Below are 140,680 nucleotides of genomic sequence, written 5' to 3' on the forward strand. Positions count from 1 at the left end.
AGTTGTCAGTTTGGCTCAAATAAACTCATAAAAATCCTTCCAGGTTTGGATGTTTCTTATGTTGACAGTTCCCTCCTGGCCTGACCTGTGGTGGCACAGTGGATAAAGCGTCGACCTGGAAATGCTGAGGTCGCCGGTTCGAAACCCTGGGCTTGCCTGGTCAAGGCACATATGGGAGTTGATGCTTCCTGCTCCTCCCCCCTTCTCTCTCTCTCTGTCTCTCTCTCCTCTCCCTCTATCTCCTTTCTAAAATAAATAAATTAAAAATAAATAAAATAAAAAAAAAGACAGTTCCCTCCTGCCCTTCGTACTTCAAGGATCTGGTAGAGCTGGGCAGAGATGCGGGAGGGAGGTCACTGTGAAGAGCCCACAGGTATAAACTGAAGAGGTGCTGCCTTCTCCCCACATCATCCCTCTAAGGGACCCCCCCTTTTCAGGCCTGCGTGGCCACCTTGGATCTAAGGATTTTCACATCTATCTATCTGTATGGGTCAAATACAGCTTTCTTTTCAACTGAATGCATCTCACACATCTCCACTTTACATTCCTGAACACAAAGGTCACCAGAAGAATGCCCTCCCCCCACCCCAACCCCACCCCCACCCCAACCCCAACCCGTAGACAAAGGCAGAGTAGGGGGAGGGCGGCTAAGAATGCAATTGAGCCTTTACAAGTGGTCATTTTGAAGCTTCAGTCAGGTCTTTGTGTGTGAAGCCCAAAGTAGCCTTTAAGGGTCAGGGCTCACCGGGACCCTTTCTTGTCCCTTGGCAGGTGCTTGGGGCTAGGGGAGGGGTGGTGTGAAGTACTAGCTCAGTATCTGGGAGGCAACCTTATAGGTTGTAGAGCTCTGTCCTTAGAGGTAGGTGAAACTGTCTCTGAGAGCATCTCCTTTGGAAATGGGGTATCTGATTCAACAATGCTGAGCTGTGTTATTGGAGAAAGAAAGGCTTTTTTGCAAGTCACCCTGTTGGTGAGACTTTGAAGGGGTCTGGACTTGGTGTGCCAAAGCCCCCTGGGCCAAAGACCACTTATGTCAGACAGAAGCCCCCAGGGCATTGATCAGCGTTCTAAATTCTAGAAAGACAAACAGACTCTAGAATCTAAATTCTAAAATGACAAATCTCTTTGACCTGTGGATGTGCTGGGGAAGGAGTGGATTCTGGCTGCAGGCCCATGTCCTGGAGAGGGTAAAGCAAGATTTACTACATTGTTGGGAGGAAAAAAGACCATTTCCTGCCATACCTGTGGTGGCACGGTGAATAAAGAGTTGACCTGCAACACTGAGGTTGCCAGTTCGAAACCCTGAGCTTTCCTGGTCAAGGCACATAAGTACAACAAACAACAGCAAGCAATGAACAACTTAAATGAAGCAACTATGAGTTGGTAGTTATTGCTACTCCACCCCCTCCTTAAAATCAATAAACAAAATCTTTAAAAAAAAATGACTCTTTCCTATACCCTCTTAGGTTCTGTGTTGAGGACTTGTGAATTAAAGTTACAAAAGATGGATTATCAAGAGAAAAGACTATTTACACACAGGATTGCTCAATGATGAGTAACTTAAAGTAGGGGGTTAAAATTAGGGGCTTATAATCTAATTTAGTAGGAGAAAGAGAAGGGGAATAATAAGCTCCTATGAGAAGAACAAATATATATATTTTAGAGGAACCAAAGGGGACTTGAAAATGTTCGTGACAATATTTGTACCTCTAAAAGTACAGGTGGTCTTTCTGTCCTCTTCAGGGCCATAAAACTCCTCCAGAGACCCTTCTCCAGAGGTTTATATTTATAGGGGGTTTACTCTTGGTCACATCCAAACTTGTAAGAATTTTTTATGAATTTATCTGAGTCAAACTGACGACAATTGCTGGGAGGCAAAATCTCAAGGGATTGAGGAAATGCTCTGGAAATGGCATTTTCACCGCTTATTTTATCAGAGGGAAGGGGGTTACATGAAATTCACTGGCAATAGATTAGGGAGGTGGGAGAAAGCAAAGTGGGGAAATCTCTGGGATAAAAAGTAGACACATCTTTTATCAGGGGTCCCCAAACTACGGCCCTCCCGCGGGCCACATGCGGCCCCCTGAGGCCATTTATCCCGCCCCCACCGCACTTCCGGAAGGGGCACCTCTTTCATTGGTGGTCAGTGAGAAGAGCATAGTTCCCATTGAAATACTGGTCAGATTGTTGATTTAAATTTACTTGTTCTTTATTTTAAATGTTATATTTGTTCCCGTTTTTTTTTTACTTTAAAATAAGATATGTGCAGTGTGCATAGGGATTTATTCATAGTTTTTTTTTATAGTCCGGCCCTCCAATGGTCTGAGGGACAGTGAACTGACCCCCTGTGTAAAAAGTTTGGGGACCTCTGTCTTTTACATTTGTGGATATAGGGTAGTTAGCAGTTAACAGCTGACACTATAACAATAACAATGGGGGGGTTTGTGGTCTCTGCTGTTTAGCGGTGGTTGTTTTTTGAAGATCTGAAAAAAAGGAAATCGTTTTGATATTTCAAAGGTATATTATCAAGTATGTTATTCTAGATACAAAGAAATACAACAGACAGGCTCAGTTAAGGTGAAGACTGACCTTTGTTAGGGAAAAATACCAACCTAGGACATGACTACTCACCATGGACCACTTTTAGTTTGAAACTTTTAATCTCAGACCATCCTATGTGGTTAGTGTAGATCTCTGAGTTTGTAAGGCTGTCATGTAGGCCTCCCCTGAGCTTGTCAGTTTTAAGATGTAACCCCTTTTCCATCCACACACCCCGAAGAGGGAATTGATGGTGGTCCTCACTTCTCAGAAGTTTGGTTTTTAGTCAGATAAGAAAACTCCAGAAGGCTTCTTTCTGTATCTGGTGAATCTCAAATGTCTTCAGCTTAAAATATTCTTTATATCAACTCTGGTATTCTGAGTGGGCCCTCATACTACACAGCTTAGCAGTTGCTCAGTGAGTATTTTTGTATTTTATTTATTTATTTATTTATTTATTATTATTTTTTTGTATTTTTCTGAAGTTGGAAACAGGGAGGCAGTCAGACAGACTCCCACATGCGCCTGACCAGGATCCACCCAGCATGCCCACCAGGGGGCAATGCTCTACCCATCTGGGGCATTGTTCTGTTGCATCCAGAGCCATTCTAGCGCCTGAGGCAGAGGCCATAGAGCCATCCTCAGCACCCGGGCAACTTTGCTCCAATGGAGCCTTGGCTGCGGGAGGGGAAGAGAGACGCAGAGAGGAAGGAAAGGGCGAGGGGTGGAGAAGCAGATGGGCGCTTCTCCTGTGTGCCCTGGCCGGGAATCAAACCCGGGACTCCTGCACGCCAGGCCGACGCTCTACCACTGAGCCAACCGGCCAGGGCTTAGTGAGTATTTTTGAATGAATGAACACAGTAGTGAGGCTGTTGCTGGATGGCATAGCATGTGGCACAGGGATTGGGGGCAAGAGGTAAAGGCCAAATTCCTCTCTCTGCTGAGGAAGTTGCCCCATATAGCCAAGCTGGGCTCCCTCTGGGCTCAGTGGCATATTTGAAATCCGGCAACCAACCTGTTCACCAGCAACTTTGTGAAAGTTCACCTGACATCTGCTAGGACTTGGGAGCCGACTTCTAAGAGGCTTTGAGGGTAGAACTACAAAGAAGTAGGTTTGGAGCAAGAAGTCAGGAATTTTAAGTCTGCAACCCAGTTCATTGAGAGGGTGACTTTTTCTAGAAAGAAATGGGAAAATGAATGTCTGACAAGTTTTCCTGGGGCTGCTGGCTTGAAAAGGGAGGTGGTAAGTAAGAGAAAGATGACAACCAGCTCTCAAACTGGGCTGGGAAAGGCTCCTAGATTCTAGAGGAGAGTTCCTTCTGTCACCAGAGAGGGACTGGGCCTGGAGTGGGTGTGCCTCAGGCAGGCCAGTAGTGTCTGGGTTCTTGGCTTCATATAAGAAAGATTTCACAGCCCTGGCCGGTTGGCTCAGTGGTAGAGCATCGGCCTGGCGTGCAGAAGTCCCGGGTTCGATTCCCGGCCAGGGCACACAGGAGAAGCGTCCATCTGCTTCTCCACCCCTCCCCCTCTCCTTCCTCTCTGTCTCTCTCTCTTCCCCTCCCGCAGCCAAGGCTCCATTGGAGCAAAGATGGTCCGGGCGCTGGGGATGGCTCTGTGGCCTCTGCCTCAGGCGCTAGAGTGGCTCTGGTCTCGGCAGAGTGACGCCCCAGAGGGGCAGAGCATTGCCCCCTGGTGGGCAGAGCATCTCTCCTGGTGGGCGTGCCGGGTGGATCCCGGTCGGGCGCATGCGGGAGTCTGTCTGACTGTCTCTCCCCGTTTCCAGCTTCAGAAAAATGCAAAAAAAAAAAAAAAAAAAAGAAAGAAAGATTTCACAACATGGGTTCAGGCAATTTTGAGAGCACATTTATTAAAGTTGGGGACAGCAAAACAAAAGAAAAGCTTAGGCTAGAAGAAGCAGCAGAGAGAGCCTAGGTGGGGCTGCTTTGGCCCTCTAGTAATGTTATAGGAAAGAATTGAGCCACCCAGGGCGGAGTGGACTCACTGAGAAGTAAAAATCACAGTGACAGAAGTGGGCCAAGGAAGGGCTGCTTTTAGCCCCCTGAAAGGCTGAGAAGAGGGGGCCTTGGAGACATGTCCAGGGGGATAAGCCCAAGACGGGCTGCTGCTGCCCACTGCTCCCCTGCTCCCCGGGTTGCAAGTTTCATGGGGACTCTTTTTTTTTTTTAATTTAATTTTATTTTTTAATTTGTTTTTTAAAGACTTTATTCATTATAGAGAGGGGAAAGAGAGAGAGAGAGAGGAAGGGGGAGGAGCAGGAGGCATCAACTCCCATATGTGCCTTGACCAGGCAAGCCCAGGGTTTTGAACCGGCAACCTCAGCGTTTCCAGGTTGACGCTTTATCCACTGTGCCACCACAGGTCAGGCTTATTTTTTAATTTTTTTACAGAGACAGAGAGTCAGAGAGAGGGATAGACAGGGACAGACAGGAATGGAGAGATAAGAAGCATCAATCATTAGCTTTTCGTTGCGCATTGCGACACCCTAGTTGTTCATTGATTGCTTTCTCATATGTGCCTTGACCGTGGGGCTACAGCAGACCAAGTAACACTTTGCTTGAGCCAGTGACCTTGGGTCCAAGCCTGTGAGCTTTGCTCAAACCAGATGAGCCCGCGCTCAAGCTGGCGACCTCGGGGTCTCGAACCTGGGTCTTCTGCATCCCAGTCTGACGCTCTATCCACTGCGCCACTGCCTGGTCAGGCTCATGGGGACTCTTAATGTTTAGGACAAAAGAGGCAAAAGTACATGCCCGAGAAAAGGAGAGGCACAGGCATGCACCAGCTTCCTTATCTTGAGTATTTTTATATATTTTCCAAAGGTGGGAATTTTAGGGATGTCTTGGAAGGATCTCAGTGGAATGCATATTTAACAGCTTTCTAGGTATGTCCTTCAATATGCTGATTCATCAAAAGTAGCTTTTACAGGGGTCAGGGTCATTTATTTTCAAAGAATGTCACCAAAGAGGAACTGGGACCAAGATGGGTCCCCCCCAGCAGGGTCTGGAATGTAATCACTTGCTCCTAAGAGCCCTTGGTTAAGGAAGGTAAGATCTTCCGGTTTATTATCTGGCTATAAATGACTCCACCAGTTTGTATAACTGTTTGTCTCAGTTTCCCCATTCCACTTGCCAAGAAATCTTCTTAGCTTCCTACTACCCTGCCTCACTTCCAGCTGGAGGGTGAGGAGTGGGGAGCAATTGGAGAGGTTGCTGCTGGTGGTGGGGTTAACTAGTGACAAACTCTCCTGGCCTGTATTTTACTGACACCTCTCTATCTTGCCCAGGCTGGGGCTCTTGCTTCAGATTTTCCTGTAGTCAATTTCCAAGAAGAAAGGACTTGATGTTCTTCCGGATATGGCCTTGTTCTGGATTCAGACATGAGATGGGTTGTCCAGATGTCCAGCTGGCCCAGTTAGAAATGCTTTGAGCAGAGCCCTACAAAAATAGATCTTTTTTTTTTTTTTTTTTTTTAATTTTTTTTTTTTACAGAGAGAGAGAGAGTCAGAGAGAGGGATAGATAGGGACAGACAGACAGGAACAGAGAGATGAGAACCATCAATCATTAGTTTTTTGTTGTGGGTTGCAACACCTTAGTTGTTCATTGATTGCTTTCTCATATGTGCCTTGACTGTGGGCCTTCAGCAGACCGAGTAACCCCTTGCTTGAGCCACCGACCTTGGACTCATGCTGGTAGGCTTTTTGCTCAAACCAGATGAGCCTGCGCTCAATCTGGTGACCTCGGAGTCTCAAACCTGGGTCTTCCACATCCCAGTTCAACGCTCTGTCCACTGCGCCGCTGCCTGGTCAGGCCAAAAAAAGATCTTTTTAAGGCATTTCTCCCATTTCCTTTCCACTCTGCAGACCAAAACCCAGTGCAGGTGTTGGCGTGTTTCTTTTCCACAGCAGAGGCAGGCTTCTAGAACCATCCTGGGCCAGTGAAGCAACTCCTCTCACTGCCATTAACATCTTGGGCAGGAAGAAAGGAGGTAAACTGTAAAACAGGGGTCCCCAAACTACGGCCCGCGGGCCACATGCGGCCCCCTGAGGCCATTTATCTGGCCCCCGCCGCACTTCCAGAAGGGGCACCTCTTTCATTGGTGGTCAGTGAGAGAGCACAGGATGCATCCTGTGTGCTGTATGTGGTGGCGCCACAAAGCGCAGCGATGCGGGACGCACGCGTCAGGGCTCCGGAAGCACGTCATATCACTTGTTACGGCTAGCATTGACAAATATGGAACCAGACACTGACCATCTCATTAGCCAAAAGCAGGCCCATAGTTCCCATTGAAATACTGGTCAGTTTGTTGATTTAAATTTACCTGTTCTTTATTTTAAATATTGTATTTGTTCCTGTTTTGTTATTTTACTTTAAAATAAGATATGTGCAGTATGCTTAGGGATTTGTTCATAGTTTTTTTATAGTCCGGCCCTCCAACGGTCTGAGGGACAGTGAACTGGCCCCCTGTGTAAAAAGTTTGGGGACCCTTGCTCTAAAAGAAGAAAAATAAAGCCTGACCTGTGGTGGCGCAATGGATAAAGTGGCGACCTGGAACACTGAGGTTGTCAGTTCGAAACCCTGGGCTTGCCTGGTCAAGGCACATGCGGGGTTTGATACTTCCTCCTCCTGCCCCTTTCTCTCTCTCTCTCTCTCTCTCTTTCTCCTCTCTAAAATGAATAAATAAAATCTTAAACAATTTTTAAAAAAGAAAAAAAGAAAAGAAAGGTGCCTGACTAGTAGTTTGGCAGAGGTTGGCAGGCAGGTAAGATGTGGAGCTGGGGGCCCTGGCCGGTTGGCTCAGTGGTAGAGCGTCGGCCTGGCGTGCAGAAGTCCCGGGTTCGATTCCCGGCCAGGGCACATAGGAGAAGCGCCCATTTGCTTCTCTACCCCTCCCCCTCTCCTTCCTCTCTGTCTCTCTCTTCCCCTCCTGCAGCCGAGGCTCCATTGGCACAAAGATGGCCCGGGCGCTGGGGATGGCTCCTTGGCCTCTGCCCCAGGCACTAGAGTGGCTCTGGTGGCAACAGAGCAACGCCCCGGAGGGGCAGAGCATCACCCCCTGGTGGGCAGAGCATCACCCCCTGGTGGGCGTGCCGGGTGGATCCCGGTCGGGCGCATGCGGGAGTCTGTCTGACTGTCTCTCCCCGTTTCCAGCTTCAGAAAAATACAACAAAAAAAAAAAGATGTGGAGCTGGGGCTTGAATTCAGGTCCCAGCTCTAAATTTTCCTGTGTAGCACCCAGCTTGTCTCAGAGGCAAACTGGGTGAGATAGATCAGGATTCTACTCAGTTGTGAATTGAAGACCGTTGGCTGATTGAGTGTCCAGCTTCAGGCTTCAGAGAAGGGGAAATTAGTCAGGGTGGGGGAAGTTGCCGGAGAACTCAGAGAGGACAGTGGTTAATTGAAGCCCCAACTGAAATAAGACACATTACATAAAGGAACCTCAGAGTCTGACCCACCTTCTTGGTTTAAGTGAGAAAACATTTCTGCGTTTTTCAACTGAAAGCATATTTATTCCCCGGCACTGGCCCCTGGCCCTTGGCCTTTGGCTCATAAACAAAAGCGGGTTGTTTGGTCCTTGGACAGGGATGTTTGTTCACAGATCATCATGTGTGCTCAGAGCAGTTGCTTTGGGAAAGAGGGCATGTGTTTGAAATGTGCTGCTCTGCTGTTCTGCTCAAGCTCATTGAAGTCTGTGTTCACACGTGCTGTGGAGTGGAGGAGGAGAGGCTGACCTGGACCACCTCTTCTCTCCTCTTACGTTGAAGGAGTTGGACAGTGGTGACCGATAATTATAAACCAGCGTCTTAGAGGTGCTGTTGACCTCAGAGATGACCTGTCCTCACTGCTACGCTCATACAGGGTCCTCCTGACACATTTGCTGAAATCCCTTCCATCACAGGAAGCACCCCACCCCCCATTGCATACATAGGTGCAGTCATAGGACAGCACTTCCTTTTTTGTGTGTTTAGTTGCTTTACTATCATCTCCACACCTTGTCCAACGGAGGGACAGTCATTTCATTCATTCCACAGATATTTTAGGGGTCCTTCCTTTACGCTGGGTACTATGCCTAACCCTAGAGATCAGGAGCTCACTTGGTAGGGATGATTTAGATAACTAAGAGGCAATTTATTTTAATAACTTATCACCATCCACTTAGTTACCCATGCCGGAAACTAGGTGTTCTCTTTGATCCCTCTCCTGCCTAACCCCTCACACCCAGTCTACTTGCTAATTTTATTGGCTCAACCTCTAAAATATGTCTGGTACTTATCCTTTGCTTTTCAACTCCATTTTGAAGGATGCTGCTATGATATACTATGGTATCTTTGTGTGCATGTCATTTTACACACGTGGGTTTCTGTAAAATGAATTCTTATAAATGGAGCTGCTAGGTCTCATGGTCTCAGCACTTGTCACATTGTTGTTGTTTTTTTAGCATTTGTCACTTAATTTTTTTTTAAGTGAGAGGAAGGGAGATAGTGAGACAGACTCTCGCATGTGCCCTAACTGGGATCCATTCTGAAACCGCCATCTGGGGCTGGTGCTCAAATCAACTAGTTTTTTTTAGCGCTTGAAGCTGACTTGCTCGGACCAACTGAACTATCCTGAGCACCCAGGACCGATGCTCAGACCTATTGTGCCACTGGCTGCGGGAAGAGAAGGGGGAAAGAGGGAGAGAGAGGGGGAGAGAAGCAGATGGTCACTTCTTTTGTGTGCCCTGACTGGAAATTGAACCTGGGATGTCTATACATTGGGATGATGCTCTATCCACCGAGCCAACTGGCCAGCCAATTTTTTTTTTATTAATTTGAGAGAGAGAGAGAGAAAGACATCAATTTGTTGCTCCACTTATTCATGCATTCACTGGTTAGTTTTTTTGCATATGTGTGTGTGTGTGTGTGAGAGAGAGAGAGAGAGAGAGAGAGAGAGAGAGAGATGAGAATCATCAACTTGTAGTTGTGTCACTTTAGTTGATCATTCATTGCTTCTCATATGTGCCGTGAAGGGGGATGGGAGCTCAAGTGGAGCCAGTGACCCCTTGCTTAAGCCAGTGATCTTGGCCTCAAACCAGTGACTTTGGGTTTCATGCCAGCAACCTTTGGGCTCAAGCCAGTGCCTTTGGGCTTAAGCCAGCAACCTTGGGCTTCATGCCAGTGACCTTTGGGCTCAAAGATCATGTTGATGATCCCACGCTCAAGCTGGTGACCTTGGGTTTTGTATCTGGGACTTCAGTGTCCCAGGTTGAGGCTCTATCCATTGCACCACCACGGGTCAGGCTCATTGGTTGATTCTTGTATGTGCCCTGATCAGGGATCAAACCAGCAACCTTGGCCTATGAGAAGGTTCTGACCAACTGAGGTACCTGGCCAGGCCTCAGCACTCGTCACTTTGACCAAGTGGCTCCCTGGAGAAGCTGAACCAATTTGCACTCCTTCCAACAATGCATGCCTGGGCCTGTCCCCCACAGCGTTGCACTAACAATGTGCTCCTAATTTGCTGCTTGCCAATTTGATGAGTGAAACATGGTACTCATTTACTTGCAATTTTCATTATTATTATGAATTAGATTTAGCTTTGTGAGCCTTACAAAAAAAACCCCAAACAACTCAACACCAAACAACTCCATCTGATCTCGTCCCTGTCCAGTCTATTTAGAAGTGGGGCTTGGTCACCGGCAATCAGGATGCCGGGTGTGGCCGTGCAGGAGGTGGAAGGTGCGGACCCCTGGGTGCCCGACTTCACTCCCAGCCGCGGAGCCCCGCCCCGAGTCCGCCTCCGGCCGGCCTGGGCGGAGCACGCGGGCCAGTGGGAGGCGCAGCGCTGCCTGATTTATTCCCTTCCAGGAGCAAGAGTGAGAACCCCGAGGTCTGCACCGCTGGATCACCCAGCATGTCCACCAGCATGCCCGGCCCCCGCCTGCTGGCCGTGCTCTGCGGCGCGCTGCTGTGTGCCTCTGGCCTCTTTGCTGCCTCCGGTGAGTGATCGCGCCGCCATCCCGCCCTCGCCCCTCTTCTCCGCTCCGAAGTTAGGCGCGGCGCCCTCCCTCCACCTACGTTGTTGACAAACTTGGGCAGAGAGCCACGGCAGGGCCGAGCGGCGACTTCCCCGGCTGCGCTCCCACCGGAGGCCGGGATGCGCTCCGCCTCTCCCGCTGTCTCTCCGCCCAGGAGTTTTGGCCCATGGAAGAGGCTAGAGTATTGGGTGGTGGCTCGGGACGCTGGGTGACAGCCCCGCTGTCCCCGGAGAGGTGGCTTACACATAACAAAGGAATCCGCTGTGCAAGGCCTCTCTTTTCCCATCTGTAAAATGAGGCCATTAAACTGTGACCAACTCGCGGGCGCCTTCCCACTGTAAGTTTCTAGGTCTCTTATATGGATCAGTAAGTCTTCTCCAGTCAACTTTCCCTGCGAACTCCCAAACCCTGGCCGCTGGTTGGATCATTGGAGATTTCCGCCCGCGCTCTTCAGTGCCCTGTACAGAAGAGGAAGGAGGGCTGGGATGTGGGTGGGATGGAAAGGATCTAGGTGGAGCCCAGGAGGGGGTTACGAGCCCGGAGAAGGGCTTGGAAAAGGGCCGCTTCCTGCTGCGGGACGCTTCGGCTTCGGACTCCTCTTTCGCGGCCTTGGCCTGCTACTGTATCTGCCTTGGTCTTCCTCCCCCGCCTCCAGCAGGCGGGTCCTTGGGGATGCCGCATCCCTTCCCTGTGGAGTCACGCAGACCCCCTCCAGGCTGGGAAAAGGGGGAGGGTGGTGGCAAGGTCTCTTCAGGCACGCTCTCCCCATCATTTTCCCATAGAAATGGGATTGACTGGAGCAAGAGAGAGAGGGGTGGATCGCGGTTGAAGCCTGGCTCTGGCATCCAGGACATCTGACCCCCCCACCCCCAGCGGAAACCTTTAAGGGCACTCCAAGCTCCCACGCACTTGGGAGCTGTGGCTTTCCCCTGCAATCCTGAGAATACAGTTGAGTCTTGTCCCTTTCCAATTCCTCTCGGTCTCCACAGCCTAAGCCCTAGCAAAATGTGTCTGGGGAAATCTACCAAAAGGTGATTTAGTGTGTGTGGGGGGGTGGTATCCGGCTTTTCCTGGAGACTGCTCTGCCCAGGTGAGTCTGTCTCAGACCCTCCAGGTAGGGGACACCTTTCACTCCCCCCCCTCCCGCTGGACCACTTTGCCCTGGAGCAGTTTAGGAGAGGGCACTTTTGTGAGGGGGAGGAAGAGCAGTTGCACCTTGTTGAGACAGGAGCCCAGGACTCAGGCCATTTCCAAGCCTCTGCCTGTGGCCACGCCACCGCCACCAGGTCAGGGGAGGGGATTAACCTGCTATTTAAAGCCAGTGACTAATAGCTCTTTGGGAGCTGCCTAAGCTCCCAGGGCCTGTGCTGAGGTGGAGTTATGAGGGCTCCACTGCTCATTAACGGTATTCCCTTCCCTGGAGCCCAGGTACGGCTGGCTCTCTGGACCAGGTGTCCCCAAACTACGACCCGCATGCGGCCCCCTGAGGCCATTTATCCGGCCCCCGCCGCACTTCTTTCCGGAAGGGGCACCTCTTTCATTGGTGGTCAGTGAGAGGAGCACTGTATGTGGCGGCCCTACAACTGTCTGAGGGACAGTGAACTGGCCCTCTGTGTAAAAAGTTTAGGGACCCCTGCGGGGTTTCAGGAGGGCCCTCCAACCTGGCATGGCAAGACTGGGGGGAGGAAAAAAGATTTCTCATGTCTTACCCCAAACAGGTGTGAGGTCTAGGGCAGTCCTCTGGAGTGCCAAGGTCAAAAGCAGGCCTGGCTCACCCATTTTACCAGAACCAAGAGACTGTGCAATAGTGCACATCGATCACCCATCTGGGCCCCCAACCAGAGCTATGATGTCCTCCAGCCCTCCTCCCACCTCTGAAGTCCTCGTTCAGTCTTTCTTTCTTTCTTTCTTTCTTTCTTTCTTTCTTTCTTTCTTTCTTTCTTTCTTTCTTTCTTTCTTTCTTTCTTGCTTTCTTTCTTTCTTTCTTTCTTTCTTTCTCTCTCTCTCTCTCTCTCTCTCTCTTTCTCTTTCTTTCTCTTTCTTTTTCTTCGTTCTTTCCTTCCTTCCTTCTTTTGTGAGAGGAGGGGAGATAGTGAGGCAGACTCCCACATGCACCCCAACTGGGATTCACCAGGCAACCCCATCTAGGGCTGATGCTCAAATACTGAGCTATTTTTAGTGCCTGAGGCTGACTTGCTTGGACCAACAGCGCTCTCCTCAGTGCCCAGGGTCACACTCAATTGAGCCACTGGCTGCAGGAGGGGAAGAGGGAGAGAAGGGGAAGAGGGAAGAGGAGAGAAGCAGATGGTCGCTTCTCCCATGTGTCCTGACCAGTAATTGAACCCGGATGTCCGTACACCTGACCAACACTATTCACTGAGCCATTGGCCAAGGCCATCCAGTGTTTTTCAAATATGCCTGTCCTTTCACTCCTCTGTCCTTCACTCCTTCTCCTGACTTCTTCTCTTACCAGGAGGCCTGGGACAGCCTCCCTGATGCTCTCTTGGTCCCCTACCTCTCCCTATCCTGGCACTTTCCCACCCAGCAGCCAGAGGGCTCGTTGTGTCACTACAAAAATGCTTTCCCACCCCGGGCGAGTCCATCCCCTCTCCGCAGATGATATATATATATTTTTCAGAAATGGAACCAGGTCCTAATTCCCACCTGATGCATGGGAATCTCTGATTTGTTTTTTTCCCTGGTGTGGACCATGTGGGGAGGCTGAAGGAAAGTCAATGTTAGGCCGGCCGAAGGAGGGACGCACAGACCTGATGAGTTATGGGAAGTTTTATTTATGCATCTGTAAAACAGATAGGCTGAGACACTAATGGCATCAGCTGAGAGCTGTAGGAAGGGGGTGTCTGATATAGGGATTGCTCCAGGCATTGGCTGGCATGGGGTTTTGTGTACCTGGGCATGCCCAGATTAACATGTCCTGGTTTGTGGCCTTGGTTACAGACTGTCTCCCTATCCCAACCCTCAGGTCCTTCATAATGGCCTTGTCCCATGAACATTTCGGAGAACCTTCCCAGGATGGGGGAGGATGGTTGCTTAAGGGGAGGGGGAGGTTAGGTGAGAGGAGTTTATGTTTTAAAGGGGCTCTGGATTTATTTGTTTGTTTGTTTGTTTATTTTAAAGGGGCTCTGGATTTAAAGGAGCCCTGAATCCAAACCTAACATCCACCAGCTCCTGGTCTGCAGGTTGAAGAGTCCTTGCTGTCCCTCCCAGTTCAGCCCCAGCCGACCTGTTCAGCTGTGTCTTACTGTGCTCCCCACATGCCACGCTCTCTGTCTTCTGCTCTTCTTTAGAATGCTCTTTCTTCATTCCCTAGCTCGGCACACTCCCACTCCGTCTTTTAGACCAGCTCACCTGTCTCCTGCAAAACTGCAGTCTGCTTGGCAGAAACCACACCTCCAGTGGCCCCTTGTGCAGGCTTCTGTCAGAATTCATGGTGCCTGTCACCCCCTTTGTCTCCTCTGCCTCTTTCCCGTGACTTCTTGAGGCCTCAGCTACACCTGATTTCTTTGTTGTGGGGGCCCAGCCTGTACGTATGGGGTCGTTGGCCTCCCAAATATTTACTGCACAAACGAGTTGTTTCTGATTCCGAGCTGCCACTGCAGGTGACTTCTGTGACCCCAGCGAATGTCTGAACGGGGGGACCTGCTTGTTGAGCCAGGATGACACCACCTACTGTCTCTGCCCCGAAGGCTTTGGAGGTCGTTTTTGCAATATGACAGAGAAAGGTACCTTCCCTGGGCTGCACTTGCCGTTCTCCGCCTAGCTCCCAGTATAGCCCAGTCTGCTGCGTTGAACTGGTCTGTCCTGAAGTGGGCAGTGTCCCTAGCACCTGTCCATTGTCAGCCAGCGTTTCTTTGGAAACTCCCGAGCCACTCGAGAAGCTGGGTGCTTCCTTTATTTGGGCTGATTCACCTACACACGACCCTGACCCTCCTGGCCCTCCGTGGTGCAAGGCTAGGTCAGGCTCCATCAGGCAGAGTGGGGGAGGGAGGGAGGGAGGGCTGGGGGAGGGAAGTGAGCGGTGGGCGGAGTTTGGGCGGAGAGTCCTTTTGGGCCAGGTCCAACTGCTGCTGTCTGTCTGTGTCTGTAGCTCCTGTCTGATCTCCTGCCCATCCTACCTGCCTCCTCCTACCCAGGTCCCTGTTTCCCAAATCCCTGTGACAATGATGCCGAGTGCGAGGTGTTTGATGACTCACACCGTGGGGATGTCTTCACACAGTACATCTGCAAGTGTCGTCAAGGCTACACGGGCATCCACTGTGAGACCAGTGAGTATCTGGGGGTGTCTGCTCCTGCGGGGCAGAGGGCGGACCCTGAGCCACAGTCCTGCCCGGCCATTTCTGGCCTTACTGTTCCCTGTGTCAGGGCCTCCTCTGCATGTCCTGAGGGTGGGACAGCCTCGGGTAGGCCAGGGGGCAGGCTGGGCTTTTGTTGTTCCTCCCCTGGCTTCTTTCCCCTTGGCCTTCAGTCCTGGGACTGCAGGCCAGGCCTGATGTCCCTGTAGGAGAGTGAGGGGTGAAGATGGCCCCTGAAGTCATAGAGTGCTATTTCCTGGATCTCCATGTACGAGACAAGTAGCATTAGGATTAAGTCTTGGAATTTTTGTACTAAGAGTGAAAATAAACACATTTTTAATCTTTTGGGACCCCAGAGGTCAATAAATAAGGCTGGGCCTCAGAGTTTGACAGATCGTGGCCCATATGTGACCTGTGGCCTCCTTACAGAGGTCAGCGAGGAGGGAGAGGGTGGGGTGGTCAGAGGCCCGGCACGTACAGAGGGGCTGATTATCCACCTGCTACAGAATGGCCCTGGGTGGGTGCCCAGCTGACATGGACGGCCAGTGGCTCCACCTGTCCTCCCTCCGGCCCAGCTGGAGTCCCTCCCACCAAACCGGGACTCTTCTGAAAAGTCCACACCTAGGCCCAGGGATGGGGAAAGGGGTAGGACAGATTTCTGCAATCCTTTGGGTCTGTCACTGAGCATCTTGGGCAGGGGGCAGGCGGGTTTCCTCAGGCAGATGGGAAGATACTGGGAGGTTTGCTGACCCACAGAAGGCGGGAGAAAGCTGGGCCAGCTTTGTGGGAGGTGGGGCCCTGGGAGGGCGGTGAAGTGATGCCTGCGCCTCCCAGGCCGCACCAAGGGCGTGGGCCTCGGCCCCGGCCCAAGGCCCATGTGTTTGACATCCTGGGTGAGGAATGTAGGGGTGTGTGTGACTGGGGGACTCTCCAAGGCAGACAGCCCTGGGTGAGGCCAGGTGGGCCTGCTAATTACCATGCTGGAGCCGAGGTAACCATGGGTCTGCCCGAGTGGGAATTACCCACCTCCCCTCCTGAGCTTCTGGTCTGCTCCAGGCTGGTGGCACTTGGGACAGAAGCCAGAGGTGATCACAGAGGCAGAGCAACCCCCCAGAGGGACCTTTGCGGTGCCTCTCTGTTATGTGCCGTGTTTCCTGGGCTCTACAGGCCCAAGGAGTGCATGTCTGAGCCCCCAAGGGTGTGGGCACATGGGGTGTGAGGACAGTCCAGACCGGGGTTCAGGTCTCTGTTCAGCCACTCTGGCGGCTCTGAGCTTGGCCGTGTGGCCTCACTTTGCAACTCACTCACCCTGCGTGACCTGGGGAGCTGCCGTGGGGTGACCTGACCCTCGGTTCTCTGATTGGCCGCCAGGAGAAGGGCTCACCTTGCTTGGCCACATTTGCTGGAGGTGATAGGGCCTTGGCCAGGGGCAGCCTGGCAGATGGCAAGGTCAGGATCAGCAGCTGGAAAGGTCAGGGGTCCAAGAGAAAACAGGATGGCCTTCACGCCCCACCCAAAAAACTCCTGCCATGTAGGATTCTAGAAAACTCCACACAGATTTGCATATTGCTTTATGATCAGCTTCTGCCATCTGAGGTGCCCCTTCCCCCAAAGCTAATCTGGGGATGTCAGGGACTTGGCTGGGGTTAGTGATCCTCCTGGCAGGCGACTCCAGCTGCCGTTCACGACCGCATCGCGGGTACAGGCCTGGGTCCTGCCCCCACACTCTGCTGCTACTTTCTTCCTCACCCTGCACCTTTTCCTGGTACCTCTGTTTGGGCCTCATTGTGCCTTTGTGGTCTCTGCTCTGGGTCCTCGGCAGATGTCACACTGTCTTATTTTCTTGTCCTCTGGGTCCCACCTGCTTGGGTGGCCACCTGACTGCTATCTCCCTTCCAGCAGTCTGCGCTTCGCCACTGGGCATGGAGACCAGTGCCATTGCCGACTGGCAGGTCACTGCCTCGTCCATGCACTTGGGCTTCATGGGTTTGCAGCGCTGGGCCCCTGAGCTGGCCCGTCTGCACCGCACGGGCTTGGTCAATGCCTGGACAGCCAGCAACTATGATAAGACTCCCTGGATTCAGGTGTGGAAGGGACAGCCCTGGGGTGGGTAGTGTAATGGGAGGGGGGAAGTGAGATGCACACGACTGCATTTGGAAGTCACCATGGGAGGGTTCACAATGGGGGTCCAGGTAGCAAGGTTCCTGTGAAGTGTCTATAAGTGGAGGGCAGCCTTGGGGGGCAACCTAGGGGGCCTGGAGAGGGTGGCGGGATGAGGGAGAGCAGACCCCAGGCTGTGGATGGGCCGCTTGCATGAGGCTGTCTTCATGTGTTTCCCAGAGCACTGGGCCCACAGCCCCGAGAGGGCGGCATGAGAGCCTCCTTCACTTGTCCTGCTTGCATTATCCCTTCTCTGGGTGGGGGCAGTGCAGGGTGTAGAAGGAACCTGATCTGTCCTCCCCACCCGGGTCCAGGTGAACCTGATGAGGAAGATGCGGGTGACGGGTGTGGTAACCCAGGGCGCCAGCCGCGCAGGCAATGCCGAGTACGTGAAGATGTTCAAAGTGGCTTACAGCCTCGATGGAAAAAAGTTCCAGTTTCTCCAGACAGAAAGGGACCCAGGAGACAAGGTGAGGCCGTGTTGACCCTAAGGAAGGGCTGTGGTCGGCATCCCGGGGCTCCAGCATTGTTTGAGGACTCCCAATGAGGAAGAGGGTATCGGCGTGATTGGCCATGAGATGGGTCTTCATTTCAGGTGTATCTCGGTCCCCAGAAATTGGGAAGCCCAGAATGTTCCCATGTTTTCCAGTTACAAGTAATATCCCCACTTCATAGATGAGAGTAGTGAGACTTCAAAAGGTTCAGTGACCTGTGGAGGGCAGCTGTAGTGGTGGAGCTAGGAGGCAGTCCGAGGCTTCGGGGCCACCGTGGACACCGTGCAAAGATGTCATTATTAGGCGAGCACCATTCACAGTATGGACATCACATGTCTGTGAACTTCTGTCTGTGGGCAAGTTATTATAATAAAGTGTCTTGAGAAAGGTGTGCCCTTTCCTAATTTGCACAGAGGCCCCCCTATAAATCGTGAAAGACGGGCTTATGCCCAGGCACCGTGATGACCAAGGAAGGTGTAACAAGGGGAATCTGGGTTGTTGAGGCCTGTGAGGCGGCCAGGGAAGTGACTGAGTCCCTGGTGGCTCTGCTCAGCGCCGCCCTCCACCCCATAGGCCCGAAGAGGAAAGTGTGGCCACCCTAGGAAGGGGGACTGCCCACACTGACCAGTCTTCCTCCCATCTACCTCTTCTTCCTAGATATTTATGGGTAACTTTAACAACAATGGCCTGAAGATCAACATGTTTGACTTCCCTCTGGAAGTGCAGTATGTGAGGCTGGTGCCCATTCTCTGCCACCGGGGCTGCACCCTGCGCTTTGAGCTCCTTGGCTGTGAGTTGAACGGTGAGTGCGGGACGCCCCTAGGGGGCGGCCTCTCTCCTCACCCAGGCTGAACCGGGCTGGGTGGCGGGAAGGCCCAGGGACCTGGGCTCACACAGCAGACACACACTCGAGGAGTCTCCTGGCCATCAGCAGTCCCGCCCAGGTATTCTCTTTTTGCCGACCCATGGCATTCTAGTGGGTGGGGCACAAAAGAGACACCACTTCCGTTTTAAAAGTATTTTCATTTATTCTGATTGGTTTCTTGAGCTTCTAGACCATGCACCTTAGTCTGTTTTGCAGATGTCAGCTCCACGAGAGCAGGGAGTTCATCTGATTTGTTCCCTGCTGCATTCCCTCAGTGCCTGGGTCGGCGCCTGGACAAATATTTGATGAATGAGTGAGTGAATGAGGAAAGCGAGGCCCAGATAATTTTTTTTTTTTTTTTTGTATTTTTCTGAAGCTGGAAACAGGGAGAGACAGTCAGACAGACTCCTGCATGCGCCCGACTGGGATCCACCCGGCAATGCCCACCAGGGGCGACGCTCTGCCCACCAGGGGGCGATGCTCTGCCCCTCCGGGGCATCACTCTGCCGCCTTGGGCAGCAGCCAAGGAGCCATCCCCAGCGCCCGGGCCATCTTTGCTCCAATGGAGCCTCCGCTGCGGGAGGGGAAGAGAGGGACAGAGAGGAAGGAGGGGGGGGGGTGGAGAAGCAAATGGGCGCTTCTCCTATGTGCCCTGGCCGGGAATCGAACCCGAGTCCCCCGCACGCCAGGCCGACGCACTACCGCTGAGCCAACCGGCCAGGGCCCAAGATAAATGATTTATTAAGGGCACACAGCTGGTAGGTATTAAAACTGGATCTAGATCCCTGGGCATCTGATACCCACTTGTCCGGTACTTTACCCCAGCCCACCCCCTTCAGACTTCCTGGTGTCTGCATGTAAGAGAAACACGAGCTTCTATGGTCATCGGGCTGGAGCTGGTGCTTCTTGCTGCCATTTCTAGAGAGTCTCAGATAGGGAAATGGAAGACCAGAAAAGGACAGGTTTCCTTTGAGCCAGGAAAAATCCACCATTGGGGGAGGTCAGGGTGCAGGGGTTGGGCTGACTAGCTTTATCTCAGCCCTGCTCAACTTTTAAGTAGCAGTTCCCTCTTTTTGCTACCACAGTGCCACCTGCTGGCCATTGGTGGAACAGTAGGGTTCATAAGGCAGATTGCAGAGCAGAGGTAGGTAGATCTCTGCCTTTCTCATTTTACCTGAGACCCACCTTTTGTATCCCCTTTCCCCTCGGCGGCACTTCTTCCTGTTATCGCATTCCAGATACCACCCCATATCACTCAGAGCGGAGTTCCGAGTGCCTGGCTGGGTTTCAGTCTTTTTTTTTTTTTACATTTTATTTATTCACTTTTTTTAGAGAGAGGAGACACAGAGAGAAAGAGACAGAGAGATGAAAGACATAGAAAGAACAAAGTGAGGAGCAGGAAGCATCAACTCCCATATGTGCCTTGAACAGGCAAGCCTGGGGTTTCGAACCAGCGACCTCAGTGTTCCAGGTCGACGCTTTTACCCACTACGCAACCACAGGTCAGGCAATCTTTTTTTTTTTTTTTAATTATAAAATTAAGCCTGACCTGTGGTGGTGCAGTGGATAAAGCGTCGACCTGGAATGCTGAGGTCGCCGGTTCGAAACCCTGGGCTTGCCCCGCCAAGGCACATATAGGAAGCAACTACTACGAGTTTCTGCTTCCTGCTTCTCCCCCTCTCTCTCCTTTCTCTAAAAGTCAGTAATAAATAAATAAGTAAATAAATAAAGTATAAACTTAAGTCAGTGTTCCCAGGCCTATTTCCCCTTTAAAAAAAAATTTTTTTTTTTTAATTTAGACCAGCGGTTCTCAAAATGTGTATTTCCGATGGCTTTAGGCGACCCCTGTGTTTTGGTCGTTTGACCCCTGCCGGGGTTGCTACCCACAGGTTGAGAACCGCTGATTTAGACAATTAATTTTAATGGGGTGACATTGATTAATTAGGGTACATAGATTCAGAGACAACATCTCCAGGTCATTTTGACATTTGATTATGTTGTACACCCATCACCCAAAGTCATGAAGTCTTCCGTCACCTTCTATCTGATTTTCTTTGTGCCCCTTGCCTCCCACTCCCTTTTGAGCCTAATTGTTAAGCAGTTAAGCAGTTACGTTGGGAAGTTAAAGAACTGCCTTCTGGGTGAAAAAGGTGAAGGGACTAAGTTAGAGAAAACTCTCATAGAGGAGGACACAGACAACAGTGTGGTGATTACCAGAGGGAAAGGGGGTGGGGGGGTAGGAGGGGATAAAGGGGGAGGTCAATGGTGATAGAAGGAGACTTGACCTTGGGTATTAAGCAGACAATACAATATACAGATGATACATTATAGAATTGTACATTTGAAACCTATATAATTTTATTAACCAGTGTCACATCTATGCATTCAGTAAGAATTAAAACAACAACAAAAAAAGACTTTGTCTTCTGCTATAAGGAAATTTTGGCACTTGGTAAAGGAGAGAGACGGGTCTGGAGGTCCCTACTCTAGCTCCTGGCCGTGGAGTCCCTCCCTCCCTGCTGTCCTAGCCTGCAGCCCTTGGCTGTCAGAGTTGCCTGCACGGTCCTGTCTGTCCCAGCCAGCTCCCTGAGGCCAAGAGAGGGTGAGCCTGGCACGTTGGGGAGGGAGACTGCCCCGCCCGCTTCCCTCAAGGTCTGGACCATCTCCTCCCCCAGCAGACATTCCAGTCCTCTGACTTTCCAGGCCCAATGCCCCCACCCGCCTAGTTCCCCAAAGGGACAGACCGTTGTGGACGGGGGGTTCAGCTGGATGGGAGACACACCCATTACTCTTGTGGGAGTTTACTTCCTGCCTGTCCTCAACGATTCTGGCCACGTGAAGGTGCACATGACTAGGACAAAACAGCTGGCACATTCCTGAGAGTTTGAGGCAGGCCTGAGTGAAACCAAGGCCTGCTGACGAGGCCGGCCCTCACAGGCCTGACAGCATGCCAACGGGTGAGTGTGGAGTCTGCTAGAGACTGGTGGAGGGGCTGCTGGGTAAGGATACAGGATCGTCCCTGAGCCCCGGAAGTCCTGCTCACCGATGGGTCGCCCCTAGACAGGCCTTCACGGCATGGGGTGTGTGTGTGCGGATGGATGGTGGAGATGCCACAGTGTGGCGTAGTGATCAGGAATTTGTGTGTTTGATTTGGTATGGTGTTTGGCTCTCGGCCTCAGTTTTCTCATCTGTAAAATGGGATTGCTGCTAACTTCATTCAGGTTTTTGTGTGGTAGATAAATGACTGGAATAAGCACTGAATCAATGAGATGATTGTTGTTCATGTTCTGAAAGGTAATCCCAGGATTTTGCAGTACTATAGGAGTGATATAGGAAGTGCTGTGAGTCCAGAGGAGGGACAAGTCTTGCCCAAGTGTGAGGTGGTCATGGCAGGCTTCTTGGAAGAAGTGTCTCACAAGTCAGGCTTTGAAGGAGGGTGGAAAGTGGTGGATCAGGGCCTGCCCTGGCACAGAGGAGGAATGGTGGGTGATCTGTGAAGGGCAAGCTGGGTGCGGGTAGGAGCTGGCGGCAGAGGGCTGAGTGGGGGAGTGGGTGGGAGAGAATAGAATGTTTGGCTCTAAAAGGCAGAAGGAGCCTCTGTCTGTTGTCCAAGAGGATGCCAGGGGCAGGTCGGATCCTCAGTTCTTTCCCCATCATTGCCTTGTGCTCACAGCCCTGGGAGGTTGTGGATCCCAAATTTGAGTGACAGCCCCTCTTGTTGGCAGGATGCGACAAACCCTTGGGCCTGAAGGACAACACCATCCCCAACAAGCAGCTCACAGCCTCCAGTGTGCACAGGACCTGGGGCCTGCCTTCCTTCAACTGGTACCCTTTCTATGCACGGCTGGACAAGCAGGGCAAGTTCAATGCCTGGACTGCTGCAGAAAACTCCGCCTCTGAGTGGCTGCAGGTGGGCCAGGCTCCTCGCGTGGGACTGGGTGGGGCTGCCAGGTCCTTAACCTCCTTGCAGCCCAGGCTTCTGCTTCCCAAGAGGGAATTTCTGAGAAGCCTTGTTTTTTTCCGCTCTCTCTTCCTGCATGTGCCCCACCTTCCTCCTGATCCTATAACTCCAGCGGGGCGGGCTAGAGAGCTCAGTGCTGCTTCCACTGAGGCGCTGGCCCTGGTGGAGAAAGGGTGTGTGTGTGTGTGTGTGTGTGTGTGTGCATGCATGCGTGCGTGCGTCGGGGGAGGGCAGCCTTCACCGGCTGCCACAGGGTAACAAGGCTGAGCCCATGGACAGCAGGGCAGGGTGGAGAAAGGACACCTTGAGAGGCACTTCCTGGCCTGAGCACAGGGCACGTGCTCTCTGACCTGGTGTCTGAGAACACCATGGCACAGCCCGTGGGTTTCACCGAAATTGGGAAACACAAGAGAATCACACAACACTAGAGTGTCCTCCCATTTTACAGATCAGGAAACTGAGTCCCGACAGGGCGACGATTGGCCTGGGGTTCACTAGTTGGCAGTGAGTTGAGTTTACATTCTGGGCCTTAGGATGGCGTGTGGAGGGGCAGATAGCCGGCTCCCCAGGATGGACATGTGGTCAGGGACCAGGGCAGAAGGTCTATTTCTGGGCCTTAAGGAACACATTAGCTTGTGGAGCTGGGTTCTGTGAGAGGCCCTGCAGGGGACCGCAGGGGCAGTTCATGCTGAGGGGTCTCAGGGTAGGGCCCAGGCTCTGGAACCTGACTCCGTTGCAGTGAATTGCCTCACTGTGGCTGAGAAAGTAGGTGGTATTTATGCCCATTTTATAGATGAGGAAACAGAGGCTCTGCCAAGTGAAGTCGCTTTCCCCAAACTACAATTCATGTCTCAGTGTGTCTGCCTTTTCCCAGGTTACTGGAAAGGGTCCAAGCAAAGAAAATGTGGTTGATTTTTTTCCCCCCCATAGATCGACTTGGGCTCCCAGAAACAAGTGACTGGCATCATCACACAGGGGGCCCGAGACTTTGGCCACATCCAGTATGTGGCAGCCTACAAGGTGGCTCACAGTAATGACAGCACGAACTGGACCGAGTACAGGGAGCAGGGAGCCGCAGACAGCAAGGTGGGTGTCTGCCAGCAGCCCGCCCTCAGCACGCCAGGGGTGCCCGCGAGTCCGGCCCGGGCTCTGAGGGGGGAGGGCTGGCCCGGGCTCTGAGGGGGGAGGGCTGGCCCGGGCTCTGAGGGGGGAGGGCTGGCCCGGGCTCTGAGGGGGGAGGGCTGGCCCGGGGCCTCCTGACACCCTTTCTGCCCCCAGGTCTTCCCAGGTAACCTGGACAACAATTCCCACAAGAAGAATGTGTTTGAGACACCCTTCGTGGCTCGCTTTGTGCGTATCCTGCCCGTAGCCTGGCACAACCGGATCACCCTGCGAGTGGAGCTGCTGGGCTGTTAGCAGCCCCAGCTAAAGTGACCGGGATGGTCGGAGGCACCTGCCCCCTCCCGGGTCCTCCTGACCTTCTGTGGGCCTGCTGCCTTCTCCACGCACCCACCTCCTGATTATCGTGCAGGCGGGGGTGGGGTGTTTCAGTCACCTCTCCCTCCTGCCATCCCAACCACTCCTGGCCCACCTGCCCCTGGCGCCTGGACCTCACACCGTCCTGTTTTCTCCTCACACCTGGCGCTGTGGGAGTTGATCGAATAGGTCTGAGATGGACGGGGAAGAGCGAAGTTGGGGGCGTGGGTTAGCTGCACCTCTCCAGATGTCCGGTTCTGGTCCAGTGTCCTCTGTAGCCCACCTCCCACACGCCACGTTCTCATGGCCCTGGAGGAAGGCCAGGAGGTGTCAGGCTGGAGATAAGTCTCTCAGCCCTCAGCTCCAAGTGTGATACTGCCACTCCAGATGCTGCCACCAAGCCCTCTGACATTTCCCCCTTATCTCCCTGGAGACTGTTGACCCTTGCGCTGAGCCTAGAAAGACAGAAGAGAATGGGGTGGGTCTGTAGAGAGATGGGAGGTGGTGGGTGGGCGTGGGGGACCCTGAGTGCACAGGCAGCTTCCAAAATATATTTATAATCACTCCCTGGAGCTCTTGCTGTGTGGTTCGTGGTCATTGTGTTGAAATGGATTTTGTTCTGTGCTGGTTCCCCACCTTCCAGTCTGTCTTCCCAGAGCCCAGCGTTCTTACCACCTACCTGCCTGACTACAGAGAGCTTGCCAGCTCGAGGAAGGAGGAGGCTATGGGAGGTCCCATGAGGGCCCAGGACTCTGCCAAGTGGGCACAGGGCCTTCTGGCTGAGCCCACTGGCTCCTGGGAGGCCATTGGCATATTCTCTCCATGACGGAGAAATACTCGAGGGGTCCCCGTCAGCCCTTCTCTAGGCAGAGGCTTCTGGGGGCCGTGCGGGCCAGTGCCCTGGGGATCTGAGGTACCAGGGGGGCTGGCTATAGAGGGACCAGCTAGCTGGAAAAGGGGTGAATGGAATCACTCTAGTGTTCGAAGCCTTGGGACACTGGAAGAATTTTCCGGAACAAACTTGGGGAGCCATGCTGGGATACACATAGGTACCTCTGGATGGCAGATCTGGCCGCATCTGGCCACGCAGCTGCCAAATGGAGGGTGTGGCTTTGTTGGAGCCTCACAAGGGAAATTCATCTGGAAGTCCTTGCCAGGGCTTCTTGGCTGGGCAGAGACTGATTAAAAGGCCCAGGCCAAGGTCTCCAAATGAAGTGGGTTTGTGGGGCGCTCCACCCCTCACCTATGTGGTCTACTCCTTCCCGGTTCAGAGCTCTCCGCGGGGCTGCACGGGTTGGGTTTGGAGTCGGTCTTTCTGGATGGTTGCTGGCCACAGGACTCCCTCCAGGGAACGTTTCCTACCCCAGCCCTGCTCTGGCCTCTCCTGGAGACCGGCCGAGGGTGGGAGAAGCCCCTTTCCCCACGTCTCTGCTCTGGGATGGCTCTGCCTCCCCTGTAACGAGCCACCTCCATGCTTGCTGGAACCCAGGAGTTTCACTCCCATCTGTCAACTTGCCCCTATTTGCCGCATTGGGTATTTTCTATGGGCCGGTCTCACTGGGTGACTGGCCATGTGGGCTGGTGGGCAGTAGTCACAGGGAGGCCCCCAGTCACGCTGGAATTCCCTAAGCCACCTTTCAGGCCCTTCTACCACTCCTCTTTGCAGCCCTGGGTGGGGACCCTGGACTGGGGTCCCCTTATTCCTGACCCCTTCTGTCCTCTGCTTCTCTCCTCGACTAACAAATCACCTCCATGGGTCTACTTTTCCATTCCTGTCTGCGATGCCAGAGCCAGCTCTGAGGCTGTGCCTGCTGGCCAGCCCTGCCTCGAGCTGGCACATTCAAACTCCCTTTGCTGTCACAAAACTAGCCTTCCCCCCCCCTGGCCGGTTGGCTCAGTGGTAGAGTGTCGGCCTGGCGTGCGGATGTCCCGGGTTCGATTCCCGGCCAGGGCACACAGGAGAAGCGCCCATCTGCTTCTTCACCCCTCCCCCTCTCCTTCCTCTCTGTCTCTCTCTTCCCCTCCCGCAGCCGAGGCTCCATTGGAGCAAAGATGGCCCCGGGCGCTGGGGATGGCTCCTTGGCCTTTGCCCCAGGCGCTAGAGTGGCTCTGGTCGCAACAGAGCGACACCCCGGATGGGCAGAGCACCGCCCCCTGGTGGGCGTGCCGGGTGGATCCCAGTCGGGCGCATGCGGGAGTCTGTCTGTCTGACTGCCTCCCCATTTCCAGCTTCGGAAATTACAAAAAACAAACAAACAAAACAAAAACAAAAACAAAAAAAACTGGCCTTCCCCTCTGTCCATCCCTCTCCCTACGCCTGTGGCTGTCAGCACTGGGGCCTGTTGACCTGCCTGTCCCAGGAGTCCAGTGTCCTGGTCCTAGGTTAAATATAGTGGAGCGATTAGGAGCCTCAGGTCTCAAGTTGGAGGACAGCCCGGCTGTGAACCATGGCCTCCCGGGGAATAACGGAGGGGAGGTACACCGCGCCTATGCAAAGCCTGGTCCATCGGAGGAGGCCTCAGGCACGTTGGTCATGGTCACAGAAGCTTGCAAGAGTGTCCTAATTGATACTGTGTTCTGTTTCTTTTCCCCACACACTGAGGTCAGACATCTCTTTACTGCACAGGAACTTTCACTGGCTTCCTTTTGCCCTGCAAGCCTCTAGTCACCGCAGCTCTGCTCTGATTCGCTCCTGTGACTTGTGTCACACACACTGGCATGCACGTGTGCCCTCAAGCTGTCTTGGTATGTTTAGGAAGAGGCTCTGGGCTCGGTGACCCCATGGCCCTCTTTTCCGAGGCTTTTCTGCTGAGGACATTGTCTAGCCCAGGACCCCTGTTTGTCTGACAGGAAAAGAAAACACTGCACAGGCCTCCTGGGAGGTGGCTGTCCGGATGGCTATGCTGACTGATGTCAGGATTTTTTTTTTTTTTTTTTTTTTTCTGAAGCTGGAAACGGGGAGAGACAGTCAGACAGACTCCCGCATGCGCCTGACCGGGATCCACCCGGCACGCCCACCAGGGGCGACGCTCTGCCCACCAGGGGGCGACGCTCTGCCCCTCTGGGGGGTCGCTCTGCCGAGACCAGAGCCACTCTAGCGCCTGGGTCAGAGGCCAAGGAGCCATCCCCAGCGCCCGGGCCATCTTTGCTCCAATGGAGCCTTGGCTGTGGGAGGGGAAGAGAGAGACAGAGAGAAGGGGGGGGGGTGGAGAAGCAAATGGGCGCTTCTCCTATGTGCCCTGGCCGGGAATCGAACCTGGGTCCCCGCATGCCAGGCCGACGCTCTACGGCTAAGCCAACCGGCCAGGGATGATGTCAGGATTTAAGGGAGGGTCCTACCTTGCCCCTGGGGGCTCCTGGGCGTACCTCATGCCATGCCTCCCCTAAACCCAGTGCCACTCGGTCAAGCTCCACCTATTAAGGGGAGCATCTATGCGCTGGACATTGAAACTGGCAATTTCATGATGGCCAAACTCAAGGGGAGAAAAGCAGGCATACAGAACCTTCACTCCTCTCCAGATGGTCAGGGGGTAGCTATAGCCTACTGTAGAGGGCTGGACAGGGGCTCCTCCTGCTTAGTCCCACTGTTTAGGGTAAACCAGAGCGTCCTAAGGGGGACCACCCTCCACAAACGCTTCTCAAACCCTTCTCGAACCCCTACTCACCTCCCCCAAGATGTGACAGCCTCAGCTCCTGAACACTCCCTTCACAGCCCGGCCAGCAGCCCCGCAGAGTGGGGGGTGGTCCCAGGCAAGTCTAGGGTGTGCCCAAGTTCTCAGTACCTCCTCCCTGTGGGCCCGGCCCTTGGAGGGAAAGAGGCGTGTGTTCCTTTAAGGGGCAGGCCCGGCGGGAGCGCGGGGGTTTGCCCGCAGCCGCTTCCTTTCTGGACATTCGAGGTTTCTCAATCAGCCTTGTTTCCGCAGACCCGGGTAGCTCGCGCCCCCGAGCGCTCGGGCCGTCGGGGAGCCGCGGGGGGACGGTGCGTCCCTCCCTGGGGCTTCCGGTCTCCCGCGGTCCTCACGCCTCCCGGGGCAGGGGCCGGGCCGGAGTGGGCTGTGAACACCGACGGGGGGGCGCGCCAGGCGCCAGCGAGGTGAGAGCCGCGCGGGACGCCGGCCGGCTGCGCGGAATCCGCGTGGACGCCCCGCGGAGGCACCGCCAGGACGCATCCCGGGGCCTCCGAGACCGCGGCCCAGGGCCAGCCCCATGGTCCCCTGGGGGCCGCCCGACTCCTTCCCACCGGTCCTGTCCAGGTCGTGCAGCTCCGCTCCGCGCGCCGGGTTTGCCCCTGGCCATCTGTGGGCCGCTCAGTCTGGGGCCACGGGAACCCGGTGTGAGGGCGGGGCTGGGGACACCCCGCAGGCGGGCGGACCTGCAGCCCCTGGGCAAACGCAACGGATACCCGGATACCCGTCGGTTTTAGGCCTCAGTTCACTGGGGTTTCTGCCCTGGGAACAGAGAGACCCGAAGGGGCATGGAGGGCATTTGTTACAGCCCTGGGCGGAAGATGAGTCGCTCAGGGAGGAATTCGGGGCTTGTGAGAGGCCAGGAAGAAAACAGCAGGAGCCTTGGACTCAGCTCTGTCACCAGCCTATGACCCAGTCTGGACAGCGGTGTCCAGCGCTGACCCTCAGGAATGCCTCTGCTCTCTGCCGCAGGGGGATGTGATGGAAAGGCGCCCCGGCTCTTCTCCTAGGCCCTGCACGGCCAGCGGGTTGGGAAGGCTGGTAGGAAGCACCTCCGCTTCCACTTTCCGGGGCCGCAGGTTTCAAAGGCTTTATAAGCCTTGTCTAAACAGGGGGCACCGAAGTCAAATTCCTCCCTGCGGCGGGCTGCTGGAGACGCATAGGGCAATGCTGCCCTCTGCTGGTGTATGGGGAATTGGTCTCTGGTGGGGCTCCCATCTTTTTTCCAAGTTGGGGTTCACCAAATTCTGGTGGGGGGGTCCCTAGTCAAGTACTACTGGGAAAAACAAACGTTGGGCTTCTTAAAATCTTTCCCTGTTTACCAAAGATAAAGCCTTGGCCTCATTTTCCCCAACTGTAATGAGAAGACAGACAATAGCGGCCGCTTTTTCTCTCAGGCAATGAGAGAGAAGAAAGAGCCACCAAGTTAATACAAGACTTCACTTTGGAAACCATTCACAATAGTAGTAACAACCAATCTTTTTGAGTGCTACCTCCCTACCAGGCTGTATTCTCAGTGCTCTGCAGACCTTCCCTCCCTTGATCTTCACAAAACTATTTCCTGGTTGGTGTGGTCATGACTCCCGTTTTACCAATGAGGAAAGTGAGGCTCAGTGACTTCTCTAATGACAATAAGTGGGTGGAGTCAGAATTAAATCCAGGCGGCCATGCAACCTCGTATTTCTGAACCTCAGTTTTCTTGTCTGTACAATGGGAATAATAGTTCTCACACTATGAGGTTCACAGGCAATGAAAGTGCATTGATAAGCAGAAAGCAGCTCTTAAATATGAGAGGTTGTTGTGGGGTTGACTACAAAATGCTCAACAGAGTCTTGCCTCTTGGCTGTGTGGCTTTTGCACAGTTGCTTCATGTCTCTGTGCCTCTGTTCACAGATTAAATGAAGAAAATAAAATTCTCCTTGCTGAACAGGGTGGGTTCTCTTGGGAAGACTGAGGGAGCTGCCTAGGATGCCAAAAGGTTCTATCATCTGTTGTGCCTCGGTGCGTGTTTCTGAACCGTGAATTACCTCATTCACGACTGGTCAGAATGATGGGGAAACAGTGTCGGTATAACATGGAATCACACTGGTACAGTGACCATTTTCCCCAACACCCTGTATAATGGAGTGACTATAGCAGACTTCTCCCGAGTAAAGATTGAGCCTGAGGATAAATGCTGACATGAAGTCCTGGAGAAAGCCCTTTCTTTAGTGTAACAACAGATGTCCCTCACTATCCAAACGCTTCCACCATCCAAAACTTAGGAACCAAATAGATTGGACAATGCAGCGTCTCTTCCTCCCAAATCCTCCAAACTATCAACATCCAGACTCTTGTATCCCGACCCAAGGACGCAATGCATTTGGTGAGGGCAAGATGCCTGCATGGCTGGTTTAGCTGCTTCATAGAACTTAACAACATCAAGTTCTCTGATAAAACTGGCAGTCAGATGCAGAAGTTGTAAAGACATTTTCCCTGTGTTAAAAAAAGAAATTTGCCTGACCTGTGGTGGCGCAGTGGATAAAGCGTCAACCTACAATGCTGAGGTTGACAGTTCGAAACCCTGGGTTTGCCTGGTCAAGGCACATGTGGGAGCTTTTTCCTCCTCCGGTCTTCTCTCTTTCTTTCTCCTCTCTAAAATGAATAAATAAAGTCTTAAAAAAATTTTTTAAATGATTTAAGAAGAAAATGGCTTCACCCTAAGGTTGAATTTTTTTATTTTTATTTATTTATTTATTTTTTTTTACAGAGACAGAGTCAGAGAGAGGGATAGATAGGGACAGACAGACAGGAAGGGAGAGAGATGAGAAGTATTAATTCTTCATTGTGGCACATTAGTTGTTCATTGATTGCTTTCTCATATGTGCCCTGGCTGGGGGCTACAGCAGAGCGAGTGACCCCTTGCTCAAGCCAGCGACCTTGGGCTCAAGCTGATGAACCTTGCTCAAACCAGATGAGCCTGCGCTCAAGCTGGTGACCTCGGAGTCTTGAACCTGGGTCCTCCGCATCCCAGTCCAATGATCTATCCCTGCGCCACTGCCTGATCAGGCCTAAGGTTGGATTTTTAATTTGGGTAAATCTGGTTTCTGTTGGACTCCGATGTCCCCAAGGACCTACACTTGGGAAGAGGAAGCACTTGCCCAGTGGTGAAGGCTGCAAAGGGCTGATTGATGGGCATCAGGTGCCAATGTAAAAAATGGTGCTGTTTTTTAAAATCAGGATTATTCATGATGTTTTTTAGTGTTCTGGTTAAAGTTGCATGAGTTTTTATTTTTTGTTTGTTTTGCTTTTTTTGCAAGAGAGAGACAGGAAGGAAGAGAGATGAGAAGTATCAACTTGTAGTTACAGCACTTTAGTTTATTGAATGCTTCTCATACCTGCCTTGACTGGGGCGCTCCAGCCAAGCCAGTGACCCCTTGCTCAAGCCGTTGACCTCGGGCTCAAGCCAGTGACCTTGGGATTCAAGCTGGAGAGCCTGCACTCAAGCCAGTGACCTTGGGGTTTCAAACCTGGGTCCTCCACGTCCTAGTCCGACGCTCTATCCACTGTGCCACCACCTGGTAAGGCTTCCCGGGTAAGTTTTACGATCTCCATTTCACAAATGAGGAAACCTGCCCAGAATTATACAACTAAGACGCTGGCTCCAAGAACAGTGACTGGCATGCAGAAAATGCTTCACACTTTCGTGTTGAGCGAGTAAAAGAGTGGGTGTTGGAATCCAGGGGTCTCGGCTCCCTGAAGAGGGGCTCCTTTAATTGGCTTGTTTTTCTCTTCTGTCCCATTTGCTGGGACTCAGCCTTTCCCAGGACACACTGGTGCCGCCGTCACGCACAATACCATGGGCCTGCTGCTTCTGGTCCTGCTGCTCCCGGTGCCCTGCGTCTCTGGCCTGCCCTTCTACAATGGCTTCTACTACTCCAGCAGTCCGCACGGCTGGAACCTGGGCCATGGCGAAGGTGGGTGGCCTCCTGGGTCCGGCTCTTTGCTCCGAAGAGTGAACAAGACCTCTGTTGGCTCCTGCTGTGAGGTGCAGCTTCCAGGCTGGGACGAGGACGAAGCAGGGAGCCGGCTGCCCTTTGCCATCTGGGCCCTTGCAGCAGACCAGCCTCGTTTCTTCTCTTTTCTTTTTTCTACTTTTCCAAATGAGAGGAGGGGAAATAGAGAGACTCCCACATGCGCCCTGACTGGGCCCCCCGTGGTGTCCGTTGTCTGGGGCTGATGCTCTGCCCTTCTGAGGCCATGCTCGCAACTGAGCTATTTTTAGCACCTGAGGCAGAGGCTCCACAGAGCCATCCTCAGCACCCAGGGCTGATGTGATTGAACCAGTTGAGACATGGATGCAGGAGAGGAAGAGAGATAAAGAGAGAAGGAGGAGGGGTAGAGGAGCAGATGGTTGCTTCTACTGTGTGCCCTGACTGGGAATCGAACCCGGGACATCCACATGCCGGGCTGACACTCTACCACTGAGCCACTGGCCAGGGCCCCAGCCTCATATCTAAGGCAAGCAAAAGGGATGTTTCATTGACTTTGTCCTTGCTAGCCCCTCATACATGGTGCCTAATGCACTTACACCACTCTTTCTCAAGGTCCTTAATTTAATCATATCAGCAAAGTTCATTTTGCCATATAAGGCAACATTCAGGGATTAGGATGTGCATTTAACCTACATATTCCTTTTCTCTAGAATTTATTTGGTTGTCCAAGCTCTACTTTAGTGAGATTCAAGGAAATTTCTGAATCATCACAAACTTAGTGTCTTAAGACCACAGGCATTTACTTCGCTCATGATTCCATGTGTCAGCAGTTTGGGCTGCAGTTCTTATGTGCCTGCAATGTTACAGCACAGAGTGTATGGGTACGGGGGAGGGGTGCAGCACTGTGGCCATTCTTGCCATCCGTCACGCCCAAGTATGGCGGGAGCTGGGACAAGGGTGCGGTTGCTCCTGCAGGGGTACGGATGAGCTGTAGCGGGTCCCTGATCTGCACCCGCTTCTCTCCCAGGCCTCTTTAGTGGAATGAAGCTGGTGGTGGAGACGCCGGAGGACACCCTGTTTTCGCACCGCGGGGCCAATGTGACCCTGCCCTGCTGGTACCGTTATGAGCCGGCTCTGGTCTCCCCAAGGCCTGTGCGCATCAAATGGTGGAAGCTGTCAGAGAACGGGGCCCCGGAGCAGGACGTGCTGGTGGCCATCGGGCTGAGGCACCGCTCGTTCGGAGACTACCGAGGCCGCGTGCGCCTACAGCAGGCTGGGGAGCGGGAAGTGTCACTGGAGATCCGGGACCTGCGGCTGGAGGACCACGGGCGCTACCGCTGTGAGGTCATCGACGGGCTGGAGGACGAGAGTGGCCTGGTGGAGCTGGAGCTGCGGGGTGAGACCCCCGAGTGGGGCTGCGTGATTCTGGGACCTGTGGGCTGAGGGAAGGGGCCCGAGAAAGCAGCCAGACCTTTGTGCTTTAGGCAGAGAAACATTTGATCCTCAAAACAACCCCATGAGAGGAAGCTACTATTATCACCCCCATTTTACAGGTGAGGAAACTGAGGCACAGAGAGGTCAGGCAACTTACCTGAGATCACCTAGCTCACAAATGGCACAGCAGGGGTTTGACCCCTAGGTATTCAGGCTCCTGAATCTACGATCCTCACCTCCCTCTCGCTCACACCCCATTCCAAGAGGGACAAGTAGAGCTGATCACACAGCTAATAATTAGAGACAGAGCAGGGTTAACAGGCAGTGTGAACGAATGAGGCAGCCCGGTGTGAGATGATAGGGAGGGGTGGGGCCTGGGGTGCACCAATGAGCCCTCCTTTTGGATGGTGCCATGCCTTATTTCTCAAAGCTCTAGCACAGGGATCCCCAAACTTTTTACACAGGGGCCAGTTCACTGTCCCTCAGACCGTTGGAGGGCCGGACTATAAGAAAAAACTATGAACAAATCCCTATGCACACTGCACATATCTTATTTTAAAGTAAAAAAAACAAAACAGGAACAAATACAACATTTAAAATGAAGAACAAGTAAATTTAAATAAACAAACTGACCAGTATTTCAATGGAAACTATGGGCCTGCTTTTGGCTAATGAGATGGTCAATGTGCTCCTCTCACTGACCACCAATGAAAGAGGTACCCCTTCCAGGAGTGTAGCGGGGGCCGGATAAATGGCCTCAGGGGGCCGCATGTGGCCCGCGGGCCGTAGTTTGGGGACCCCTGCTCTAGCGGCTAGAAGTTCGAAATCAGGACGCTAGCAGTCAGGTGAGGGCCCTCTGCCGCTTGCAGACTTCTGGCTGTATGTTCATGTGGCTTTGATAAGAACATGAACCCCATCACAAGGGCTCCCCTTCATGACCTAAGTATCTACAAAAGGCCCCACCTCCTAATAATATCACCTTGGGGGGTAGGATTTAATAATTTTTTTTTTTTTTTTCATTTTTCTGAAGCTGGAAACAGGGAGAGACAGTCAGACAGACTCCTGCATGCGCCCGACCGGGATCCACCCAGCACGCCCACCAGGGGCGACGCTCTGCCCACCAGGGGCGACGCTCTGCCCACCAGGGGGTGATGCTCTGCCCATCCTGGGCGTCGCCATGTTGCGACCAGCGCCACTCTAGCGCCTGAGGCAGAGGCCACAGAGCCATCCCCAGCGCCCGGGCCATCCTTGCTCCAATGGAGCCTTGGCTGCGGGAGGGGAAGAGAGAGACAGAGAGGAAAGCGCGGCGGAGGGGTGGAGAAGCAAATGGGCGCCTCTCCTGTGTGCCCTGGCCGGGAATCGAACCCGGGTCCTCCGCACGCTAGGCCGATGCTCTACCGCTGAGCCAACCGGCCAGGGCCGATTTAATAATTTTTTAAAATTGATTTTTACAGAGTGAGGAAGGAGGGAGAGAGAGATATATCATAGCAATTTGTTGTTTCCACTTATTTATGCATTCATTGGTTGACTCTTGCATGTGCCCTGACTGGGAGTTGAACCTGCAACCTTGGTGTGTTGGGATGGTGCTCTAACCAACTGAGCTACCCGGCCAGGGTGAGGGGGTTAGGATTTAAACATAGGAATTTGGCCTGACCTGTGGTGGCGCAGTGGATGTAGCGTTGACCTGGAAATGCTAAGGTCGCCGATTCGAAACCCTGGGCTTGCCTGGTCAAGGCACATGTGGGAGTTGATGCTTCCAGCTCCTCCCCTCTATTTCTCTCTCCTCTCTCTGTCTCTCTCTCTCCCTCTCTCTCCTCTCTAAAAAAAAAAATGAATAAATAAAAATAAATAAACATAGGAATTTGGGGAACACATTGAGACCATAGTGCTGGGGTTCTTGCAGAAACCCCGTGAACGAGGTATTATTCACGTTCTCTAGCTGTGGATATTAGCAGGCTGAGGAGTTCATTATCTTAACAAACTGACGGATGTTTGCTGAGTGCTGCTATCTGCAGCCTCGTCCTAGAGGGAGTGTAATGTAATCTCTGCCTTGGACAACGGACAGGAGACGACAGTTTTGCTGAGGTTCTCTGGGGGGCTGTGTGTGTGTGTGTGTGTGTGTGTGTGTGTTGGGGGAGCACCTGTCCCTGTGGAGGTGGGGGCAGGGGTCTGGGGTCTCTAGCCAGGCCCCAGGCCCCTGCCCATCCCTCCAAGCCCCCTTTCTTCCCTCCCCAGGTGTGGTATTTCCCTACCAGCCCCCGCAGGGGCGCTACCAGCTCAACTTCCACGAGGCCCAGCAGGCCTGTGAGGACCAGGATGCTGTGGTGGCCTCCTTCGAGCAGCTGTTCCGGGCCTGGGAGGAGGGCCTGAGCTGGTGCAATGCTGGCTGGCTGCAGGACACCACCGTGCAGTACCCCATCACGCTGGCCCGGCGGCCCTGCGGCGGCCTGGGCCTGGCGCCCGGCGTGCGCAGCTACGGCCTGCGCCACCGCCGCCTGCACCGCTACGACGTGTTCTGCTTCGCCCCTGCCCTTAAGGGTGAGTGGGGTGGCCGAGCACAGCCTGCGGTGGGCGGGGAGCCCCTGGGGAGCTTCGCGGCCCCTCCGCCCGCCCTGGGCACCTCTACCTGGACGTTGAAGCCAGGCAGTGGCTGAGTTTGAGGACTTGGATGCTGCAGTTCCCACTGTTTGTCCATTTGCTCATTCATCAAATATTGCCTGGGTGCCTACAGTGGGCTGAGGCCTGGGCTAGGCTCTGGGCATCACAGGCAAATAAAGCTCTGCTGTCCCCCAACGCGGCCCGTGTCATGGGAAGATAGACAAGTGGAAGCAGACACTGATTCAGTGCCATTCGCCAAGCATCTAGAAAAGGGCCTGGCACAGCGTAGGTGCTCAGTAAGTGACTGAGCCAGTGAGACTCTGACCGGTCCAGCCTAGGTGAGGTGCCACCCAGGGTGCAATTAGGGGATGACTGGGAGCGTACAGATATGACGGCCCCATGGCGGATGGGATGAAGCTCTCAGAGAGAATGAGGACTGGGAAGGTGTCCCCCAAAATGTTGAAGTGGATGCCCACAGCACGGAGGCTCCCTAGCTCAGACTGTTGACAGATCTTTGCGGTCTGGCTGATGACACCCGGACGGGCGGGCCTTGCTGCAGGCCTGGCGTCTTCCCCGGCTGTGCCCTCTGCTGCTGGGCACTCACACTCCACTCCCCCACAGGACAGGTGTACTACCTGGAGCATCCTGAGAAGCTGACGCTCTCGGAGGCAAAGGAGGCGTGCCAGGAAGACGGCGCCCAGATCGCCAAGGTGGGCCAGCTCTTTGCCGCCTGGAAGTTCCGGGGCCTGGACCGCTGTGATGCTGGCTGGCTGGCAGATGGCAGCGTCCGCTACCCCGTGGTCCACCCGCGTGCCAACTGTGGGCCCCTGGAACCTGGCGTTCGAAGCTTTGGCTTCCCAGACCCTCAGAGTCACAAGTATGGTGTCTACTGCTACCGTCCTCGCTAGACCCTGGGCACCAGCTCTGTGCCTGCCCTCCCCCCATGGACTGTATTTATTGAGTGGTTCATTTTCCCTCTTGTTTGGGTCAATGTTCCTAGTGTTTTTAGACCTCTCAACTTAAATTTTTTAAAAAAATAATTACTATTTTTTATAAATCCAACAGATCCCAAGTCCTGCCTTTGCTTGGGTTGACACCCCCATGTTCCTTGATCCAACCCCTCTCCTCCGGGACACTTATGGTTCCTGGGCTCACAGGACTCTGTGCTGTCACTGAGCTCGGTCCTTCTCCCTGTCCCAGGGAGGCCGCTGCCCAGAGTGGGCAGTGACACAGGGATCAGGGCACGGTGGCTGCCGCCCTTCCTCCGCCTCACTCTGTGGGCTAGGACGTCCCCCGACTCCGAGCTGGGCTTGGGCCCTCTGAGGATGTAGGTCTGGAGCTGGGCCCCGGCTGCCCTGTGAGATCCCCGGGCAGGGAGGAAGGCCTCTCCTGCCCTCCCCTCTCTCAGTTCCAAGTCTGTGTTTTGTTCTCATTTTCCCCAATTTGGTGCATGTGCTTTTTTTTTTTTTTTGGACAAGAAATGGTGCTGCAACTCCTCCTCCACCCCAACCCTCCTCTGTCCTGCTCTGCGTCGCATTCAGCCGACCGGCTCCATGGGAGCAGAGTGTGATATCAAAGGACCAACTCTGCAGTGACCCATCCACTGTCTCTCTCTCTCTCTCTCTCTCTCTCTCTCTCTCTCACACACACACACACACACACAGCCTCCCCATCACACCCACCTGAGCCCTTGTAAGATTTAAACCTAGCAGGCTCTCTGATCAGATAGGATTTACACCAGTTGGGGGTTATTTGATGAAAACATGTCCCCGCACCCACCATTCCTAAGCGCCTCTTCGGTAGACCCTAGACCCCGGTTGCATTCTCCTTAAATTAAAAAAAAAAAAGAAAGAAAAAAAAGAAAAGGGAAAAGAAATAGATCTCTTCCAATGTCTTTATTATTATAATTATCATAATCTTCAATTTTCAAAAATATAAATAGGTGCACGGAACCCTGGTGCCTGCACGGTCCCGGGGGCGAGGGTGAGGGTGGGGGAGGGGAGGGAGGGGGTGGGGAGGCACTCCCCCTGGGAAGGAAGTGCCCCTCACCCAGCCCTGCCGAGAGAGATGACACCTGCTAGGGTGGCAGACAGGATGAGAGGACGCTGGGAGAGGGACCCTCGGAGGGGACCTGACCCCCATGCAGCGGAAGACGCGATGGCGCTCAGCTGCCCGCTCACCCCGGGCCGCAGGAGCCCACTGTCCTTTCCCCACGCCGCGGCGCGGCCCTCATCCTGTACATTCAGCTGTGGCTCCCAGTTCTCCATGCCCTGGGCCTCTGCCCCTTCCAGCGTCTTCTGGCCCCTCCTCCCCCTCCCTCCTCCCTAGCTCTCCCTGGAGGTCAAAGAACCAACGATTGCACTGCTCTTGGATAAAGTCAGCAAACAAAAAATAATCTTCTTTATTTAACTTAACCCCTCCCTGCTCCCCCTGTCCCTGCACTGGTCCCTGGAAAAGGCACAACGGGAGAATGAAGAAATGTCTCTAAACTCAGTCCGTGGGTTACAATACTTTTGCTTCGCTTTGGCATTTGGGGGGAAGGTCAGATGCAGTTTTGGCAATTTGGGGGGAGGTGCGTGGGTCGGTGGGTGCATACACAATGTGGGAGTTAAATTTTTTTTCTTCTTTAATGGAATTCCTTATATGACAGAAAGCGACAAGAAGAGGAGGACACCATCCGGGTGGGACGTCAGCCTGGCAAGGCTTCTGGGCTCAGCATCCTGGGTGCGTCCCGGAGCTCCTCTCAGTGGGCTGTGCTGGGGCGGCTCCTCCGTGGGGTCCGGGAGCTCCGCTTCTGTAACCTGCGCTTGTAGGTGGCGGCTGGGGGGAGGGAGAGGGGGCAAGCTGGGTGAACCCCGGGAAGAAAGCGGGCCAGCCCAGCCTCTCTCTGTTGCCCTTTCTCCACCGGCTCCCCTCCCTGCAGAAGCCCCAGCTAGTGAAGGCAGCCCGAGTGTTTTTCCGCCTCCTGGTTTTGCTTTCTCCTGAACCAACTTGGGCTAAGGGGCTTTGGGCTGGTGTTGAAAAGGAAAGTGGGCTGCCTGCTTTCTCCGTCCTCTCTGGAGGAAGGGGGCAGTGATAGGTGACCTTGTCCATAGGTGCTGACGGTGTGAGTTCAGGACCCCTGAGACAGGGCCAGCACTTTCGGACATGTGCGTGGGCTGTAACGCTGTGCCCGGTGAGGGGTGGGAGGCACGATGCTCACGGTCTGTGCAGGTGATCCGAGGCTCCTCCCACTGCCCGCTGGGCTGGCACCGGATGGTGGGCACGTGCCGCTGGACGAAGCCCTCAGTGCACTGGTACCGCACCAGGGAATTGATCTCATACCGGTCCTTCTTCTGGCCGAACGTTCTGGCGTGTTCCACCACGGGGGGCTCTCCGCAGGCCACTGAGGGGCAAACACCCTTCAGAGAGGGGCTTTGGGGGGGGGGTCTCTTGTGATGACCCATGTCCATGATGAGCCAGTGTGGTCCCCTCTGGCTGTGATGAGACAGCCTGGGGCCCGAGGCACCATGACGGGGGCGTGGAGCCCGGACACCCTGCTGTGAGCCCCTGGCTGCTGACCAAGGGGCGTGTGCACGCACGCACGCAAGCACGCACGCGGCGCTCAGAATCTGGAAACCATCTGGGTTCCTCCAGGACTTAAAGCCACAGGAAGCGAATAAAAGGAGGGTCTTCAGGGGATGAGGAAAAGAGAAAGGGAGGGAAGAAGGGAGAGGAAGGGGGCGAGAGCCAGGCAGGCCGTCTGTGACTCATTTATGAAAACCTCCTGGTGCAGAGGAAAGGGGGACCTAAATGGTCCCCAGGAGTAGACGCGCCCTTGCCCTTGGCCCTGGGATGCTGATTCTGGGAGAGGCCCGCCCCAGGCCAGCTCCAGCCTGCATGGTGGCAGTGAGGTGACATCAGCAGCCAGAGACAAGGTGACTCGCCCTTGCCTTGTCACACAGCAGAAACCTAAAGTCTTGATTCCTCCCACCTGCACCCCTCCCGGCCCAGTTACCTGTGCCCTTTTTACACATGAAGGGCAGGTGGTAATTGCAGGGACCCCTCCCGGCCCAGTTACCTGTGCCCTTTTTACACGTGAAGGGCAGGTGGTAATTGCAGGGCACGTCATTCCACTCTCCCTTCTCATGCCAGATCATCACCACACAGTCCTCTCCGCTGGCGAAGAAGTTGTCGGGCTGGTTGGGGCGCCAGTTCTCATATTGCTGTGGGTAGGAGTGGGCAAGGGGTGAGGAGGGGTCAGGAGCCAGGTGACTTGGCCTGGCCCCCACTTTCTCCCCCTGTCAAGCCCCACCCTTGTCTCCTTTCTCTTCTGGCAGCAGTGTAAAGGCTGCTGGGAATCTGGTCAGGATTGTCCTGGGCACCATGGGACCCATGGGTCCTCCAAAGAGGGCTGCCTAGCTGTGGTCCTTCTCAGCGGCTCCGACCCACAGGTGTCACAGTCCCTGTTAAGGAGCTGATGTCATCCTCCTGTTCCATACAGGCCAGCAGGGGAAGTGCACGCAGGCAGCCTTGCTTGGGTAGGACTGGAGTGGCAGAAGCATGGCTCCCCTGCCTACTCTGCCTCCGCAGGCTGTCCCAGGCTCCGGGACAGACAAGAGTCCCCTTTCTTTTTATTTTTATTTTTTCTTTTAAGTGAGAGGAGGGGACAATGAGAGACTCCCACATGCACCCCAACCAGGATCCACCTGGCAACCCCCGTCTGGGGCTGATGCTCAAATCAACTGAGCTGTGTTTAGTGCCTGAGGCTCATGTGCTTGGACCAGCCAAGCTATCCTCAGCACCAGGGGCTGACACTCGAACCAGTCGAGGCACTGGCTGTGGGAGGGGAAAGGGAGAGAAGGAGGAGATGGTTGCTTCTCCTGTGTGCCCTGACCAGGAATCAAACCCAGGACATCTAGAGGCTGGGCTGACACTCTATCTATTGAGCCACCAGCTAGGGCCAAGAGTCCCCCTTTCCTCTAGTGTAACTGATTCCCTCCCCCAAGGGAAGCTTCCTAGAGTTCCTTCACTGACAGGCAGCATGCTGCCGTCTGTCTGTGTCCTTGAGTAGACTCGAGTCTTCCGTGGGCAAAGAACCCCTCTAAAGCATCCACATGTCTCTCCTGGTGGCTTGCCTTTATTCATTCATTCATTGCCTTCCTCATTCCCCTCCTTCCTTCACAGTATCATTCACTCAACTTGTCCAGCCCTGGGCTGGTGTCCAAAGGCAGAAATAAATGAGACACCATCCTTTCCCTGAGTGTCCGGTCCAGCAGCTGCTCAGGGAGTATGTGTAAGTGTTTTGAATGCATCTCTCTCTGAGGGGTCTTTATTTTCTTTCCAAGGGTTGCCAACCCTGCCTGACCCCTGGCAGAACTCACCAAGGGGTGTCCATCTGACCAGCGGAAGTCCCCTTCAATGGTCCTGTCATTCAGGCCGATCCACTGGTAGTTTTGAGCATTGTCTGGAGAGAGGACATGGTGTTGGGTATGGCCCTGAGCCCCCTGCAGATGTCTGAGGCTTGAGCTCACAGGGGCAGAGGGGAGTGAGAGAGGCAGGATGCAGGTGGGCTCTGAGGAGTGTGCTGCCTGCTTCCGAGGTACTGACAAGGGTCTCAGCACAAGCACACCTGGAGTGCCTCTGGACCACCTCCCCAAGCTGACATGGGCTAGAGACAGCCACAGGGTTATTCCGGGGCTGACTCTCATGGACAGTGGGCTGTGTCAGGCACGGTGGGAGCCACTGGTCACGCAGACTTCGCTCGTCTGCCCTTCCCTCCCTCCCTCCCTTCCCCCCATGCTTAAAGCCTCCCTGGGTCCAAGTCTGCAGGCATCTGGCCAGTGAGGCCCTTTTCCAGCGTGGCCACTCTCAGGCCCCGGAGACCCGGCTACACTCACTATTGACAAACTCCTGCTCCTCGGGGGTGACGATGCTGCTCAGGTGTGACTGCTGCTCCCGACACCGGCTCTCAGCGTCCACCCAGCTCTCGCGGTCGGGGAAGTGGCGGTAGCAGTGGCCCTGGAACTTGGTCCAACCCTCCTCACACAGCTCCTGGTCTGCAACACAGGTCAGGGGCTTGGAGGGCGGGGCTGAGGCGGACTGCAGACAGACGGCTGCTGCCCGTTGCAGGGCACAGACCCCTGCATTCACCCAACCTGCAGCGCCACACCCTCACAGCATGGGCGGGGCCCAGATGCATGGAGGCTTGAGCTGGAAGCCAGGGAGGCCTGGCTCTGGTCCCAGGAGCCTCGGACACATTCCCAGCCTCTGGGAAATGCCAGGGACCCTTTCTTTCCCTGATGTTGCCCCCCCCCCCCCCCCACTCCCCACCACCAAAGCTTTTACTATTGGTGTCTGCTCTGCAGGGCTGGCTTAGCCCAGCTGGCCAAGTAATAAGACATGGGAAGGTGGGCGATGTGGAGCTTTAAGGCAAAACATGGTTCAGAGGCTCTGAGGGTCTCTAGGGAGATGGGGAATTGAGGGGAGGTTTGTGGAGGCAGCGGCAGCAGCAGCAGCAGCAGCAGGCAGAGCTGGGGACACAAAACAGAACCTGGGGTGGGGACAGAGGAGCAGAAATCAGCCTGCTCGGGGTCCCAAGAGGACGCAGAGCTCTGAGTCCGTCCACCAGAACTGGCTCTCACTGAGCAGCCAGCCCGGGGGACCTGGCTTTTCACTTCATCTCTGGGTGGCAGATGAGGAGAGGGGAAGAACCCCCCTCCTCACAAGGCTGCCTGGGTAATGGGTCCTGCGCAGGAGCAGCCTGGGGACAGATGGAGGCAGGGGTGTGCTGCAGCTGGCCTCTTCAGGCTGGAGAGAGCCATGATGTGCGTGTCTGTCCAGCTCTGCCTTCAGTGACATCACAGTGGTGGCTTTAAATTGGCCCCGATGGGAGTACGATGCCCCAGAAACCAGCAGATGCCACATCGGGGCTCCCCCCTTCTCCTCAAGAGCCCGTTGTTAAACATTTGCCAGCACAGCAGGGGACAGAGGGCATTCCTAGACCCTATCTTCACTCTGCCCGTGGGCCTCCCGCGGGAAGGGTGCCGCTGGGGCCCCGGGGCTGAGCGTAGGGCCGCGAGTCCCTCAGGCTGTACGGCAGCCTCCCCGGACAGTCTGCTGCGCCAGGAAGAGAGGACCAGTTCCCAGGCGAAGGAGGCTGAGGCTGAAGGCGTGCGGGCTCAGCAGGTTTGGAAGAGACACACTGGGAAAGAGCGGAGAGAGAGCAGGCGGCCAGCACCCCGAGAAGAGAGGCAGAGCAGCAGGAGGGCTGAGGAGGGTGCCGCTGCCCCCCTGCAGCCACGCTGCCCAGGGCACAGGTCTCGGAAGGAGGCGGAGAAGCCTCTGAGGCGGTGCAGCGCCCACACCGTCTCCCAGCTGGCTGCTGGGTCTGTCCTTGGGTCCCCTCCGTGTCCGAGGGCAGAGCTGGGCAGGCAAAGCGGGAGGGCACGGCTGCCCTGGGAGGGGCAGGGCTGTGCGGGAAGGAAGGAGGCTCTGGGAGAACCAGCAGCTGCATTCCAGGAAGGCTGTGGGAGGAGGAGGACCCCGTGTGGTGGCAGGGGCTCAGGATTGGAGAGAGAGAAGAGACACAGCCCTGCTTAGCTGGGCGGCTCTGGGACCGTCTCCGCTCCATCCAATGCAGTGCCCTGTGAGGTCCCCGCCTCCACTCCTGGGAGGTGGACGCCTCCTCTCCCAGCCTGCACCTGAGAGCTGTTGTCTGCATGGTCCTTCCAGACCCTTCTCCCCAATGACAGACACACTGGCATCCTGGGGGGAAACTCCTTAGCACTCTCTTCTCCCACCCCAGCCGAGAGACCCCACGCAGCAATTTCTTGGGGTTTGGGGGTAAAAGTGTTGGATGACAGCCTGCGGGGAGGGAGGAGGAGGAGGACTTGGGCCCTGTTTTGCGGACGCCTAAAGTCCCTCCACCAGTCTGTGACCTTGGCAATGCCTCCAAGCAACATGCAATCCAAAACTGCCTTCCCACATTGCTTAGGACCACAGGGAGACTTCCCATGAGTTTCAGCTGCTCGCTGGAAGTTTCTGGGATGTCCAACTTGATAGTTAATGAAAAATGGCTTTAAGTTTTAAGTGGCCCGCACAATTCCAGTTCTGTGTGGGCCTTTGCTACTAGAAACCGTCTCATCCCCCACCCCCATCCTGAGTTGGCATGGCCCTGAGTTCCAGGACCACAGGGCTCCCAGTGAGGGAGCTGGGGGCTCAGCCACCCATTGGCAGAGCCTGGCCCAGGTGCAGAAGCAGAGGGGTCGGTGACGCCTAAGAGATGAACAAAATTCAGCCCCTGCCCCTTGCAACAAGGCTCTGTTCTCTCTGATCAGCCCTTTGCTTTGCAGGGGGAGGGAGAAAGGAAGTGTGCGCCAGAGTGATATTGATGTGGCAGCTGTCATGGCGGTGATGAGGACAAGGTGACGTGCAGCAGTCCCTGCTCATGCATGAGTGGAGCATGCTGGTGACATGGGAGTTCTCAGGCAGACAAACCATAGCTCTGGCCAGGGAAGAAGAGGAAGGCAGCTAGGCCGGCATGGCACAGTGGTTCCCAAAGCAATGGAGGAGTCCCCAAAGTCCCATGGGCAATGAGGCAGCAGACGTACGCCCATGACCATGCGAGGAGAGGAGGATCGTGGCTGTCATCCAGAATGAGAACGATTACTCCCGCCCACAGCCCCCTTCAAGACTAACACAGGAATCAGCTCTGTCCTCTTAGTCTGATGCATGCACCGGCCTCAACGGTGGCATCAGCAGGTCTGGAAGCCCTGGAGAAGGTTAGCGTTCAGTCCCCCAGAGCCCCACGTGGCCTGCATGTCTCTCCCGTCGTCAGATCAGCCAATGCCCCAGAGGTGGGTTTTCACGGGGAACCAACAGAAGGAGCAGGGGGTGAGTGGGGCAGACTTCTCACTGTGGCTCCTGAACTGGCTGTCGTTAGAAGGGAAGGGTGAGGGGGTGTGGGGGGGGTGCAGCAGTTAGTAACATTAGCTGAAGCCGAGACGGCCGTACCGATCTCACACAGGTCCCCTCGGTAGCTGGGAAGGCATAAGCATGTGAAAGAGTCGATGGCGTCCACGCAGGTGGCTCCATTCAGACAAGGGCTTGAGAGGCACTCATCAATGTCTGCAAGAAACCAAGGGGCCACCATTAGGACGCCCGCTGGCAACTCCAGCTTTGCAAGCACTGTAGCCTCGTTATGGGTGGGTGGCCAGCCCTGCGGCTCTCCGGAGCCCTGGTACGGGTGGCTGGCTTTCCTAAGAACTGTTGCTGCTGCTGCTGCTGCTGCCGCCACTGCCGCTATCTTGGAGTGCTGAGCCAAAGGTCCAACAAGGGTTCTCTTGGTCATGTGTGGTTCTTGATTGGCAAGCTTGAGCATTGAAGCCTGGTTTCCCAGTGGGCGAAGAGATTTGGTGCTTCTGAAGCCCAATGTCTATTGGGGACAGCGAACACAGAGTTCCTTCAAGATGCCTTTTCTTGTGACTATTTCAAGACACAATAGGGTCTGAACTGGCTCAACATGGCAGTGAGCAAGGGTACTGGAAGTCAAGTTCTAAAAGGTTGGTTAGAGTTCTTTCTTTTCCTCACAGTTGTGAACTAAGGGAAGAGGACAAGACCATATGGTTCTATAACTCATAAAAATTTTGGGGTTGCAGACACCATTCTTGTAAGATTCTAGGGTACCTTGTAAAGATGAAGCCAGTATTATTCTCTTGGGGAGAGGGGGTAACAGAAACCCAGCCCAACATTTCTCCATGCAATCTCCTTTGAGTTTGTGGACCCAGAACACAGACAACTTCAGTGAGTCAAAACTTCTAGAGGGTCTCCATCCTGGCTGGTGGGGAGACTAGCGTTTGAAGCGGTGAGGTAGATAGTAAGTGGCTGCCTGCCAACACCAGCCTGGGGCACAGGTGGGTCCCATCAGCCTCTTCTTCCCAGGCACTTTCTTCCCTTCCACTCTTTTGGCTCAACATGTTGTTTCTGATCCAATTTCTTTGCAGGACTGAATGGGTAAGTCATTGGCCGTTGCCTCCAATTTTCCTCCATTGGCCCAAGTGAGACCCAAATCTCCTAATCTGGTCTTTTTGCATCTTACTGAGAAGCAGAGAACTTCGTGTTCGTACTCCAAAGGCTCCTGCAAGTTTCTTTTTCTTTTTCTTTTTTTTTTTTGAGCTACTTTCCTGAGAACATAGAACAAGGTACTGTGAAGCAATTTTTCCCAGGAGATCAATCAAATCTGCAATGAATGGGTTACACTGGCTCATGGAGCATTCTGATATGTGACTCAGCCTTGGTACGTGCATCTGTGTTTATACAACTTTCGGGACCCCGTGCGTCCAGGGGTGGTCTCTATGTGAGCACGGACTGTGTTCCAGGACATAGCTCTCGCCTCTCACAAGAGAGCAGACGATACCTTAAAGTCAGTCCTCTGATTAGAAGGCAGAGTGCTTTTCTCTGAGTCCTTTTCACCGCTGCTGAGTAGACATTTTCCAGACCAGAGCTGGGTTTGTGCAATGGGTAGCCGGCAAGTCTCAAGTCCTCCGGCCTCTTTCTCTTTCTCTCTCTTTCCACGAAGCTCTTAGCTTCATCTCAGGGAGTGCACACCACGGACGAGAAACCAACAGTTCCAAGCAAACCCAAAATGCACGAGGAACTGACTGAAATCCCAGCATGCACTTGGATTCCGAGCAGCAGCAGTAGCAGCAATAGGTGAGGTTGGTGGGCCGGGCGGAAGCTGCGGGCAGCTCTCCTGCTTCAGAAAAGCTCCTGTTGTCTTGTGTCCATTAGCGTCATTATGGGAGATGGGAAGCACTGGGCAAGGGGGGATTAAGCAAATGTAGGCGCTAAAGCAGTTGTAGAGAGCGGGGGACAGGAGTGGCCCGTGGGGAGGAGAGCCAGCCGCTGGGCAGCCCGTGGAGGAGAGGGCAGGAGAGGCAGAGGCCCCGAGGCAGGCCAGGTGGCTTCCAGGTGTCCCAGTGGCTTACTTCGTATCTCCCACCCCAGGCGGCCCGAGGTCCAGGGAGCAGTGTTGTTTTGCCTTCTGTGTTTGGCCAGGGCACAAGATTTGAGAAGGTAGCAGGGACCGAAACTCAAGGAACCGTCCCCGGGCTCAGAAGCAGTTTGGTGTAGGGCCCTGGATTCACAGGTGAGCAGTGGAGGGGGGCCCACAATCCCGAAGACCAGGGAGCCTGTGGGGGCCACAGGGCCGTTTAGAGCAGCTGAGAGCACCTCCAGCAGCAGGAAGAAGGCTGAGGGTCCTGTGTGGGGCTTCCGCATTGGCCACTCTGGCCTGCACTGTCACTTCTTTCTGTGATAGACATGACAGTGCTCATCCTCTGGAACCATGAGGAGTAGGGGCAGGCCCTCCTGGGAGTGAGCACAGAGTGGGGGTCCCCAGACAAGGTGCTGGCAGGTGGAGGATAGGAAGAGCTGTGAGCAATGGGCAGACTACATGAGGGAAGAGAGGGAAGCAGTATCTCTCAGGAATCTCCCCTGAGCCAGATGCTATGTCTCATACACACATCATCCCCCTGCCAGCCTTATGGCATGAGTGTCACTGTGCCATCTTATAGGTAAGGGAAGAAGTGAAGTGATCAAACTGTCCAGGAAGAAATCGTGGGAAAGAAAGCTTTTTGAAATATATAATTAGAGAAAGGCTGTCTTTACACTAGATTAGTTAAGGTCCATTGTCACCTATTTCTAGTTTCAGAAATTCTGGGACAAGAGCTGTGACATCTGATGCCAGGGTCATCCTTTCGCTTCAAGTATCAGGTTGGGGAAGGGGTTGCTTCGGTTGGAGAGGTGTCAGAAGATACTAAGAGCCCTGGCCAGTTGGCTCAGTGGTAGAGTGTCGGCCCGGCGTATGGACAACTCAGGTTCGATTCTCGTTCAGGGCACACAGGAGAAACAACCATCTGCTTCTCCACCCCTCCCCCATCCCTTCTCTCTCTCCATCTCTCCCTTCCCCTCCTGCAGCCATGGCTCAGTTGGAGCAAGTTGGCCCTGGGTGCTGAGGATGGTTCCATGGCCTCACCTCAGGTGCTGAAATAGCTCAGCTGCTGAGCAATGGAACAGCGGCCCCAGATGGGCAGAGAATCACCCTGTAGGGCGCATGCCGGGTGGATCCTGGTCAGGGCACATGCGGGAGTCTGCCTTTTTGCCTCCCTGTTTCTTAGTTAAGAAAAAAAAAAAAGAAGATACTAAGAGAGGGCAAGGGGGTTCAGGTCCTGGTGGCTGCCCCAGTCCCGTATATCCTGCTAGGCTCTGGGTCTGTTCCTCGCTGACCCAGGCTGAGCTGACTGCCTGAGCTGAGCTCCGTAAACACCTGGGGCTCCCCACCCGCACTCTCCAATGGAAAAAGTGTACGCAGACCTGGTACGGTGTCCACCAGGGGCGCCACTCGTGGGACAGACAGAGCCATTCCCACTGCGGACTGAGGACTCCGGCCCCACTTGCTGGGAAGCACAGCCAGAATGAAGCACATTCTCCCTGAATGTTCTTCAGCTGTGCCCCTCCCAGGAGGGAGACAGACCTCCATCCTCCCATCAGGGTCAATGATGGAGGGGGTACAGCTACAGTCCCTGGGGTCACAATGGCCCAGTGGAAAGACTGTCCCCTTGGCGTGAAGGTCAGGAGCTTCTTAGGAAAGCACACCCTCTCTCTGGCCATGAAGGCCCACAGTGTCCTCAACCACGGACTCCACACAGGGGCAGGGTCCACCCTGGTGCCTGTGTACATATGTCACAAGGTGTAAATCTTCATATACAGTAATATATACATACATAAACACAGAGGTCTTCTTTGTGTGTGATGTCGAGACTGTCGGAGAGCACAGCTGCCTGGCGCCCTCGGCCTCCTAGGGGCTGTTTTCTCCCCTGGAGACTCATGGCTCTCATTCTGCCTGTGTCCTAAGAATGAGGGTCTTGTCTTTTATGAAAGACCCTGGTCTCTGATTCCTGACTCTACACAGAGGCTGGGGTGAGGGCGTGGGGCAGCACAGAGCTAACCCAAGGTCATGGACCTGGAGGCACCCAGGGGTTTCTTCCTTCAGGGATGGCGATGCTGACAAGATGGAACGCCCTCGTGGCCACAGGTCTGGAAGCGTCCAGGGAATGACAGGCAGATTCTAATCATCATGTTTGGAGGGCCCTCCAGTCAGAGGATTCCCCCAGGACCCTCACCACCTGCCCCACAAGCTAATTGACCCATGGCTAAGGACAAAGTGAGGTCTCCCAAGTGGTGTATATACTCAGGAGCAGGGTGCTGCTGGGTCACGCCTGACCTGCAGCTATGAATTCTGGAGCTTGGTGACAAGCACAGTCTGTGTCGTTTCCTTCAGGGCAAGAAAGGGACCCAAACCTCACCCAGACCCAAGCATGTAGAGGAACTTCCTACAGAGGTTTGCTCTCAACAATGCCCAACGGCCCTCCTGAGTGTCCTCACCAGGGCCTGCGGAGCGGGACTGGCTGTACCCAACACACACTCTCACTCAACATTCCTTCGAAGTGTCAAGTTTGATCTCCAAAATTCAAGCACATTTTGCATTCCGCTCCTAAAACAACCATCAGCTTAACAAAACACTACTTGGTAAGTTTCATTACTTAGCTTGACTTCTTTCTCTTAAACCCACATGCAGAAGGGCTGCCCTAGAAAAATGTACCCTTTGTGGCTTCTACCCTCCTCCAGGTCCCTGTGCCTCTCTCCTTCCCACTCTGAGCCTCAGGGGACCATGGCTACATCCTCCCGCCTGCAGCCCCCTGTGGGGGATGGAGCACCCTCCCTCCCGTCTGCATACCCACCCGATCCTATGGTGGGTGTCTTACCTATGTCACAGTGCTCGCCAGTGTGGCCAGGGGGGCACAGGCATATGATGTGTCCCTCTGTCTGCTGGCAGGTCCCAGCACCACAGGGATCCTTGGCACGGGACCTGGCGGGGCCTGCAACCCTTGGGGAGAGGCTGAGCCTCCAGCAGCTAGCCGCCTGGGAGGTGGCACAGCCTCTGAGACCTCGAGGTCAGGGCACGAGGTCCCCTGAGCTCACAAGGCTGACTTCGGCTCAGCATGTTTCTGGGGACCCTCCTGGACGCCAGGCCCTAGCATCTCTGTGACTAGGAAAGGTCTCTCAGGACACAGGGACGTACGTGCAAGGGATCCTAGAGCAGAAGTGGAGAAGAGCCAGCTCCTGGTGCCCAGTGCTGGGATGGTGTTGTGGGGAGACAGTCACTACAGTACAGGGGAGTCACTTGTACCAGGGTGGGGACGGGGAATGTAGGGTCTAAAGCCAGGACTCAGCCAAAGTGACACTTCATCATTCCTTAAACTGTGCTGGCTTGAACCCTGCCCAAAGTTAATATTTGGGCACAGATGTCACCAGTAGCTTTATTCTCTCATCTCATAGTCCATGGGACGGAGGCAGGAGCACAGTTTCTAGCACTATGTAAGCAGTCATCCTTCCCTCTCCCTGTGCCAACGCCAGATAATTTTCATACATCAACGTTCCTGTGATCTAACTTCACTCTAATGGTAGCAATCACTAATCTTTATGAATATGTACTGAGTGCAAAGTATGATGCTAAGTGCTTGCTTTATGTGTATTTACATGCTCTTTAATCTTCCTCGGTATTGTTTCCACTTTACAGATGAGGATCAGAGAGGTTAAGAAACTTGCTTGAGGCTGCACAGCTAATCTATTGGGGAGCTCAGAAGCTTGAATCTATACTGTTTCCTGCTACATTACCATGTGAACTATCCAAATACATTTAAAAGGAAAAAAAAATCCCAACAATACCTGTAGTGGTTGCCTCTGATTCTTCTCTCCCTTCCAGAGACGTTGGGATGGAAGTGTCTGTCGGGAAGATGGCTGTTTCGGCTGTTTGAGTCTCTTCTCCTGAGTACAAGGGGCTTGAGGACTCGATTTCTAGGTGCGCCTCTGCAGGGCGCTGGGTCTCCTGGGTCCATTCAAACTCTGGGGCACTGGTGCCGATGACAACATCCAGACCTGAGGTGTGACCTGACAGGTCTTCGCTGATTTCAGTCCTGTCTCCAGAAGCCATGGGAGTGGCCGAAGCCCAGCCAGATGTCTCTGTGCCCACGTCAGAGGTGGTGGTCAACTCTCCACTCACTCCCAGTGGGGTCAAGCCTTCTGTGGGTCCTTCCTGAAAGGCTGACGTGCTGCCGCTCACCCCCAGGTCCGAGGCTCCCTCAAGACCAGCTTCGTGGAAGGCAGAAGTGGTCCCACTCAGATCAGGGGACCCTGAAGCTCCTCCACTGGCCTCAGGAGCTGCAGACACCCCCATCCTAGTCTCAGGATAGGCAGATGTTTCACTACTGGATTCTGGGACTGATGACGCTTCTAGTCCAGACTCGGGAAACCGTGGTGTAGCTCCACTAATGTCCCCCGAGGTAGAGGCTTCACCACTGGACTCAAAAATCTGGGGCATGTGTGTCAAAGGGGGCCTCTGGCCAAGTTCCTGGGAAACAGTTGGTTCAGTAACACCCTCTATAAATTCAGAAGTGATCAAAGTAACTTCTGGAAGTCCTGAGGCCTCCCCACTGGTGCTCGTGGCTGCAGAAGACTCCACACTTACATCAATGGCGCCAGGAAAGTCCCCACTAAAATATGGAGTACTCGATGGCTCTCCACTGGGCTCGATCAGCCCGGACTGCAGCCCACTGAGGTCTGAAAATCCCGAATGTTCTCCAGACATGTCTGGTGCTCCAGAATGAGCACCACTGAGTTCCAAAATGCCCGAAGGCCCTTCTCCTGCTTCTTGGGCTGTAGGAGGCTGGGTTACAGATTCCAGCAAAGTTCTGTCTATTAGAGAGACAGTGGGGAGTCCCGATGAAAGCCCACTGCTGTCGTATGCTCCCGAGGGCCAGCTGCTCGCAGTCTTGTCTCCAGAGGCTTCTCCACTGGCCTCGGCTACTCCACTCGGTAGGCCACTGAATTCTGGAGGCTGGGATGTAAAGCCACTGGAGTCAAAGCCTCCAGAAGATTGTCCACTGACATCCACTGTCCCAGATGTGCCCGAGAGATCTGTCGTTTCCCCAGAAGGGAGACCACTAAGTTCCACGGACCCTAAACCTTCTTCTTCTATAAATGTGGTTGGCGTCACTTCAACCAAATTGGTGTCCACAAATATAATGCCAGAAGATTCACCGCTGCCACTCACAGCACCAGAAGCCAGGTCAGGCATTCCAGATGTGGTCCCACTGAACCCTGGCAACCCTGATGGCTGTCCACTGAGATCATGGACCCCAGATGTTTCTCCACTCAGGTCGGTTATGCCAAATGGTGGACCGCTGCCAAAAAGACCTCCAGAAGCTTCTCCACTGACATCTGGTTGTCCGGACAGTCCACTAAGCTCAGTCACTCCAGATGTTTCCCCTGGAAACCCTGATGGCTGCCCACTGACTTCAAAAAGCCCAGATGTTCCCCCACTGATGTCAGGAAACCCAGATGGCTGTCCACTGACACCAAAGAGTCCAGATGTTTCCCCACTGATTTCAGGAGATCCAGATGTCTGGCCACTGAGTTCAGCTCCTGAAAGGAGTCCACTAGCTCCCCCACTAATGTCCAGCTCGCGGATGGGCAGCCCAGATAGTTCTCCAGCACCACTAATGCCAATGGTTCCCCTCCCTTCCAGTTCCCTCTCAGTGGCGGCTGTGACCACTTCCACCAACGTGGTATCCACTAGGGAGATAGTTGGAAACCCAGTTGGAAGCCCACTAGAGTCAGGCAGGCCAGAGAACGGGCCACTCCCAAGGTCCACTCCAGAATACTCACCACTAAAGCCGGAGGGAAGGCCACTTGCTTCTGGAGGTTGCCCACTCCCTGGAGTTCCAGAAGGTATTCTGCCCAAGTCCAAAGTTCCAGAAGCTGACTCAGTCAAGTCTTCTTTACCAGAAGGCAACCCACTGAGGTCCTCAGCTCCAGAACCAAAGGTCTCTAGACCTCCTCCAGAAGGAAGTCCACTGAGGTCCTCTACTCCAGAAGTAGGGGTTTCCGGATGACCCTCTCCTCCAGAAGGAAGTCCACTGAGGTCCTCTACTCCAGAAGTAGGGGTTTCCGGATGACCCTCTCCTCCGGAAGGAAGTCCACTGAGGTCCTCTACTCCAGAGGTGGGGGTTTCCAGATGACCCTCTCTTCCGGAAGGAAATCCACTGAGGTCCTCTACTCCAGAGGCGGAGGTTTCCGGATGACCCTCTCCTCCGGAAGGAAATCCACTGAGGTCATCTACTCCAGAAGTAGGGGTTTCCGGATGACCCTCTCCTCCAGAAGGAAATCCACTGAGGTCATCTACTCCAAAAGTAAGGGTTTCCGGATGACCCTCTCCTCCAGAAGGAAGTCCACTGAGGTCCTCTACTCCAGAAGTAGGGGTTTCCGGATGACCCTCTCCTCCAGAAGGAAGTCCACTGAGGTCCTCTACTCCAGAAGTAGGGGTTTCCGGATGACCCTCTCTTCCGGAAGGAAATCCACTGAGGTCCTCTACTCCAGAGGTGGTGGTTTCCAGATGACCCTCTCCTCCGGAAGGAAGTCCACTGAGGTCATCTACTCCAGAAGTAGGGGTTTCCGGATGACCCTCTCCTCCGGAAGGAAGTCCACTGAGGTCCTCTACTCCAGAGGTGGGGGTTTCCGGGTGACCCTCTCCTCCGGAAGGAAGTCCACTGAGGTCATCTACTCCAGAAGTAGGGGTTTCTGGATGACCCTCTCCTCCAGAAGGAAGTCCACTGAGGTCCTCTACTCCAGAAGTGGGGGTTTCCAGATGACCCTCTCCTCCGGAAGGAAGTCCACTGAGGTCCTCTTCTCCAGAGGTGGGGGTTTCCGGATGACCCTCTCTTCCGGAAGGAAGTCCACTGAGATCGCCTACTCCAGAGGCAGAGGCTTCTGGACCTTCTCCGGAAGGAAGTCCACTGAGGTCCCTGACTCCAGAAGCAGAGCCTTCGAGGCCCTCACCACCAGAGGGCAGCCCACCAACTTCAGAAGTGTGGGACCACGTAATGTTATCTTCACCCCCAGAGGCCAGTCCACCCTCCACAGGCAGGCCTGAGCCCACAGGCGAGGTGATACCACTGGAATCAAAGTCTTCCGAGGGCGGTCCACTTGCACTTCCCCCCGAGGGCTGCCCACTGGTGTCCAGGTGTCCTGAAGCTTCTCCACTGCCTGTGAAGTCACCGCTGACTTCAGGTAGCCCTGATGCCTCCCCAGAGCCTGGAAGCTCCATCCCACTGGGCACTGGGGGTGGAGGTGTGGACAGCTCTTCGGAGGGCAATGGCATCTCTGAGGGGAATGGCATCTCTGAGGGGAATGGCTCTTCTGAGGGGGATGGCCTCTCTGAAGCCGAGGGCACTTCTGTTGCAGAAGGGCCTTCTGTGCTCTCTGTTGCTGTGCTAGTGGGAGGCCACGTAGGAGGGACCCCTGGAGGAAAGAGGAAGAAAGACAAGGTGTAGATTTAGTAATTTAGCCCCATTTTATGACCATGTGGAGGAAGCTGAATTCCATTCCCTTTACAGTAAAATGTTTCTCTTGAGAGCTCAGAGATGTGTTCATTTTCTAATGGAACTTTGTACAGTATCTCTGGAGAGAAAGGAGAAAAGAAGGGAGGGAAGAAGAGAGGGAGAGAGAGCATAAGGAAAGAAGGAAGGAAGGGGACCAAGAAACTCCCCACCACCTTCAGGCTGTGCTTCGTAAGACTTTAGGGGGTGCCACCCACACGACCTACTGAACGGGAGCTGGGCCATCACTGAAGGTGATCAAGGTCACCCTTCAAGTACTTCCACACTCTAATCTCATTTATCGGAACCCATGGTTCTGAAAGTGTGGTCCCTGGACCAGCAGCACCAGCAGCACCTAACAGCTTGACAGGAAAGCAAACTCTCAGACCCCAGCCCAGCTCCACTGGCCCAGACTCTGGGGCGGGGTGCTCCTGACAAGGCTGATGCTTGCTTGAGCGTAAGAACCATTCATCAAAGCCCAGCCCTTGCAGGCAGGGAAGGCCACACAGACCTGGCAGTGGGAACATGCCTGCTGGGGTGTAGGCAGGTTTCCATTCCGTCTGGTTTTCTGGCTCAATGGTGAAATCTGGGATTGCAGTCCTCTCCCCCTCCAAGGGGCCAGCAGCCACACCAGGTGCCACCTGGGTGGTGATCCAGTCCTCCACGACTGAGGGTGTTGTAGGTGTGCTATCCCCCTCTTCTCCTGGAGAGGGCGCTGCTGAGACACCTGAAGGGGATGTGGGTAGTGAGGGTTCCTTCCTACCATTGACCCATCCCCACTGGCCCTTCTTGAGGACAACTAGGTCACTCTGAGGTAAGCCAGGCCTGTGTGAGAGCCTTGCTGGGCCTCGACTCCCCACCCCCATCCTTGCAGTCCACAGGATCACCTTTGTATTTAAAAAAGATTAACTAATTAATTAACTTTTGAGAGCGAGACAGAAGGGGGAGAGATGAGAAGCATCAACTCATAGTTGCAGCACCTTAGCTGTTCGTTGATTGCTTTCTCACATGTGCCTTGACCGGTGGGCTACAGCCGAGCCAGGGAGCCCTTGCTCAAGCCAGCGACCTTGGAATCATTTTGATGATCCCAAGCTCAAACCAGTGACCCTAACCTCAAGCTGGTGAGCCTATGCTTATGCCGGGAACCTTGGAGTTTCGAACCTGGGACCTCAGCTCTATCCACTGTGCCCTCATCAGTCAGACTAGTGGGATCATTTTTGATCTTTTCAATTAATAAGAGCCATCAACCCCACTATCAGTATGTACACATCATCACACACTGGCATTTTATTTCAGGGTGGTCTAGGCCATCTCTTCTACAGAATTTATTGTACGTGCCAGGCACAGTTTAAAGGTGCTGTGTATACAAAAACATTTTATCCCATAACAACCTTCTGAGATAGATACTATTATCTTATTTACAGATAAGGAAACAGAGGCACATAATGAAGTGACTTGCCCAGAGTCACTGGCTTCTTAGGGGCAGATCTTTGAGCTCAATCAAGTAGCTCGTGCCAGACTCCATGCTGTCAACTGTATGATGCTGCCTTTCCTCAGGGCAGAAATTAGGTTCCAAGTGCGTCAGAACCCAACCCAGGAGGGTGCTATTTAAAATCCATGAAGCCGTCCTGACACGGGAAGGGTGAAGGCAGGATTCACCGGCTGGGTATCTGTTCTGGTTCAGAGGAAAGCAGCTGTGCACTTGGTTGGTAAGGAAGCTGACGGCCTCTGCAGGTGTGGGAGTGTCTGAGCTCACGGAGGCATGGGGTGGGGCTGGGGGTGCGCCGCTGGGATGTTACTGGGAGGCAAACTGGCTTGGATTCTGCTGCCCAGAGCAGGGAGAGGGCAAGAGCTTCCTAAATCCGGTGGCACAGGACTGGCCTTCTAGAGGCTGGAACGGTGGGGCTAAACTTTCTTTGAATTGGTTTTAAAAAGGTGACCCTGGAAGTCTGGGAAACTTGGGACTCTTAGGTTCTTTTTTTTTTTTCTCATTAATTTTATTTTGAAATATAGATTCACAGGAAGTTACAAAGACATTTAGGTTTTGATGTGTAATATGTAAAATGTACATATATATACATATATGTGAAATGATGTAGATTGTGACACAAGCTGTTATTACAATTTCTTTTCTGGTCAGTGCTCCCAGACCCAAGGATCCTGTGAGAACTCATCCAATTAGAGCCAATGCCTTGGATACTGCCTGGCCACGCCCACTGAGTTGTTTGATGACGTCACCCTCAGAACGCTAACGGGAATGTTGGTGACAGGGCAGCGTGTCCTCAGCAGCGCTGGCCAATTAAAAATACGAATGGCTGATGTTTAGCAAAGAATAATAGGATAATTTGACTAAACTTATCACAAAAATATTTACAAGCGGGAGAAAATTTGATAAGGGTGTACAAATTATTTATAATAAAGCTAACATTTATTGAGCACTTACTATGTCCCAGGCACTCTGCCGAGGGTTTTCTATGCACTATCCCGGTTAATCCTGACGACGAGTCTTTTGAGTAGGAACTCCCATATCACAATTTTATAGATGAAGCAGAGGAACTAAGAGGTTAAGTGACTTGCTCAGGGTCACACAGCTACCAAGCAGCGAGTCATAATTAAAATTCAGGCCTGCCTGATTTTAGAGCCCGGGTTCTTACTCATTTCTCTCTACTTGTCTCTGGGAAACCTTAGAAGGATTTGCCTTGGGGTCAAAGCCTAAGGTCACACTAGCTCCAGAGTTCCCCTTGCCCCAGAGGGACTGACTTTTTCCTCCATGCTCTGATGGATGGGGAGAGGGAACAGGGGCCAGGGCGGGTTGCCCTGGGGGGGTCACCCCCCCAGGCAGAAGTGGGGGCTGAAGGAGAGGGGAGGGCACATACCTCGGAAGCAGAAGGCGTGGTGCCGGGACATTGGGTCCAGGAGGCCTGTCTGGTTGGGGTAGAGGTAGACGGACCTCACGCCTGGCTTGTCCCCTCCACAGGCCGGCCGAGGGGTGACTATTGGGTAGCGGAGGCTGCCGTCGGCCAGCCAGCCAGCATAGCACTTGTCCAGGCCGAGGCTCCATGCCGCATAGAGCTGCCCAGTGGAGGCCAGTGTGGCATTGTGGGAGTCACAGAACTCCAGGGCTTCCTGGAAGGTAAACTGCTCCGGGCGGGTGATGAAGAACACCTCCCCTGGGGGCAGAGGTAGGAGCAGGGGTCACCCTTCACGCCCACCCCCACGGTGGCCCCTGCTCACCCACGGGCAGGGCTTTCTCTGCCCACACCCTCCCTTTAGCCCTATGCATGGGGTGGGGCACCCGCCATGGCAGGTACAGGTTAAAGACCTCACTCAGCCCAAATATGCCCCTTTGGCCACTCCCCCAAGAGCTCCTGTGACACTGGGAAGTAGGGCAATCAACTAGGATGCCCCAGGAGTTGGGACTCTAAGTGCTAAAACTAACAAAGTTACGGCCAAACTAAGAAGGGGTGGTCACTTCCCTTCCCTCTTTGTCTCCTTTCTAAATTCTCCAGTCACACTCACGCACCCTCTTGCCTGCTAACACGGGAACCCCCGGGATACCTTTACACCTGCCTGCGGTCCCCTACGGCAGAGCACTGACCAAAGAACACGATGAGCACTGTGGACCTCTATTTACCCCGCCCCCTGTGACGTCATAGAGGGCAGAGTAAGGTCCTGTAACCACTGCTCAGGGTTGGGTCCCGGCACCCAGGCCTGTACCTGGGGGCCCTGTCTGATTTGGGAGAAGGAGCTTCACATTGACTAAATACCTACTTGGGCTAGGTACTTTTCCTACACATCTCAGGTAATACTCAAAAGAGCCTCTGATACCAGCATAAGTCAGCCCTGTTTCAGAGATGTGGAAACTTAGGCCTAGGAAGGTTAAAGAACTTACTCAGGTCCTGAAACGAGAGAGTGGCCATGCTGAAATCTTTCCAGAATGCCAGCCATTTCCCAAATTGGGTTCAGTGGAATAGTAATTTTTTAAAAATTTTAATTGAAATTAATACAATAAGATTAAGGTAAAGAATTTGTGGTTCAGTATGCTTTGGCAATGATTGGTTAAGCAGAATCGAAGAGGTTTTTTTTTTTTTTACTTCTTTGTTTTTACTGCAGGACTTCTCAGAGCCTTTGATTTGTTCATGGGCACTGGGATTCTCCACGAGGCAGATGGTATATATTTTAAAAATGTATTTATTTATCTAGATAAAAGCGAGGAGTGGGTAGATGGTGGATTTCCCCCTCCTTTTTTTCTCCCCAACAGTCTCCCACCCATCTGGGGCCCAAAATGTGAGAACAGGGCCTGTACCTTCGAGCTTGCCCACGTAGCAGTAGACATCATAGGTTTCTGATGGTGGGCGCACACCATAGGTCCTGACCCCCGGGCTGCTGTCTTTGTCACCCACACACGGGGTCCTTGGGCTCACAATGGGGTATCTGCAGAGGAGGGTGGGAGGGGCGGATGAAGGCCTGATCAGGGTTAGGGCATGCAGGGTAAAGCTGGTAGGTAGGCCACATGGAGACTTGGGCAGAGGGGCTTTTGTTGCCTGGGGGGAGTCAAACCAAGAAGAAGCCCCCTCATACTAGGTGCAAGGTCTGGGGGCCCCTGGGGCATTTCTGGCTTCAGAAGAGAGCCCACTGCATGGAATAGCACTGGGTCAAGTGGGAAGGGAGTGGGGGGGGATTAAGGATGGGGTCTCCCTCTATATAGGAATTGAGCTAGGATTGAATGTTACATGGGACCCTTCCTTACCCTCTCTGAATATGCCTCGGTTCTGGGGGAGAACTTAAGGGAGCAGCCATGGAGTAACTGATTGATTAATTAATTAACCTGCAGCGTAAGCAGTGCTCTAGCTGGGGGAAGAGCTAGGCTGGGGCCCCGCTAGCCTGACCTCCCCAGGCTGAGTCTGGGCTGGGAGGGGAGCCCGGCTGGGCCTTCACCTGACAGTCTGGTCCCGCAGCCAGCCGGCATCACACTGCTCGTAGCCTGCTTCGTAGGCGGCCTGGAGCTGCTCGGCCGAGGCGATGACCGCCCCCGTGCGCAGGCAGGCCTGCTGCGCCTCCTCAAAGGTCAGCGCATAGCGGGCGGAGCCCGGGCGGTAGTGGAACACGACCCCTGGGTGGGGAGGGGAGGGAAGGACAGAGGGAGCAGGCTCAGCGTACAGGTCAGGTGCCACAGTGCTGGTGCCCACGGTGCCTGAGTCTCGAGCCCTGGCGGGCTTCTCCCCTCTTTCCTTTCTCACTTTCCATCTTATTCCCAAGCACCGTGGACATGGACATTTGAATTTCATATAATTTTCTTTTCTTTTCTTTTCTTTTTTCTTTTCTTTTCTTTTCTTTCTTTTCCAAGTAAGAGGAGGGGAGACAGACTCCCACATATGCCCTGACTGGGATCCACCCAGTGACCCCCATCTGGGGCTGATGCTCTGCCCATCTGGGGCCATGCTCACAACTGAACTATTTTTAACACCTGAGATAGAGGCTCCACGGAGCCAGTCTCAGCACCCAGGACCAATGAGCTCAAACCAATTGAGCCATAGCTGCAGGAGGGGAAGAGAGAGAAAGAGAGAAGGGTGGGGGGAGGAGAAGCAGATGGTCGCTTCTCCTGTGTGCCCTGACTGGGAATCGAATTCAGGACATCCACACACTGGGCTGATGCTCTATCACTGAACCAATCAGCCAGGCCTGAATTTTATATAATTTTCATTATGTGTCACAAATTTTTTTGTGTGTGACTTCTTGCCTCCAACTATTTAAAAATGTCATACCATTTGTAGCTTACAAGCTATGTAAAAAACAGGTGGTGAAGTTGTGTTTGGCCTGTGGGCTGCAGGTTGCAGACCTCTGTTGCAGAGGGTCAGTGCTGTGACAGGCCCCTGGGTCATCCAGTGTGGCAGTTTTTAGTGGTTCTATTCTGTGAAGGGGCCTGATGGGGTGAGGAAGGACCGGAACAGAAGAGGCCCAGTTTTCCACTGCTCTTCACCTAGACTCCATGGGCACCTTTGCCTGCCTGATAGATACACTGGTTCCCACCTATGACTTCATTGAAAGGAAATGCTTTGTGGCCAAGAGCATAGACATCGCTGGCCTGGCCCATCCCCTTTGTCTTACAAATAAGGAGAACCGAGCCCGAGAAGTAAGAAGCTTTTTTTTCAGGTCCCAGGTTAAGTTGAAGGTATAGACCCCTGCAGGCCAAGTTCTTTCCTCCTGCCCCCTGCCGCCCCCTGAGGAGGAGGCACTTACCCCCTGGTAATCGTGGCTGCCCAGGGACCTCGGCTTCTCCTGGGGCTGCGGTCACCTGCACGACAAGGTCCTCGCTGGTGAAGGGGCCCAGGCCAGGCGTGGACTCCTCGGGAAAGGCCCAGGGCCGGGTGGCCTCTCCAGTCCTGTTCTCAGCCTCAGGGAAGGCAGTGGCCTCTAGGTCGGGGGCCAGCGTGAAGGGCGCCTCGGGCTCCAGGGCAGTGGGGGAGCTGTCGAAGATGGGCTTTGCGGTGAGGATCACGTTGCCCCGGGCTTCCCCCTCGGTGATGTTCCGGGGCAAGGGCAGTTCCACATCCGGCCAGGTCACCGTCTGGACAGTGATGTCCTCTTCACCGCCCAGCCCGAAGAAGTTGTCTGGGATATCCACAAAGTCTTCACCTGGGGCAGGAGCAGAGACCAGGTTTAGTCACAGCCTGGCATTGACAGGAGGGAGATGAGCATTGGCTCCATCTCCTTCTCTGCTAGGGAAAGACAGCACCCATGGGTGCCTGGCACCTGGCTGGGCCCATTTGGGGTCCTTGTCTCTGTGACTATTCATTCTAGGAGACCCCACAGTTTCCAGATTGCAAAAGAATGCAAATTATCACAGCATAGGATATTGACCAATCATCTCAGGGCTCATAAAGCCTGTCCAGCTCTGATCAGTCCACCATCTCTTCCTGATTGATGCCGGCCCTGCCTCTTTACCTAGCTACTGAGCACCCTGTTCACCAGCCAGTGGGACAAGGTTAATTTGTTATAAAGGGAAATTGAGAAATCTTGCAAAGGATGAAGGAACTCATGAAAATGATGAAACAGGAGAGAACTCATGAAAATCTGAGGTCTGGCAGAAATGAACCGATTAGTCATTAACAAAGAAGAGAAAATCTGTGAGGGTGTGATGATTTTGAAATCGGTGGTTAGAATATTTCAAGGTTGAGGAAGGCTTTAAAGGGAATGCTAATTATTTTTTGTAAAAATGACCCCCCTCTTTTTTTTAAGTGAGAGGAGGGGAGATAGAGACAGACTCCCACATGCTCCCTGACCAGGATCTACCTGGCAATCCCTGTCTGGGGCTGATGCTCGAATCAACCAAGCTATTCTCAGCACCTGAGGCTCATGCTCAGATCAACTGAGGTATCCTTAGTGCCCAGGGCCGATGCTTGAATCAATTGAACCATTGGCTGTGAGAGGGGAAGAGAGAGAGAGAAGGGAGAGAGAGAGGGGAAGAGAAGCAGATCAGATGGTTGCTTCTCCTGTGTGCCCTGACTGAGGATCAAACCCAGGACGTCCACATGCTGGGCTGATGCTCTATCCACTGAGCCAACCAGCCAGGGCCAAAAATGACCCTTTCCATGTAAGATCAGGCTGTGAAAGTTAACATGAACAGAACTATATTAGTACGCTGTCATCAATTCTGTCATAAAATTGATCCAACTCTGTATCCTTTGTTGTTCTTTTTGTCTCAAGAATTAGCATTTGATTATAATTATTACCTAGATTGTGTACAATATAAGATAAAAAAAACTTTTAGTCTAGATTTTCAAAATTATGCCCCTGTTAAAACTCTCCCCTATTCTTTACAGGAACACTTTGGCTCATCTGCAGGGCGGATAGGTAACAGGGCCCTCCTGTGGGGACATGGTCTCCTGTCAGGCCCCTCCATCTTCCACATGGTGCCACTGTCTCCCCATTAGACAGATGAGGACAGTGAGGCTCAGAGCCTGGGCTTTCCCACAATTGCACAGTAGCAGGTGGCAGAGCTGAGACTCAAACCCAACGAAACACAGACTCTAAAGCTCATGCTTTTAACCCGCTGTGGTGTGATGAGGACCGGATACCTCGCAGTCTCCAACCGCTCTACCACTTAGATCCCCTAGGAGTCGCTGGAAATGGGGGGATGCTAAAACACGGGGTTCAGCTACACAGTGGCCCATTGAAAGGGTAATAAACAGCCCTCCATTCCCAGATCTCCGGGTCCCAATTTAGCTGGCATGGCACCCTCCTGGCCCCCCAGTGCCACCTCACCTGTGTAGCAGATGGCGTCGTAGTGGGATGAGGGGTCGGGATAGCCTGTCTGGTTGGCGTGCAGGTAGACAGTCCTCACACCCAGGAGGTTGCCCCCGCAGTTGGGGCGGGCCTTGGAGATGGGGTAGCGCACGCTGCGGTCGGCCAGCCAGCCGGCACTGCACATGTCCATGCCGCCCTGCCAGGCCAGGTACAGCTGGCCCGTGGTGGCCAGCCGGGCGCCTAGCCGCCGGCACTCGCTGGCGGCCTCCTGGAAGGTGAACTTCTCCGGAGACGTTGCATAGAAGACCTCGCCTGTGAAGGACACAGCAGGAGGGGTGAGGGTCTCCGCCCAGTGCCCTGCCCCCTGTCCCCAGGGAGGTCCACGCAGTGCCTCCAGGTCTCGAGTGCGTTCTAATTTGGGACAGTGATGAGTGTTCATGGATTCCCAGCTGAGGGACCAGCGACAAGCACTCTTGGGCTCAGTGGTGGCACCAGTTTGCAGGAGCCTGGGACCACTGAGGTCTGGAGGCCCCTCTCTTCCATCTCCCCCTCCGTCCCTCCCCCTGTGGGAATGGTAGAAGATGCCGGGTGCATGGTGCCCTGCCCCAGATCCCAAATGTCGGTAGAATAAAGGGGACAGGAAGGGCGTCTCTGGGAAGGGGGCAGGGTGGCCTCACCCTCCATCTCCTCCGCGAAACAGTACACATCATAGGTCTCATTGGTGTCGCGGATGCCATAGGTCCTCACGCCGGGAAACTCGTCCTTGTCCCCATAACAGCCTTCCCGAGGAGTGTGGATGGGGTACCTGCCGGGAACCCAAAGTGGGGTGTTTCACTAGGGGCCTGTGGTCTGTGCCTTGTGTCCTCCTGCCTTGAGGGAGGAGGTGGCAGATGACTGATATGCTTCCCGGGGTCCGCCCTGGATGCGGGGACTATTTGTCTTTACAGGTTTTTCTCCTGCTTTAGTGCAATGTGTACTTTCATAGCTATTGGTGATGAAAAGTATAGCCTCTTTGCTGAGTATTTATTGGCACCAAACATGTTCTATCAGGGGCCTGCAAACCTTTTCTGTAAGAGGCCAGAGAGTACATATTTAGGTTTTGGAAGCATGATGATGTGTATGAAATTTGCATGGAAAGAAGGCTCGTCGAGGGCAAGGCAGCTAGCAGCCACACCTTCACCACAGGACAAAGTAACAATGATCTTAGACATGTCATTGGGTGACTGATGTCAGGCTGGCCAAGGCATCCCTCCAGCCCCAATCTAGGCTGGTGACAGTGTCATGCCGGCAGCAGCTCGGGGTGGGTTCCAGCCCATCAACCCCACCCTGCCGGCGGCCTGGGGGGCTCACCTGACGGTCTGGTCGGCCAGCCAGCCAGCGTCGCACTGGTGGAAGCCGTCCTCATAGGCAGCCTGCAGCTGCTCGGGCGTGGCGATGATGGCGCTGTTCTGGAGGCAGGCCCGCTGCGCCCTGTCAAAGTCCAGGGTGTAGCGTGTGGAGATGGCTCTGTAATGGAACACAATGCCTGCAAGACACGCGTGGGCCAGGGAGCAGGTCAGGCGAGCCTCCCATCACTGAGGTCCTCACAGAACTACGGCAGGCGTCCAAGGGACCTCACAATCATCTGGCCCAGGTCTCTAGCTGAAAGTGAATCCCCATTCCACATTTGCATGTGGTCTCTCTGCCTTTGCTGGAATACCTCCAGCAATGGGGAACTCACTACCTCACAAGGCATCTTTTTTTGAATACCTATGATAATTCTGATAATAAGAAAGTTCTCTAAGTTGAACTAAAAGTTGCCTTCTTATATCATTTTTCCTTGTCACTCCAGGACTCCACATTTGCTTTGGGGAAAGAGACACTTAGGGCCCATGGACCCTCAGCCCAGGGGCATCCTGGTGGGAACCCTGTGTACGGCACACCCAGGAGTGGGCCGTCTTTGACAGGGCCTCCTAACTGGAAACATCTGGTGCTGACCAAAGTTCTGACGCCAGCCAAGGACACAACCATTCTCCTTGGGCCATTGAGAGAAAGGGCACCAGAGTGTCTTTGTCCCTTTCTCTGGCTCCTGGAACTGAGAATGGGGGCAGAGGTGGAAGGGGTGGTGGGGGAGAGAAAGGACACCTGGATGAGGAGCCAGGTGGCTACTCTGGCTCACTTCCTGGGAAACTGCAGGCCAGTCACTCAACCTCAGTTAGCATGTCTGTACAGTGGGGCTGATCACAAGGCCCACAGGCCCACAGGACTGTGGCAAAGCACCAACTGTCACTTCCATTTGACTGTGGCCAGGAAGTGTTTAATCCCCTCAAAGCGTGGAAAGAACGATATTCCCAGCTACCTGAGTAAGTTGACTGAGGTGCAAACAGGATTTGAGAGCCAGCCTGTCTGGGTCCACACGGGGAGGATACCGTTTGGTTCTTTCTGCAGGTGGACCAGGACCCCTGGGGGGGCTCTCACCTTTCACCACGACCTCCAGGGTGGCCTCGCTGTCCTCGATGCCATGCATCACCTCGCAGCGGTAGATCCCGGAGTCGTTGGAGCGCAGGTTCTGGATCTCCAAGGTGGCGTCGCTGGGGATGGCCGGGTAGTTGGGCAGCGAGACCTTGTCCAGATAGGCACTGTTGATCCGCACCTGCCCTTCAGTGGCCACCAGCAGGACCACCTCCTTCTCCTTGGAAATGCGGCTCCACTTGATTCTCGGGGTGAGGGGGGCAGTGGAGGGGGCAGTGGTCACAGGGTGCATGGGGTCAATGAAATAGCAGGGGATGGTGAGGGAGGTCCCCAGGAGGACCTGCAGTGGGGACGGTTCAGGGATGCTGACACTCAGTGAGTTGTCAGGGTCTGTGGAGGAAACAGACCTGTTAGTGCCCAGACAGGACCACCTAGCCTCCCTGTCAGAATCCAATGAGCCTGCATGTCTGTATTGGGGACACTCCAGTGCCATATAGAATTCCCAGGAATCCTTGCAACACCCTTGTCAGATCAGCATTCCTCAAGACCCTTAGGATATTTGTACCTCTTTTTTCTTTTTGTCTTTTTTTTTTTTTTCCCCTGAAGCTGGAAACAGGGAGAGACAGTCAGACAGACTCCCGCATGCGCCCAATCGGGATCCACCCAGCACGCCCACCAGGGGCGACGCTCTGCCCACCAGGGGGCGATGCTCTGCCCCTCTGGGGCGTCGCTCTGCCACGACCAGAGCCACTCTAGCGCCTGGGGCAGAGGCCAAGGAGCCATCCCCAGCGCCCAGGCCATCTTTGCTCCAATGGAGCCTTGGCTGCGGGAGGGGAAGAGAGAGACAGAGAGGAAGGAGGGGGGTGTGTGGAGAAGCAAATGGGCGCTTCTCCTGTGTGCCCTGGCCGGGAATCGAACCCGGGTCCCCCGCACGCCAGGCCGACGCTCTACCACTGAGCCAACCGGCCAGGGCCATTCTTTTTTTCTTTTTTTTAAGTGAGAGGAGGGTAGATAGAAAAACAGACTCCCACATAGGCCCCAACTGGGATCCACCCAGCAACCTCCATCTGAGGCCGATGCTTGAATCAACTGAGCTATCCTCAGTGCCTGAGATGGACACTTGGACCAACCAAGCTATCTTCAGTGCCTGGGGCCAATGCTGGAACCGGGTGAGCCACTGTCTGTGGGAGAGGAAGAGGGAGAAAAGGGGGAGAGGGAAGGGTGGAAAAACAGATGGTCTCTTTTTCTCTGTGCCCTGACCACGAATCAAACCCAGATGTCCACATGCTGGCTGATGCTCTATCCACTGAGCAAACCAGCCATGGCATGTTTTCACCTTAAGACAGGAACTATGGAGTCAGAAAAGGGTTGCCGAGGAGAGCAGGGGGAACTTAGGAGTTGAGACCACCTCTCTGTTTCTCAAACTAAGGTGCCCCAGGGTATGCCAAGTCATCAAATAAACAGGACCCATCTTCCTGGAGTGGCAGCTTGACTCAAAGACTCAGGGAAAGATTATTTGCGGGTCGAAAAATTACTGTGGGGAAGAAAAAAAAAAAATCTACAAAAGTTTTAAAGCCAAGAGGCAAAACTTCAGAGATGTGCCCTGGGGATAAGGTGTGCCTTGGGCTTTATCCTGACAAGTCATCTTCTTCTGCTGTTGGGGAACCGAGGGACGAGATGAAGATCAGACATTTAAGTCTTCAAAGAGTCAGACAGGATGGGAGTGAGCGTAACTGGACTCCATAAAACACCATAGAGCGTATTCATAGAGCAGAAACGGCGGTTTACCAAACCCTGTTCAAAGAAAGGTCTTCTTGGAATGGGAAAGAAACGAATTTCAGAAGAAAAAAAAAATGGCACCTTTCATGGTGAATCACACTCAGGGGACCATTTTTTCCAGGAGAGGCTACAGGTTGAACATAAAAATGTTTCAGATATTTGTGGGTGGTAGGTACACACCAGGGCAAGGGCCGGGGGAGCCAGGAATGTTTGGGGTCCAGCCCTAACCTTTTGACGTCCTGGGCGGTCACCACCGGGCCCTTCCACAAAAAGCTCCCTTTGAATGCCCCTAGGCCCAGCGTGGTCTTGGAGGCGGTGGTCCTCCTGGAAACGCTGAGAGTGACGGCCGTGAGTTTCGGCCAGCTCTGCAGTGTTGAAAACTCAATAAACACCAGTGAACTGGTTTGCCTGTGTGGCCAAGCCACCGCAGGCTATAGCCAGGGGTCCCAGAGCAAGAGGACAAATGGAGAACTAGATACCCTGTGTCTAAATATTTAAAAGCTATAAATCAGGCCCTGGCCGGTTGGCTCAGTGGTAGAGCATCGGCCTGGCGTGCAGAAGTCCTGGGTTCGATTCCCGGCCAGGGCACACAGGAGAAGCGCCCATTTGCTTCTCCACCCCTCCCCCTCTCCTTCCTCTCTGTCTCTCTCTTCCCCTCCCGCAGCCGAGGCTCCAATGGAGCAAAAGATGGCTCGGGCACTGGGGATGGCTCCTCGGCCTCTGCCCCAGGCGCTAGAGTGGCTCTGGTCGTGACAGAGCGACGCCCCGGAGGGGCAGAGCATTGCCTCCTGGTGGGCAGAGCGTTGCCCCCTGGTGGGCGTGCCGGGTGGATCCTGGTCAGGCGCATGCGGGAGTCTGTCTGACTGTCTCTCCCCGTTTCCAGCTTCAGAAAAATACAAAAAAAAAAAAAGCTGTAAATCAGGCTTACAGATTGTTCAATCAGACGTGTTCTAGCTTCCTCTTTGACAAGGATACCTTTCAAAACGAAAAGCCAGATTCAAATGTAGAGTCCTTGGATTCCTTAGAGTTGGCATCAGGAGGTGGTGCCCAGGTGGAGAGAGGGGGAGCTGGGCCACTTCTTTTCCCACCGCTGCTTTGCACTGAGGGGACTATGTTAATCCAAGCTGCACATCCCAGCTCTGTCCACATCCCATACAAACAGCTATTCCTTAAACTCTCCCTGGGGCCCCAGGGGTGGCTCAGAGCAGGGACATGATCCCATATAGTGGATAGACCAACAGGGGAGGCCTGGAAGCGGCTTGGGCCCACTGGGGCAGGGGATTCCGGGCATCCTGCATACTCAGAGCAAGGGTTCAAAGGGCAACATTGATCTGGGTGGTCATGTCTCATTGGCCCTACAGAGTCCTCATTCTTTGGGGAACACTGGGGTTGGAGGAGGGTCCTGATGGGGGTGGGAGTGGGGCTCTAACGTGTGTGGCCTGGAGCACGGGCCTCGACCTGGGTCTAAGTGAGACACATCTCCCTTTGGGGCAAGCTCATCCTGGGCTTAGTGGAGAGGTTGTTCATTTGGTTCAGGGCTTGATGATCAGAAATCTACCCAAGCCTGGCCTGTGGTGGCGCAGTGGATAAAGCATTGACCTGGAGTCCTGAGGTTGCTGGTGTGAAACCCTGGGCTTATCTGGTCAAGGTACATATGGAAGTTGATGTTTCTTGCTTTTCCTTCCTTCTTTCTCCCTTCTCTCCTTCCTCACTAAAATGAATAAATAAAATCTTAAAAAAAAAAAAAAAAAAAGAAAGAAATCTACCTAGTGCCTGTCACATGCAAGAGACCAGGAGGGAAACTTCCCAAAAATGGCTTGCCAAGAAAGACAAAGATCTGTGGGATTAGTTGGGCTTCTTTTGACTGTTTCTCAGGCAATTTTCTCTGATGCTCCAGCCGATCCTACCCTAGCAGCCTTTTCTCTTCAGTTTGATCTATGTCCTGCCCCAACCCCAAGCAGTAAAGTTGAGGAGGGTGCAGCATTTCTAGGTGAGAGTGACAGAGAGGATCCTGGGAAGGTGGGTACTTGCCAGGAGCTTCCTCTAGACCAGTGGTTCCCAACCTTTTTTGGGCCACGGACCGGTTTAATGTCAGAAAATATTTTCACGGACCGGCCTTTAGGGTGGGACGGATAAGTGTATCATGTGACCGAGACAAGCATCAAGAGTGAGTCTTAGATGGATGTAACAGAGGGAATCTGGTCATTTTTTTAAAAATAAAACATCATTCAGACTTAAATATACATAAAACAGAAATAATGTAAGTTATTTATTGTTTCTCTGCGGACTGGTACCAAATGGCCCACAGACTGGTACCGGTCCGCGGCCCGGGGTTTGGGGACCACTGCTCTAGACTGTCCATCCCAGAGGGCTCCTGGTGCATGCACGCGCCCACACGTAGAGGTGCTCTGTCACTGCAGCAATGCTCGCCTTCGACAGAACAGGGGAAGGGCCGGGTAAAGGCCAGGAAAGCAGAGATTCTATCCCTGAGACTGGCAGCACCAGGTTCAGTCCCCAGTCCCCAGAATCCAGTCCTCAGTGCCTGCTGGATGAAGGAGACATGCGTAGGAATGTCCTCACCTGAAACTTCTATTGAGATGGCTGCGGCGATGACCCTCAGAGTCACAAACACCAAGAGTAAAGTGGTCATAGTTCACCTGGAAGAGGGGAGGCAGAAGTGTTATCTGGGGGTTCAGAAGCAGTAAAGTTGAGGAGGGTCACGTGACATACGACACACAGTGATAAACATCACTCCCGAGAACATGAAATCACGTTGAGATAAAGAGGCTGCATGTGGTTCAAGAGATTTCTTTCTGAGAAATTTCTCCTCACAAAACCATCATACATTTCCTGGCTTAATGACAGGTGTTAGGCTGAAAATCTCCTCCTACCTTTTATTTTTTTTCTCCCCTTCATTTCCAAGTGAAAGGAGGGAAGATAGAAAGACAGAAAGACAGACTTCCACATGTGCCCTGACCGGGATCCACCCAGAAACCCCTGTCTGGGGCCAATGCCCTACCCATCTGGGACCATGCTCACAACCAAGCTATTTTTAGTGCCTGAGGCAGAGGCTCCATGGAACCATCCTCAGCACCCTCGCTGATATACTCAAACCAATCGAGCCATGGCTGCGGGAAGGAAAGAGAGAGAAAAAAGGGGGAGAGGGAGGGGTGAAGAAGCAGATGCTTGCTTCTCTTGTGTGCCTTGACTGGGAATCAAACCCAGGACATCCACATGCTGGGCCAACACTCTACCACTGAGCAAACTGGCCAGGCCTCCTCCTACCTTTTCTAGGGGACAGAATTCCCATCTTCCAACCAGCAAAGGCTCCACCCTAAAGGACCCTTGTGATAGTTGATTTTCTCAGAGCCTGACTGGGCCACAGGGTGCTGAGACATTTGGTTAAACATTATTCTGGGTGAGTCTGTGAGGGAAACTTTGGATGAGATTAACACTGAAATCTGTAGCCTGAGTAAAGTAGATTGCCCTGTTAGTGTGGGTGGGCCTCATCTAATCAGTTGAAGGCCTGTACAGACCCAAAGAACTGAACCTCCCCAAATAAAAGATAATTCCTCTTGCTTGATGATCTCCAAACTGCCTTTGAACTTGAACTAAAACACTGGCTCTTCCTGCATCTCAAGCCTGCAGACTCAAGCTAGAACTGCACCCTGGCTCTCCTGGGTCTCCAGTTGCTGAATGCCTCCATTATCACATGAAACAATTCCTCATAATACTTCTCTTTTTATACATCTGATTGGTTCTGTGTCTCTGGAGAGCCCTCAGGCCCAGAGAAGTGATATGAGTCAGCCAAACTCCCTGGTGAAATCCGGATCTGCCATCAACTTCAAGTCCAGGAATCCCATGTATTTTAGAATAAAGAATGCTCCATGGTTTGAGTAAGATTCATGGGCCAGGCTCAGGCCAGGGGAAGGATGTTCACTTAGAAAACTCAGAGGAGTCTGTGGGACGTACATTAATATTTAAGGAGCCCGGGACCCCTCCTGCTGGCCCAAACAATGACTTCACATGAATTAGAAACACAAGCCTTGCCCTGGCTGGTGGCTCAGTGGATACAGCATCGTCCCAGTTCACCGAGGTTACAGGTTTGATCCCCCATCAGAGCACAGAGCAAAGCAACTAATGAATGCACAACTAACAGAACATCGAGTTGATGCTTCTCTCTCTCTCCCCCTTCCTCTCTCTCAAATCAATGGAAAAATTATATATATAATATATATAAATAAATAAATATATATATGGAAAACAAGCCTTCTTTATTGTCATCTGTTGGAGAACTGTCACATTAAATTGACAAATCTGTACTAACCACAATGTAAAGGGCATCCATTGCACAATTGGGACCCTGAGACAGGCCCAACTGACTCGCAAGGGACCAAGCGGAGCAGTGGTTCTCAACTGCGGCTGCACATTGACATCACCCGGGCTCCAGCCTGGTCCTCAGGCATTTGGAAAGCTTCCCAGAAGGCTCTAGCATGCAGCCAAGATGGAGCAGTCACACCACAAACCCCTGGGACTTGCACTCTATGACATGTGCCCAGTGATGTTTACTGGTTGTTCTCTTGGACGGACCTGCAGTGGCACCTCCCGCGCCCTCCTCTCCAGTCCCTGAGCAGTTGGTCTCAGTTTAAGACATGTTTGCATCACAGACACTCCACAGGGAGGAGGGAGGAAGTCTTGGCGGGGCCGAAAGATCTGCAACTAAAGACAAGAATGGAGTAACAGGCTGCCAAGGCTGTGGTACTGGTTGTCAGAGTCTGATGGCCAGCAGGTGTCACTGTTGGCTCAGTCACATTAGCTGGGGACCGATGGAGTCCCAATCCAGCCTGGGGTTCCCAATGTAGGAATGCATGGGCGAGGGGGTAAGTAGGGCCCAGAACTCTAGTGGACCCTCTTGGATGACTCTGGACTGGTGTTTTTTTTTTTCATTCATTTTAGAAAGATAGAGAGAGAAAGAGAAGGGGTGGGGGAGGAGCAGGAAGCATCAACTTCAATATGTGCCTCGATCAGGTAAGCCTGGAATTTCGAATCAGTGACCTCAGCATTCCACATTGACGCTTTATCCACTGCGCCACCACAGGTCAGGCATCCGGCCTGTTGTTTTGAGTGATCTTTCCACCACAATCTTTCATTCACTCCACATATACAGTGTGTCCGTAAAGTCATGGTGCACTTTTGACCGGTCACAGGAAAGCAACAAAAGACAATAGAAATGTGAAATCTGCACCAAATAAAAGGAAAACTCTCCCAGTTTCATACCTATTCAGTGCAGTTCGATGTGGGTTCACGCACAGATTTTTTAGGGCTCCTTAGGTAGCTATCCCGTATAGCCTCTACAGACTCGTCACTGACTGATGGCCTACCAGAACGGGGTTTCTCCACCAAACTGCCGGTTTCCTTCAACTGCTTATCCCACCGAGTAATGTTATTCCTATGTGGTGGCGCTTTGTTATAAACGCGCCGATATTCACGTTGCACTTTGGTCACAATTAGAATTTAGCGAGCCACAGAACACACTGAACTTTCCTCTGTACCGTCCACATCTCGACTGGCATGGCCGTGGGCTGCTCCGCTGTATACACGGTGTTACGTCATCATCTGCGCATGCGCACATGCTGCCACATCATCTTACAGAAACTGGGAGGGTTTTCCTTTTATTTAGTGCAGATTTCACATTTCTATCGTCTTCTGTTGCTTTCCTGTGACCGGTCAAAAGTGCACCATGACTTTACGGACACACTGTATATGCCACCCTAGAGATGAAAGGGCCGCCCGTGCAGGGGCCGCTGTGGGCACAGACATGAATGTGTGAGGCATGTCTCCTTCACGCCACAGGACGTCTGGAAAACCTCAAAGGCCCGAGAAGCAGCTCCTGGCTTCTCTTTGGGGGCTTTCATTGTTAGATGCTGCCTTTGAAACAAAACCTGGGGCTCCCGGTTCTGGCTCTATGAGGGCTCCCTGAGTTGTGGCACTCTTGTTCAGGCCCAGTGGCACCAGTCACAGCTGAGAAATAGCCTCCCAGAGGCTCAAACGGTAAAATGTCCCCTCCGCTCTGGGAAGGGGGATAGAATTATGGGCTCTTCTCTTCCCAGAGCCTCAGGGGTTCTGCGTCCAGACACAAGGTCCCCCTGTCCTCTTCCCTCAGAACACCCTTTCCTGGGATGTTGTGTGTATGTTTTCAGAGTTGTGTTTCTTCCCTCACACTCTGAACAAGCCTGGCATCGTCTAGGATGCTGTGGTTCTTGTGGGACTTGAGCCCGTTCTGTTTTTCTCCCTGGTCTCCTCAACCAGAAATGAAAAGGGTGGGGATTTGGGCTGGCAGGGTGGAGTGGGCAGAAAAACTAATTTTATTTCTTCTTCTTTTTTTTTTTTTTTTTTAAGACAAACTTTGGGATAGAAATATTGCAATAAATATGCTCTTGTGTTGGTGTGTGTTTTCTTAGCTGTAAAGAAAATAGGGAGAAATTCCATTCTGTCTGGGTTCCAAGTGTCTCCAGGACTCACTGAGTCTTTTATGTGAGGACACAGACTTTGCCAGCCCCGTCAACAGGGAGGCCTTTCTCCACAGGAGCGGAGTTAGTTAGGGGTGGTGAGGGAACCGTGTACCTGCGGCAGAGGAAGGGGAAAGGGGGCACCTGGAATAAAGTGAAAGAAAGGCTTGGGAGGCGGGAAGTGAATGTTATCGGGTGAAGGCTGGTGTGTGTGTGCGTGCGCATGCGCGTGTGTGCGTGTGTGTGAGAGGAAGCCCCATAGTTAGAGACAGGGAAACCCTTCATCTCCTCATCAGCTAGACTCTCTCCATAGTTGCCAACCTGAGCTGTGGCATTTATTCCATCAAAGGATGGCACTGAATGGACGGCTTCCCCACTTGCCTTGAATTCCTCTTCAAGTGCCGTGAAGACCCCCGGACCTGGGTCCTGATTCTGGCTCAGCCACTTGAATAACACGGGACCCCCCCCCCCCCCATGGCTGTTTCAAAGGCTGAGCGAGACACTGTGCCAGCGGGTCCCCTCTTGAGGGTGGGGACTGTATCTCTGGCTCGGGCCCCGGCACAGGCTCTGGCACTGAGCAGGCATCCATCAACGCCAGTTTCCTCCTGGCTCCGTGGTGTCAGGGGTGAGCCTCTCTGGAGGGGAGACCGGGAGAGAGTTGAGCAGTTGTTGGGAGGCTCCTTGTCTTGGGATGAAGGCCTGACTCAAGCTGACTCTCCACAAAGAATAAAACCGCCTTTGTTTCAAAAACAACGCCGTCAAACTACCAGACGTTTGGGAAGTAGAGAAAACCAGTCACCGTAATCCTCAACCCCAATCCAGCCACTACTTGTGTCTTGATGGTTTTCCTTTCGGTCGTTTTCCTGCGGCATTCGCTTCTGTTTCACGAAGTTGTCATCTTTCTGTGTCCTGTTTGCTTTTTTTCACATAACACGTGGGCCGAGTGACATTTTTTGCTGTTCCTTCAGAACCGATGACATGGGTTCGTGGTTTTTTTTTTCCCTTTTCCAAGTGAGAAGAGGGGAGATAGAGAAACAGACTCTCACATGCACTCGACCGAGATTCACCCAGCAAACCCCTCCCGCCCCAATCTGGAGCTGATGCTCTGCCCATCTGGGACTGTGCTTGCAATTGAGCTATTTTTTAGTGCCTGAGTGGAGGCTCCACGGAGCCATTCTAGCACCTGGGACCGATGTACTAGCATCAATCAAATCATGGCTATGGGAGGGGAAGAGAGAGAGAGAAGGAGAGAGAAGGGGTAGGGGGAAGGGAGAAGTGGAGAAGCAGATGGTCGCTTCTCTGTGTGCCCTGACCAGGAATCGAACAGAGACATTCACATGCTGGGCTGATGCTCTACCATTGAGCCAACCAGCCAGGGCCTGACATGAGGTTTTATGTCACAACCTCCCCGCCAGGGATCCTGTCCACATGGCTGAAGTCTTCAGCCTCTGGTCATGTAGGTGTTCATTCTTTCACAGGGTGGCCTGTATATGACTGTACATGGGCAGCTCTCACTGTGCTTAGACCTTACAAGATTGAGTCAAAATGACCCGCCGCCATTATAATTGCCACCCAGGGCTTCTATCCTTAGGGACCACACTTCACATGTCCACTCCTCTAATCTGCTGTTTTCCCATAAAGATGTTCCCAGTTCCTTCAGTTCTTCCTCACGGGGCTTTTGGACCTCTCTTTCCTTCCTGGAGCCACAGAAGGGCAGAGATTGGATAGATTTGAGTGACCAGCTAGTCCAGTTCCTTCATTTTCCAGGTGAAGAAACTGAGGCCCAGAAAGGTTAAGTGATTTGTTCAAGGCCACACAGTAAGTTGAAAGTGGAGTCAGACCTGGTTCTAAAGGTCTGGCATCCTAATCCCGTGGTTTTGAGCTCTACAGGGCAATGACCACGTCTGTCTTGTTCCTCACTGTCCCTCTGGCCCCCAGCAGATGCCCCGCACTGAGGGAGGCCATTAAGAAACATTGGCTGGGCCCTGGACGAATAGCTCAGTGTTGTCCCGATATGCCAAGGTTGCAGGTTCGACACCCAAACCAATGAATGTACAAATAAGTGGAACAACACATTGATGTTTCTCTCTCTGTCTCTCTCCTTTCCTTTCTTATAAAATCAATTAATAAAATTAAAAAAAAAAGTACATATAAAAAGAAATACCTTCTGAATGAATGAATGGACAAACGGGAAGTCTAAGCACCTCAGAAAGAATTTCCTTCAACTCCCAGCCTCCGAGGGAGGAGGCTCACATTCAGGTAGGAAGCCTGAAGGCTCACATTCATTGAGCACCCGTGCCTCAGCATTCCTGGTCAATGCTTTACCCACTGTGCCACCACAGGCCAGGCTCCAGAGCCCATTTTAAACAGCTCTTCCCAACTGCATGTTCAGTGACGTTACGTTGGTGGGTTGAAACTGGTGGGAGTATGTATACCTGTATGTTTACAGGGAAACCTGTAAACACGGCAAACGGGGGCTTTCCCCTAACCCTTTTTGAGCGTGGGCTTACCAACAAACTACTGGAAGTAACTAATACTAAGAAAAAACCCAGGGGAAGGATAATGGGTGCCTCTTTTTTTTCTGTCCCATAAAGCCTCACTTTCCAGCAGTTGTGCTGTCTTACCCGAGTTCCAGGCATCATTGAAACTGGCCCTGAAACCAAGGCCAGTTTGCCAGCCTTCGAGCAGGGCAGGGCAGGGCAGGGCCTCGTTTGTCTCCATGTCATACTCCAGGGCCCAGCCTGCCCCGGCCACATCAGTGCCGATGCAGCCAGTGTTTGCTGGATGAGTGAATGTAAGAAGCCCCCCAACCCAGACAGACCCTGTGGGGTCCGTGTCTGTCCTACAGAAAGCCTCAGCCGGCCCTGTCCCTTGGATCTGCTTGACCACTGTCACCATTTCTGCGGCCTATTGTTTAACATCACACCAAGTGTGACCTCCTTAAGGCTGAAAGTTAAGCCTTAAGTTAAAAAACCCAAACAACCCTTCCTTGCTAACTCACACAATGCCAGGGACAACAAAGAACGGTATTTGACATCTATGCATTGGATGAACGGGTGGACCTTGGGATTTTGTATACTGGTTGACCAGTAAGATTTGCCAGTAATCAAGTGGCTCTGGGTCCATGACTTCAGTCTTGGGGGAGGGACTGAAAAGGACCAAGGTCACCCATTCCCCAAGCATCAGCCCCCAGCACACCATTTACTTGCAGGACACGCTCTCAACAGTGTCCATTCTCTTGTCTCTCACGGACAAGACCCATTCTACACCTGGGCATGAAAACAGTGGCTTATGCACCTGAGATGGAAAAAAATTTTTATTTTTTATTTTTCCAAAGTTAGAAGCAGGGAGGCAGTCAGACAGACTTCCCGCATGCACCCAACTGGGATCCACCTGGCATGCCCACCAGGGGGCGATGCTCTGCCCATCTGGGGCGTTGCTCTGTTGCAACTGGAGTCATTCTAGTGTCTGAGGTGGAGGCCATGGAGCCATCCTCAGCGCCTGGGCCAACTTTGCTCCAATGGAGCCTTGGCTGTGGGAGGGGAAGAGAGAGAGAGAGAGGAAGGAGAGAGAGAGGGGAACGATGGAGAAGCAGATGGGCGCTTCTCCTGTGTGCCTTGGCTAGGAATCAAACCTAGGACTTCCACATGCTGAGCCGATGCTCTACTGCTGGGTCAGCCAGCCAGGACCTGAGATGGAATTTTAAAACCAGCACAGGGAGAGATATAGGGATGCCACACCAAGGACACAGCTGTCCAGAGTGACTTCAACCACACCTGCTGATTTTTCCATGTATTTTAAGCAGACATGGTGGGACGGTATGGACAGGGGGAGCCGGGAAGCTGATTCCAATTCATCTCTGTTTTAACTCACAGGGATACTTATATAAGCCCTTAGTTTTCCCATCTGTAAACTAGAGTCATAATGCAAGCTTCACCCCCAGAATAAGAGTGAAGGTCATTTCTTTTTTCTTTTTCTTTCTTATTATTTTTTAAATTTAATTGAGGGGTGGGGGGTATAGACTCCCACATGTGCCCCGACTAGGATCCACCCAGCAACCTCCACCTGGGGCCAATGCTCTGCCCATCTGGGGCTCATACTTGCAACTGAGCTATTTTTAGTTCCTGAGGTGGAGGCTCCATTGAGCCATCCTCAGTGCCTGGGGCCAATGTGCTCGAATCAATTGAGCCATGGCTGTGGGAGGAGAAAAGGGAGAGAAAGTGGTGGGGAGAAGCAGATGGTCACTTCTCTTGTGAGCCCTGACTGGGAATCGAACTTGGGACTTCCACATGCTGGGTCAATGCTCTACTACTGAGCCAACTGGCCAGGGACAAGTGAAGGTCATTTTTGTGGATGCTAATCCTCTTTAACTGTATTTCCTCATCTTTCTTTTCTCTTTCCCTTCCTCCTCTTCCTTATCCCTTTTCTCTGTATGTGTCTTTTTCTTATAACTGATTTCCTTATTCCTATTTTATTAATTGCTCCTAGATCTAATTTAAATGTGGCCCCATGTGGATGGTCATTTGATCTATAATGATAGCAAATAGTGAGCACACTCACCCACCTTGATTAACCTAGGGCTCATTTCAGCATTTGCCCCCAAACCTGGTTGTGCATAGAATGTGGGTTCAAATAAAATTGTAGTCTATGAGGTCAGATTCTAATGCTGCCACTGAGCTCTCCAGGGACATCAGGCTTGTCATTCTCAGAGTGTCTCTGTTGTCCCTGAGTGAGGGCAGCCACCCCCTCTCTACTTTTAGGCAACAATGAGCATCTCAGAGCCAGAATAAACTTATACAGCAGTTTCATGGACCAGGGACGGGCAGGACGGGTAAAGCAGGGAGGGGCGGGTGACTCCAGAGACAGGCTCCAGGGACAAAAGAGTACTCAGAGCCACGCTGGCACCCAAGGAAGGCTGCATTTCCAAGGGGCTGGGAATGAGGCTCAGTCTAGGAGCGGGGAAGGAAGGCTGGCCATGGGTGGCGCTTCCTAAGGGTGGGGTGGCTGCAGCCATCCCTGGCCCTGAAGAGTGTGTCTGGATAAGGGTGGACGCTTGAAGAATTCGCTCACCACCACCAGCCCTTCTCCGTGAATCCCACCTCTCCCTCCTCTCAATGGCAAATTCCCAGCAAAACCAGTTTAAAGCGGAGAGGTACATAGCACGGTTAACGGCTCCTGAGTCACACACCAGGGACATTAGCTATGACCCGCTCTCTTTGTGGAAAAAAACCCTGGCACATGGGACCTGCCCCTTCATGTTCTCAGCCTTCCTTTCCAGCCTGGGCACTTGGAGGTTTTCTCGAATTAATTTCAGACGTTGTGTAAATATCGGACGTGGGATTTTGGAAAGGAGTGTCTTTCAGCCTAAACTTTCCATCAGGCACAAGCACCTTTTTTTAGGGCAGGGATCCTGGGCCAAGAACTGAGTTCCTTCTGCTCAGCACTGACTGCCAACCTGGCCAGGCAAAGAGCTCCTTCCTGCAAGAATTTGGGAAGGCGCTGGGGACCCAGAGGGACTCCTTGGTGGCCTCTCTGGGTGCAAATTGAGCCCAGGCTTCAAAAGTGATCTTTCGTAAAGGTTTCTGGAAACCGAGGGTCCCGGTAGGAATGACCCCTTGCCAGAAAGGGCCATCAGATGTTTGGAGTTACAGCCAAATTCCTGGGCAAAGTGCAGGACCAGGGACTGGGATGCAACTGACAGGAAACAAGGGGCAACTGGCCCAATGTCTTAAACTTCTGGGGCAGACGTTCAGGCCCTTGGAGTTTATAGTCCAAGGCCAGTCAAAAGTAAGAAAGAAAATGGGTTATTTGGAGTCAAACCTCACTCTTTGGACCCTAGTTTGCATACTCTGATTCCAGATGTCATCGAGAGCAGCCACTCAGCTCCTTTTGGGTCATGCTTCTCCTTGAGAGCCAATGGGAGCTGGATCCAGCTTCCAGAAGGTAACTTCTAAGCCCTTATTTACCCGGGGAGTGGAGCTCAGGCTATGCTGGGTAGTCTAATCTAATAGTGTGATTTATGGTGTGGATCTTTGGGTCACGTGGTATCAATTCGATCTCTGCAAGCACTGGAGACCAAAGTCAGCCATGTCTATGTGACCAATCCCCCCCCATGAAAACCTTGGACTGCAAGGCTCAGGTGAGCGTCCCTGGTTCGCAATACCTGGGTGTGTTGTAACACCAGGAAGCGCTGTCCGCAGACCCCCCCCCCCCCGCCCTCCAGGAAGCAGAACTGGAAGCTCTGTGCCTGGTCTCCCCAGACCCTGCCCTACGTGCCTCTATGCTTTGCGGATTTTGAGCTGGGTCTCTTTGCTGCAATACACTGTCACTGTGAGTACAACCGCTGTACTGAGTTCTGTGAGTCCCATGAATGACCGAAGCAGAGGGTAGTCTGTGAGGCCTACTGAAATGGCACTTGCCCTGCTCTGTCAGGTTAGCTTGCCTTGCTACAGGGCACTAAGCCATGGTGCCCCTGGCTTAGTGGACAGAGGCCAAGACCCCCTTATCCCATGACCATCCTCCAGGGACACTGCTTTCCCTCCTTGGGCCATGTGCTCTGAAGAGCAAAGCATTCTCTTCAGCCCTCGTGGGGAAGGAGTAACTGCTTTGTATCTGGAGAAGATCCAAGTCCTTGGCTTTCTTCCTCCCTCCTTTCCTCTGCCCAACTCCCACCATGTGGAAAATTCTGCAGTCGGTGCAGAGAGGGATTTAAGGATGGGCCTGTGTGAACCCAGCCCCGGGGCTCACTGTGTGGGACAGGAGCTGAGATGTATGAATAAGTCCTACAACATGAAAGAGAGAGCCTGTCAGTGAGAGGTTTCCCGAAGCTGAGAACAGGCAGAATTCACTCCTTTGCGGCACCTGGGAGAGCTCTGAAGAGGAGGTGGCATTTGGTCTGAGCCTTGCCGGAGAGGGACACTGTGAGCCTTCTAGGAGGAAGGGATTGCATGAATAAAGGTATAGAGAAAGGAGGAGATCCAACTGCTGTAGGTCAAAAAGTCAGAAACTAAGTGGGGCCAGATTGTGAAGAGCTTCCACAATTAGGCTAAGGAGTCTGGTGGCTTCATTCTCTAGGTGATGGGGAGGCTCTCAAAGCTACAGGGAATTATCTGAGGTGTGTGCCAGGAGGAAACTGTTGCCACTATTGCTACTGGATGACCTCTCCTCCATAAAGTCCCCCCCCCCACGGTGCCCCATCATGAGTGCATGTACCTCTCTGCATCACAGCAGGGGCACCCATTGTCTGTAGCACTCGTCTGCCTCTGCACGGAGACTGTGCCCACAGGTGTGCATTAGCCTGTTCATCCCTGGCTCTCCCCCACCTATGAGCACCTGTCACACCACTGCCTCTAAAAATTGCCATGTATTGGTCCCAAGCCGGCACGGTGCTCCAAAGCAGTGTGAACAAATGAATCATTTCATTCAGTGTTCACCATCGTGCAGGGAGGGGGCACTGCTGCTAGTCCTATTTTGGAATGGAAGAGACAAAGGTTCAGAGCTGGTAAATAACCTCAAATCCCACAGAGAAGCATGAATTCATTGCTCCACTTAGTTGTGCATTGATTGCTTCATACATGCCTTGACCGGGGATTGGACCAGTGACCTCGGGCTCAAACTGGCAACTTCCTGCTTAAGCCAAGGACCCCATGCTCAAATTGGCAATCCCAGGCTCAAGCCAGCCATCCCAGGCTTCGAACCTGCGACCTCAGCGTTCCGGGTTGACGCTCAACCCACTGTGCAAACCACCAGTCAGGCTGTAGCTCCAGCTTTAAAGCACGGGCTCAATATACAGACATTTGTTGGGTGTCTGCTCCAGAAGGAGTTTTCATGGGGATTGGGTTCAGCTTCAAAGTTTGACTCAAAGCACCAGGGTACCCCGGGGCTGGGGAACAAGGCTGAAAGCCCAAAGGGCCTCCTCTCAGAGCCCCTCACAGACCTCCTCTGACTCTGGACCCACCCCGGAACAGCTGGTGAAGAGCTACAGACGCCGACACGCTATCATGTTGCCCCCTTCCGTTTCCTCCCTTCCCAGCTGCCTCTGGCATGTCCCCAGTCCCTTGCGATCCCTTCCTTGCATGACTGTCCCCTGAAAGGCTATCAGGATTAGAGTGCCTCAAAGCCTCCTGACAGTATGTCCCAGAAGCCGCCCTCGTGAAAGCACCTTCTAGGGGCTCCTGATATCTGCTGCCTCCCATCCCCTTCCAGTCGGGGCTTCTTCAGTAACACCGCCCTCTCAACAAAGCTACCTTTTCTTCTTCTTTTCAATGGGTTCTTTTTTTCTAAAAAAAAAGTAGTGGTAAAATAAACCTAACAAGAGACTGACCATCTTAACCTGTCTCTAGTTAGCATAAAAGCACCTACTTGTGGAAGAATACATAATTTATTTGTCTCCCCTGATAGACCTCCCTTTATATCTCACAGATAAAGCACAGGTCTAAAACACAGTAGCATCTAATCCAGGAGTCCCCAAACTACGGCCCGGCCCGGCCCGTGGGCCGCATGCGGCCCCCTAAGGCCATTCATCCGGCCCCGCCGCACTTCCAGAAGAGGCACCTCTTTCATTGGTGGTCAGTGAGAGGAGCATAGTTCCTTCCCGTTGAACTACTGGTCAGATTGTTGATTTAAATTTACTTATTCTTTATTTTCAATATTGTATTTGTTCCCATTTTGTTTTTTTACTTTAAAATAAGATATGTGCAGTGTGCATAGGGATTTGTTCATAGTTTTTTTATAGTCCAGCCCTCCAATGGTCTGAGAGACAGTGAACTGGCCCCCTGTGTAAAAAGTTTGGGGACCCCTGATCTAATCTGTGGTGGTACAGTGGATGAAGTGTTGGCCTGGAATGCTGAGGTTGCTGGTTCAAAACCCTGGACTTGCCCGATCAAGGCACATAAGAGAAGCAGCTACAAGTTGATGCTTCCCACTCCTTCCCAATGCCTCTCTCCTCTCTCTCTCTCTCTCTCTAAAAAAAAAAAAAAAAAAAAAAAAAAAATCAATAAATAAAATCTTTAAAATAACCACACAGCAGAAAGTCAATAAAGGGTGTTATGGATTGAATTGTGTTGAAGCCCTAACCCCTGGCACATGTGAATGAAACCTTATCAGGAAATAGGGTTTCTACAGATGTAATCAAATTAAGATGAGGTCATTAGGATGGGCCCTGAATCCAATGTGACCGGTGTCCTTGTAAGAGGAGAAGACAGCCATGTGAAGACAGAGACACACAGGGAGAACATCAAGTGACGCGGGAGGCAGCGATCAGAGTGACACTGCTGAGGGCCACGGACGCCAAAGATCGACAGCTGCTACCAGAAGCTGGGAAGAGACGGAACTTAGCGATGGAGTCCCAGTGACAGAACTCGAGGTTCCCAAAGTGCTAGAACCTAAAAATGGAAATTGATTCCTCAAAGCATCTGTCCCCCATGATGTTCAAGTGAATCGTTGTGGACTATGAAGGGAAGCTTGATTTGCTGACCTGTACTATATGGGGTATCTTTCTGTTACCATTTTATCTCATTGCAGAAAATCTATTTTTTCCTACTTATTTATTTATGTACCAGCAGTGCCCACAATTGGATATGAATCCCATTTTATCAAATTCCCATGGGGACCTGACCTGTGGTGGTGCAGTGGATAAAGTGTTGGCCTGAAATGCTGAGGTTGCAGGTTCAAAACCCCGGGCTTGACTGGTCAAGGCACATATGTGAGTTGATGCTTCCTGCTCCTCCCTCCCTCTCTCTCTCTCCTCTCTAAAAGTGAATAAAGTCTTAAAAATTAAAAAAAAAAAATTCCCATGGGGAAAAGGAAATCTGAATTTTAAATGTTTGCAGAGTTAAGTCCAAAGATACATAAATCCAAAAAATGGAACGCCTGAAATTAAATTATCTTGCTTTTGCCTGACCAGGCGGTGGCACAGTGGATAGAGAGCTTCAGACTAGGATGCGGAGGACCCAGGTTCAAGACCCCGAGGTTGCCAGCTTGAGCACGGGCTCATCTGGCTTGAGCAAAAAGCTCACCAGCTTGGACCCAAGGTCACTGGCTCAAGCAAGGGGTTACTCAGTCTGCTGAAGGCCCATCCATGGTCAAGGCACATATGAGAAAGCAATCAATGAACAACTAAGGTGTCACAACGAAAAACTGATGATTGATGCTTCTCATCTCTCTCCGTTCCTGTCTGTCTGTCCTTATCTATCCCTCTCTCTGACTCTCTCTGTCCCTGTAAAAAAAAAAAAATTAATTAAATAAATAAATTATCTTGCTTTTGTGGGGGAAAATAAAAGGAAAGCTGGGAAGAGGGGGTGCAGTTGGCCATTGCTGCCCTTGGCTAGGTCAGAGGTGCCTCCTATGGGTGGCAGAGCATGAGCTGGCCATTCTGACTGCATGGACCCCAAGCCGTGGTCAGAGTGAGGCGTGGCTGCTGCAGTGGCTAGGCGGGGACTGTTCTTCGGTGACTGCCCAGTTCAGCCCACGGAGCACTGGGACTTGGGAAGTCAGGGTCTAGGTCCAGCTCTGACACCGCTCAGGGACACACCCCATGGTGGGACATAGTCTTCCCCAGGTCCCAGCTTTTTTGTCTATGACAAGAGCAGAATGTCCCATACCAGGGGCTTTATTTCTTCTTTCTTTAAAAAAAAATTTTTAATTTAATTTTAAAAGATTTTATTTATTCATTTTAGAGAGAAGAGAGAGAGAGAAGGGGGGAGGAGCAGGAAGCATGAACTCCCATATGCGCCTTGGCCGGGCAAGCCCAGGGTTTCGAATTGGCGACCTCAGCATTCCAGGCCAAGGCTTTATCTACTGCGCCACCACAGGTCAGGCCAGAGGCTTTCAAAAGACATAAAATTGAAGTTATTCTGAAAGAATGGTACAGGGAACCCTGTCCCCCAGATCTCTGCCCCTTTCAACTCACCTCCGTGGTCCCTATGGAATGTCATAGACTCCCTCCCCACTGACTCCCTGGAGCATGGTGTGAAAAGAATCAGACTGAAGTTATCTGTCCGGTCAGTGCTTTGACTGAGACCTACTCTGTGCTAAACATATTTTAGGTGTTAGAGATAGAATATGAGCAGGACAGACAAGCTCCTGGCCTAGCTCCTGTTTTTGGTGGGGCTGGGGACAGGGCAGCCAACACCAAGGAAACCAACCAATCAGAAGCTTTAAGAAAGTGATATGCTACAAAAAAAAAAAAAAAGTGAGAGAGGGCTGCTGGGCCAGGGGGGTGGGGGTGGGGGCTTATCTTCTTTAAATTAGGTGGTCAGGAAAAGCCTCTCTTAGGAGGTGACATTTGGACCTGAATGGCCGAATGAGCTCGCTATGCAAAGCCACGTGGGAAGAGCAAATGGTCAGGGGAGGCCCTGAGGTGGGAATAAAGGACAAAGCCAGGGGTTGAGGGGGATAGGTGAGGGGAGGGTGAGCTGTGGATGCTGAGGGCAGGGGAGGCCAGCTCCTGCGGGCCCTGCGGTCAATGAAGAGGATTGGACTTTATTCTAAGAGTACAGGATCATGCCTCATCTCTAAGGTCTGCTGGGAGCCTCTGCAGTCCCCGAGGGCTGAGAAGGGATATGCAAATAAGCTTCATCGATCGCTGCATGCATTAAGGGCTGTTCATTCCAGCCAGTACTTGCAGTGGCCAAGGACAGTGGGACTTAGTGACAATTTTCCAGCCACTGAACTGTGGTCAGTGTTCACCTGGTGTATACAAGTCTCACCTTGTTGGTAAATCCCAGGCATCCCCAAGGCACTGAGATGACAGCTGGAGTTATACCAGAGAGAAGAGGGGGGGGGGGGAGGGTCTAGGTAGGCCATGGAAACAATGAAACTAATAGAGCACCCAGCAGGCCAGCCATTAAAGGGGAGGTGGCAGGTAGGGGGCAGAGCAGGAAAGGTTGGGCCCAGCCTTGCACTTGGGGGAAGAGAGCTGGCTGGGGCAGTGGCTGTGTTTGAGATTTGGGGTTTTAAATCCTACTTGGTGGGGTCTCTCTTTCCCTGAACAGCTCACAGGCCCTGATGCAGAGCCTCATTCCTGCCTCAGGGTCAGAGCTGGCTGATTGCCTAGATCAGCAACTCTATAGACTTGGGGAGTCCCTCAATCTGCTCTGAGAAAATAGAGGTCCCTGGTTAAGTTCCATGTGAGAAGCTTGATGAAGATTTAAAGACCCATCAGCATATCGAGATGTCCTGCAGGAAAGAGAGCCATTTATCATGTTTAGCCCTTGGGGATGAGACCCTTTTGACCTGCAATGGCTGTGGACCATTGCTGCAAGGAATGGTTGGTGGCACCCACTTTGGGGAACCCTAACCTGGCTTCATCTGCCTCTCAGGGCAAATGTACTTTAATCCAGGGTCAAGGCCAATGATATTAAGGAAGCGAGGCCCCTGTTTCAGGTAGGAGAGAAGAAATGGGGAAGCAGGCCTTGAGCTTCTCACTCCCCTAAAGGACAAACTAGCGGTAGAGACTCTAGTTCTACCTGCAGAGAAAAGCCGGCAAGTGACCCCCAGAGGTAGGGCTAGAGGAAGGGGCTTAGAACCAAGTGCACCCAGAGGAATAATTTTGGGCTTTAAATGAGGGGTTCAGAAACTGAATTGAATTTGAAATACCCGGGGTGAGTTTGAAAACCCAGATTCCTACCCCTAAGTCTAATCAAGCACCCTGGGAGGCAGGAGTGCTCAAGCGCTCCTGGTTTTCTTTTGTGTGCGTGACAGAGACAGAGAGAGACAGAGAGAGGGAAGATAGGGACAGAGAGGAAGGGAGAGAGATGAGAAGCATCAATTCTTCGTTGCGGCACCTTAGTCATTCATTGATTGCTTTCTCATATGTGCCTTGAGCGGTGGGGCTACAGCAGACCGAGTGACCCCTTGCTCAAGCCAGTGACCTTGGGTTCAAGCTGGTGAGCCTTGCTCAAACCAGATGAGCCTGCGCGCACTCCTGTTTTCCAAGAGCTCAAATGCTCCTGGTTCTGGGACTGAAGGCTCCTTACGATGATGGCCTCCAGGCCCCCCTTTTCAGTCTCGAAAAGCTGACACAAACACCCACTCTATCCCTGAGTCATCCTAAAATCCAGGTGTTCCCCTGAGCCATGTGGATATGAGGTCAAAGTGACGGAGTTTGGTGGTGGAGGAAGGGAGCACCTGGCTGGGGAGGGAAACGTGGGGGGAAAGGTCAGGGCAAGTTCCGGGTGAAATGCTCCTACATGTGACCCCCTTGGCTGGTGAAAATGCCACCACATGTGACCCAGGGTGGAGGCTGGGACAAGGAAGCCCGGGTTTTCTGAGGGAGATGGGACGCTGTCCTCCCCCTTGCATTGGACATTTCTCTTATAAAGGACTTTCTTCCCCAAAGCAGCCCTGAAACTAGTAAGCACCCTGGAAGGATAGAGCCGGAAGGTGGCCCAAGGGTGGACAACGGGTGGCCCCAGGGAAAAATTTGTCCACAGTTGGGTTCTCATGGGGTGGCACAGTATATCTGTGATCTGGTGGCTCCTTTCACTGGGCTGAATGTGACATGTGACATGGAGGGAGGAACCTCAGGAGCCCCAGGTGAAGCCCTGCCTCTGCCAAGAGCCCTCTCCTCTCTGGGGACACTTCCTCATCTGCATATTGAAGGAGGTGGGTGATTTCGGTGTCCCTACGGCCATTTCTGCTCTAATGTTTCATGATTCTAAGGAGGCTCAAGGAAATTTAGCAATTTCCCAAATCCACCCCTTCAAGCTCGTGACTTTCAGTTAGGTCTTAATTTATGTTGACTTCAATTCCATGTGGTGGAACAACAGGCCCATTTCACAGAGAGGAAAATGGAGGTATTCAATGATGTGTCTCCATTGAGATAAGTCTCTGGGTTCCTGATCCTGATTTGGTCCTCTTTTCAGCACCTTGGCCTTCCTCAGTTCTGATGTCCTACTTGTACCTGGTAATCCCCACAGGATCCCACTTTGGTGCCGTCACAACTTAATTGTCGTATCTGCAGTGACCTCTAGAGGCGTTGTTGCTTGGTGCTGTAACCTGACTTGGGCCCACGCTAGGAACCAAGGTCCTGGCTTCTTCTAGCTTACTTGTGATGAAGGATTGGCAGAGTGGAGAACTGCCTGTCTGGGTATTGTTGGCAGCACTTCCCTTATCAAGAATTAGAAGGAATTTATAGTGTGATGGTCCATTCATTTGTTTGTTCATTCATTCAAGTAGGTACAGTACACACTAACTATGAAAGGTTCCTGCTTAGGTTTCACAGGCGCCCCCTCAAGGCACCTTCCCAGACAGTAATTTCCTACTGGATCTTGACACGTGAAGGCAGACCTTAGCATCTTCATTTTACAGATAAGGAACCCAAGGCTCAGAGAGGTGAAGCAATTTTCTCACGTCACACAGCAGTCAATGCACATTTCACGTGGCTCCAAGTCCAGTGCTCCTCCCAGGGCACACATATTGAGCAAACCCTTCCCCCTCTTCTCACCCTTTTGCTGGGAGCTATGTGGGTGGGGAGGTGCTGACCTATAATCCCCCCCAGAACAGATGGCATTACTATAGCAACCATGCCCTAAATAGCAACCTTCTTTGGCCTCAGGATCACATGTCCACACCTGTTGATGTCGTAACTTGCCATCACGGGACCTATAAAAGCCTCAAAAGTAATAATAACAGCTGCTAACTTATTGTAGGCCTACTTTCTGCCAGGTCTTTCATTTGTTTTATTTTGAACCCTCTCGATCATCCTACAAGCCCATCTCACAGATGTAGAAACCAAGATTCAGAGAGGATAAGTGACTTGCCCAAGAGCTGACAACTGGAATTTCAACCTAGATTCGGGCTGGCCAAAGTCCAAGTTCTTTCTACTTTACCATTGTTGCCTCAGCATTTTTCTTTCCTTTTTTTTTTTTAAAGTTATTGATTTTAGAGAGACAGGAAGGGGGGGGGAGAGAGAGAGAGAGAGAGAGAGGGAAACATCAATTTGTTCCATTTATTTATACATTCATTGTTTGATTCCTGTATATGCCGTGACCGGGGATTGAACCTGCAACCTTGGTGTGTCAGGATGATGCTCTAACCAGTTGAACTACCTGGTCAGGACCTCATCTTTTTTATTTCTTTTTGAGTTATCCACTCTTCCCTGTGTGGCCTGGCCCTAAGACTAAATGAAGGTGTAGAGAAGGGTTTCTTAACTGTGGCATAGTTGACATTTTAGGCCAAATAATTCTCTATTTGGGGGGGGGGGTGCTGTCCTGTGCATTATAAATATTTAGCAGCATCCCTGGTTTCTATCTCTCTCAAGGTGGATATAAAAAACATCTCTAGAATGGCCAAATATTCCCTGGGGGGCAGAAGAACTATCTAGTTGAGAATCACTGCTTTATAGAAATGAGAGGTCAGGGTCAAGTTGATTATAGTGTGTCTTCTCCTTTAGACCAGGAGCAGCTGGAGGGCAGGGACAGTGAATTGTTTTAGCGCTGCTGTGTTTCCCACACCTAGTGCAGTGCCTGGTATGTAGCAAGTGGTGATAAAAGATGAACGAACGAATGAATGAATGGTTTCCATGGACATGGTATGTTTCAGGATGAGGGCCTGAAGACCTCGGTTCACATCCAAATTCTCACCAACCCACTCTGGGCTGGTTTGAGTCATGCACCTTCTCCTCTCTGGCCTTGGTCCCCTTTCTGCTGTCTTAAATTAGGGTCATCACAGGCTCTGAAGGCCCTGAACATCTGGAGTCTGGGAATGGCCATGTTGCACCTCAAAGGCCCAGAGTCCAGGGGCTGAAAAGGGGCTGCCTCCCAGGCCAGACACTGCAGACCTTCCCAGTCTTGACTGCTCCTTGCTCTTCCCTTCAAGTCAAGTCAGTTACTGAGAGACAGGCAGGTATGCCCCCCCCCAACTCCCAGAAAAGCAACCCTATCCTGGAGAGGTGGCTTCTTTTTTGGGTGTGCGTCTTAAAAGGAAAAACATGTAACCTCAAAGGTAACCAAATATCCAAATCGTGATGCCCAGCGTCACACACCCCAAATTCACCTATTCATGAGCTTAACAAAAAGCTTCTTTAGGATACACTGTAAGGCCATTGAGAGAGAGCAAAGTCACCTCTCACAGGCCCAGGCCAGCCCGCAGGGTTGTGCAGGCTCTCCCAGCACACACACGCGCGTGCGCGCACACACACACACACACACACACACACACACACACGTGGCTGCTTACAAGGAGGCTCTGAGTTTTTAAAAGTAAACTCTACTATTTCCGTTCTTGCCCTGGATTCAACTTTTGAAGAAAGGAAGCGTTTTACAGTTCTCTACACATACCCTCCCCTTCTGGTCCTCCTCCTTGCCCCACCCCTCCAACAGTCCCTCCATAGCAACCTCAGCTCATCTCCAACCATGCCCAGGGGCCCAGGCCCCCTCACAGGGATGGGGGTATCCTGTCCAGTCTAGGGGGTGGAGAGAGCAGCCACCCCCAGGGGGAGATGCCACAGAGACCCCCATTCCCTCGCCCTACTGAACAGGGCTTCCTTAAGGAGAGAGGATGGCATGAAGCTTCCATTGGGGCCCAGAGCATGACCAAGGACCGCCTGTGACACTCCTGCTTCCAAGATGGGTTCCACCCACAGCCCTCTTGTCCAGGGCAGCCGGTTAGGCCCACCTGCTCCCCCGCCCCACTTGCAAGCAGGCCTGTCCTCTGTGCCTTGCTTCTTCCCTGATTCTGGGTCCCCTCCCTCCAACTCCCTCCCCTACTCCCACCTGCAGCTTCCACCCCTTACTGCCTTCACTTCCAGGACAGGTAAGGGTCCAGTCCATGTATTAATATAGTGCCTGCCACCTGGAACCACGAGGCAGAGATTTCTCACAGACAGAGACATTATTGGGATCAATGTCTTGTAAACGTTCTTGACCACAACCTGCAGTAAGAAATATGTTCTACAAATTTCAAATTAGTATATATTTGTGTATATACCTACATGTTATCAACACACATACACCCGCAGAGGACCGCAAAAATGGGACTATAACTGAAATGCGACTTTCCAGAAGCAATACTTATTCTTACTACATGGGTAGTACTATGAGATTATACTCTTCTAAGTCGTAAAACCCCATTAAATTGGTTTCACAACTCGCAATGGGATGAATCCTGTGTTAGAAGTTCTTGTGGGAGCAGAGACAAACTAAAAGTGACACTTCAAGCAGGACCTGGCTCATCTAAGGTCCTCTGAGTGCCCAATAAGACAGCTTTTTAAGGGACCATGTTATAGCAGGCATCATTAAAAAAAATCTACACCAAAAGTTGGGACATGCAGTCTTTTACTAAGAGAATATTCAAAATTGGTACTGTCTTGAATTTACGATTTGTGACCTCAAGGGGGCCAAGGAACCCTTCGAAGACAGGAGTTAAGATTTGTGGTTCCTGCCTTGTAGGACAAGGCACCTACATTATGTCTTTTAATCCTAGGTTTTCCTCCCCTTTTCAGATAAGAGGAAACTTAGTCACACCATAGTTAAGTAACATCATCAAAGTCATTTGGTGGGTAAGGGGCCCAGCTGGGATTCTCCCCTCTCTGACTGGGGAGTTGGACAGGCTATTCTGGGCATATGAGGAGGATATCACCCCATTTCAGCATTGGGGGTGTGGGCTGCTTGGGATGGGTGTGTGAGAGACTGTGGGCAGGGGCAAAGTGTGGGGTCCGGTGTGGCTCATACCAGTCAGCTCAGTATATGACCACTCAAGCACGCAGAGCCTGCCGCACAATAAGTAATAACATTCCCATCATTTCCTGCCCCCTAGAGCAGCGGTTCTCAACCCTGCAGGTGATCCCTGGCGGGGTCACCTAAAGCCATCAGAAAATATGTAATGCATATCAGGTATTTACATTCCGAATCATAACTGTAGCAAAATTACAGTTATGAAGTAGCCACCAAAATTATTTTTTGGTTTGGGGTCACCGCAACATGAGGAACTGTATTGCGGGGTCATGGTATTAGAAAGGTTGAGAACCACTGCCCTAGAGTCTTTACCCCTGTATTGGCCAGAGGACTTTCAAATAATAAAGAATCTCAATTTAAAAAAATCCCATTTTAAGTAGGATTTTCATTGAAAATGCTAGGAAAAGAATCTTCTACTTAATAATAATAATAATAATAATATCAAACAATACTTGAGTACTTGCCTAGGGGCAGGTACTATGCCATGTGCTTTGCTTGGTCATTCCATGCTACTACTTATTTCGGACCTGCTACGGGCCAGCACTGAGCAGAACCTGGCACCTAGATGGCGCTCAGTAGATACTGGAGAATGAATGAAGCTATCAGTGCCGCTCTAGAAACTGCACATAAATACATCCAATTTAAACACACTCAGTGTTTGTGGAGGAATCCCAACGTGTCTCTGAGATAGTTTGTTCCTTTTTTTTTTTTTATAATTCCTTCCTCTAAAACTGTTTAAACTTGAGAGATCTTTTGATCCGTAATTTTTTCTTTCAGTTTAGAAACATTCTCCCCCAACTCACTCCATCCACCATTCCCTCCTCCACAAGCTTTGGGGTTTCCTCCCTCATTGCCCTTCCATTCCTGGGCAGTCTCTTGCCCCACTCAGTGATTCACGGGCCAATACTCCTACATGGATCTTCGTAACACCTCCTAAACCCCTTGCCCAGAGGCACAGGCAACCTGACTGCTCCTTCTCTTTGGCAACCCAGAAACCAAGGGAGAGAGACAAGGATTTCAGCCCAGACTTCACCTTTATATCAGAATTGCTCCTAAGTCACAGGGCGACTGTTAGAAAGTCGTCGCACATTTCTGAGTTCACTTTCCTCAATCACGAGATGAGATGGGTGTGTTTCCAAGGTCCACGGTCTCTCACACTGTCCGACACCCACCCACTGTAGCGTCCAGGACCAGCAACCCCACATTAAACCAATTCAGCTTTGTATCTTCCTTCATTCCTCCTGCAAGCCATCCCTATAGAAGTGGCATTTATGCATAAACTGTAATGCAGGGACCTGGGTTCCTTAGGGGTGAAACCCTAGAAGAATCCCACCAGAATCCCACTCATGGACTGCAAGAAAGAGAGTGATGGAAGAGTTTGGGTTGGACCCTATCTTCCAACAGGAGACAACCCCAGAGCCACAGTTTACTCTGGCCTAGAATGTAGGTGGGTTGACATAGTGACAGCCATCCATCCCACACCAGGTTTAGCAAGGGCTCCTGTTCCACCATCACTGGCTTCATCCGCAGCAGAACGCAGCGATGGAAAAACTGCCCTGGGTCATTTGACTTTATCACCCCTCCCCTTCCTTGAGAAATGCACCTTCTTGGTGGCAGGTTCAGAGCAACGCCGAGTCTCCCTGGCGGGCAGCTCACAGGTTTTGCTAATTCCTCCCGGCTTTTCAGGTGCCCCGTGGCTCCTGGATTAGGCCAAGTGGCCAAGGAAGTGGGGCCGAAGGATTCTCGCTGCCTCTCTCAGGTACCTGCTGTGTACCTGACACATCCCCAGCCAGAATGCCAAGCGGCCCCTTTTCCACCGACAAAGCGCACCCAGCGCTCGAGGTGAAACAACGCTTCCAGCTCGCAAGTAGCACCGCGAGAGTTGACCCCGCACTTGCCACGCTCTGAAGCCGCCTCTCTGCGCGTTATGACTCCTCTCGGACCCCGGGACTCAACACACCCGAGTTGGAGTAAAAGCTCCCTGTTCTCTATCCCTTAGTTCTCGGGGGCAGAGGGCCAGGGGGCCAGGGGATCAGAGCCCCTCCTCGCGTGTTCCTTCGCCGCATTCGCTCCGAGTCTGCAAGCACCGGAAAGTTTGCTCGACTGCACGGCTGTGAGGTCGAGGCCCCCAGCGCGCCCTTCCCCGAGGGGAGACTGAGGCAGCGCCGCCGCGATACGGCGGGGCGCCCTGGGCCAGCCTCCCTCGGAGGGAAGGAGACAGTTACCTTGCCGAGTTGCGCTCCCTTCTCCAAGAACTTCAGTCCCGTACACCTGGCGAGGCAGCGGGGGCTCCTGGGCCCGGGAGGCCCGGTCTCGCGGCGCAGCCGGGAGACGCTCTGCGCGGGCGGCGCGCACCCCTGCTCCTGCCCGCGTCCTGTCCGCGGGTCCACTCAGGCGGTGGCCGCAGCGGCAGCGGCTGGCTTGCAGAGGGAAGAAGGGACACTGAAAGGTGCCCGGAGTCCCCTGGTACCCGCGTCAGAAGCCGGCCGGCGAGATGCGGAGAGAGACCTTGAGCAGCGCGGCGCGTCCTCAGCTTTGCGAGCCCCTCAGGAGCGGCGGGGAGGTAGGTGGGCGGGCGGGCAGGCGGGCACGGCGCGCGGTGACACATATACCCGGGGCGGGCGGGGAGGGGGCGCGCGCCGAGGGAAACCCCACCCCCGGGGGACCCGGCAGGGGCGGGGCGGGCGGAGGCGTCTGGCGCGCGCTGGAACCCGGCTCCCGGCCGGCGGGCGCGTGGCTGGGGAGGCAGCCCGGCGCGCTGGGCGCGGGAGGAGCGCTCCCGGCCGCAGAGGCAGGCGGCGCGGGAAGGGCCGAGGGCCGGTGTCTGCAATGCGGTCGGCGGCTCCGCAGTCCGAGGGGCCCGGAGGGCTGCACCGGCACAGCTGCCTCCGGCGGGCCCGGCCGCCGGGGCCGGACGGGGCTCCCGGGCGTCCCGCGCGGGGTCTGCAGCCGAGCCCGGCGAGATGGGGCCCGATTTGCAGGGACCCTCCTCAGGAGGTGGCTGAAAGTTTTGGGGATGGGGTGCGCCGGATGCTAGGAGAGAGCCGGGAGAGGACAAGGTTGGGCGGCAGCGGGAGGTGTCTTGGAGCTGGGAACCTCAGGGTTTCAGTACCTAGGAGAGACCAAGGACATCTCAAAGGAAGTAGGGATTCGCCAGTTCCTCTGGGGCTCCATAGACCACCCTCCTTAATTTGGTTTCTGGGCAAAAGAATAAAAGAACTAACAGCTTTTGAGCACCTTCTGTGAGGTGGTTGTTTCACATTCACTAATATCTCATTTAATTTCCCCAAAGAGCCCAGTGAGGTAAATATGATAATGCCCCCCTCCCAAGATCAGTGAAAACTGGCGCTCAGAGGTGGGTTCTGAATTCAAACTCAAGGTCATGGTCTGTCTGCTCCACACACTGCTGGTTCCAGCTGTCGCAGCACTTTGGGGGGAACCCAGGCTGGCTGGTGGTCTTCAGGGTCCTTATGGGAGGAGCTAGTGCCTGGCGCAAAGATTTAGTGGCCTTGTTCTGTGTGGTAGAAACTGCTTGACCCCCCTCCTTGGGTGAGGATGGAATGAACAAGAAGTGGCATCTTTGTGGGCTGCACATTACAGACACAATAGATCAACTTTTTCCTTGATTAAAAGGAATGGCAGTGCTTCAGTTCTCCTCGGTGACTACTCTGGAATTGTGGGTATTTTTGACTGGCCATCTCTGCTAAGGGACAGGACTGGCCTGGCTCAGGACATTGTCTGGAGCCTCCCCTCACCCTGCCCCCACTTCTTTGCACAGGGCAGTGAAGCCCGGGGTGGGCATGGTGCCCACTCTACCCACCAGTCCCACCAACTGTCGCTAAGGTGTCTCATTAGTTGGCAGTTCTTGGCTACACCCCTTCTCTATCTGAGTCTGTTGTTTCTCCTGGTCAGTCCCTGAATTGCAGAGCACCTTGGGTAGTACTGACATGATGGTGACTAGAGCCCTTCAGGGGGAAACAGAGGCTTCCCTCTCAGACCAAGAAAAGAGACTGAAATCTTACTGACTCCAGTGCCTGGCTCAGGGGAAATGACCATTCTAGCCAATACACAAACAAACAAACAAACAAAAACAACAAGCCTTAAAATTCCAACAAAAAGGGTCATGGATTCTCATGCTAGTGTATTTGCGTGATGCTCTAGATGAGAACAGACCATGCCATCTGTAAAATGGGGTCATATCTGACATACATCCCAGGATTAGTGAAGGACATTTAACTCAAGGACAAATATTAATTAGATAATTAATCTTTGTTACGATGGGAACAGATGTTTATTGATTATCCATCTAGTTTTGTAATGAGGCTAAGAAATAGATAATGGGCACCTACCATGTGCCAGCCCTTGCTTGATACAGTAGCCTCGCAGGTGGGTTTTATTCCTACTGCACACACGAGGATACTGAGACTCAGAGGCCTTCCAGGTAGAGGATGAGTGCATGTTGGCGTGACTCCACACCGCCTGTCCTGACAGGCTGCAGAAAACCCAGGATGATGGGAAAGTGTTTGGGCACTTTAAAGACTGAGTTCAGAGAATCAAAACCCTTGGACGGCACATGGATGCTCCCCTGTTCAAGGCAGGAGTTCTGTTCCTTGTGGGGTATTTCTGTTGCTGGTCATCCCTCCTGTACTTGAAGATTTTACAGTTGCCTTAATGCCTGTTCCAGTCTGCCTGATGCGATTTGCTACCAGCGGTCTATAGGTGAGCAGTGTCAGCTGCGAGCTTGTTCAAAACGCAGAATCTCAGGGCCACCCCAAACCCACACTCTGAGGTTGCATGATAAGATTTGCCAGGTGTTCATATGCCTGCTGAAGTTTGAGAAGCCCTGTGCTGGCATCATGAAGCAGGTCTACCCATTCAAGCACTAAATTATAGAAAAGAGAACTTTGGAGCTGGAAAGGGCTCTTAGAGAATAGTGAGGACAACTTTTTCATGTCTTTTTCACTTTTTTAAGTGAGAGGAGGAGAGATAGACAGACTTCTGCATGTACCCCAACTGGGATTCACCCAGCAACCCCTGTCTGGGGCGATACTCTAGTCAACTTAACTATTCTCAGTGCCTGAGGCCGATGCTCAGACCAACCAAGCACTGCTGTGAGAGGGGGAAGGGGAGGGAGGGGGAGAAGCAGATGGTCACTTTCCTGTGTGCTCTCACCAGGGTTCAAACCCAGTACTTCCGCATAGTGGGCTCTATCCACTGAGCCAACTGGCCAGGGCCAGGACAGCACTTTCTGTAGCATATCACCCTCTCCACGATGTTCCCCTTGACTGGGATATCAGACTCTGCTTGGACATGCCCATGGGTTTGACTCCTTTTTGAGGCCACGTTCCCTTTTCGCATGGTTCTGTTTAGGCAGCTCTGAGCCTTTGTAGAAGCCCCTACGGGTGCCCATGACTGTTGATTCAGCAGTGAACAAAACAGGTCCCTTTCCACCTCCTTGCCTCATTCTTCCTTCCCTGGCTTGTCCTGGTACAATGACTTTTTCTAATCCAAGTGTGCGACTTTATCTTTGCCTCTCTTAAAAATGACCATAACAGCCTGACCTGTGGTGGCGCAGTGGATAAAGTGTCGACCTGGAAATGCTGAGGCCGCCGGTTCGAAACCCTGGGCTTGCCTGGTCAAGGCACATATGGGAGTTGATGCTTCCTGCTCCTCCCCCCTTCTCTCTCTCTCTCTCTCCTTTCTAAAATGAATAATAATAAAAAAAATGACCATAACAAATTCAGCTCATCACTGCCAACCATCTTGGATCCTGCTTCTCTCATTACATGTGTTTGCTAGTCCTCTCAGCAGCAGACCTCGTCCAGAGCTGACTAGGGTGTTGCTTTTTGTCTTCACTCAGCCTGGGGCTGAGTTATGGAGCAGGGGGGCTAGAGACAGCCTTCCTAAGGTGCCGCGGCTCCATATTCCAGTCATTATGTCTGGGTAACACACCACCCCAACTTAGTGGCTGAAGACGAGTCATTCACTAGGTCTCGTGGTTTCTCTGGGTCAGGAGTTTGGGAGAAGTTCAGCCAGCCAGTTCTGGCTTGGGTTAGCTCATGGGATTGCAATCAGACATCAGCTAGGGCTGCAGTCAGATGCGGCTTGAGGATCCAGGTCTGAGGCAGCTCACTTATGTGGCTGGCGAGCTGGTGCTGGCCGTTGGCCAGTGGCCTTGCTTCTCCACATGGGCCCACCGGTGGAGCTGCTTCACAGTGTGGTGGCTGGCTTCCGCCTCAGTGAGTGACACGAAAGGAAAATTGGAAGCTGTAGTGCTTTTACGTCCTAGCTTTGGAAGTCATACACGGTCACCTTCCCCATATTCTGTTGGTCACACAGGGCTAGCCCTGAATTAGTGTGGGAGGTGACATACAAGGGTGTAAGCCCCAGGAGATGGAGATCTCTGGGGAGCATCTTGGAGGCTGACCTCCAAGTGGCACTAAACTGACTGTTGGAGGATGACCAGCCTCCCAGTCCATCTAATTGTGTCACCACAGAGTACTTGTTTCTGTCCCTTATATGGGACACCATGTAAGTGTCCAGTAGAAGGTGTTTGCAGAATTCCCCTGAAGCATTCATCCAATAAATACTCCTATACAGGCAGGAAGTCCAGCCTGCTCTCTGGGACAACATTTCTGTTCCAGTTTCTACAGGACAGCATTCATTTAGCCAAAGAAGGTTCTTATGTCACCCTTCCATGTCTCTCCTCACAGCAGAATGTCAGCAGGTCCTTCCGCTCTTTTCTCTCACCTTTTGTGCATTGTATTCCTACTGGTGTGGCCAAAGATTGTTGAGTTTCAGAGTTACATCACTCTCTTGGTTGCTATCAAAAGGAACAATTAACACCACAAGGCTATTTTCTTTTCTTCTCTTTCGCCTCCTCCTCCTCCTCCTTCTTTTTTTTCAAGTGAGAGGAGACAGAGAAACGGAGAGACTCCCACATGCACCCCCATCTGGGGCTGATGATCGAATCAGCCAAACTATCCTCAGCACCTGAGGCCAACACTCAAACTGGTCAAGCCACTGGCTGCAAGAGGGGAAGAGGGAGAAAAGGGGAAGAGAGAGAGGGAGAGAAGTAGGTGGTTGCTTCTCATGTGTGCCCTGACTGGGGATTGAACCCGGGATATCTGCATGCCGGGCTGATGCTCTATCCACTGAGCCAGCCAGCCAAGGCCAACCATCAGGTTATTTCCTGTTCATCTCACGCAATGAAACAGAGTTGAGCAGGGGGAGGTTCCCTATGTGTTCAATAGTGTGGAATATGAATCCCAGCTCTGACACAGGGACCTGGGGAAAGTGTCTTAACGCATCTGGGTCTTGGTTTTCTCACTGTAAAGTGGAGCTACCTATGGAATTGTGAGATTCAGACTGAGAGATGGAATGTCGGCATCTAGCAAATGATCTGACTCAGGATGATTAATTTTCTTCCCTCCCCCTTCCACTGCCATGTGATGTTTCTGAGTGAGTACATTTTCTTCTGTGTGCTGCTTTCTGGGTTTGTAAAAGAAGCTAAAAATACCACATAGGAGTGTGGCAATGATAAATACTATATGTAATGTGTGTAGAGAACATTGTGGGCCTTTCTGGAAGCAAAGGGCCATAGAAATATCATAAAGAAAAGCCTTCTTATTGCAAAACCGGGCTGGGGAGTGGAGTCTTCTGAGCACTAGTGGAACATTTGAAAAGTGTTGTTTTATTACCTTAACACTGTGCAAGTGACAAACTCAGAGGGAAATGTTCTAATAATAAAGAATGTGGGCTAAGTTAATGAAACACAGTTCTCCTAGGTCTGTGTGGAATAGTGACGTATATTGATAGGAAGGCGCTGTGTCACTTAAGACATAGAAATTGAAGATCACATTTCAGGAAACTCATTTCTTAAACATTTAGTTTGACACCCCCCCCCCCAAATTCATAGCAGATTCTATTTTCAAGAAAACCTTGCCAGGCCCTGGTCAGTTGGCTCAGTAGTAGAGCGTTGGTCCGGCATGTGGAAATCCCAGGTTCAATTCCCAGTCATGGCACACAGGAGAAGCGCCCATCTGCTTCTCCACCCCTCCCCCTCTTCTTCCTTGCTCTCTGTCTCTCCCCCTCCTGCAGCCAAGGCTCCACTGGAGCAAAAGTTGGCCTGGGTGCTAAGGATGTTCTATGGCCTCTGCCTCAGGCACTAGAATGACTCCAGCTGCAACAGAGCAATGCCCAGAGGGGCAGAGCATTGCCCCCTGTTGGGTGCATGTGGGAGTCTGACTGCCTCCTCGCTTCTAACTTCGGAAAAATACAGAAAAAAAAAAGAAAAAAAGAAAACCTTGCAATTTATAAAAGACAAAGTTACAGTAAGCACTTTACTCATGACTCATTAGTGTTTTTATCACTGAATATAGTAGGAATGATGGTGAATGGGTGTTACTGGGTTGATTTATATTATCATCTCCGCCATTACCACCATCACCATCACCACCATCTTTACCACCACCACCACCATCATCACTATCATCACTATCACTATCACTGCCATCACCATCATCACCATCACCACTATCACTATCACTACCATCACCATCATCACCATCACCACCATCATCATCACCATCACCACATCACCATCATCACCATCACCACTATCACTATCACTGCCATCACCAGCATCACCAGCATCACCCTCATTATCACCATCACCACCACCATCATCACCATCACCACTATCACTATCACTGCCATCACCAGCATCACCAGCATCACCCTCATCATCACTATCATCACCATCATCATCACCATCACTACCATCACCATCATCACCATCATCACCATCATCATCACCATCACCACCATCATCATCACCACCATCACCATCACTACCATCACCATCATCATCACCATCATCACCATCACCACCATCATCACCATCACCACCATCATCATCACCATCATCACCATCATCATCACCATCATCACCATCATCACCATCATCATCACCATCACCACCAGCATCAGCATCATCACTAGTATCACCAGCATGATGATCATCATCATCATTTACATTTTCCAGGCAGGTCTGGGGAAAAGAGGAGGGATAGGAGAATTCTTCCCAGGCAGTCCCAGTCCCTGAGGCTCCTGGGAGCCCGCTCACCTTCTCTCTCCCCCATCTTGAGTATTAAGTGGCTGCTTCCCACACCCCGACCCAAGCTGGCCCTTCTCGGCTCCCTCCTTTTTCTAGCCAGTGGACTCTTTCAGGATTGACCACTCTGCTCTTTTCACACTGTGCTCGATGTTTTTATTTTCTTTGAGTGATAAACACTGGATCATTCTGAAAAATTTTGTCTGAGATTTTTATACAATATTGTCCAAATACAAAAAACATAATACAAAATGAACAAATATGCTCTCCCACAAATGCTTGCTAGGGATGAACTGAGATGAACTACAAGATAGACAAACAGCAACTTTGTCATTTGAAAATGATCTGCTAGCCTGATCAGGTAGTGACGTAGTGGATAGAGTGTCGGCCTGGGACTTGGAGGTCCCAAGTTCGAAGCCCCGAGGTCACTGGCTTGAGCGAGGGCTCATCTGGCTTGTGCATGGGCTCACCAGCTTTAGTGTTGGGTCACTGGCTTGAGTTGTGGGATCATAGACATGAACCTGTGGTTGCTGGCTTGAGCCCAAAGGCCACTGGCTTGAGCAAGGGGTCACTAGTTCAGCTCTAGTCCCTGGGTCAAGGCAATATGAGAAAGCAATCAATGAACAACTAAGGTGCTACAATGAAGAATTGATGCTTCTCATCTCTCTCCCTTCTTGTCTGTCTGCCCCCCTCTCTCTCTTTTGCTAAAAAAAAGGAAAGAAAATGACCTGCTAGTACACGGGCATGATTTTTCCCCATAAAACTTGGTCCTTATTTGATAGCACAGTGCTGGGGAATAATTATCTTGGCATTTTATTTGTTGCACTTGATCTATTTGGTTTCTTAAGGGGATTCCTTTAAGGGGACATAAAAGGGAAAAAAGCAGTATTTAACTAGGTTATCTTTTATTCTTAGGACATTTACTTGTTAGCATTCTGATCTTGCAATTGTCATAAAAAATATGCATTATCAAAATGCTAGAGGGTACCCTGTTTAGTCTCAAAATCTCAAGTTTAAAAAAATGGAATGTCAGCCTCATCATGGTCATATTTGTTTGCTTATTATTGTGACAAAATACACATAACATAAAACTTATCATTTTAAGTATACAGTTCAATGTTACTAGGTACACTCACATGTTGTGCAGCCATCATCGCCATCCATGTCCAGAACTTTTTCATCCATCTAAACTGAAACTCTGTGCCCATTAAATACTAACTTCCCACTCCGTCTCCTCCCAGCCCCTGGCAACCACCAATCTGACTTGTGTCTCTATGAGTTTACTCTAGGTATCTCATATAACTGAAATTACACAGTATTAGTCCTTTCATTTTTAATTTAAGTGAGAGGAGGGGAGACAGACTCTGGATCCCCTGGCAGCCCCCGTCTGGGGCTGATGCTCTGCCTATCTGGGGCCATGCTTGCAACCAAGCTATTTTTAGCACCTGAGGCAGAGGCTCCACAGAGCCATCTTCAGTTCCTGGGGCCACTTGAACCATTTGAGCCATGGCTGTAAGAGGGGAAGAAAGAAAGAGAGAGAAAGAGAGAGAGAGAGAAGGGGAGGGGTGGAGAACCAGATGGCCAACTCTCCTGTGCGCCCTGACTGGGAACCAAACCCGGGACAACCACTTGCTGGGCTGATTCTCTGCCTGGTTCTCTCCCTGAGCTAACCAGCCAGGGCCAGTATTAGTTCTTTTTTTTTTTTTCTTCATTTTTCCGAAGCTGGAAACGGGGGAGGCAGTCAGACAGGCTCCCGCATGCGCCCGACCGAGATCCACCAGGCATGCCCACCAGGGGGCGATGCTCTGCACCTCTGGGGCATCGCTCTGTTGCATCTAGAGCCATTCTAGCGCCTGAGGCAGAGATCACAGAGCCATCCTCAGCGCCCGGGCCATCTTTGCTCCAATGGAGCCTCGGCTGCGGGAGGAGAAGAGAGAGACAGAGAGGAAGGAGAGGGGGAGGGGTGGAGAAGCAGATGGGCGCTTCTCCTGTGTGCCCTGGCCGGGAATCGAACCCAGGACTCCTACATGCCAGGCCGACGCTCTACCACTGAGCCAACCGGCCAGGGCCATTAGTTCTTTTTTGACTGGCTTATGCACTTAGTGCAATGTCTTCAAGGTTTATCCATGTTGTAGCAGGTATCAGAATTTTATTTCACACTATCAATTATTAGGAACTCACTATTTGCCAAGTTCTGTGCTAAGCATCTCATTAAACCTCACAGTGACCCTATGAGGTCTCATTAGCTCCATTTCACTGATGAAGAAACTGAGGACAAGAAAATGTAGCAAGATGCTCAAGTTCACATAGTTGCTAAATAGTAGAATCAAGCCTCTAACCCAGGCCACCTGGCTTCAGAGCTCTCATACTTAAAAAGAAATCAATAGCAACTACTTATAGAGCACCTACTATGTGCCAGGTACTAAGCTAGACATTGCAGGAAAGTTTTTCTCCCTCCCTTTTTCTTATTAAGAGAGAGAGACAGGAAAGGAGAGAGAAGCATCAACCCGTATTTTCAACACTTTTAGTTGTTCATTGATTGCTTCTCATACATACTGTGTGTACCTTCACCGGGGGACTCCAGTTGAGCAAGTGACCCCTAGTTCAAGCTAGTGATCTTAGCTTCAAGCCAGCAACCGTAGGCTTCAATCCAGTGACCTTTGGGCTCAAGCCAGCATCATGGGGTCATGTTGATGATCTCATGCTCAAGCTAGTGACCTCAGGGTTTCAAACCTGGGTCCTCAGTGTCCCAGGTTGACACTCTATCCATTGCACGCCCACCTGGTCTGGCCTTTTCTTTTGCTACATAATAATTTACATAGAATGAAGTGCATCTTAGGTGTACAACTCAATGAAATTTTTACATAAGCACCATTGTAATCACAACCAAATCAAGATGTAGAATTATTTCAGCTCCCCAGAAGGTTTCCTTGTGCCCCTTCTGGTCATAACACCCCCCCAGGGAGACCACTCTTCTGACCTCACTGACAGTTTTGACAATTTTCACTATTACTAGAATAGACAATTTTCTCTATCACTCTTTTTTTTTTTTGTATTTTTCTGAAGCTGGAAATGGGGAGAGACAGTCAGACAGACTCCCGCATACGCCCGACAGGGATCCACCTGGCACGCCCACCAGGGGCACGCTCTGCCCACCAGGGGGCGATGCTCTGCCCCTCTGGGGTGTCGCTCTGCTGCGACCAGAGCCACTCTAGCGCCTGGGGCAGAAGCCAAGGAGCCATCCCCAGCGCCCGGGCCATCTTTGCTCCAATGGAGCCTCGGCTGCGGGAGGGGAAGAGAGAGACAGAGAGGAAGGGGGGGGGTGGAGAAGCAAATGGGCGCTTCTCCTATGTGCCCTGGCCGGGAATCGAACCCAGGTCCCCCGCATGCCAGGCCGACGCTCTACCGCTGAGCCAACCGGCCAGGGCCTCTATCACTCTTGTATTTGGTGTCTTTCACTCAAACTGGAGGCAAATTAGAAAGTGTTTGCCCCATCCAGAGGGACAGCCCCTTCCCAGCTCCAGCTAAATGTCACATTTAGGAGTTCAGGCTCATTGCTACTGGGTCATGTAGTTAGCAGTAATAACAGTAGTAGTTATTTTTGTTGTTTTCCTTGAGAAGCCAAATATCTGGATTTTTACGTAGACTAGATGACAAATGATTTATTATTTTAAAATATTGTATGTGTCAGCATATTCAAGGATAAGCACCTACACATGAAGGGATTAACCAGCGGTTTTCAACCTGTGGGTCATGACCCCGGCGGGGTCGCCTAAAGCCATCGGAAAATACATAATGCAAATCAGGTATTTACATTCCGAATCATAACTGTAGCAAAATTACAGTTATGAAGTAGCCACCAAAATTATTTTTTGGTTTGGGGTCACCGCCACATGAGGAACTGTATTGCGGGGTCACGGCATTAGAAAGGTTGAGAACCGCTGGGATAAACCATGACGAATTAATAGAAAGAATATTTGCAAGGAAGAGTCCAAGACGCTGGATCTTGCGGAGCGAGAAAGAGGAAAGAGTCAGTGATGGCTGCAAACTTCCGAACCTGCATGACTGGGAGGTGGAAAGTCCTTGTGACAGCCACAGGGAAGTCAGGAGGGGCAGCTGGCTCGGAGAGAAAAGACAGCGGGTTCTGTTGCAGACAGGTTGGGTTTTCAGAGGTGGAGGGCTGTGTGGGGGTGGGAGGGAGGCCAGTAAGCAGAAGGTAATGTGGGCCTGGGGCCTGAAGAAACACTCAGCCTGAGATTCCACACATCTGGTTTCCAAATAAGAACAGGGGACATTAAATTCTGTTCCAAAAAAATACTAATGTATACTTTGACGGCATACTATAACTAATTAAGGGAGAAAATAGAAGGGCAGAAAAGGGCCCTGGCTGGTTGGCTCAGTGGTAGAGCCTTGGCCTGGAGTGTGGATGTCCTGGGTTCGATTCCCAGTCAGGGCATACAGGGCAACCATCTGCTTCTCCACCCCTCCCTCTTCCCCTTCTTTCTCTCTCTTCCCTTCCTGCAGTGATGGTTGAGCCCCAGGCGCTGAGGATGGCTTCAGTGGAGCCTCTGCCTCAGGTACTAAAAATAGCTCGGTTGTGAGCATGGCCCCAGATGGGCAGAGCATTGGTCCCAGATGGGGGGTTGCCAGGTGGATTCTGGTTGGGGTACATGTGGGAATCTACCTCCCCTCCTCTCACTTGGAAAAGAAAAAGAAAAAAAAAGGTAGAAAAGGTGGAGAAAGAGAGGCTACTGAATAAAAAGGATATTAAAAGAAACAGAGAGAGACCCAGAAATGCAGGGAGGGGATGCCAGAGACCCTGACACACCCAAAGAACAGTGATGCGTATCAGGGGTCCTAAAGATATAGAAACATAGACGAATGTCAAGTGATGAACTTCCATCAGTCATAGACAGAGCTAGAGTTTACCTGCATGACAACAACCTCTTGTGGGTATTAGGACTTAGTCCGAATAATGCTAATGATTTTATTTTATTTGTAGAGAGAAAGAAAGTGGTGGGGGTGGAGTGGGAAGCATCAATTCTTACTAGTTTCTTGTTGTATGTGCCTTGACCAGGCAAGCCCAGGGTTTTGAACCAGTGACCTCAGCATTCCCAGTTGATGTTTTATCCACTGCGCCACCACAAGTCAGGCACTAATGATTTTTTAACACTTGCATTTTTGCAGCTATAATCACAAATGAGGCAGGTGATTCTTGGCAATTACCCCTCAGCCCAAGGAAATCTGGGCTACATAGCTAGGATCTCCTTATGTACACAGGCCAGGTCTCACCACTGGACGCCGCCATTGGGTCCGCCTTAGATCTGAGATCAAGTCAGAAGTCCAGCCACAAGTCCTCCCAGCATTCTTGAGGATTCCTGGCTCGGGCTAGAACATTCTCTACAGAGCTGGGTCAGAGACAGTTTAGCCTTTGAAGGATGGAGAAGAGAGGAGAGACTTGATGAAGTTCATTGACCTTCGGGCTGTGCGGGTCACTTTGTTGTTGCTCTTTCTGGCCTTCTGTTCTCCACAAGTGCAAGAACAGGACCATTAAGTCTCACTCACTGTAGTGCATCTGGCATGAAATGCTAAGCCAGGTTCTAAGGTATGTGTGTGTCAAAGAAACAGTAGCCATCAAAGAAAATCTCCCAGTGTAATCTAGAAACAGAACATTGACAAATTAGATGGACTTAAAGCCTTAACAAGCAAATATGTATATATGAGGAAATTAATGCTCAGGAAAGCTCACTGATCAAGAGGAGGTGGATGACAGAGGTGTAGTAGAGAAGGGCTAGAATTGAGTGAGATTTAGCAGGCAAAGCCTAAGGGGGCAAAGGAAGTCTAGCAATTAATTGGTGGGGATGAATAGACAGAAATTACACTGGAGGGCAAGAGGGCATTCTCCCCAAGCGCCCCTAGTCTGAAAAATCAGTTGTTCCCTGTGCGCAGGTGAGCTGGGTCCCACTGCCTGTCCAGATCTCACACCCGGGCCATTTTCTCCCCATCCCTGGCCCCTCTGCCTGCCCTGGTTGGAAACATGGCTTTTCCAGAGTCAAAAGCCAGAGCACAAGGCACCTATTCACCCCGCTGGGTTTGAAATCTCCTCCGAAATTCCTTTAACTGCAAACGCCTTCTCCCAAGTACACTGTGCATCTTTTCAAATTTCAGACATAAACAGCGGCGTAGCCCCGCCTGGCAACCCCCCCCCCCCTCACTCTCCTGATAAAAATAGAAAGGGCTGAAGTGGGGGAAGCCATGGGCACAGTGGGGGTTTTGTGGGTCAGCTATTTGGCCTGGGTGTTGCTGACCCTCTCTGCCTATTTTGAGGAGGGGTGTCACTCCGGGGAGCTTCGTGCTGGATTCTCAGGAGATTTGTCAACCCTGGCACCTTGGCCTCTTCCATTCTGGGCCCAAGACACATCTCTGCGGTCGAGTGTTTAACTCTGTGTCCCGGGGAGAAACACGTTTACCTGTGGTTACTGGCATGGGTGTGGGTATCAGGTCTGGTGGTTGTGGGGGATGGAAAGCAGGGGTGGGGAAGAGGTACAGGGAAGCAGTGCATTTGCAGGAGGCATCGGCATGACAGCATCCGCGGGTCACCCAGTTGTGCACGGTGACGTCTCGGGTGGGGTGTGAGTTTAAATTGAGACAAGGCACCATCACCTCATGAGCAGGTAAAGTGCTTTTGGAGGCAACAAGGTGTTACTCATGAAGCGTGTCCCAGTGTATGAAGCAAGGGTGAATGAGAAGTGTGGGGTGAAGTGGCCAGTCCCCTAAGCCTGGGTCTATGAGACCTGTTTGAGTTCCAACTGCACCATTTACCAGCGATGTGACCTCGGGCCTCAGTTTCCCCCTCAGTAAAAGAGGATCCTGCTGTTGCTTTGCTTACAACCAGCTGGTGGCTTCTGGTTGCTCTCAGGAGACCTGACTCTCCCCTCCTCCCCTCCCTCTCCCTCCGGTCTCCCTCATGCTTACTTTTTACATTTTAGCTCCGTCTCCTCTTCAGATTGACCCTTTAAATACCAGACAGGCCTCCCTGACCACCCCAACTCCTCTGCCTCCCTCAGTCTCTCTTCCAGCACCTGCTTTTTTCCCCTTCCCAGCCTGGACCACAGGCCGCAGGTCTCTGTTTTATCTTTCTACTTGTGTGGTGTCCACCTCCCTCTCTCACTAGACTGTAAGCCTCATGAGGGGAGGGACAGAGTGTCCAGTTTGCCCGTGGTCTAGGCCTCCTCTTCAGGAATGAGGGGAGGCAGCGTCCTCCTTGTGGCTGTTGTCACTAGGTCATTTGGGACCTGGAGGTTACACTTAAGACATGTTCTGGGTCCAAGTGTTTGACACAGGGTGGCAGGTTCAGGGTGCTTGCCAGGGTGAGTTCTCGTTCCTCTAGGATTGTGAGTTCCCCAGAAGGCCCCATCCCTTCCCAACGGCTTTGTTCCTTGTCTTCTGGGACCAGATCTTAGAGACCACTGAGTTTTCCCCTAGTGGGTTGTGGCCCTGCAGCAACGGGCTTCCTGTCGTAGGACCCCTTGCAGGCTGACCCGCTCAGCTACATAGCGGGGAGCTCTGATCACTCCATGAAAACGATATAAGTAAATAATGGAGCATCTTGTGTGGTGGGAGTAAGGATGCAGGGAGGACACAGGTTTCAGCTTTCCCGCTTGTGTCTTGGACCTGGCTTCAGGAAGACTGTCCTTTCTCACTCAGCAAGGGAGGGACGGATGAGGGAGAGGCTTACCAACTTCTTGGGAGATGGGGAGGATATAGGCAAAGAGATTCCAAGCTGCCGCCCTTAGGCAAGGCACACAGGACCCAATCCAGGAGTTTGGTCTGGGACTGGAGTCTGAGAAGCTTCAAATTGCTACAGTTTTGGTCCATGGAGGCCCAGGAGCCTTGGCCTGGAGTCTATACCTGACAGTCTAGAACAGGGGTCCCCAAACTTTTTACACAGGGGGCCAGTTCACTGTCCCTCAGACCGTTGGAGGGCCAGACTATAAAAAAACTATGAACAAATCCCTATGCACACTACACATATCTTATTTTAAAGTAAAAAAACAAAATGGGAATGAATACAATATTTAAAATAGAGAACAAGTAAATTTAAATCAACAAACTGACCAGTATTTCAATGGGAACTATGCTCCTCTCACTGACCACCAATGAAAGAGGTGCCCCTTCCGTGTGTGCAGCGGGGGCTGGATAAATGGCCTCAGGGGGCCGCATGCGGCCCGCGGGCCATAGTTTGGGGACCCCTGGTCTAGAAGTTGAGGAAGGGACGCCTAGGTACAGGGGATCAGGAGCCAGGTCAAAGGAGAAGACCTAGCCATCCACGGAGCCCCTCTGTAGTACAGAGCAGGGCCCACCTGGAAAGTAGGTAAAGGCTTCATGAGGCCTTGGCCAGTTGGTTCAGTGGTAGAGCATTGACCTGGCATGTGGATGTCCTGGATTTGATTCTCAGTCAGGGCACACAGGAGAAGCAATCATCTGCTTTTCCACCTTACCCTCTCCCCCTTCTCTCTCTCTCTCTCTCTCCCTCTCCAACAGCCATGGCTTGAGTGATGTGAGCACGTTGGCCCTGGGTGCTGAGGATGGCTCTGTCGAGCCTCTGCCTCAGGCACTAAAAATAGCTCAGTTGGAGCATGGCCCCAGACAGGCAAAGCATCAGCCCCTGATGGGAGTTGCTGCATGGATCCTGTTTGGGGTGCATGCAGGAGCCTGTCTCTCTATGTCTTCTTTTCTCACTTGGAAAAGAAGAAGAAAAAAGGCTTTATGAAAAACTAGAGTAAAAGTAGATGCAGGAAGGGAATAAGGAGTGGAATTGTTGGGTTATATAATAAATGTATGTTCAGTTTAATCCGAAACTATCAAATATCTTTCCAAAGTGGTTGTACCATTCTGAATTTCCATGAACAGTGTGTGAAAGATCCAGTTACTTCATATTGTCACAACACTTGATTGTGTCAGTCTTTTATTTATTATAGAGGCATATGTGTTCTAGGTATATGGAAAAAGTGCAAACACATGATGCAACTTTAATTGAAACATATATAAATATTATAAATTACATATGTTCAACTTTAACTGGAAACCATTTATGTGTAAATGTTGGGCAAATGAGTTTGTAAAATCTGTATTTTCTGGTTTTGCTCAGGCACTGCCCACGTGAATGGCCATTGCCCAGGTGATAGTGCTAATTACTTTTCTGCTTGGGAAGGGACTTGGTTATGCTAATGTTGCTGGAGGAGGTATTGTCCCTCTGAAAAGGTTTTTTTTTTTTTTTTTGTATTTTTCTGAAGCTAGAAACTGGGAGGCAGTCAGACAGACTCCCGCATGCGCCCCACCGGGATCCACCCGGCACGCCCACCAGGGGGTGATGCTCTGCCCACCAGGGGGCGATGCTCTGCCCCTCCGGGGCGTCGCTCTGTCGCGACCAGAGCTACTCTAGCGCCTGGGGCAGAGGCCAAGGAGCCATCCCCAGCGCCCGGGCCATCTTTGCTCCAATGGAGCTTCGGCTGGGCTGTGGGAGGGGAAGAGAGAGACAGAGAGGAAGGAGAGGGGGAGGGGTTGAGAAGCAGATGGGCGCCTCTCCTGTGTGCCCTGGCCGGGAATCGAACCCGGGACTTCCGCACACCAGGCCAACGCTGTACCACTGAGCCAACCGGCCAGGGCCTGAAAAGTTTTATAAAGAGGAGACCACGTTGTTGCAGGGGGAGAGGCCGTGTGGTTGCAGAGAAGGCAGGCAGCCAAGATGGAGGCATGTAGATGGGAACTAGAGGGGAATGAGTGAGCTGGTGGGGGCCTTTGATTCTAGGAAAACTCAGAAAAGATTCTCCTGGTTGTGGTACTGGAGAATGTGCGAAAGGGTTTTGGTGCCTGTGTGTTTGTTTTTACTCACCAGCCGAGTGCGAGGCTAGAAATAAAGAAAATGGCCCATCATTTCTTGGCTCCATTGTTCCTCTATGACCTTTCCCAATTCAGTGAGAACCTGCACCTGCTTGGCGGCTGCGACTGCCCCAACTACTGGCCCTACAGGAAAGAAGAGTTTTTCTTTTCTTGCAGGAAAAGTAAAACAGTTCATGCATGACAAGTGATACACAAAGATGACAACCTAATATTTGTGGAAAAAGATCAGACAATACAATGAGTAACTTTATTTCTACAACTCACTAAATATGAACCAAATGATATTTAGTGTCATGTGCACATAGTGAGTCAAGTATAAATTTGTAGAATTGTTGAAATCCTTAATTTTTGTTTTCTTCGCTTTTAAGGGTTAAAAACCAAATGTAACTCTTCAAATGTTATTTCACAGTTCCCACCAGCCAAAGTCTTGGCATTAGAATATATAGAATGCTTCGTTAATTTGCATGACAATTTGCACAGAGGCTGAGCTAATCTCTGTATCATTCTGGGTTTTAGTATATGTACATTGTCATAAATTTTTGTTACATAAATAAATGCATAGAAGTACCTCCCTGTGGTTTCCATTTGCATTTCTGTAGTGACTATCATGTTGAAGGGTTTGTTTTTTTTTGGTGTGTGTATTGGCCATTTATATATCTTCTATTTTGAGATGCTAGTTCAAATCTTTTGCCCTTTGTGTGTATAGGGATGTTGTGTAACTTCCTGTTAAACTTAAAAGTTTTTTATACATTCTGGATCCTTTGTTGAATATAAGTCTTATAGCTGCTTTCTCCCAGTCTGTGGCTTTCCTTTTCTTTTCATTAACAATGACTTTCAAAGACAGAAGTCTTTAGTTTTAATAAAGTCCAGATTTTCAGTTTCCCCCATTATAGTGATGTTTTTGTGTCCAAAGAAATCTTTGCCTACCAATGTCACAAAGATTTTGTCCTAGAAGTTTTATAGTTTTAACTTTTATGTTTAGGTCTTGATACATCTTGAGTTATTTTTGTGTGTTGTATGAAGTAAGAGTTAAGGTTAATTTTTTTTGAGAGAGAGAATGAGAGAGAGAGAGATGAATTTGTTGTTCCACTTATTTATACATTCATTGGTTGATCCTTGTTTGTACCCTAATCGGTGATTGAATCCACAACCTTGGCATATCTGATGCCACTCTAACCAATTGAGCTACCTGGCCAGGGAAAGTTAAATTTTTTTTTTTAAGTGAGAGAGACAGACAGGAATGGATAGAGATGAGAAGTATCAACCCATAGTTGCAGCACTTTAGTTGTTCATTGATTGCTTGTCATACGTGCCTTGACTGGGGGAAGCTCCACCTGAGCCAGTGACTCCCTGCTCAAGCCAGCAAGCTTGGGCTTCAAGCCAGTGACCTTTGGGCTCAAGCCAGCGACCATGAAGTCATGTCTGTGATCTCATACTCAAGCCGGTTCGCACTAAAGCTGGTAAGCCTGCACTCAAGCTGGATAAACACATGTTCAGGCCGGTAACCTTGGGTTTCAAACCTGGGTCCTCAGTGTCCCGGGTTGATGCTCTATCTATTGTACCACCACCTGGTCAGGCAGAAGATTAATTTTTTTTTCTTACCGATATTCAGCATTCCAGCAGCATTTGTTGAAAAGATTTTTTCCTACTGAATTACTTTGGTTGAAAATCAACACATAGGTTGTTTATCCTCTCATCTGTGGGCGGATCATGTTTTTTGATGCTACTGGATGAGAGTACCTTTTTTGATTTATTTTTCTTAATGATTTGTGGCTCAAGTCTGCAAATTTTCACCCAGAGCCTCTGGTGATTCTAATGCCTGCTTATATACAAGACCCTTGGGCTGTAGGGCAGTGGTTCCTAATCAGGATTAGGAGTAATGATCACTCAGTGCTGGAGTCCCACCTCCAAAGAGCCTGATTTAACAGGTCTGGAGTAAGGCCCTCAAAAAAATCTTTCCCCGACCACGAGTTGGTGATTCTTTGCTTAAGAACAGTGGACAAACCCTGGCTGGTGGCTCAGTGAATAGAGTGTATAGATTTCCCAGGTTTGATTCCTGGTCAGGGTACACAGCCATCTGCTTGTCTCCCCCGTCCCTCCCCCTTCTCTCCTTCTTCCCCTCCCGCAGCTGATGGCTCAGTTGGTTCAAGTGTCAGCTCTGGGTGCTGAGTATCGCTCCATGGTAGGGCACCAGCCTCAGGCTCTAAAATAGCTCAGTACTCAAGCATTGGCCCCAGATGGGGTTGCCAAGTGAATCCTGGTAGGGGCACATGCAGGAGTCTTCCTCATTATCTCTCCTCCTCTCACTTAAGAAAAGAAGAAGAGGAGGAGGAGGAGGAGGAGGAGGAGGAAGAAGAAGAAGAAGAAGAAGAAGAAGAAGAAGAAGAAGAAGAAGAAGAAGAAGAGGAAGAGGAGGAGGAGGAGGAGGAGGAGGGAGGAGGGAGGAGGAGGAGGAAGAGTAAGAGGAGGGAGGAAGAGAGGGGAAGAGGAGGAGAAGGGGAGGGGGGGAAGGAGGAGGAGGAAGAGAAGGAGGGGAAGGAGGAGGAGGACATAGAAAAGGAAAAAGAAGAAGAACAACAACAACAGTGGACACTTCTCTCCTTTTCATTCATGTGTTCATTAGACATGCAACATCTGAATCTAGCAGGCAGTGAGGTGCCACAGTGAATAAGGTTTGGTGGAGGCAGGGATACCCAAACAGGCCAGTGCAGTGCTGTGTGTGCGTACAGATGGGGCTCGACAGAGCCTCGTGGGAAGAGTGGGTGGGGCCAGTAGTCCTGGGTGCCACTGTGGATGCTGCAGTTTGGGGACCCCGTGGGCCTCTCTTTGTTCTGTGATGACCCTCATACTGGTTAGAGTCTGAGCATGAGGCTCCTTCTTGAGCTTAAGACTTCATGTCACATGCCTTACAAATGTGGACTTTCTGGCTTTGTCTTGGGATGGCCACGTCATGCTGTCTCCATGCTGTCTCCGCATGCTCTGCCCCCAGTGGAAAGTTTCTGTCTCTGGAGGCGCAGAGGGAAGGCCGCTCTCTTGGCTCCTGTTGGAGCTCTGTGACCACTGAGCTGTCCTCCTGACTTGGTCTCGGTCCACCCTGCCCTGTTTGTTTGCCGTCTGGGTTGCTCCTCCTCGTAGGACTGACTGTCCCTCATGCCTGAATTCCACCCACACCTGAAGCCATTGGCCTTTCTTTCCTGCCCTCCTCCACCTGAGTAGTGTTTCTGGGAATGTTGTTCAGCTCAATTGCAAATCCAGCGAAGTAGGCAGGGTACCCAGGCCTCAGAGATGCTAGCCGAGCTTAGCTCTATGTGGTTTTCCTTCTGGCCTGGGCAATAGCTTGCAGTTTCGTAAGGAGAGAGGAATTTATTGGTTATTCTCTAGACTGGCTCAGGACTGTTGTCCCTGGAAGTGGATGTAGTCTGAGCATTGGGGGCAGCAGCTGCTCCAGCTCCCGAATTGCTTTAAAGCAGTGGTTTCTGGTCCTGGCTGCCCCGGAGTGTCACCAGAAGAACCTGGTAAGCACCTGATGCCCAGGCTGCGTCCAGACCAATTCAACCGTCATCTCTGGGGGTGGGACCTGGGCAGCAGCATTTTTTAAGTTCCCCAGGTGGTTTGAACATACTACCACGTGTGACAGCAGCTGCTCCAAAGGAGCAAACACCAGTGAGACGAGGCGAGGCAGAGTGTGAGGGTCTGAAACCAACTGGCTGTGCCTCCCCGGACAACACGTACCCCACTCCGTTTTGTTGTTTTTGGATTAAAATGATAGAGAGTATCACCCTTCTTTTTTTTTTTTTTTTCATTTTTCCGAAGCTGGAAACGGGGAGGCAGTCAGACAGACTCCCGCATGCGCCCGACCGGGATCCACCCGGCACACCCACCAGGGGGCGATGCTTTGCCCCTCTGGAGCGTTGCTCTGTTGCATCCAGAGCCATTCTAGCGCCTGAGGCAGAGGCCACAGAGCCATCCCCAGCGCCCGGGCCATCTTTGCTCCAATGGAGCCTTGCTGCAGGAGGGGAAGAGAGAGACAGAGAGGAAGGAGAGGGGGAGGGGTGGAGAAGCAGATGGGCACTTCTCCTGTGTGCCCTGGCCGGGAATCGAACCTGGGACTCCTGCACGCCAGGCCGACGCTCTACCGCTGAGCCAACTGGCCAGGGCCCTCACCCTTCTTTTTTAATGTTTATTTTTCAATTGATTTAGATAGAGAGAAAAAATGCCCCAACCATGGATCGAACCCACAACCTCTGTGCTTTGGGATGATGCTCTAAGCAACTGAGCTATCCAGCCAGGGCCTCCCTCTTTCTTTACATTTCTATACCAGGCTTGACTAATATACTTCCAGTGTCTGGTTCTAAGATCACCTTTTGGGTGCAAAATATACTCTCTCTAGCTGGGGAACAGGGTGCAGAGGGCAGAAGATTTGTTTGGCTGTGTTTTCCATCACCTGCGTGTGGCTGTGATATCTTGGGCTGGTGGGCACTGGGGGGCGGGGCTGGCCAGTAGGTTGGACTGAGACTCGGGAGAGCTGGTTCATCTGGGGCCACCACTCTTTTTTTTTTTTTGATAGAGACAGAGAGAGAGTAAGAGAGGGGGACAGATAGGGACAGATAGATAGGAAGGGAGAGAGATGAGAAGCATCAATTCTTCATTGCAGCTCCTTAGTTGTTCACTGACTGCTTTCTCACATGTGCCTTGACCGGGGGGCTACAGCAGACTGAGTGACCCCTTGCTCGAGCCAGTGACCTTGGGATTTGAACTGGTGGCCTCAGAATTCTGGGTGGACACCCAGTCTATTGTGCCACCACTGGTCAGGTTCAGCCTGTCATTTCAGTAACACTTTTGCCTCCCACTGACCTCCTGCACTCCTCCTGATTTTATGGAGAAAGTTGAAGTCTTCGATTGAAATTCTGCAACTTCCAAACCCATCAGCGCCCCCACTCACCCTCTCCTGGGCCTTCCCATTGTCATAGAGGTGTCTCCCTCCCCGTCTTCTCACCTGGGGCACCCCTGCCTCGTCCCCCCCACGTGTCCTCACGGTCCCACTCTGATGATGTCTTCTCTCTTTTGCACATCCGACCACTGGCTTTCCCCTCCATCATTCTGTTAAAGCAGCTCTGGCGGGTGTTACCTGTAACACCCATGTTACCAAATCTGATGAAATTTTCACTCTTCCTCACCTCTCAGCAGCCTGAGGCACAGTTAACCACTCCCCTTCCTTGGCTCTCTTCTTGTTTCCTTCAACCTCTCTGCCCCACTCCTCCTCATTCTCCTTTGCACACTTACTCTTTTCTTGCAAACCATTAACTCTAGACATCCCCCAAACTCGAGATTCAAAAACAGTTCTTCAATGCTTTAATTACTTAGACACCACGTGTGTGTTGCCAAGCGTCTCACACAAAACCTCTTCCTCAGTGATTAGTTAGTGTGATTCTGGACAAATGCAAGCAGCACAACCAACCCAGCCATGCCTGTACATTCCTTCACTTGTGGGCACGATTCTGCCAGCAAGAGATGAAGTCAGTTTTCATGATTGCAGCTCAGTCTTTAGTTTGACAAGTAGCGGCATCGTGGGAAGTGGTAGTGCCATTATTTCTTATACCGAGTGTCCATTCAGCAGTGTTACCTGTCCAAGCCAGTATTAGTCTTTCAATTTATGCAACTTGATGGCTTTGTCAGATGCTTCTATAGATTTTGGTGTTTCCAGTTTCAACTGTAGAAGGCTCACATTATATGTCTGTTGCACAGTGGCAGCCCATGATTTTGTATGGGATAATTTAACATTACAATAATGTAAACTGTCTTTTAATTCATCTATAGCCAATGTGATTTCAACTGCAATGCCCACAGGGGTGTGTGTGTGTGTGTGTGTGTGTGTACACATGTACGTACCTTAGAAAAATGGTAAAATGAAAGTGTATTAGGTGGGCAATTTTTGGCTTTTTAAGAGTCCATAATGTCTACATTTAAAATAGTTTGGCCTGACGTGTGGTGGCGCAGTGGATAAAGCATCGACCTGGAAATGCTGAGGTTGCTGGTTCGAAACCTTGGGCTTGCCTGGTCAAGGCACATATGGGAGTTGATGCTTCCAGCTCCTCCCTCCTTCTCTCTCTCTCTGTCTCTCTCTCCTCTCTCTCCCTCTCTGTCTCTCTCTCTCTCTCTCCTCTCTAAAAAAAAATAAATAAAATAAAAAAATAAATAAAATAGTTAGTTCCTTTTCCTGTAAACTCTGGTCTTAAGATGATACCACAACTTTATTTCTTTTACTTTTTTTTATTAAGTGAGAGGCAGGGAGGCAGAGAAACAGATTCCTGCATGCACCCTGACTGGATCCACCCAGCAAACCCCCTACTAGGCGATGCTCTGCCCATCTGGGGCTGTTGCTCTGTTGCTCGGCAGCCAAGCTATTTTAGCGCCTGAAGTGAGGCCGTAGAGCCATCCTCAGTGCCCAGGGCAAATTTGCTCAAACCATTCAAGCCATGGCTGTGGGAGGTGGTGTGTAGAAAGGGGAAGCATGGAGAAGCAGATGGTTGCTTCTCTTATGTGCTCTGGGAATCGAACCTGGGACTTCCGCACATCAGACTGACACTCTACTGCAGAACCAACCAGCCATGGCCTTATGCCATAACTTTAAAAGGCCCTATGATGGGCAAGGGTGAGACAAGTCTATGGGACACAGGATTTAAGGAGACATTACTCTAACAGTGAATGCCACCTTAAGTTCACCCCTCAGATGCCTCATTGGCCTTCCGCCCCGTCCTGTTCCTAGACACCATAATACTACAGAAATAGATTAGTGCATAAGACACAATAAGGTAAATAGTTAATTTCTATAAATACAAATACATGAATAAATGAAGAGAGGGGCCTGTGCTCTTCAGTCTATAGCTGCTAGCCACATGTGAGCAGTGACAGTTCGGCTGGTTCAAATTGAAATGTGGTGTAAGTAAAACACTGGATTTTGAAGACTTAATGTGTGTAATGAAAAAATGTAAAGAAATTCATTAATTTTTTTATATTGATAACATATTGACATGATTCTATTCAGGATATATTGGGTTATGTAAAATGTACTATTAAATTTAACATCACCTATTTCTTTTTTCTTGCTAAAAAAATGTTGGTACTGCCTGACCAGGTGGTGGCACAGTGGATAGAGCATCAGCCTAGGATGCAGAGGACACAGGTTCGAAGCCCTAAGTTTGTTGGCTTGAGCATGAAATTACAGACATGACCTCATGGTTGCTGGCTTGAGCCCAAAGATTGCTGGCTTGAGGCCCAGGGTCACTGACTTGAGCCCAGGGTTGCTGGCTCTGCTGTGGCCACCTGGTCAATGCACATAGGAGAAGGCAGTCAGTGATCAACTAAGGTAGTGCAACAAAGAATTGATGCTTCTCATCTCTCTCCCTTCCTATCTGTCTGTCCCTATCTCTCCCTTTCTCTGTCTCTCTCTCTTTCACAATAAACAAACAAACAAATAAATAAATAAATGTTGGTACTAAAAATTTTAAATTATATATGTGGCTCACATTATATGTCTGTTGCACAGTGGCAGCCCATGATTTTGTATGGGATAATTTAACATTACAATAATGTAAACTGTCTTTTAATTCATCTATAGCCAATGTGATTTCAATTGCAATGCCCACAGGGGTGTGTGAGTGAGTGTGTGTGTGTGTGTGTGTGTGTGTGTACACATGTACATACCTTAGAAAAATGGTAAAATGAAAGTGTATTAGGTGGGCAATTTACAGAAGATGAAACCTGAGTGACTAAAAACTTTTGGATGAGGTACTTTACCTTAACAGACATGAGAAAAATAATTAAGCAAATAAGTAATACCATTTTATCCTCAAATATTGGCAACCATTAGAAAGTTGGATAATGTCAAGTGCTGGTTAGATGGTGAGGAACCAGGAACCCTCATATCCTATTTGTAAAAATGTAAATCAGTTATAGGCATTGGAGAAACCAATTGGTAGTGCGTAGAAAAACCAAGTAAGTGTGTTACCTGACCAGGTGGTGGTGTGGTGGATAGAGCATTGGCCTGTGATGCTGAAGACCCAGGTTCGAAACCCTGAAGTCGCCAGCTTGAGCATGAGCTCACCAGCTTGAGCCCGGGTTTGCTCGCGTAAACATGGGATCATAGATATGACCCCATGGTCTCTGGCTTGAGCCCAACATCACTGGCTTGAGCAGGGGTCACTGGCTGAGCCCTAAGGTTGCTAGCTTGAAGTCCAAGTCACAGGCTTGAACCCAAGGTCACTGGCTTGAGCAAGGTGTTACTGGCTCGGTTGGAGCCCCCTGCTCCTGGTCAAGGCACATATGAGAAAGCAATCAATGAATGACTAAAGTACTGCAACTATGAGTTGATACTTCTCATCTCTCTCCCTTTCTGTCTGTCTGTCTGTCTATCTGTCTCTAGCTAAAACAAAACAAAACAAAACAAACAAATGAGTGTGTATCTTGCAAGTCAGTAACCAAATCCCAGACGTATGATAAGCCCAAGATTTTCTGCAAAGATCCATAAAGGGATACATCCATGGATGCCCATCATTACATTATCTGTGGTAGCAAGGAGAAGGAGACAGCCAGGTAGCCATCACCAGGCAAATGGACATATGAGGGGGGGGGGGGTATGTGCAGGACTACTATGCAGAGGTTCTATATAAAAGGGCCAGATAGCAACAAGGAGACATCGTCCAAACACAGGACCAGGATGGAAAAAGTTAGAAATAGGTTCAGTCTTCAACAATACCACTTGTAAAAATGAAAGTCACATGTACTCACCATAGCAATATCTTTTCAAAGGCAAGAGGTCTGTAGAAGAATGCATATTAAGCAAATTTGAATGTGGTTGTCAATGGAGAAGAAATGGGGAATGGGAGTGGATATGGGGAGGAGAGGAAGGAAAGAAAGAAAAAGTGGCCAGCCCTGGCTGGGTGGCTCAGTGGGTAAAGTGTCATCCCAGCATAGTGAGGCTGTGGGTTTGATCCCTGATTAGGGTATGTGCAAGAAGCAATCAATGAGTGCACAAATAAATGGAACAACTAAGTGGAACAGCAAGTTGATGCTTCTCTCTCTCTCCCTCCCTTCTTCTCTCTCTTAAATCAATGGAAAAATATTTTATTTAAAAATATTTTATTTTTTCTTAAGTGAGAAGTAGGGAGGCAGAGAGACAGACTCTCACATGCACCCTGACCAGGATCTACCTGGCAAACCCACTACTGGGAGATGCTCTGCCCATCTGGGGCCTTACTCTGTTGCTAGGCAACTGAGCTGGTTTAGCGCCTGAAGCAAGGCCATGGAGCCATCCTCAGTGCCCAGGGCCAACTTGCTCCAAGGGAGCCATGGCTGTGGGAGAAGAAGAGAGAGAAAGAGAGAAGGGAGAGGGGGAAGGGTAGAGAAGCAGTGGTCATTTCAGTGTGCCCTGACCAGGAATTGAACCCAGGAGAGCTATACGCCAGGCTGATGCTCTACCACTGAGCCAACTGGCCAGGGCCTGGAAAAAAAATTTTTTTAATTAAAAAAAAAAGAAAAAGAAAAAGTGGCCACATATGAACAATGATATGTACAATCTTCTCTACTTTTGGATATCTGAAATCCCCAAATAGAAAAGAATCAGATAAAATGATAAAATAAATTTTACCCAGGTGAAAACTTATTTAACTGGATCAGGAAAATAGTTCCTTGTCTTTTGGGGAAACCTCTGAGTACCCCACTTTTTTTCAAAGAGGCGTTTTCCTGCGGCCTCACAATATTACCAGGTCTGTGCGAGGCTCCGGTCAGCCTGCGTGGAGTGCAGCACAGACTGAAACCCACTCTTTCCCCCAAGGGGGTGGACCGCTTCCCTGGTCGCCGGGAGGCACCTTGGCCAGGCGGGCAGCTCAGGAAACACAGCGGGGTCTCTGTGCAGGCCTGAGGTAACCCAACAGGAGTGGGGCCGCTCCTCCTGGGCCGGGAGAATGGGCTTCTCTGTGTGCGCTTGTTTGCTTTGGTTTCGAGCTAAAAAAAAAATGATTTCACACATAATTAGGGCTGTGGCAGTGAGATTGTGTTCGAGGTGCTTTTACTGGAAATATCAAGAGGAGGGACAAGGGAGGGCTGTGTTCCTCTTCCAGCCGGGGCGGGAAGAAGGAGGAGGAGTCCAGCGGCTCCACAAACGGGACAAGAGGCAGTGTTCAGGGCAGAGAAGCAGCTTTCACAGAGGCAGGCCCAGCTGTGAGGGGAGGGGGTTGGCCCTGGAGGTGGGCAGTGTGTGGCGTGCGCGCGGTGTGTGCATTGGGGGAGGGGAGCGGTGGGGTGGAGGTGGGGCTGAAACCCACGCCCGCCTCCCCTTCCCCGTCTCTCCAGCGGCCTGCAGGGGAAGACAGGCCCGCTCAGAGAAAGGAGAGGTTGGGGGGGAGCAGGTCAAGGGTGAGGAGTGAGGCGAAGGTGGGAGGTGCAGGCCCCAGGGGAGGCCGAAGGGCTGGGGCCAGAGATGCGGCAGGAAAGAGCCATTGCACACCCTCACCTGAGAGCAGCCCGAAGCCGGGCACAGGGTGACATGGGTTCTAGTCCTGACTCTGGATGTATCTGGACAGCTCTCTGCGCCTTTCTGGGCCTCTGCTGGCTTCTCCATGAGACATCAGCCTTTGCAGAACGATCGCCCATGAAAAACAAAAAGGCTTGGGGAACACCAAATATTATATTTTCCTCCTGAAGAGTCAGTCACAGGGCACATTGTATACAAAAAGATCTATACTCTGTAGTAAAATAAAACTCTGTTTTGCTTAGAGTTTGTGTAATGAAGTGCTTTCCAAAACATTTCATTACAGGACTTCCCCACACACACACTTTTGCATAATATCTATTAACATCTTGTGTGTTCCAGGCACAGTTGCTGTATAATAAACCATCCCCAAACTTAGAAGCATAAAACAAATATGGTCACAGATCCTGTGGGTCAGAAATTCGAATAGGACACAGAGAGGATGGTTTCTCTCTACTACAAGCTGTCTGGGGTCTCACTGGAAGAGACAGAAGGCTAGGGCAGAGGCGACGAGACTCTAAGGGTGGCCGCCGTCTTCACTCCGGTGCCTGGCATTGGTGCTGGCTGTGCTTGGGACCTTCACTGGGCTGTGAGCTGAAACACCTCCATGTTGCCTGTCCATGTGCCTTGGATTTAGCAACCTCTGGGTAATCAGCCTACCTAGTGGCTTGGGGCTCCATGCAAGTGTTCCGAGAGACCCAGGCAGAAGCTGTGTGCCTTTTGTCACTTAGTGTTGGGTGTCAAAGTCACATGAGAAAGACAATTTTATCAATGTCACCCCATCCAAGTTAATAATAATAATAAAAAAGAATGTGTCTCACGGCTAATTCAGGCAGTTAGAAGAATAGTATAAGGATGCTAATTCTGCTTCTCAGGCCACATCCTGCAAAAGGGGCCCCAAGCAAATTGGTGATTTGGCCCCTCTGATTTTGCCAATTGGATTAAAAAAAAATAGGTCAGGAACACCCTGAAATGGAACTAACAATACAGGAGCATAAATTTAAAGGACTTTCAGATACTGGAGCTGATGTATCTGTTATCGCTAAGCTACATTGGCCTCCTTCCTGGCCCACTCAGGCAGCAGCCACAGAATTACATGGTATAGGGCAGAGCAAATCCCCTCAACAAAGTTCTAGTTTTCTACATTGGGAAGATTAAGAAGGTCATTCTGGATTTTTTAAGCCTTAAAAAAAAAAAAAGTCACACGAGAGAGGACACATGGGATGGGAGAGATTGTCGTGGCCATTTTTGTTGGAAAATACAATCTGCCCCAGTCTGAGGGGTGGTGGGGTAGAGGCCTGAGGACTTTCAAGGACGTTTTGGAATCTGAAATTCCAGCAGGACTTCGCCCTCTGGGTCCCGCACCCCTCTTCCCTCTCTGGCGGTCCCAAACAGCCTCCGCTTCCCAGTCTTCCCTGGCTGCCTTTCGCCTCGCTCCTCCTCTGCCATGTGGCCCCCACATGGGCCTGTAGAACATCATGGGCTATAGAAAGCCAGGAGGGCCCACAGTTTATTTGTTGCTCAGATTTGGAAGTCTGTTTGAGTTGATGGTTCATTTCTCTTTTTCAAGATAGATTTGGTTGGGAACTTCTGGGATGGACAGGATTGACCAACCAACCTCTTCCAGAAGGTCTGTCCCCTATCAGCTTTGGGGAGGTCATTTTTCCCTGACCACCCCATCCACTTTATCCAGTTTTCCCCACTTTTAAAATTCATGTCCTAAGAGTGTGGTGGTTACCAGGGGTGGGGGGAGGGAGGACGCAGGAGGGAGGGAGGGAGAGAGTTAGGGGGAGGGGGAGGGGCACAGAGAAAACTAGATAGAGGGTGACAGAGGACAATCTGACTCAGGGCGAGGGGTATGCAACATAATTTAATGACAAGATAACCTAGACATGTTTTCTTTGAATATATGTACCCTGATTTATTAATGTCATCCCATTAACATTAATAAAAATTTATTGAAAAAAAAAATAAAATTCATGTCCTTTCATACAAAATTCTCTTTTCCTGACTTAGTCAACCCAGATTCAGCCTTAGTGATCAGTATAATTGATGCCAGTTAATTAGTTGAGGGGGACTACGGAGCACACAAGGAGTCGGTCTTAGGTTGAAGGATGAGTGGAGGTTCGGTAGCTGAAGGGAGTGGGGTGAGGTGGAGAACCCTCCAGATGCCGGGAACAGTCCCTGGAAAGATGCTGAGGCAGCAAGGAACACGGCACACCCCGGCGTTTGAACACAGTCTGAGGGTGGGGTGTGGGGAACTCGGGTGGAGAGATGTGAGATGAACTTTGTAGCAATAAACCATTTGAGGTCTTGGTCGAAGGCATTGGTCAAATAGATCTCGTTGAAGCTTTTGGATTTTATCGTAAGAGTAATCGGCAGGAGGGTTTTAGAGACAGATAGGACTTGACGATGATTTTCATGTTGAAAAAACACCTTTGGTTGTTGCTGGAGAAAGGCCGTGAGGGTGAATGGGGACAGCAGGGAGGCTATTTTGGTGTTGACGTAGAGATGGAAACTCTCCATGTCATCTCTAGAGACGGATGGCTTGGGCAGATATTTAGGACACGGCCTGGCTTTGGCAACTGCATTGTGCTTTTTCTGTCAGAGAGAATCCTGCAGAAGGACCAGTTCAGCCACCTCCGAGACAGTTGTCAAGGAGGTAGTTGGATATGAAGGCCCAGAGTTCAGAGAAAAGGCTCAGGCCAAATACATAACACAGGAGTCAGCACCTTGTAATGGGGAGTGAAGGCTGTGGAGAGGATGACTTCACCCAGGGAAAGGTACAGAGAGGGGAGCAAAGGGCCTGACAGCGAGGAGGTGCCTAGCAATGTGTGAGAGTCCTAAGTCAACACCTCTCCGTGGAAGAACCATAACAAGATTCTGAATGTCTCCAGTTTATTAAAATCTGGATGGAGCCCACTGAGTCTCTGATCATTCAGCTGGTGCCTGAGCAGGGACAGGCCTCTCCCAGAGGTCTCTGTGTCTCCCCTTCTGCGGAGAGAGAGGACGGCATATGAGGGGAGAGTCTCTTGTGACTGAAATATCGAGAGGTCTGGGCCTCTTCTGTGTTCTTTGAGACTTCTGCTCTTATAAAGATGAATAAATTCCAAAGCATGGTTATAGACTTGTGGCAATTTTAGAAAACTTTATTTGGAAATAATCTCAAACTTACAGACAACATACAAAAATAAAAGTAGTACAAACACAGCTGCAATCCTTTACTCAGACTTACTTCCTGTTAACATTTTACCTATCTGCTTTATAATTTGCTTTTCATCCTTCCTCTTTCTCTATCATCTGTCCATCCATCCATCCATCCATCCATCCATCCCCTAACTATGTATTTTCTGAGCCATTGGGATGTAAGTGACATACACCATGGCTCTTTATCCCTAAATATTTCAGTGTATACTTCCTAAGAATAAGGATATTCTTATACATAACCATAGTACATTTATAAAGTTCAGTAAATTTAACATTGGTCCAGTACTTTTAGACAATCTACTATTTGTATTTCAGTTTTGTCAGTTGACCCAATAATAATCTTAATAGCATTTTCCCTTTTCAAATATAGGATCCAGCCTAGGGTCAAGGTTTAAATGCCATATCTCTTTAGCCATTCCACAGCTCTCGTTGTCTTACATTTGACATTTTTCAAGGAATACAGCTTGCCCTCCTCACCCCCTTAACAGAATGTGCCTCATTTTGTCTTTGCCTGATGTTTCCTGGCGATGACACTGTGCTTGATTTTCCTGGCTGGACTACTGCATAGGTGATGATCTGTCCTTCTCATATATCATATCTGGAGGTACGTGACACCCATCCGTCTCTCACTGACGTTAATTTTATCCCCCAGTCTAGGTGTTATCTGATTTTTTCATTGTATAATTGTATAATTATTATTTTCTCCTTTGCTGTCTTAGACCTGAAGCTCAGTTGTTTAGAGCATTGTCCCCAAACCCCAAAGTTGTGGGTTTGATCCCAATCAGAGCAGGAATCAACCAATGTTGAGTGCATAAATGGGTGGGAAATCGAACTGATGTTTATTTTCTCCTTTGTAACTAGTAATCTATGGGGAAACACTTTAAGACCATGTAAATATCTTGTTCCTTATCAAATGTCCCCCCTAGCTTTAGCATCCATGAATGCTTCTTGCCTGGCCCGGTCTTTACCATGACAGTCACAGAATGAGGCTTTACCAGTGCCAGCCCTGCCAGCAAATTTCACAGTCACCTCTCTGTATTCTATTTTAACCCAGGGCCCTTCCTGTCCCCTATTTATTTATTTATGTACCGGTTTATTATCATCATGGACTCATGAATTCCTATTTTCCTCTAGGGTTTATAATCCATGACTATACTGAATTACTCAATTATTTGGTGCTCAAATTGTTCTAGGCTGAGTCAGTGGCTTTTCTTCAAGCTGGGCCCATGTCCCTATGCCATGCAGCCACTTACTTTGAGCACTTCCTTTCTGACATAACAAGATGCTCCAGGCTTATCTTGTAGCAGCCCTGCCCTAGGCCTGGAACCAGTCTTTTCTTGAAGGCACCTTGGTTCCTTTGAGTGGAAAGACCCAAATCTAACTGCTAGGTGTGCTCATTGCTACCAGGGTATCTTTGCTTCTTGGAATTATGGCATATTTAAAATATCGACATACATTAATGCTTTTATAAAAATACAGTGTAGGAGAAATTGTGCTATTCATCAAGAATGATAAGATTATAAAACTATATCCTGACCCTGGCTGGTTTGCTCAGTGGATAGAGCATCAGCCCAGTGAATAGATGTTCCAGGTTTGATTCCCTGATCAGGGCACACAGGAGAAGTGACCATTTGCTTCTCTCTGCCTCCCTCTCCCCCTTCTCTCCCTCTTCTTCTCCCATAGCCAGTGGCTTGATTGGTTTAAGCATTGGCCCTGGGCACTGAGAATAGCTCGGTTGATTCGAGCATTGGTCCCAGACGGGGGTTGCTGAGTGGATCCTGGTCAGGGTGCATGTGGCAGTCTGTCTCTCTACCTCGCCTCTTCTCACTTAAAAATAAAACAAATATATTCTGTCATGGTGCTCTGTGGTTTTGTCCTGGGGCACTGGAGCCCAGTGCCAATCATCCTTTTCTGTCCCTCTGGGCAGCGGTATCTGTGATGATACGAAGAGCCACACTGGGGGAGGGTTTCAAAAGTCTTTGTTTGAAGCACATTGTCATTGTGAAGTCCAACCCAAAGGACCCTTCTGTGCTGCACCCTGGGTTCCCCATTCCAGCTACCTCCCAATTACAAGGTTAGCGTTTGAATAGGAATGGTTACAAGCAACCCTCTTAAGCTGCAAACGCCCAATATTGTTTACCTGAAGAACAAGCCCCTCTCTGTGACCTTGCTGCCCTGGCCTCGTGCTGACCAGACAAGCTGACCTTCCTCAGTTGGGTACCTCAGTCCATCTGGTCTTCCAACAGTAGGTCTTTCTTTGGCTCTTTTGAGCTTCCCCCTGTTCCTGTAAACAGCTGTAAAACACGCTGTCCCTCCTGAGCTCAGCCCCGTCAATTCCAGAGAAGAGCTCAGATGGGCTTTGATGCTGAAGATGACCAAATTCTAGTGTTTTGAGAAAAAACATTCAGGTTTAATCGTTTTTAGTATTATAGCCTATCCAGTTTTTAAAGCTGCAGCCTCATTCTCTGACCCGCAGTGCCCTGAGCCTCTGAGCTGCCAATCTGCTGCAGGTTTCCCACGGAGCGTGAGGCCACTGCACCCCAGGCTGCCCTGCAAGCCTTACTCCATGGGGTGAAGGTGGGGTGCTGGGTCTTGAGGAATGAGGCCTGGGGCTCGGGAGGTAGGTATTTAAGAAGCCAGTTACAAAGAGCATGTCTGAGTCAATCAAGAAGACTGTTGAGCCCTGGCCGGATAGCTCGGTTGGTTGGAGCATCTTCCTAAAGTGCAGAAGTTACCGGTTTGATCCCTGGTCAGGGCACATACAGGAACAGATGTTTCTGTCACTCTCCTGCTGTCTCTCCCTCTCTCTAAAATCAATAAAATATTCATTTAAAAAAAAAAAGAAGAAGAAGATGAAGACTGCTGAGTTACAGCCCTGTGCAAGGGCCTGTTCTGGGTGCAATGGGGAGACAGAGTAAGTCCAATTCCGGCCTCGAGAAGCCTTCATTTCACAGGGAAATGTGCTCAACCTATTGGCATACAATAGCTATAGCTTCTGCTTTTAGGAGAGAGAGCAATTGTTATATCAATCCAAAGAAGACAGAAGTCCCATTGACTGGGGACGGGGGGGCACCCTGGAAGGGGTGGTGTGCCCGTTGGATCCTGAAGGATGAGGCGAGGGTAGAAAGAATGGAGAAATGGAGAGATGAGGTTGAAGGTGAACCCGGGGAAACAAGACTCACCTGCATAGACCTGGCTCTTCCCCAAAGCCTCCTTTGCTGATTTGCTGAGGCTGCGAAGGCTAGTGTTAAACAAAGACTGTGGGACAGAGCAGCCAGATGGCCGTGGGAATGAGATCCTCCCCATTGTGGGCACTCGCTGGCACCTGGGACAGGGCCTGTATGCCCTGGCTGTGTCCACTACTCAATGCAGTGACCTTTGGGTAAATTCAAGGCCAAAGTCAGGAGCCCCAAAGAAGCAGTTGCCAGCACTTACTTTTATAGGGCAAGCATTAGGAGAGGAGCCCCTGACCAGGAGGCGGTTGAGGTGAGGGCAGTCCAGGAGGACATTTCTCCAGTGGTTACATAGCCAGCCAATCCAGGAAGAGGAATCATTGTTCAGTCAGAGGAGGGTAGCTGCTCTAATTTAAAAGCAATGTCTTGTCTTCAGTCTGGTGTCAGAGCAGGTTATCTGAAACCAGATTCTGGGAACATGAGTCTGTTTCTTCTCAACCATACTCCTACCTCAGGGCCTTTGCACTTGCTGGTTCCTCTTCCCAGCTCACCATTTCACAAAATACACACAGCCTCCCTCCTTCATCCCCTCCAAGTCCTCACTCATGTGCTGCCTGCTCCATGAGCAGAGGTACATAGAGGTAATGGCAGGCATATCGGGCGCACGCCCTGGGCCCCGACTTCTGAGGGCCCCACAAAACCCAAACTTTACACTTTTTTCTAATGACACCAAGTTTGGTTTCATATGTGCAATTTTAACATTAAAAAGTACATAATATTTTTTATTTATTTTAAAATGTAGTTAATATGTATTTTTATTTTCCCTGTCTCTCTCTCTCTCTCTCTCTCTCTTTTTTTAAGGGGTCCAATATTTTCTTCTATGCCTGGGGCCTTAACTCACCTTCATCTGCCTCTCCCGTGAGGCTCCCCTGAACCTCCCATGTAAAACTGCAGCCTGTTCCCACGCTTCTCTGTTGCACTTGGTGACACTTGGCATGTCACAGACTTCACTCACTCGTTGTGTTAACTGTTTCTCTCTTCCTTCCCTCACTACACATACCAGAAGGTAAGCTCCATGAGGGCAGGGGTATTTATCAGTTTTGTCTCCTGCCTTATGCCCTGTGCCCAGATCCATATTCGCCCCCAAAGAGATCCTCAACCAATATTTGTTGATAGGCATAGAACCTCTTTGAGCCAATGGGCCAGGCTGGCCTGTCCAAGCACTGCATTTAGCCACAGTGTGCATGTGACAGTGTTCACTGAGGAGTGTGGGTGGCCTCAATGACCTGGCTCTCAGTAGAAAACAGTAGAAAGTCTCTTTCCTGGTGGTTAATGCTCAATATTCTGTAAATTTCCATCTTGAACTCACGGCCACTTGTGAGAGCTGTTTGCAAAGATAGCCGTGTCCTGAGGCAACGCCCCTGCTGTCCACTGGCCCCTGCCTCTTGTCACAGCCTCTCCTCTCAAGGGGGCTCTGTCTTCTGCAGAATATATTCTTTGCAGTCTCAGACCTGGGCACAGATTGTAGAGGAAAAGCCACAGCTCTGCAATCAGTTATTATCCAAGGTGGTTCAGTCCATGTCTGAGATGTAAATTTCTGAGTAGTGACTGGTGGTGCTGTTAAGAAATGTGTCTTCTACATTTGTCACCTGAGCCAGCCTTGGGTGAAGTGGGGCTTCCTATGGGACAAATGTAGACTCTATGGACCATCCTTAGCACAGTAGCCTTCATTTTTGTTCCGATCCCACTAGTTTGCTGGCGATGTCATAAAACATCTTAGGGGTGCTAATGGCAGGCCGAGGGACATAAAGTGGGTTCCATGAGGACTCGGAACTATCTAATCACTGTACATTGGCCAACATGATAGATTAGATTAGAGGTTAGCAAACTTTCTCTGTAAAGGGCCAGACTGTAAATATTTTCAGCTTTATAGGCCCTGAGTGTCTGTTGCAACTTTTCAACTCTGTCATTGAAAGGCATGAAATTGATTTTAGAGAAAGAGGGAGGGAGAAAGAAACATCAATTTGTTGTTCCACTTATTTATGCATTCATTGGTTGCTCCTTGTATGTGCCCTGACTGGGGATCCAACCTGCAACCTTGGTGTGTCGGAATGACTCTAACCCAGGGGTTGGGAACCAGATGTGGCTCTTTTGATGGCTGTATCTGGCTCGCAGACAAATCTTCAATAGAAAAAATAATAACATTAGCCTGACCTGTGGTGGCGCAGTGGATAAAGCGTCGACCTGGAATGCTGAGGTCACTGGTTCAAAACCCTGGGCTTGCCTGGTCAAGGCACATATGGGAGTTGGTGCTTCCTGCTCCTCCCTCCCCCTTCTCTCTCTCTCTCTCTCTCTCTCTCTCCTCTCTAAAAAAAAAAAAAAAAAAAAAAAAAAAAAATTCTGATTAAAAAAAAATAATAATAATAATAACATTAAAAATATAAAATATTCTCATGTATTACATATAATCCATTCATTTCCTACCACTCATGTTCATGGTTGCGGGTGGCTGGAGCCAATCACAGCTGTCCTCCGGGACAACACCACATTTTTATTGGATAATGCATAATGTACACGGGTTGTTGTATGGCTCTCACGGAATTACATTTTAAAATATGTGGCGTTCATGGCTCTCTCAGCCAAAAAGGTTCCTGACCCCTGCTCTAACCAACTGAGCTACCGGACAGGACCTACTATAGGCAATATTAACACACGAGCATGACTGTGTTCCAATAAAACTTTATTTATAAAAACAGATGACAATCTGATTTTGGTCCTACAGACTATAATTTGACCCCTGAATTAAAATTTTTTTTTTTTGGTGACAGAGACAGAGGGAGGGACAGATAGGGACAGACAGACAGGATGGGAGAGAGATAAGAAATATCAATTCTTTTTTTTTTGGTATTTTTCTGAAATTGGAAACAGGGAGGCAGTCAGACAGACTCCTGCATGCGCCCAACTGGGATCCACCTGGCATGCCCACCAGGGGCAATGCTCTGCCCATCTGGGGCGTCACTCTGTTGCAACCAGAGCCATTCTAGCGCCTGAGGCAGAGGTCATAGAGCCATCCTCAGCACCCAGGCCAACTTTGCTCCTATGGAGCCTTGGTTGTGGGAGGGGAAGAGAAAGACAGAGAGGAAGAAGAGGGGGAGGGGTGGAGAAGCAGATGGGTGTTTCTCCTGTGTGCCCTGGCCGGGAATCGAACCTGGGACTCCTGCACACCAGGCCGACGCTCTACCACTGAGCCAACCGGCCAGGGCAGAAATACCAATTCTTCATTGTGGCACCTCAGTTGTTCATTGATTTCTTTCTCATATGTGCCTTGACTTGGGGGCTACAGCAGAGCGAATGACCCCTTGCTCAAGCCAGCAACCTTGGACTTCATGCCAGTGACCTTTGGGCTCAAGCCAGTGAACATGGGGTCATGTCAATGATCCTAAGCTCAAGCCAGCGACCTTGCACTCAAGCTAGAGCACAGATGAGCCTGTGCTCAAGCTGACGACCTCGGGTTTTTGAACCTGGGTCCTCTGTGTCCCAGTCCAATGCTCTATCTGCTCACCACTGCCTGGTCGGGCTGAATTTAATTATCGTTTGACAGTTTTTAAACCTTTCTTCTTTCCTCCTGCCCCTTGACTTTGGGCTCAGCCATGTAACTTTTTTTTGGCCAGTGAATGTTATCAAATGTAATGTAAGCAAAGTCTCAAAATATGCTTGTGTGGTTTGGCTTGTCCTTTTAGGTTTTCATCACTGTCTTGAGAAAATAGAACCTTGAAAAGTTCATTTGTCTAAGGATGATAAGAGAAACATGAAACAGGTTAGCCTAGATCAGCTGACATTCACAAACATGTGAATGAGAATAAAGACTATTGATTTTTAATTTTTAAGTGAGAGGAGGGGAGATAGACTCCTGCATGTGTTCTGACCAGGATCCACCCAGCAACTCCTACTGGGGCCAATACTCGAATCAACTGAGTTATCCTCAGCGCCTGAGGCTGACATTTGGACCAACTAAGCTATCCTCAGTTCCCAGGGCTGATGCTCAAACCAATCAAGCTACTGGCTGTGAGAGGAAAAGAGGGAGAGAAGAGGGAGAGGGAGGGGAAGAGGAACAGATGGTCACTTCTCATGTGTGCTCTAACTGGAGATTGAACCTGGACGACCACATGCTAGGCCTACACTCTATCCACTGAGTCAACTGGCCAGGGCCAGGACTATTGATTTAAGTCACTGAATTTTGGAGTTCTTTGTTACACAGCAATATTGTAGCAATAGCTGACTGACACAGCTGGTTATATCACTCTCACATCAACACAACTAATCCGAAGTACATTGTCTTTTCTCTCAAACCTGCTGCTCCTCCTCCTCTTTCCCTCCTCCACATACCCAATAACATAGTCATGTTCCAATCCCCTTATCCCTGGTCCCCCATCATGTGATGTGTCTCCAGGTTCTGTTTATTCTGCCCTTGTCATTGATTTGATAACAATTCAGTACTTTTTTATCCCTACTGCGACTGTCCTTCGTCATCTGAATTCAGGATTGCTGTAATATTGCCCCAGCAGCTCTCTCTCTCTCATGTCTGGTCTTTCCAATAGAATTGTCATGTTACTCCCAAAACCAACTTCCTGAAATAAATGTTGAACTGTATCGCTTGCCCCTGTGAATGCCAGAAATAGCTCCCCATAGTTTCTATCAAGGAGTTTAAAATCTGAAGTGTCAGGAGGAATTAAGAGGTAAGGATAGATATCTTTCAGCAAAGCTTCTCCAGGGTCCTGGCCTCTCGGGTAGCACTCTATGTTGCCCAGTGGTCAGAATCTCCATCCTCCACCTTCTCCATTCCATGTGACAGTTGGAGTGCAGACTCGGCTCCACTGTACTGTGAGGGACTCAGCAGGCTGCCATGATGATCAAGTAGCAAAGTTCAGCAATCCAAGGTCCCCCAAACCCCTCTGCCAAGTCACCCAAGGACCCAGGTCTAAAGATGTCAGTCAACTCTTCCAGATATCATGACATCACTTCCTGTTAGACTTCCTGACTTTTAAAAATATTTTATTTAGAAAATTAAATTTAACAGGGTGACATTGATCAATAAAAATGCATAGGTTTCAGGTAAACATTTCTATAGCATTTGAACTGTTGATTATGTTGTATACCCATCACCCAAAGTCAAATCATTTTCTGTCACCTTATGTTTGTCCCTCTTTATACCCTTTCGCCCACCCCTCCCCCACATACCCCTCTACCTAGTAGCCTCTTCACTTTTATGTCCATGAGTCTCAGTTTTATATATATCCCACCTATGTGTGAAATCATACAGTTCTTAGCTTATTTTATTTTATTTTTTTACTTATTTCACTCAGTATAATGTTCTCAAGGTCCACCCATGTTTTCATAAATGTCACTATGTCATCATTTCTTATGGCTGAGCAGTATTCCATTATTTTTGTGTACCACTTCTTCTCTATCCAGTCTTCTATCAAGGGACACTTTGGTTGTTTCCATGTCTTGGCCACTGTGTATAATGCTGCAATAAATATGGGGGTGCATGTGTCTTTACATACCAGTGTTTTTGAGTTTTTAGGGTAGATACCCAGTCGAGGGATTGCTGGGTCATATGGTAGTTCTGTTCTTATTTTATTTTTTATTTTTTTGTATTTTTTCTGAAGCTGGAAACGGGAGAGACAGTCAGACAGATTCCCGCATGTGCCCGACCGGGATCCACCCGGCACGCCCACCAGGGGGTGACGCTCTGCCCACCAGGGGGCGATGCTCTGCCCCTCGGGGCGTCGCTCTGCTGCGACCAGAGCCACTCTAGCGCCTGGGGCAGAGGCCAAGTAGCCATCCCCAGCGCCTGGGTCATCTCTGCTCCAATGGAGCCTTGGCTGCGGGAGGGGAAGAGAGAGACAGAGAGGAAGGAGAGAGGGAGGGGTGGAGAAGCAGATGGGCGTGTCTCCTGTGTGCCTGGCCGGGAATCAAACCCAGGACCTCTGCATGCCAGGCCGACGCTCTACCACTGAGCAAACCGGCCAGGGCCCTGTTCTTAATTTTTTGAGGAACCACCATACTTTCTTCCATAATGGTTATACTAATTTACATTCCCACCAGCAGTGAATGGTGATTTTTTTTTCTCCACAGCCTCTCCAATACTTGTACACTTCCTGACTTTCTTGGTCAGCCATGGAGCTCTGCAGGCAATGGGATGGTGTGATTAGGTAGAACAAATGCCTTTCTTCAACTCTAGACATATACATCCCACTGCTTGACTTGACATCTCCACTTGGATATCTAATTGACATTTCAATATACTATGTCCAAAAATAGGCTCCTGATCCTCTTTCACAAACCTGTTCCTCCTAGAATCTTCCTCATCTCAGTTAGTGGCAACTTCATCCTTCTAGTATCCGAAGCATGAAATCTTGGAGTCCTCTTTGACACCTCTCTTTCTTCCCCACCTCCTTGTTAATACATCAGCAAATCATTTGGACTCTTATCTTCAAAATTATCCAGGATCCAACCACAACTCATCACTTTCCGTGTAAGCACTGTGGTCCACACTACCGTAATCTCTCCTATGAGCTACTGTAGTAGCCTTCTCGTAGGTCTCTTTGCTTTATTTCAGTGGTTCTCAACCTTTCTAATGCCGTGACTCCGCAATACAGTTCCTCATGTTGCGGTGACCCCAAACCAAAAAATAATTTTGGTGGCTACTTCATAACTGTAATTTTGCTACAGTTATGATTCGGAATGTAAATACCTGACATGCATTATGTATTTTTTGATGGCTTTAGGCGACCCCACCGGGGTCGCGACCCACAGGTTGAGAACCACTGCTTTATTTTGTTCCCCTTTAGTCTCAACACAAAAGCCCATATTAAAACTCAAGAGAGCCCTGGCCGGTGGCACAGTGGATAGAGTGTCATCCCGGAGCGCCGAAGTTACCGGCTTGATCCAGAGGATTCCAGCTCAACCCAAGGGCACCGCTTGACCCTGAGGGTATTGGTATGAGCCCCTGGTCAGGGCACACATGAGAAGCAGTCACTAGTACAACTAAATTGAACAATGAGTTGATGCTTTCCTCTTTTCCCCTTCCCCTCTTTCTCTAAAAAACAAACAAACCAACCAACAAACAAACAAAAACCCAAGTCAGATCAAGGTGCTTCTTTATTCAAAACCATTCCACTGGCTGTACCTTCCTTTTTTCTCTGTCCTCACCTGCCCTCACTCTGTCCCTTACTCGACTCCCACTGCTTCTACAGAGCTGTTGAACCTTCTTCCAAACCCACTGCCTTAGCTAAAATCCTTCCCATAACCTCTAGGGCCTCATTTCAGAAGCCAGGAAAAGACTCATTTCCTCATTTTTCTCTATCATTCTGCCTCAGTATCCCTCTCTGATGCAAAAGGTGCCACATGCTGTATCTGCCGGAAGAGGGAAAGGGTTACGGGGTACAAAGAAGTACAAGATTCAAAGGGGGAAAATCCCATAGTTAATATTTAAAAATAACACCTAAGCTCAGTGGCACTATGCTCATCCCATAGTAAAATTTCATGATTCTATTGGTTATAAATCACGCCAACATGTGTTGTGATAAGTTAGCCTAGAGCAGCGGTTCTCAACCTGTGGGTCGCGACCCTGGCGGGGGTCGAACGACCAAAACACAGGGGTCGCCTAAAGCAATGAGAATACATAATGCATATCAGGTATTTACATTCCGAATCATAACTGTAGCAAAATTACAGTTATGAAGTAGCCACCAAAATTATTTTTTGGTTTGAGGTCACCGCAACATGAGGAACTGTATTGCGGAGTCACGGCATTAGAAAGGTTGAGAACCACTGGCCTAGAGGAAGAACATCTGAGTGGTTTTTTTTTCAGGTGATAAGAGGGGAGACAGATAGACTCCTGCATGCACCCTGACTGGGATCCACCCAGCAACCCCCATCTGGGGCCAATGCTCAAGTACTGAGCTATTTTTAGTACCTGAGGCCGGTATTCTCAGACCAGCTGAGCTATCCTCAGTGCCTGGGGCCATGCTTGAAACAATCAAGCCACTGGCTGGGGGAAGGGAAGCAGGAGAGAAGAAGGAGAGGGAGGGAGAGAGAAGCAGATGGTTGCTTCCCCTGTGTGCCCAGACCGGATCGAACCTGGGATGTTCATATGCCTACCTGATGCTCTATCTACTGAGCCACTGGCCAGGGCCAGAATGCTTGAATCCTGGCTCTACCATTACTTGCTGTGTGACCTGGTACAAGTTACCTACCCTTTCTGTGCCTCATTTTCCTTTCATGTGAAGTGCAAATAAAAACAACTTGATAGAGTTGTTATAAGAATTAAATAAATCAATGTATGGAAATCTGGGAGAAGAGCAGCTGGCAGATAATAAGTGCATAATAAACATGATTATTAGGGGGTATCAGGTCTTTGGCCTCAGTTGGAAACTTGGAAACCTGCTTGGGAAGACGATGCCAAGCCTGATTGGGGTTTGGGATGGCGTCCGATCCCACCTGGCTTAGCCTCGACCCTGCCCTCTGCGTTTATCTCTAACAGCTGTCATCAGGAGCTTAAGGCTGCCACTCTTTTTGGTCATGTAACAGGCACTGTGGTTTGGCGTGAAAACTAAAGTCCCTCTGGGGACATACAGCTTCATATTCACTGGCGTTTCTCTGAAGGAAGATGAATTATTCACAATAAGAAATCAAATGAACTCTTTTTCTAAAAGCATAAGCCGTTGAATACTAAACAGAATGAAGATGAATGTAGAATCGATATCCTAGAGATAGCCTGCGTGTTGGAGGTCAGCCACTCGGTTCCTCCTGTATTCAAGAACAGGTGGTCTAGGCCCTGGCCGGTTGGCTCAGCGGTGGAGCGTCGGCCTGGCGTGTGGGGGACCCGGGTTCGATTCCAGGCCAGGGCACATGGGAGAGGCGCCCATTTGCTTCTCCACCCCCCCTTCCTCTCTGTCTCTCTCTTCCCCTCCCACAGCCAAGGCTCCATTGGAGCGGGGATGGCCTGGGCGCTGGGGATGGCTCCTTGGCCTCTGCCCCAGGCGCTAGAGTGGCTCTGGTCGCGGAGGAGCGACCCCCTGGAGGGGCAGAGAATCACCCCCTGGTGGCAGAGCGTCGCCCCCTGGTGGGCGTGCCGGGTGGATCCCGGTCGGGCGCATGCGGGAGTCTGTCTGACTGTCTCTCCCCGTTTCCAGCTTCAGAAAAATACAAAAAAAAAAAAAAAAAAAAGAAAAAGAAAAAAGAACAGGTGGTCTAAATGGGGCCGGGGCGGGGCTTGCCCAGGATCACAGTGGCAGAGGCGGAGTTGGATCTAGAACCGGGTGATCCGCTGCCCAGTTATGCTCCGACTTCACCCAGCCGCCAGTTCTCCAGGGTGCTCCTTCCCAGGAGAGTACGGTTTCCTTTCCTTTGAAACCGTCTGTACTCACTCTCCTGACAAAGTAATTGGGAAGAAACTCCAAAGTCCATTTACCCCCCCTTGCAGCAACGCTTAATGCCAGTCTTTGCATGACTCAGGGACCGTGGGCCCTGGGCAACTCACTTCACTCTTTCAAGCATTTAATGAGTTCCCTTTTGAAAATGTATAATGCGGCCTGACCAGGTGGTGGCACAGTGGATAGAGTGTTGGCCTGGGACCCTGAGGACCCAGGTTTGAAATCCCGAGGTTGCCGGCTTGAGCATGTGTTCATAAACATGACCCTATGGTCGCTGGCTTGAGCCCAGAGGTCACTGGCTTAAAGCCCAAGGTCACTGGCTTAAAGCCCAAGGTCACTGGCTTGAGTCCAAGGTTGCTGGCTTGAGCGAAGGGTCACTGGCTTGGCTGGAGCCCCCTGGTAAAGGTACATATGACAAAGTAATCAATGAACAACTAAGGTGCTGCAGCTATGAATTGACGCTTCTCATCTCTCCCTTTATATCTGTCTCTCTCTCTCTAAAAAAATAAAAAGAAAAAAAAAGGCATTCTGCAGCCTGACCTGCTGACTGATTGGGGTGAGGACTGGGATATGATACTGGATGCCAAAGTGCTTAGAGTTTCAGTGGGCATAAATAAGAAGAAGGCCAGGCTGACCCCTGCCTGGGATGTGCTGACTCTACTCTGCCCTTGGGACGTTAGCAATAGGACATGCGTCTTGGACACCTGAATTCCTGCCCCTGTTGAAAGAGCAGTTGAAGGGAGTAACCAAAGACAGGGCCGTGAGGGCCTCTGCCCAGCCACCCTCCACACTTACATGCTTTTGGTATCAAGGTCTCTTAAGTAGAGACCATCAGATGAGGTTGCATCCTGTCCAGAGGTTCTGATTGAGTCATTTAAAAAAAATTTTTTTTTGTTTATTAATTTTACAGTGAGGCCTGACCAGGTGGTGGCGCAGTGAATAGAGCGTCAGACTGGGATGTGGAAGGACCCAGGTTCGAGACCCCGAGGTTGCCAGCTTGAGTGCAGGCTCATCTGGCTTGAGCCAAAAAAAGCTCACCAGCTTGGACCCAAGGTCGCTGGCTCAAGCAAGGGGTTACTCGGTCTGCTGAAGGCCCGCGGTCAAGGCACATATGAGAAAGCAATCGATGAGCAACTAAGGAGTCCCAACGAAAAGCTGATGATTGATACTTCTCATCTCTCTCCGTTCCTATCTGTCTGTCCCTATCTATCCCTCTCTCTGACTCTGTCTGTCCCTGTAAAAATAAATAAATAAATAATTTTACAGTGAGGTGGCGGGGAGAAGTGAGAAATATATAGTAGTTGCTTCACGTTAGTTGGTCATTGCTTGCTTGCTGCTAGTCAAATGTGCCTTGACCAGGCAAGCTGAGGGTTTTGAACTGGTGACCTCAGTGTTCCAGTTCGTTCTATTCACTGAGCCACCACAGGCCAGGCTGATTTAATCTTTTAGGAAGTGGGCTACTGGCTTCTTTTCTTCTATGTGCCTCACTCCCGGCCCACAGGACGGCTGTGGCACTCCAGAGAGATCCCCGCCCCCACCAAGCTGCAGCCTGCACCTCTCTCTGTCCATTAGACTGATCTCCAAATTGTGTGTGTGTGTGTGTGTGTGTGTGTGTGTGTGTGTGTGTGTGTGTGTGTTTTCTCAAGTGAGAGGAGGGGAGATAGACTCCCGCATGTGCCCTGACTAGGATCCACCTGGCAGCCCCCATCAGGATCTGATGCTCGGATCAGCTGAGCTATCCTCAGTGCTTTGGGCCATGCTCAGACCAATTCGAGCCACTGGCTGCGAGATGGGAAGAGGGAGAAGAGGGGGAGAGGGCGGGGGAGAGAAGCAGATGATTGCCTCTCAGGCCCTGACCGGGGATTTAACCTGGGATGTACACACGCCAGGCTGTGACGTCCCATCTACTGAGCCACTGGCCAGGGCCTCCAAACTGTGTTATGATTATCTGTTTAGAGTTTGGGGCTGTGAAATTAGAGCTCAGCTGAGTGTGAAGCATTTCTTCAGAGTTAACTTCTGTGACCCAAGGAGTCTCTAAAGATGGAATTAACCCTAATCTCATCGTAGATATAGGGACTGGAACTCATTAAAAACCAGAAAACAGGCCCTGGCTGGTTGGCTCAGTGGTAGAGCGTCTGTCTGACTGCCTCCCCGTTTCCAGCTTCAGAAAAATACACCCCCCCCAAAAAAAAACCCCAGAAAACAAACAAATCCCACAACAACTTTAGAGTGTTTTCTTTCTGATCATAAAATATCAATAAATACTACTCATTATGGAAATCTTGGAAAATTTAGGAAAAGACCAAGTAAAAGGATAAAAATAATTTGTAATTACATTTCGATCCTACCTGGCTCCTGGTCAGCTGGGTGACCTGGGATAGGTTATTTACGTTCTCTGAATTTGAATTTTTCCACTGATCAAGTGAGAAAAATAATAGGACCTTCTTCACTATAATGCTGAGATCTGTGCATAGCAAGGTACGACATCATTCCGAAGACAATGTGTTCTTTGCTCTTTGGTGATTTTAGTGAATATTATTGAGAGTGCACAGTGATGTGCCAGGCTTTGTGCCCCTGGGAGTATTACAGAGAGACAAGGATATGACCCTGCCCTTGAGGGTATTATGGAGAGACAAGAGGAAAGGAACTGAACTTGTCTTTAGAGTTGGGGAGTGGGGCATTTTCCAGAAAATAAAAACTGGGGACAAAATGTATGTAAACAACCCATGTTAACAAACAAGCAAATATATTTATGAATGAACAATATCAAAAATAAAAGAGAGAGGAAGAAAGAAAGGAAGAAAGAAAGAAAGAAAGAAAGAAAGAAAGAAAGGGAGAGAGAAAGAAAGAAAGACGGTCACAAAAATGCTAACATTTGTTTGGTAATTTTTTCTTTTTTTTCTGAATTTTATGCAATATTAATGTAACTATGTGAAGAAATTTTATTCTCAGCCACTGCCGAAGAAGACAGAAAAAGAAAGAATGAGGAGAGACAAGGGGATCGTTGACATTTGGGTTACATTACATTTAAAAATAACTTTATTTTTTAGTACTATAGAGAAACCCATATTTGGTGACATGAGTAGATTTTAAGGACAAATTTAGCATGCTACAATCTGCAAATAACTTTTAATTCGTTAGTTTCATCGGTATTTTTGTAGCCAATGAAGTGGGGCTGATTTATGTCTGCTTTTAAAGAAACCATTTAGAGAAATGTTGCTTCCAGTCTCATTGAAACAACAAGCTCGAGAATTTTTAGATTCACAAAAAGCTGTTTTGTTAGGGTGGTTAGAGTCTAAATGTAACCCTCGTGTAAAAATATGGAAATGTCATTCCAAGTCACAAAATAAAGCTAATAGGTCAAAGACCACATTCAAATGAAGCTTGTAATAAGTATTTCAGTAAATGAAAAGTTCCCTTATTTGCTCAGCAGGTAAGATGGAATGCAGTGGTTGGCCCTGTCTCCTTCTGGGTGCTGGCGTACCCCATTTGGTATTGTCAGATTTTACCTTTCTGTCTTGGGGAGAGATTAAGCCAAGTTCACTGTCGTCAGGTCAGGGATATGGTAGAGGGCATTCTTGCCATGGGCAAGAGCTTGAACCGATGACCACTAAGCTGCTGTGTTCCTGTAACATGGCAGCTGACTCTCACCAGTTCCGTAGCGTAGCTAGGTTCACAGCCTGTTGAGAAAGAAGCATGTGTTTCTTTTCTCTTTTTCCTTAGTGAGAGAGAGACAGAGAGACAGAGACAGGGACAAACAGACAGGGAGAGAGATGAGAAGCATCAACCCATAGTTGCGGCACCTTAGTTCATTGGTTGCTTTCTCATATGTGCCTTGATAAGGGGCAGGGGGAGGGGGTTCAGCCGAGCCAGTGCCCCTTGCTCAAGCCAGTGACCATGGGGTCATGTTTATGATCCCACACTCAAGCCAGTGATCCTGCAGTCAAGCTGGTGAGCTGGTGCTCAAGTGGTATGAGCCCACACTCAAGCCGGCGACCTCAGGGTTTCGAACCTGGGTCCTCAGTGTCCCAGGTCGACACTCTATCCACTGCGCCATCACCTGGTCAGGTGAGAAAGAAGCATATATTTCTTGAGTGGTTTTATTCTTATCCCTGAATTTCTTCCTAGAGGCATAATGCAGGAGTGTCAGGCACACTAGAGGTGTACCACGGCTGGCCAAAGTAAAGCATTAGGTCCCTCAGCAGGATGACATGCGAGGGATGTCATCAGACCTTGGTATGCCAAAGTTCTTTGTTTTCACTTTTTTTACCTTGATGAACAACTAAAGTGATGCAACTACAAGTTTATGCTTTTCATCTCTCTCCCTTTCTGTCTCTCACAAAAAATACTTATTACAAGTAAATACTTATTACAAGCTTCATTTGAATGTGGTCTTTGACCTATTAGCTTTATTTTGTGACTTGGAATGACATTTCCATATTTTTACACGAGGGTTACATTTAGACTCTAACCACCCTAAGGAATATTTGAGAACCTACAAGAGAATCCACTACAGAGAAAGGAGGACAAGCCATGGCGAGACTGACTCAGCAACGGGGTTGAGTTTATTTATTTTACAAGATTTACCTATCTCAGAAAAAAAACCAGCCTGACCTGTGGTGGCACAGTGGATAATGCGTCGACCT

The 140,680-nt window shown here is 51.0% G+C and overlaps 3 protein-coding genes across 6 annotated transcripts; 2 read left to right on the top strand and 1 right to left on the bottom strand.

The window, feature by feature from the left end:
• Positions 1-10,376: 10,376 nt before the first annotated feature.
• On the top strand, positions 10,377-24,401 carry MFGE8 (milk fat globule EGF and factor V/VIII domain containing). 2 transcript variants are annotated; one of them, XM_066355049.1, is made up of 9 exons: positions 10,377-10,531; positions 14,191-14,313; positions 14,725-14,856; positions 16,783-16,967; positions 17,358-17,513; positions 18,195-18,339; positions 22,128-22,312; positions 23,294-23,449; positions 23,642-24,401. In XM_066355049.1, the coding sequence occupies exons 1-9, from the start codon at positions 10,447-10,449 to the stop codon at positions 23,777-23,779; spliced, it is 1,305 nt and encodes a 434-aa protein (XP_066211146.1). In that variant the 5' UTR covers positions 10,377-10,446; the 3' UTR covers positions 23,780-24,401. The 2 variants fall into 2 exon arrangements, with proteins under 2 accessions (XP_066211146.1, XP_066211147.1); XM_066355050.1 differs by having other exon boundaries at positions 16,786-16,967.
• Positions 24,402-27,748: 3,347 nt separating this feature from the next.
• On the top strand, positions 27,749-36,593 carry HAPLN3 (hyaluronan and proteoglycan link protein 3). 3 transcript variants are annotated; one of them, XM_066354815.1, is made up of 6 exons: positions 27,749-27,932; positions 30,825-31,099; positions 31,322-31,481; positions 32,527-32,895; positions 35,169-35,471; positions 36,153-36,593. In XM_066354815.1, the coding sequence occupies exons 3-6, from the start codon at positions 31,364-31,366 to the stop codon at positions 36,437-36,439; spliced, it is 1,077 nt and encodes a 358-aa protein (XP_066210912.1). In that variant the 5' UTR covers positions 27,749-27,932; positions 30,825-31,099; positions 31,322-31,363; the 3' UTR covers positions 36,440-36,593. The 3 variants fall into 3 exon arrangements, with proteins under 3 accessions (XP_066210912.1, XP_066210911.1, XP_066210913.1); XM_066354814.1 differs by having other exon boundaries at positions 30,825-31,085; XM_066354816.1 differs by lacking the exon at positions 27,749-27,932 and adding an exon at positions 30,512-30,580 and having other exon boundaries at positions 30,825-31,085.
• Positions 36,594-37,608: 1,015 nt separating this feature from the next.
• On the bottom strand, positions 37,609-93,023 carry ACAN (aggrecan). Its single transcript, XM_066355459.1, has 18 exons — positions 92,894-93,023; positions 69,065-69,141; positions 64,712-65,095; positions 63,605-63,779; positions 62,932-63,059; positions 62,273-62,566; positions 60,248-60,643; positions 58,946-59,120; positions 58,314-58,441; positions 56,884-57,177; positions 54,519-54,734; positions 50,301-53,930; positions 44,526-44,639; positions 41,411-41,569; positions 40,895-40,977; positions 39,592-39,736; positions 38,734-38,916; positions 37,609-38,351 (listed from the first exon to the last, which is right to left on the bottom strand). Exons 2-18 carry the CDS (start codon positions 69,132-69,134, stop codon positions 38,275-38,277), a joined length of 6,651 nt encoding a protein of 2,216 aa, XP_066211556.1. The 5' UTR covers positions 69,135-69,141; positions 92,894-93,023; the 3' UTR covers positions 37,609-38,274.
• Between the last annotated feature and the right edge of the window lie 47,657 nt (positions 93,024-140,680).

This window comes from Saccopteryx leptura, chromosome 13, assembly GCF_036850995.1.
Source record: "Saccopteryx leptura isolate mSacLep1 chromosome 13, mSacLep1_pri_phased_curated, whole genome shotgun sequence".
NCBI lineage: Eukaryota > Metazoa > Chordata > Mammalia > Chiroptera > Emballonuridae > Saccopteryx > Saccopteryx leptura.

What these genes read in the sequence shown, in the direction of transcription:
- MFGE8 (XM_066355049.1), top strand. Translation starts at nt 10,447, where the DNA reads ATGTCCACCAGCATGCCCGGCCCCCGCCTGCTGGCCGTGCTCTGCGGC. An exon ending in AAAGGGACCCAGGAGACAAG is followed by an intron (nt 17,514 to 18,194) that starts GTGAGGCCGTGT and finishes TCTTCTTCCTAG; the next exon opens with ATATTTATGGGTAACTTTAA. An exon ending in CCGCCTCTGAGTGGCTGCAG is followed by an intron (nt 22,313 to 23,293) that starts GTGGGCCAGGCT and finishes TCCCCCCCATAG; the next exon opens with ATCGACTTGGGCTCCCAGAA.
- HAPLN3 (XM_066354815.1), top strand. Translation starts at nt 31,364, where the DNA reads ATGGGCCTGCTGCTTCTGGTCCTGCTGCTCCCGGTGCCCTGCGTCTCT. An exon ending in GGTGGAGCTGGAGCTGCGGG is followed by an intron (nt 32,896 to 35,168) that starts GTGAGACCCCCG and finishes TTCCCTCCCCAG; the next exon opens with GTGTGGTATTTCCCTACCAG. An exon ending in CTTCGCCCCTGCCCTTAAGG is followed by an intron (nt 35,472 to 36,152) that starts GTGAGTGGGGTG and finishes ACTCCCCCACAG; the next exon opens with GACAGGTGTACTACCTGGAG.
- ACAN (XM_066355459.1), bottom strand. Translation starts at nt 69,134, where the DNA reads ATGACCACTTTACTCTTGGTGTTTGTGACTCTGAGGGTCATCGCCGCA. An exon ending in TTTCGCGGAGGAGATGGAGG is followed by an intron (nt 62,567 to 62,931) that starts GTGAGGCCACCC and finishes TGTCCTTCACAG; the next exon opens with GCGAGGTCTTCTATGCAACG. An exon ending in CACGTGTAAAAAGGGCACAG is followed by an intron (nt 38,917 to 39,591) that starts GTAACTGGGCCG and finishes TTTGCCCCTCAG; the next exon opens with TGGCCTGCGGAGAGCCCCCC.